Consider the following 134,456-nt stretch of genomic DNA (forward strand, 5'->3'; position numbering starts at 1 on the left):
TTATTGGGTAGATACGTTCGCAATCGTCTTTATTAACTTTTTTTTTTTATGAAATTAGGTTTCCACCGAAAGAGGGTTAGTCGATTAGGGTTCTATTGCCGAAATAAAATTAAGAACCATTGGTTTTAGATTACTCTATACACCATGGTTTCACCTCCATCACTAACTTAAAGTTATAAGGTCCCGCAGTGGACTGATCGTTAAGACACGGTTCCCAGCAGATCACCGAAGTCAAGCATCGCTGGCTACGGTCAGTGTGCGGGTGGGTGACCACTTGGATCAGTCTGCGTAGGGACCGAGGGTGTGCGGTATTGGTCCTCGTTAAACTGTGCTACCGTAAAGTGCTCGACTTCGCGCGCAGGTCGTCGGGCTACCGAAGTGGGGGTGCCATCCCCTCCGCAGAGGATCAAAATTGTGATGGCATGTCTTCGGATCATCATCCGGGATGCTTCCCAGGCCGTCGCCAATAGCCCATTGTGCAGCTCTACTGGGACTTAAATTAACAACAACAACAAATAAAGTTATAAGAAAAATGAGTTCAGGCAAACCTAGATTAAGCCAATTTAATTTCGATTGCTGAAAAAAATAATTTTTGTTGAAAATTTTAAAATTCGAACAAATTATCGGAAGAGAACTTTTCGATTGCGAAATTATTAAGTTATCCTCTCATAATTTGTTATTTTGAGAATTTCTTTTCTCTATTTGAAATTACATGGCTTACTCTAGTTTCGTCTGAACGTACTTGTTCTATTATTTTAATTTTAAATTACTTGTAATTGAGGTGAAAGAGTATTTGAGATGAAAAGTTTTTATTGTGGAATAGCATCCTCTTAATTACAACAAGAGAAAGCCTGATTTAAAGCTATGCCTTTGTTCTTCAGAACCAGAAACGCGTTCCTCTACTTTATAGCCTATTGAAGAGACGCGTTCCTCTACTTTATAGCCTATTGAAGAGACGCGTTCTCATATAGACACCAATCTCATTACTATTCATTCAAATTCAGCTATCCAGTTTTGAATGATGGTAATAAAAATGTCCCGTTAGGATCGTCCAATGTTCTTTTAGTTAATGAGCTTTTAATGTATGAAAAAGATCGCCAACTGGCAACCTTGTTGAAAAACCAGATTCTCTATGTGAAAGCGAGGAAGCGCGAAACCAGTTGGTCCTACTTCCATTAATTGTGGGGACTCGCCGACACACTTGCGTTATTTATTGATATGTGTGCCCGATTCATGTTTAAGAACACGTTTTTTTCATTCAGCGTTTGTAAAATAGTGAACTTGCGGTAGGGTGCATCATGGATTTATTTAGAGAAAGTCATTCAAGATGAAGAATTGAAGTTAAATTAGTTCGAACAGAATGATTCGCTGTTTTGGGGTGAGTGAAAAGTGGATAAATATATATATTTTATTTTCAGTTTTATTAAATTGCATTTGATGTTTTTAAAAACCTTTTAACCTAATGCAAAAAGTAAGAGTAAAAGTAAGTAAAATGCATGAGAAAAGTAAGTTAAAAGTTAATGACAAGTTAAAATTTGGTGATGAGGAAAAATAAATTTAATTAAAAGAAGTTATTGCCATGTTTAAATTATAATATAATTCATTAAAAAATATTTAATAGAGAGAAATTAAAAAGGGAAGTATAAGCTTACAATTTCAGTATCTGAGGAAAAAAAAAATCTATAGTTTTATTTTTTTTTTTATCGAATAATTACGAGAATCATTTAGAAAAAAATTAGCCGCATACAAAATATTTGTAAAAATCATTTTTTTTTTTTTTTTTTTTTTTTTTGCCGTTTAGAGGTGTAAAAAAAAAAGGGTATTTTTAAAAAAGGAAAAAGAGCGGAAGGGAAATTAGAATATGTTCTCGCGCACCCTGGAAAATTTGCTGGAAGATAATTTTGAATTAAGCTTATCCTTTCACGTTCCTTTTGGGAGGTCCACTGAGAAAAAAAAAGGGAGGTATTTTCAAAACGAGAGCAAAAAAAATAAATAAATAAACAAATAAAAAAAAGAAGAAAAAAAGGCATGTGTTGTTTCAGAGAAAATTTATAAATTTCACTGGAAGGTGCTTTTATTTATAATCTTAATTTTTGTATTTTTTCTTAGAAGAAAACAAATCAGGGGAGATTTTCAAGCAAAAAGCGGTAAAAGGGGAAATTTTCAACAAAAAAAAAAAAACGAGAATTTTTTTAGAAAAAGAAAAACAAACGAGGGGTTTATGCAGAAAATATTAAACGAGGGAATTTTCGAAAAGAAAACAAAAGAGGATTTTTCGAAAAAAAAAAAAAAAAAAAGATCGGATTTTGAGGAGGGAAACAAAAATGGGGAAACTTTCTAGCTGAAAATTGAAAGGGAAAGAATTTTCAGGGTAAAAGCAAAAAAAAAGCAGGATGGATCGGGGATAAAAACAGAGAGGGGGAAGAGTGAAAAAAAAAAAAGAGAGAAAATTTTCAAGCAGAATATATGGATGGAATTTTCAGAAAAAAGGGAAGATTTTTTGAAAAAAAGGGGGATTTTTTGAAAAAAAGCGGGGGTTGTTTTCGGAGAGAAAATAAAAAAGGTATAATTTTCAGCAAGAAAATAACAAAGAAAGGAATTTTCTAAAAGTATATTAAAAAGGAGGAGTTTTCTGAAAAATAAAAACAAAAGAGGAGCATGTATCCACTTATCGAAGAAAAGTTCATCGCTGTTATCATTTACAAAATAATGTTCGCGAGACTTTAAAGTAAAAGGATCGTATGTCTTGGCAATTCATAACAGTACTTTTTTAAAATTAATGACAAAATTGCTTTTATTATTTTGCTGAGAGAATTGATCACAACTAATAAACATTTATACTTACTTTGAGTCACTGTGAAACATTCAGTGGCGGCTTGAAGTCCTCCAAATTTTAGATCAATTGTTATCAGTTTGCACAAATATGAGTATGTTGCCAGTATGTTGTTTTCGCGTACCAGCTCTTTGTCACGAAATAGTGAAGCCTAACCAGCCATGACATCCCTGGCCTACAACGGGCTGTTGCGAGAAAGCTTTAATGTTTCTATAATAAGTAAGAATAATCTGAATCTGATTTTAAGAGAAAAGTAATAGTAAAAAGCCGCTCAAAATAAATCTCTTCAAGTACTTATAAAGTATCAAGCATTCAATTTTCTTTATTTTGAGCACTATCCGAATTTATTAACAATTTTGTGCATTGCGTCCTTATAAAAAAAGAAAGTTCCTTCGAAAAATGATTGCACAAGTGTTTCATTATTAAGATTGATTTTGCAGAAACCAAATACAGTCAAACCCCGCTATAGTGAACCTTCAACGGACCGAAATTTCGGTTCACTATAACCGGGAGTTCACTATATCCGTTGCGCAGGCAATTTCACTAATGGTGCCCAAACTCCTCCCTTTTATTACATTATATTCATACAAATGAGTGAAAAATATTATGAAGTAGCAAAAAATGTGTTATTTTTCATCACCCTTCGTGTTGCGTACAAATAAAAATTAGTAATCTTTAGCTGATGAGCAATCCTCAACATCAGATATGGAAACACTTCCCGACTCTCAGATAATTTTTCCTGAATTTCTGCTATTCCCCTTTTTAAACATGTCTAACCTGCCATTCGAGCATATAAAAGTAGTTTCTAAAGATGATTTTAAAAATCGGCATATGTATTTATTTTGAAGTACAAATTTCAAAATTATTACAAAGAAAATGGGGGGGGGGGGGGATCAGTCGAAGACAGAAAAAAGTTCATTATATCCAACTTCCTCACTTTTTTGGTTCACTATATCCACTAAAAATAACATTATACGAGTATAGCAAGGCACGGGACCGAGCATTTCGTTCACTATATCCGGGAGTTCACTATAAGCCGTGTTCACTATAGCGGGGTTTGACTGTAATTCTGTTTACCATAGTATATTAATAATAAAAATATTTATATTTATATCTGAAGTCTAAGTATGGTGCTTTAAATATTATGTAACTGAAAGATATATTAAATTAGAAAAAACAAATATGCGTTACAAGTTTTTTCAAGTAGCTCTTTTACATGCAGAAGGTTACAAAATTTGACTGAGTAATTTAAAAGGGTAGTAAAACGTATCAACGAAATGAAAACCAGGTTGAGAGGGCGAAGATTTTGAATAACGCAGGCTAACTCTGTTGTCAGTAAGTGCCACTTTGGAGAACTCGCGTAATAATTAACCAATTAAATATTTTTGTAGTTTGAAAGTTTGTATTTGTTTTCCAGCTTGACTTTGATTTTGCATGGGTTTTTCGCGATTTTCATCCTCTCTATGTAGTTTGGGGCTCCATGTTTTATCGCTTGTTTTCACCCTCTCTGTGCCTTTTCCCTAGAATTTGTCAGTAGAACTTGAGAACACCCTCTATCTTGGTTATTTTTTGTGTCTGGGAATAAATGAATTAAAATAGCAATATATTTCACCGATATCAAAAATCTTTACTTAGCACTTTTTAACTATGAAGTTTAAGAATATTTAGAAGTATAAAGCAATTTCAATAATTGTTGCCTCACATTGTAAGACACATTTCCCAGTAGATCACTGAAGTCAAGCATCACTGCCAGCGTTCAGTTAGCGTAGTGTTTCCCAAACTTATGACTTTTCTGTACCCTTTCTAAATTTTTCTGTGTACCACTAATAAAAAAAAAAAAATTAATCTATTTTTTGCCATGAAAAAATTACACTAAAGTTAAAAATCGCAACTGGCTCTTGACACCACTAATTATTAACCATTAACTCTGCAAAAAATAGTCAATAGAAAAATACGTAATCGTAAATTTTCATGACCAGCTTTGTTTTTAAATAAAATTTCTTCAAATTTTCGTTTGTTGCAAGATATTTCGCATAAGAACGCGTACCCCCGCTAAACTGTTTCCGTACCCCTGGGGGTACGCGTACCACACTTTGAGAAACAGTGAGTTAGTGGATGGGTGACCGCTTTGATCAGCTTTCGAAGGAACCGAGGGTGTGCGGTATTGATCCTCGTTAGATTGTTATGCCGTTAAGTGCCCGACTTCACGCGCAAATCTTCGGGCGAGCGAAACGGGGAAGCCATCTCCTCTGCAGTGCATCAAAATTGTAATGACATGTTTTCGGATCATCCTTAAGTGTGTTTCCCAGAACGTCGTCAATAGCCAATTGTGCAACTCTAGTATGGCGTAAATAAAGTCATACTACTACTACAGTAATTATTAATTGCTGTTGTGACAATATTATTCAAATGCTGGACAGATGTTGACATGCATCTTATATTAGTTGAGTTAACGATTTATAAATGACAACATTTAAAAAATGGTGTCAGGCTAATGATTTAAAACATTGTTTAAACGCAACTGAAAACTAATATCTCTTTTGTAATGAAGTTGCTGAAAATTTTTTAGACCTAATTTTCACTTAATTAAAAATTCGAAGCCTGCGCTTTCGGATTTAGGTGTGTTAAGTAAGAGTTAAAATATGCAGGTAGTTATATTTAAACTTAATGTGATATAAATTTTAATACTCAATTTGGACAATTTTTTCTTCGTTAAACTGGTATTTTTGAATTTTGAGCCATTAAAATGCCGGGCTACGAAAAGAGGGATACATAACATATACATAAAAACTATCATGATCATGATAAAATGGTAGTACATATTTTTTATATAAAGTTAATATAATTTGCATTATTAATGTAGTATGGTAGACAAAGATTTCTTATTCCTGCTGTATGAATACTAATAATGAGTTTGTGCTACCACTTTTTTATTTTTTGAGAAAAGAAACTGTTCTTTTAAATGGAGGCTGGACGCAAATAGGTTAATGATAATGCAATCAATAACAAACGGGAGAACTGCACAGTTCCACAGAACTTCAACAGACTCGTATGTTGGCGATTATTGTGGTTGCGAGGATAAATCGCCTCCAATAAGAGTATGGGATTAATCATTTCGCTTTGATGCAGGTAGGAAGAATCATGATGTTTCATCAATTTCCCCCCATCAGAAGTGGTTTTACCCTTGTTTTCTTAGTAGGAGACAAAAATAATATTAGTCGAGATTTCGTGAAAGCTGAACAGTATATCTTTCCAAAGCTGCACCCCTCCTGATAAATCTGTATATGTAATCACTATTGAAAGACGTACAGACACCATTATATTTTTTGTTAATAGAACAGTAGTTATATGATTTCTGCATTCTCCACACTTTATCCCTCTCCGTTACGTTTTATAATTCTGTCTACGACCCTTAAGTCTTCAATTGTTAAAGCGATAGCCAAAAGAAACTATAGATTTTGTAAATCTGTTATTATTTAAATTTTTTTTAAATCTCTGGAAACCCTCGTTTAACCTGTTACACAAAATTTTTTTTAACGTTAAAAAAAGAAAAGAAAGAAAAACGAAAGAAAAAAAAACGGACGTAACCACAAAGATTTTACGAGACAAAACCCACTGTTTGCACAATTACCATAGAATACATGGAGGTCTCTAAATAAAGTGGTTTCTAAACACTTTATTAAGTGTAAAAATGTCAATCAGTGTGGTAGATAATTTATGTTCCCTGGGAGGAGTTTTCGAGCGCTAAAGATTCTGACAATTTTTACGATTTTTTGTTAAAGTTTTTATTTAGGGGTAATAAATTCAGCAGACTCATTTGAATGGAAATGAAACTGATCGGAATTTTGAGGACACAAAAACACTACTAATTAGGTTTAACCCTTTGCACTCCGATGTTGCCATTAACAATCATTATTCGAATATTAAACATTGTTATACCTTGATTATTATACATTGTTTTAAAAATTATATAAAAAATAATGTATTATGCATTTTAAGTGATTTAATACTTATATTAGTTCAAACAGTGTATCATTTCTTACGAATCTGGATTTTACTATCTTTCTTAGTAATTTATTCTGGCAGACTATTAATTTGTTTAGCCGAGTTTGTGTTTTATTTGTCAAGACTAGTGAGGCATGTGTATGGATGGGGCGGATCATGGATAAATAGAGCAACCTCTTAAGTTTTAGTGCCATGTTTGTTTAATTAGGTAGTATCTGGAGATTGCTGCATGAATTTTACTTTTGAAAACCATCTAAAGAATTACATCAATCATTTATTAATATTTTATTGGAACTAATGCATAAGTTTCTTAATGTGCAACTTATCATAGGTTTTATATTTTATATGAGTATGCAAAAATCTTTAAATAAATTAAAATATTAAAAGTACCACTCTTAAATAATAAAAAAAGTATTGTAATTAAGTTATTTTTATTAAGCTAATAAATTTAGAAATTCAGCCAAGTAATGTTGTAAACAGGGTTCTCGCGGGCGTTGTAAGTTTAAAGAAGTGGTAACAAAATTAACCTCTTCCTTCTCGCTTCTTTGAAAATGACGGGGTGAGATTTCGCCCGCTATTTCTCGCTCCCGTGATATTGACGGGCTGGAGTGTTTAGTGGTAACGCGCCAATAAGAATAAGACTAATTCATTTCTTTTACCCGGAAAAAATTTTATTTCTCATTTTACACACCTGATATCAGTACCTTGATATTTTTAAGGTAATTGTAGATAGTTAGTTTATTTTAAACTAGTTGCAGCACTAATCAAATACGAAAAACAAATTCAAAAGTCAAAAAAATAGACACTTTTATGACCGTTTTCTTGAAAATCAACCGATCGTTAAGGGGTTAAACAAATGTTAATAACTTAGTTTTTGTGAAACCATCACTATAAATTGTTTTCCAAAGAAACTACAAATGCATGAAAATTCCAGCTTTTAAGCCACTTAACTACAAAGTGGTATATTAAAATAAGAAATATCTTCAAGCGCAAAAAATAAGAAATTTTTCAAGGACCTGGAAAACCCTGGTTAAGGAAAATAATCGACTCATTTTATATTCATCTATCATACCTGTGAACTTTCTCGGATTTTCCCGAAGGTTTAAGTTTTGTATTTAATGTGATAATAAAATTTATTCATTTAAACTTACTTCTTTTTCATCTGAACGAATGACATTTAAAATGATTATAACTAAAGAACAAAAGCACAAAGAACACAAAAAAAAAACAGAGTATATTTCTAGATGCACTAATACTTTAGGTAATTCATGCGCAATCATTTATGCTTCCGATTTTTTAGTATTTTAAAACAATTTATAAGCCCAAATTCAATAAAGTAGGTTGTGATAGCTTACTTGAAATATATAAACAAGGAAATTTATTTGATTTCCGAATTTGTACGCCATAAATGATTCATTATCTTTTAAGCGCTTAAAAGCCAAAGTTTAATTTACGAACATGACTCCTATTCAAAAGATTAAAGATTGAAAACTCAAATCTTTCCTTACTTACACTGAGAGACCAAAAGCAATCGAATATATAAATATTTAGGAGAAAAAGTACTTTGTTCTGAATTTAATTAGTTGTAATGTTTTTAACTCAATTAGTCACGAACAGAAGGAAATTTCCAATTACTTACTTATCCTCTTTGCGCCAGCTGGCACATAAGGCCTCAAGTCTCCTTTTCCAAGCACCCTTATCCTGACCCAGTCCTCTTGCCTCCTCCTTTCCAGTTAATTTTGCTTTGCACAGTTGTTGGTACATGTATCTTTGCCAAGTAAGTCTCGGCATTCCTCTTTTACTTTTTCCATCGGGTGCCCAAGCAAGTGCGCAGGGCTATCTCGTTTTAGACGAAGGAGATGACCAATCCGTCTGCATCTTCTCTTCAAAAATTTCTCATGAAAGGGTAAAAAATTTCAATTTTGTTTTTTATTAATAAATCTTTATTTGAAATAGTTTTTTGGCAGGAAAATCTTAAAAATTATTCTTAAACATTTGTTCTGGCATGTTACCAGTTTTTCTATTCCCGTTTTTCGGAGTTTCCAACATTCAGCATCATACAAAAGTATGGGTTGAACAACAGCATTAAATGATACTTGTTCAACCCATACTTTTCAACAAACACTTATATTTTGTATTCTGAAACAGGTTCAAGCTTTTAAGATTTTTTGGTTTACATCATCGTTGTTGCCTTCTAGTTTATTTACTGTTATTCCAACGTATGTCAAAGAATCAATTTCTTTAGAATTTATTTTGTTATTAGATTTTGCGTTTATTCTCCTGATTTTTGTTTTATTCTTATCAATTTGAAGACCGATTTGACTTGCATATTTATTAAATTTTTTTCCAGTTTTTTTTTCAAGATCGATAAATCTGGATGAAATGAGAACTATATGTCATAAATTTCCGATTAATGTACTAGCAAACCTGTTCTTACCTTCTTTTTTTTTATCATAAAGACATTTTGTGAATTATTTCAGAATAAGAGACAGTAATACAAAGAATTTTGGGGAAATTTACGAACATTTGAAGCTATAGAAAATTTTATGCTTTATCGTTATAATTTTGATTTTATAAATGAACTAAAATCAAAATAAAACATTACCACTTTTTAAATTAAACAAAGTTTATTTTATTTAAAATCTTTCCATTGCCGTAATTATATCTGAAAAATATTTGTGTTTAATTATTAAAAAAGCCTGTTGTGTTAGCATGCGATTTCATTTTACAATTTAGACTTTTACATATTTATATAGGTGCTTGTTACACGTAATGTCTATTAAAGTCAGAGCTTTCGCTCTTATACGTCCTGAAGAGACAGATTTTAGGAAGTAGATTCTAGGTGTAGTAAAATTTAATGTATGATCCTTTAATTTGGTAAACTTTTTATTTTCCACACCACTTTTTGGGAAGGATCCTGAAGTTCATAGAAAAAAGAACCAAAACTCTAGAATTTTTAGTTTCTTCTACCATTCTGTAAAATAATGCACAAAAAACGTAATTGTTGACAGCTCTATGTTTCCCCAATTTAACGGGAGATTTTACTTGAACTTTTGAAATGGTAGTAAAATTAATGCTTCATCAAATCTATATAAAAAAAATTTGATTTTGGACTGTACAGGTAAATTTTTTTCCAGCAAATTCAGGGTGGTTACAAGCTTAGAGGGAGGCATATAATAAAGCAGAGATGCCAACTTGCTCCGGACAGCAAATATATATTTTAAAGTGGTAGTTTATCAATTGTGATTCTTGATTTAATAAATTCAATTTAGTAGATTTTTATCCACCACTGTTTTTAAATAATTCGTAGGATTATATAATTCCCCACTTGCAACAAGCAAATATAGTCAAGTATTTACAAAATTTACTCTGTAGATATTTACCGATTTTTTTTAATTATTTTGGTGTGTCCGGAGCAGTTGGCATCTCTGATAAAGATGTAATACTATGATTAACCTATTGCTTGTATATTGCATGCATATATTTTATTTTAGTGCAGTTTCCCAACAAGTTTCTATTTTTATTTTAATATTTTTATAAACGGCGTTGAAGAGCTGACCCAATTCTGAGTTGACGGTTATCGATGCTCAACTCCATAGACTCGTAATTTTGAACCCAGCTCAGAGGACAAGGAAACTCCTGGATCAATCATTTTGATAAACTAGCTTCTTGATGGAACTCACCTGCAAATGCGTAACATAGAGAGGAAAACTACGAAAACCTACCACGGTAAGCCAGACGGCAAGGGGATTGTAACTCGTTATCCGTCAACCACTGATGATATTTCCATCAGCTTTGTGGTCGGTGCAAGCCTAGAGCAGAATTCGTATCAACCAGCAACCGCTGGGATTCGAACCTGGGTTCACCTCATTTTGAAGTGAGCGCAATATCTCCTGAGTCACCAAAGCTCTCAGAGATCTCTTCTCAAGAAGTCGATTTTCGCTGTAAAGATAGCTATAAAATCATCGTTATAGTTTACAGACCGGGTTCTTTTCAAAAAGCTTAATAAATATTATAATCATAAGGAAGTAAATACCATAATATTCAGTAGGGGAGAAAAGATACACTTTATGATTTTTAAACGGTCGAATGAATATTTTATTCTGTGTTGTTGTTGTTGACGTATGCCTGTTTAGGCAGATTAGTGCGATTGTTCTTGTTTTCCAGTGGCGCCATCTATGGCCAAGAATTCGACTTCTGCCACACCATACGTCGCATCCGTTTATATGGTGGACCCATTCATACATCCATTCATTCATCCACAGATCGTAATTTTGACCTGAATCAGAGAACGATCGATCTCCAATCCAGTACCCCCAGAGGTATTGATTTGTTATGGGAACATGGAGGACTTTTGTGACTCGACAGATTTAACGCGCATCAGTCACGGCGGGCTGGGTTCTCGGACATGGGCCCAACGCCCTACCGACCAGGCTATCCCGGCCTATTTTATTCTGTAAAGTACTTTATCAAAACCTCAAAGAAATATCTTAAAATATATATGCTACCGTAAAATATCAATTTGATTTGAATTAAAAATGCACTTGTCAAAAAGAAAAAAAAATCCAAATTAGTTCATAAAACAAACTTAATATACTACCATTTCTCTCATACACGTAGTAGTATGAAGAAAGAAAAAAAAAGCTTTTGTACGTATTTATTACTCACAAAACGTGGTATTTTTTGATTTCAATTAACTTGTTATTTCCCAGTTATTATTTTTGTCATGGAAAAGAAAAATATACGCACGAAAAATAGTTGCATTAACATGATTTCATTAATCTAAATAACTTTGGTTAATAAAATCCTTTGTATTCAACACAAAATATTTTTTGAAAGAACTTTTACAAAATTGGATATTTGCTAGTGACGTCATCGTAAGTAAATCGTGGCGTTGGCTGATTGAGATGACAATCAGATTCGATACACACGTGTCGTGGTCTTAAGGTATCCAATTAAATCTGATTTAAATCACATGGTTTGGTTAAGCATAATCGCTTTATCTCAAGTTGAATTAAATCAATTAATTAGGAAGTTAAGTGGTTATGTTTTTTATTGAAGTTATACTTCTTATGCGACTTCCAACAAGGAAGCGTTAAACGTTTAACGCTACATTTTTATTGGCCGGGAAATCACGTGGTAGGATCCAGCTTTCCCTCATTCATTTCCATATTGTTTTGGTTCTCACTAGCATAATAATAATAAAAGTCATAAAAGTATTGTTTTTCTATAAATATTTTTTTAGTTTGTTATGATACACATATAATTTAATAGGGAGCAGGAAAAAGAGTCGTTGAATAGAACTAGTGATCCTTCTACGACTGCTGATTCTTCTACAATTAACGTCGCAGGTTACAAAGTTTAACTTCATCCGCGTGGAGGGACTCCACCCACTTTTTTTTATTTATATAGTTTGAAGTGATTGCTAATGTTTACTTACTTTAAATGTAAACATATTACTAAAAATAAAAGCCTTTTCACGTTATCTCAGTATTTTAATTCGGGCGTCTATGTGAGAAATATAATCGGAATTTATTTTATTATTATTCGTTATATTACATAATTTGAGCAAAAAAATATTGTATGATGCTAAATTATCTTATTTTTCAAGAATTATTTATCATAAATAATTTATTAATATGTTTCTATTTATGGAAGTCTTTTCTATATTTATTTGCTTCAATATTATTATAATAAATTTTTATTTACGGGAATTTAAAACATACCATAAATCCGATTAAAAAGGCCAATTCTAAATTTTGGTCATGAATAATACAAAGTATGATTACTGATTTGCTTATGTTTTCATAAACGAATTTGGGTTTTTTAGATTTTCTTATAAAATTGATAGTTTAGGAAAGTACAATGTTACTTTTGACTCATCCAGATATGTTGATGAGTCAAAAATATAATTAATTGTCTAATTAATTGTTATATAATTTAATTACCTAAACAAAAATGTAATTACTGACTAAATTGACAATTTTATAGTTCTTAATACTATATCCACCAATTTGCATGGTGGTTAAAAAAAATTTCTCTAAGTGGTAATGAAATTGTAATTTTATTTAGAAAACTTCTTGCAATTTATGTTAGATATTTAAAAGAAATTAAAACTTCCTTCGTTCGTTGTAGTGGAACTGAGCGTTGAGGCCATTAAGGCCCTTTTCCTTTTTATTCTGAAATTAAAACTGGTCTGGTCTGTTTAGTCTAGCTGGGCTCCTGAGGCCAATAATGACCTTTTTTGAGATTAAAACTTCTGTTCTGTTTAGTCTAGCTGGGCTCCTGACGCCAATAATGGCCTTTTTCCCAATCATCCTGTAATAAGCAAAAACAATAGACGGATTACATGAAATGCAACAATTAAATGGCACATGTTAAGGTAGAGAAAAAATAATGGCACTTTGCCATGGTATTAAGAAACAAATAATTGAATGTACAGAAAAATTCAATACATATTTACAAGTAGGGGAACAATATTTACAAGAAAAAAAAAACTATTTACAAAATATGAGAAGAGTTAGCAAAATTCAAGATGAGAAACGACAAGATAATAAAAAAATTCATTAACAAAATAATACTCAGATTTATATTGCTTTGATTAGACCTACTAGAATTACACTACAAAAATTAGACAACACACTTGCAAATCGATCGCTTATATATAATTTTTATTTATTAATTAAATTAATCGTGGTAGTTTAAAAAGCTTGTTTTCAAACTTTTCAATTTATTGCATCAAAATTTTTATGTTGCTACCGGTACGAAAATTATTTCTCTAAGACCGTACAAGTTGGCAGCTATGTATATATCAAGAAGGTGGTCTGATCAAATGAAATTTCTTGAGGCTCAAATTCGTGATCATCAAAAATTCGCTACATCATGTCATGTGTCACGGATTAGATGCGGTGATGTCACTTTAACCCCTTGGGGACGGGTGATTCAGAAAAGCATTCGTACAAAATCAGAATCAAGTTGTAATTAAATAAAAAACGGTAACTTAAATGCAATCGTTGCTAATTTGACAGACTTACTTTGCTTTTACTTTAATTATTGTTAGTTTAAATATATGTATAATCAATGTTAATTCAAAGTATAACTAAATAGTTTTATTTTGAACAAAGTATTGGTGAATTTATATCAAACAATTATAACTCCGCCCACAAATAAACTGTTAAAGAAATACTTTGATTACCAGTTTTATATTTTTACCCTGATTGATACGATTTTATACTGTCACGTATTTGTGACAGTCGGCGCGAAAGGGTTAAGGAAGAGTTTTTCGAAATGATGCCATGCGAAAACGCTGCCGATAACTGATGCTGATCATGCTCTACTGACGTTCTCTTCTCCCTTGCGATGCCGGTTATGCTGAATTGATGCTGATTATCCTGAACGTTACGAGGTGAGTGATACAGATTTTGATCTCGTCGGGAGAGACAATACTGACAACTGGCCATTTTGATGTCTGGATTTTGAGCCCGCCATTTTGTTTTTTCAAGTCATGCCGTATCATAAAACAGCTCGTGGTGGAAAGGTCTCACTCTCCATTCGTAATTCACCGTCGCATTGCAAAGAATCCACGTCATTAGAAGAAATCATTGCTACCTGTGGGATATCAAAAAAATACTTTCCACCAGTTGAACACGAACATATTGACGATCTCGTAGAGTTTTACACTCAGTTTGATACACAGGAGCTGATTGGTTTAGATAAATTACTTAGCAAACTGCTCATTCATATAAGATCAAGTTACTCTGGAGACTATGAATACTCCTACTTCCTAAAACTGACAAATGCAGCTTATCACGTCAGGTGGAAGAGGAAAAACTTTCAAGCGGAAGAAAACAAGGAGATGAATAAAAACTCCATTCAACTCGAATCAATAATGATTGAAATTAATCCAAGCACTGAAGACATAACCATGGAAAATAAAGATGAAAACCTGAATACAACACCGAATACAGAAACAGACACGGACATCAATATTAACAATAGCACAGAACCACCTGCAAAGAAAAGAAAAAAGAAGAAGAAAAAGCAAAATGCAATCAAAACAATTGAAGATAATTCTACACTCATATCTGCAAACAGCTGTCCTTCTTCTAGCCAACATAATTCAACAGATGACGTCACTATCTTGCCGACAACAAAACCTAAGGAGGATACCGACAAAGTACGGGATCCGCCCAGCAAACCTGAAATAACACTGCAAGCCAGATATATTAAGGTTTTGGTCCGGGGCCTGCCTGTGGACTTTGATACAGATGCCATCAATACAGAATTACAGAAAAACAGTATTGAAACCTTTAAAATTGTGCAGTTTAAGAAAAGGATGGGAGAGGCCTGTCGGCTCCTTCCACTTTTTCTCATAATCCTAACATCAACGGCGAATCACCAAAGAATATTCGAAGTCAACAACATACAGCAGATCCCGATCAAAATCGAACGATTTCGAGGAGGTCGAGGACCTATACAATGTTACAACTGCCAAAATTATGGACATACACAAAGCCACTGCAATGCACCTGCAAGGTGTGTAAAATGTGCTGAAAACCACAGGTCACATGAATGCAACAAAGACAGAACTACACCTCCAAAATGCTGTAATTGTTACAAAAGCCACACAGCCAACTATACTGGGTGCGAGACCCGTCCCAGCAGAAGGAGCCCTCGAACAACATCATATTCGACGCCTAAACTTGCTCATCGATTAGTGTCATTAATCAAAGAATTACAGGAATTGCTCAAAAATGAAGAAGTGCTCCGTCTTCTGCGGGGGATCATCGGGGAAACATCTCAATCCCAGTGAGTTCTACTTTTATTTTCAAGACTCTCAAGTTAAATTCACTGAACTTTTCACATCAGACTTTTACTTAAGTTAAATTAAATTACATTAAGAATTATTTTCTGATAATATAACCAATTTATGCATACATATATATCAACTTTGCATGTTAAATTCTTTTGAAAATTCTATTGTATTTAATGAGCAATACTTCTCTGATAAAATATATTCACTGCATTTTCTCCAAATATGTTATTTCATCATGTATCAAGGTATGATTTATCTATATTCATCAATTATGCCTTTCATTTTTCAAAAATCAATTACTGTACATATCAAATCATGCTTTATCTTCATTTTTAATTTAAGTCTACAATCAATATTTCTAGTGTTAAGTCAATTTGTCATATTAAATTTCATTGTTTTATTATTTCACAAGCAAACGGCTTAATTTTTTTTATGGTTACCACAATGTATTCAAATGAACTTCAATGTATGTCACGATTAAATATGTGCTAGTTAAAATATAGAAATTTAATTAGTGAAATATGTATCAATTTATGTTATTATTTATTTATGTCAACTTATGTATATATATGTCAAATTATGTTTATATTTATATATATCAACTTAGATTCGATGAATCAGATATTCAAATGTTATATTTACTCAAGCAAAGTGCTTGTTTTTCTATTAGCTACCACATCGACTGCTAAATTCAAAATGTTATTACTATAAATTTTCTGTAAATTTCTAGATGTATGGGATAGGGGCCGCTAAGTGGCCCAGGTGCCCAATTTTTTGTAAATAAAGTAAGTAAGTATATATCAAGAAGTGGGCAAAATAATTTCAATTCAACCGGAAGGTTTTATCCGGCCCGCGGATAGAATTTTAATTTGCCGATAAGTGGCAAATATAAACAATATACATCCATTTTCTTGACAACTATTTAAAATTATTTCTGTTTTTCCTTTTTTAACAAAGTACTGATGACCTTTTTACTTTCTCTATTTTTGTTCTACGAAACATAAATTAATGGAATTAGTTAGCACAGACAGCTTCTACTGGTAAAATGTTGAAAGCAGAAGTTCTTTATAGAATAGCCTTAGATTGGCTCGAACTAGCGTTTGTCTTTCTCGAGGAATCTAATATAGGTAAATTGTACTTCACATTTGGCAGACTGCGCATTTTAAGATCCAACGAGCGGACAATCTAACAATCATCTGAAGCAGTTGTTTCTAAATATGCCAAAGTTTTACAAATCATTACCAAAAGCTAGTTTCCAAAATTCAATATTTCATGCCCAGAAAATCAGCACTATGTTTGCTTAATCTTATATATGTGAACAAGAGTTTTCAACAAAGAACCTTAGAAATATTCATTTCAGAAGTAGACTGACGGAAAAGCATTTAGCCTTGTTCCTTAAAATAAGCGCATCTCTCTTCGAACCTTAATGTAAAGAATTTTTAAAAATGAAATCGCAATTTCATTCATCTCACTAAATATTTAAATTAAAACTTGTACATCGCTTTTTTTTAAAAAATTTTGAAAGTTTTACTTGAACAGTTCATAGCAACCACTTCTTTAAAGAGGGTACTATATTAAAGTTTTGATATTGATCTTGAAAACAAAATTAATATAAAGGCAGTTAAATTTCATTGATAAGTTAATATTGTATAAAAAAGTGGTAGTTAAACTGAATTAAAATTTTTTTTTAATCGATTATATATATTGAGATGTTAGTGTAAGTAATCGTGGTAGTTTAAAAAGTTTGTTTTGAAACTTTTCAATTTTAAATCTATTACATCAAAATTTTTATGTTGCTACCGGTAAGAAAATTATTTCTCAAAGACCGTACAAGTTGGCAGCTATGTATATATCTAGTAGTGGGCAAAATAATTTCAAATTTACATATTACATATTTACAAAACCAAAGAATCATACATTGAAGCTTAAATTTGGCTATGTTGAGAAACAATTTACTCAGTAAACAAAGCAAGTCAGCATCGCTGCATTGTATCACAAAAAATAACTTATAAGGGTAAAAAAACTAGCATACCATAAAGATGTTAGGATTCAAAATCTAAAAATTATTTAAAAATAATATTTAAATTCAAGTTAACAAAAATTAAGTTCTTTTATCTAATCAATCGTTTACGGTACGCTAAAAATGCCTTGCATGGAAATATAGTAGAACAACTGTTATAAAATTTGCGAGTCAATGAAGGTTGTTTTCATATTTATAGTCGAAAATGTATTTCGTTTCTGAATTTAAAATGTTTTTCTGGCTTTTGTAGTATCTTATTTTTACGGTTCCTAATTATTATTTTGCGCTTAATCGTTATTTTTGTTGACATGTTATGGGTCATGTCTTTTTGGGTTAATTATTACGTGATACCTAAGCTATAATGACTAGAAATACGATCACCCCTTTGAACGGTTTAGGAAAATATTTATACAATTCATAGCAACCACTTTTTTACAGAGGGTACTATATTAGTTAAGTTTTTAAACGAATCATTCTTAATTAATTCTCTGAGAAAAGGTAAGTAATATTGATAAGTAAATATTGATTAAAAAAGTGGTAGTTAAACTAAATTTTAATTTTTTTTAATCGATTATTTATATTGAGATGTTAGTATAAGTAAGCAGGAAGTAAAATGATGAGTGACTTTTGATCTAAATTTAACTTGAATGACTTTTGATGTAATGATTATACTTTCACGTTTTAGTATACAATTTTTTACTCCATTTCTTTAAAGTTGTTAGTCAATGTTATTTTACATGGCGAAATAAAAGATTTAAGCAAAATCATTCAAATAGTTCCCGAGGTATTTAATTTTAAAAATGCGACTTAACTTATATTTTTCAATTCAAAATTTTTCTCTTTTACTATTAAATAAAAAATGCAAAAAATACTTACTGTAAGTTAGTTTTTGTATGGAATTATCTTTAAGTAAATGAAATTTATAATCGTGCGCAAAGTGTTTTCAGTTCGTTTAAAAAGTTCTCGAGATAGGCGAAATAAGCAAAAAGTAAAATTTATGTTAAGAGGTCCAAATTTTGGAGAGTTCGCTTGACCAAACTATTGGGATAATATTTCCCAAATTGTGGCTACTCCGTATATTTTGGGGGTCAAAAAATTGAATAAGTCGAAAAAAGGGTGTGTTTATTCAGAAAAATACGTTTTTATATCTGATTTCGTCACTTAAAATATCGTCTGCACTAATTAATTAGCATATTTGAGGTCACCCCCTCGAATCATTGAGATTGAGTCCCAGAACGTAGAGATCAGATCATTGGATCAAAAGCTATTCTGAGTAGTTTTTTTTTATTTGATTATTTTATTTCATTATTACTCTTTTTTTAACGTCTATGTGCGATGTTCAAGAAAATTAAACATGATATATGATGCTCGTTTTTTTTGTTTTAAATTAGTTGCGAAATAAAATTAATGTATACAGTATTTGACTAACATTAGATATACTTTGGTAGCACACTTTACATTTTTTGACCAAGTAATTAGTTTTCTTATTGATGAAGGCAAGGAAAAAATATTTAAAACAAATTTTAAATGGAAAAGTGGCCAAACTTTCGAAAAATAATTAGTTTTGTTAATACGTAGTTAGACTTAATACCTTCACTTTGGTTTTTTTTAAGCGCCGAAGATGATTAGTAAAATCAATTCTAAAATAATCTATAAACATAAAATAACATGAAAAAGACGGGGGAGGGGCAGTATTGAAGCCGATAAAACTATTTTTTTATTTTATCCCATAGTCGGCCAAAGGTGCGTAAACATAGCATTTCAATAAAAAGAATTTATTATCACTGTGACATATACTTTTCACTAATTTTATTTTTCTGCTGTTTTCAAAAATTCTAAAGATATCAATAAAATATTAGTAATTTAAACACTTTCTTACCAGAAATTTTGGAACTACGCTTTTTTTCTTGAAATGGTTACGTTATTGACAAATAACAGATACAGTTATTGAAAATTTCGACTTTTTTAAAATTTCTACTTAAATAAAATAAAACAAATGTCACCAGAAAAAAAAATTATATTCAACTGCTTGATTTGTCATTTATTTGTCCAATGGTGCATATACGCACCATTTCATTTCTTAAATAAATTATTATTTTTCATGCCCGAAACTTTTCTTTGTGTGTCTTTATGAATGTAATTTAAGAATCAATGAATTAAGCATATTTCAGTAAAAATAATTCTTCATATTATAAAATTTCAATGCTTGTTCTAAATAAGGTTAAGTAGGTGATTTGAATGTGAAAATGTTTGACTTTTCGTCTGAAAATTTCTTTAGTTGCCAACTGTTCCGCTTTCTGCAAAAAAATTTAATAAATTGGTAGCGAATAAAGTAGTAAAACTTGTAGAATAAGTATAATTACGCCCAATTTTTAGAAGTGACAAATGCAATCAAGTTGCTTTTCATGTAACACTTTGAAGTTGAAATTTTTTATATACAGTGATATATATTTTAATTTTATAACCATCATTGAACAGCTGACCCAATTTTTTGGGTTCACGATTACTAATGTGCAACTCCGTAGCCTTCAAATTTTGAACCCTATTCAGAAGACAAGGGTACTCCTGGGTCAAGTATTAGGTGAAATTTGCCTTCGTGGTATATTTTTTGATGGAACTATCCAGCATTTGCGTTACATGGAGAAGAAAACCTCTCACAGTTGGCCTGACGGTAAGGGGACTCTAACCCATGATCCGTCTACCACTGAGGATATTTTAGGGTCAGCACTGTGGTCGGTGCCAGCCGGATGCGAAATTTGTATCGACCAGTCATTTCTGTGGTTCGAATCCGGTTCAACTCATTGGAAGGCGAGCGCTCAATCTTCTGAACCACCACGACTCATACAGCGAAAATTATTTGAAATTGACCATACTAAACTAGAAATTATTTTTTACAAAGCGGAGCACGTCTGATTTGCTATATTTTACCTGCTTAGGAACAATAAGGAGTTGTTCAAGCCATGTCTGAAAGCCCTTATATAGCAAGACGGAAAAGATGAAAAACTGGTACGCAACACATTTTATTATAGCATTTTCTTTGAGAAAAATAAAATATCTGTAACTACCAAGATTTCTTTAAGATTTTAACATATATATAAATCGGCTTCGTTTTACAGATGTGATGTTGGTCATAAGGCTGATCAAAAATAAAGGCGTGATCCTGGCTATCGGTCAGGATCAACATTTAGAATCAGATGATGTATGATTGCGATTCAAAGGTGATGCTCTACCAGGGTTGCCAGACGTAGTATTTTTTTACCAAAAAATAGGGATGTGCATACCTGCCAGCTTTTAATCCCTTCCATTATCATTTTTCCCAGTGGTATTAAAATGGAATTAAAACTTCAATTTTAAGCAATCAAATACGTTGTATTTGAAAAAACTTAAGTTGACAACCATGATAGTAACACATACTAATATATGTGCTTCATTTTTTTAAGAATAGTGGTGATCAAAATCATTTAAAAATTAAGTTTATAAAAGAAAAAATAGTATATATTTACTACCACTTTAAATATGAAAATAACATCTTCCGGAAGAGTTGGCAGGTATGGATGTGGTATTTCTTGTAGTATTTTTAAAAAAGTGGTGTAATTATGTTTTATTTTTATTTATCAATTTTAAAATCAAAGGGAAGTGCCGCTCGAGTTTCTTAAAGTAAAAAGCGATTTTTGAATTAAGCCAACCAGATACATCTTGAACTAAATGCGAATTATTCTAGCTTGGCGTTGTTTCAAACAGCAATAACCATGGAAATCAAAATGTATACCGCTAACCGTTCGTTTTTTACTAGTCTTTCTATCTAGTGATGATTGTAAGAAACAAAAGTTTATTTATTCCTTATTTATAGATATTATAATATAACTTGCTTTTTGTGCAACCAACCCATTGTTAAAATAAATGTTACGTTTTTCTTTCTATGTAGGATATGGAATAAAATATAAGATTTTTTTTTTCTTCATTTAAGTTTGATTTTCTACAAATTTGTTATAAATCCTTTATGATACACAAAAGACATTTATGATACACACAATTCTTATAAGGCGAAATTGCTGATTTAAATCTTTGCTACGCGTTTACATGAAGTATAAGTGCACAAAAAGGAAAAGATAATTTCATTTCCATTTTAAAATTATTTTATTCTCAGTGATATATCGTTTCATTTTATCCTTTTAATAGTAATATTATTCATTTAATCGTATTTTATCCTTCTAATATTATTTAAACTTCCAAATCACTACTGTAGATGGCGCTTAAGAATGTGCAGTATTTTGTAGTATTTTTTCAGATATAGTTGTAGTATTTTTTAATTTCAAAGTCTGGCAACCCTGTGTTCTACTGATGTCCTCTTCTCCCTTGTGATGCCGGTTATGTTGGATTGATGCTGATTATCCGGAACTTTACAAGGTGAGTGATACTGATTTTGATCTCGTCAGATTCTGGAGTCGGGAGAAATAATACTGTCAACTAGCCATTTTGATGTCTGGATTTTGAGCCCGCCATTTTGTTTTTTCAAGTCATGCCGTATCATAAAACAGCTCGTGGTGGAAAGGTCTCACTCTCTGGTCGTAATTCACCGTCGCATTGCAAAGAATCCACGTCATTAGAAGAAATCATTGCTATCTGTGGGATATCAAAAAAAATACTTTCCACCTGTTGAACATGAACATATTGACGATCTCGTTGAGTTTTACACTCAGTTTGATACAGAGGAGCTGATTCGTTTAGATAAATTATTTAGCAAATTGCTCATTCATATAAGATCAATTTACCCTGGAGACTATGAATACACATACTTCCTAAAACTGACAAATGCAGCTTATCACGTCAGATGGAAGAGGAAAAACTTTCAAGCAGAAGAAAACAAGGAGATGAATGAAAAATCCATTCAAGTCGAATCAATAATAATTGAAACTAATCCAAGCACCGAAGACATAACCATGGAAAATAAAGATGAAAACCTGAATACAACACCGAATACAGAAACTGACACGAACATCAATATTAAAAATAATACAGAACCACCAGCAAAGAAAAGAAAAAAGAAGAGGAAAAAGCAAAATGCAGTCAAAACAATTGTAGATAACTCTACACTCATGTTTACAAACAGCTGTCCTTCTTCTAGCCAACATAACTCAACAGATGGCGTAACTATCTTGCGGACAACAAAACCTAAGGAGGATACCGACAAAGTACGGGATCCGCCCAGCAAACCTGAAATAACACCGCAAGCTAGATTTATTAAGGTTACGGTCCGTGGCCTGCCTGTGGACTTTGATACAGATGCCATCAATACAGAGTTACAGAAAAACAATATTGAAACCTTTAAAATAGTGCAGTTTAAGAAGAGAATGGGAGAGCCCTATCGGCTCCTTCCACTTTTTCTCATAATCCAAACATCAACGGCGAATCACCATAGAGTATTCAAAGTCAACAACATGCAGCAGATCCCGATCAAAATCGAAAAATTTCGAGGAGGTCGAGGACCTACACAATGTTACAACTGCCAAGGTTATGGACATACGCAAAGCCACTGCAATGCACCTGCAAGTTATGTAAAATGCGCTGAAAACCACAGGTCTCATGAATGCAACAAAGACAGAACAACACCTCCAAAATGTTGTAATTGTTACAAAAACCACACAGCCAACTATACTGGGTGCGAGACCCGCCCCAGCAGAAGGAGCCCTCGAGCAACATCAAATTCAACGCCTAAACTTTCTCACCGATTAGTGTCATTAATCAAAGAATTACAGGAATTGCTCAATAATGAAGAAGTGCTCCGTCTTCTGCGGGAGATCATCGGGGAAGCATCTCAATCACAGTGAGTTCTATATTTATTTCCAAGACTCTCAAGTTAAATACACTGAACTTTTCACAGTAGACTTTTACTCATGTTAAATTAAATTGTATCAAATTTTATTTTCTGATAATATAGCCAATTAATGCATATATATTTATCAACTTATGCACGTTAAATTCTTTTGCAAATTCTATTGTATTTAAGGAACAATGTTTCTAAGCTCGTATTTCATGTATATCCATCTAATCATGGCTGTATTCCTTTTTCAATGGCAATTAATGTAAATCTCCAATCAAGTTTGTACATACTTCTAATCATGGTTACTTTATTATAATGTTACCACATTGTTACATAATTCAAAATGTTTTATTCACTGTATATAATTATCATGATGAATGGGGTAGGGGCCGTTGCGCGGCCTAGGCACCCAGTTTTGTTTAAAGAAAGAAAGAAAAGAATAGATAAAATAGATGTTGTTAAATAATTTAAAAAAAGAATATGTTAACTCCTCCCAAAAAACTAGCAATAACTGAAATGATTTTATTACCAGCCTTTTCTCTTTTCCGTCTCGCTTCCACCCGTGGTTCAAGCTTTTTAATTTAATTTATTCAATCTGTAGCCTTCTAGTGATCAATTTAATATTTATTGCAAGTGTAAGTACATTCATACCTGCCAACTTTCACTCTTTCCGAGAATGGATTTTCAGAGTGGTTGTAAAACAATATACATACCTGCCAACTTTTACGCATTTGGCGTAAAATTTAGTTTCTATATTTAAAGTGGTAGTAAAATGTATGCTTTGAATACATTCCTTTCATTTATAAACTTAATTTATAATCTTCTTGATCTACCACTATTTTAAAAAAAAAGTAAGCACATATATTAATATGTAATACTTTTGTAGAAGACTGCACAAGCTTGTTCAAATTACAGTGTATTTTTTGCCTATAATTGCAATTTATATTTACATTTGACTACCACTGGCAAAAATCATCCTTGAAAGGTCTAAAAGTTGGCAGGTATGCAATAAACGAAAAACAATCTGACACAAAAATATATTTATATTTTGATCCCGTTGAAATTAGCTTACGCAAGGATTATTATGCTTTGATATATTTATTGTAATTATTTATATGTAGTGGTGGTCAAACTCATTTATAATTAGCATTATAATTCAAAAAGTTAATTGGAATAACCCGATTATTGCTACCACTTTAAATATGAAAATAAAGATCCGGAAGAGTTGGCAGGTATGTACATTGTTTTCTTAATCATCTAAAATTATTCAGCTGAAACTTTTTCAAACTAAAAATGGTAATAATAATGATAGGAAATATCGACTTCTGCAATTGAGTGAATGGAGATGTAGGTTTTCTTGTAGACTAATAAATTTCCGGTGTCTTTATTAGTTTAAACAGGAATCTACGAATAAACCTTAAGCAAAGAGAGTTGAAAATAAGCGTACTTCTAAATGAAGATCCCTGGAGACCTAAGTGTTGCGTTTATATATATTTTCTTATACAGTTACTTAACATTTTTGATCGTGAGGACTAAAATTTGTGTTATATTTATGCATATTATCCAACATTTGAGGTTGATGAGAATTATTTTCAATGAACTTTATTGCTATAACTGAACAATCCAACTCTCTACGAATTCGTATTGATTGAAAGAGCCGACATCAAAGAGTGATGTCGCTATGAACGCTAGGTAGCCACAATCCACTTATTCCTACAGCATACCTGCCAACATTCATTCTTTTCGAGAATGGATTCTCCAAATGGTAGTAAAGCAGTTACCGAAAAACATTTTTACTCAAAAAGATACGTATTTATATTTTAACTAAGTTGAAATTCGCTATCGTACGGACTAATATGCTTTCATTTATTTGCTGTAATTATTTTTGTGTAGTGGTGGTCAAACTCATTTATAATTATTAATATAATTTAAAAAGTTAAGTGAAATAACATGAATTTTGCTAGCACTTTAAATATTAATATTAAATCTCCCGGGAAAACCGGGAAATTCACCACCTTTTTGCAATAAGCTCTACAAATCAAAAGGATTGATAGACCCGCTTTCGCGGTCCGTACTAGAAAATGCAATAAGGAATTTTCAATTTATGCCATGCAGGATGCTGCTGGATATTGGGGTTATCTCGGCGTTTGGCGCGAAGCGCCACTAACCGATTCATCGATTCTGTTTTGTTGTATTCTGGAAGGTCCTATATATCTTTGAAGTTGTAGTATGTTGTAACAACAAGTCAAGTCCTTAAAGAAGCAAATCTTTAGTTGAAGGGAAAATCATCTTTGGAATGGGGAGATCCCCTTGAGTAGAGTTGTATGATAAAGTTAATAGTATTTTGATAGTATGCAGTCTGAGCATAAAAAGGCGGTAATTGGGCTGAAATTCGAATTATCACGGATTATATCAATATCGAACAATTTATTGTAATCTGATGTGGTGCATGTTTTTGCGTCGCTGTAAAATTTTGTGGTCAATTTAGCTATAAAGCAATTGATATCATCAATGTTTAAGTCTTTTCTGAGTAATCTATTGCTAATCGCCCTTGGGGCGCCAGTCATTGTGCGTAAAAATTTACCTTCGGTTGTAGATAGCTTCTTTTTTAGGTTGTTGCTTATAGTAGTGAGGGCTGGGCAAGCATACGTAAGAATTGGTCGGATCGCTTGAATATAGATAGTTCTTTTATTTGCTAGATCAAGCTTTGAATTTTTATGCAGGAGGACTTTGAGCGCAAAAAACGCTCCTCTGGCTCTTTTGATTATGTCGTTTATGTGAGTACTCCAGCTCAAGTTATATGAGATCGTGACGCCGAGGTATTTAACGTGTTTCACTGGTTTGATCTCAGTATTAAAGAGATAGATGTGGGGAGTATTTTGTTGTTTTTTCTTACTATTTATGATTAAGAATTGACTTTTGTCGGGGTGTAGTTTGGTGCGCCATTTGCTGCACCATGTTTCAACTACTTGTAGTTTATCTTGTAGCAGGGTAATAGCGCGTTTTGTATTCATTGACTTAGTTATGATTGCCGTATCATCAGCATATCACAAACTCGTCAGCACTACAAACTCGTTTAGGTTATCATCATTAGTCGGAAAATCTGCAGTGTACAGGATGTACAGAACAGGGCCCAGAATTGAACCCTGCGGTACACCCGCATAAATATTTTTGTAGTCAGAATAATTATTATTTAATTTAATTCTAAATTCTCTGTTAATTAAATATGAACTTAACAGCCTTAGTATTTCAATAGAGAAGCTCATATTGTTTAATTTTACAATTAGATCCTTATGCCATACTCGATCGAAAGCTTTCGCGACGTCGAGCAGGATAAGGGCCATTGTTTCATTTTTATATTTACCATTGCTAATGAATTCTAGTAGGTTAATAATTTGTTTGGTGGTAGACAAATTTTGTCTGAACCCGTACTGTTGTTTGGGTAAGTTATTTATGCCATGCAAGGCTTGACCATTTATTTGTTTGATTGAATATTTTATAAATAGTGGAGTGCAATTTTTTTTAAAGCTAATTTATTAAAATATTAACCCTCTCGCCCCGACTGTCACAAATACGTGTCACTGGTAACCAAAAGTAGTTCTTTAGCAGTTTATTTGTGGAGTTATATAATTGTTTGATTTATTTAATTCACCATTACTTTAGTTCAAAATAAAATTATTTACTTATACTTTGACTTAACATTGATTATATATATGATTAAACTAACAATAATTAAAGTAAAAGCAAAGTAAGTGTTGCAAATTAACAATGCCTACATTTAAGCTACCGTTTTTTATTTATTTACATTCTGATTTTGTACGAATGCTTTTATGAATCCCCCGTCCCCAAGGGGTAAAAACACTAACCTTTGCTAAAACTAGGAAAGAAAGATTTCAAAACTACAAAAATTCCGTAACAGTTGAAAGATGTGTTATGCTTAAAGAATTTTCACAATTTAAAAATTTCACTTATATTAAAAAACTTAAATCTATTTCCCGAAACCAAAATATTTTTTTAACTTGAAGGAATGTTTTGGTGCTGTGACAACTTTTTTTTACCAAGGTATCACTGTGACAGCGACTTTGGTGACGACTAGAAAGTTTGAATGTTGCAAAAAAAAAAGAAGCCATTACACAAAACCGACTACATATTTCATAAGACCACAGTGACAACTTTTTATCTACTGAAAAATATGATTTTTTTAAAAAGAACTAATTCTGCAAAACCAAAACACATGCAACTTTACTTAAAGATGTTTTGGTGACCACAGTGACAACTTTTTACCTACTAGAAAATTTCAATCTCGAAAAACTGTTTTTCGTGATACAGCCTACTTGTATATGGGGCAAATAATTCAGAAATAAATCTCGACCTTGGCTGCATGGCAGACGCTGCTTGTAAAACATAAAACGTGACCGTTAAAGAACTTACTCTCTTGAAAAATCTTTTCTATTTGAATGAATAGAAGGAAACGCCGTGCATTGTGCCATAAAGTAATTTAATTGTCTGGTTCAACAATCCAAAAGCTTGTTATAAAGAACTATTCACTTTGTTTAAAGAGGAATGGGAGATAAAAACAATGATTGTGATCGCTGTCGTCACGTCCGGATCAACAGGGTGACGAGGTCGTTGGAGATTACTTGGTTTATTTCTTAAGCTAATCTTTTCATTTTGTACCACCTTAAAGAATTTACAACTTCATCATTCGGGCTGTTTTCCGCAAATCCTAACCAAAGAATTGTTAGAATTATGGGTGTTATAATGCTTGAATATCCAACGAAAATGTACTTTATTTAAAAATTAAATATCTCTGAAGCAATTAGCGATAAACTGATGAACTATAGGATATGAAAATGATTTTGTGCAGAATTTACAAAATTAGTTATGAAAGTTTCCAACAGTTTGAATTATATCTAAACGTTTCCAACAGATCTAATTAGTTACAAAAGTTGGCAACAGATTGAATTAGTTACAAAAGTTGCCAACAGATTTAATTAATTACAAAAGTTAGCAACAGATTGATTTGGTTACAAAAGTTGCTAACGGATTGCATTTGTTACAATGGTTCTCAGCATATCTAACTAGTTATAAAAGTTGTTAACAAATTGAATGAGTTACAAAGGTTGCTAACGGGTTGCATTTGTTACAAAAGTTTTTAACAGATTTAATTTGTTATGAAAGTTGCGAACAGATTGAATTAATTACAAAAGTTGCCAACAGATTGAATAAGCTATGAAAGTTACCAACAGATTGATTTGGTTAGAAAAGTTGCCAACGGATTGCATTTGTTACAAAGATGTTCACCAGATCTAATTAGTTATAAAAGTTGTTAACAAATTGACTGAGTTACAAAAGCTGCAAACGGATTGTGTTTGTTGCAAAAGTTTCCAACAGATTGAACTAGTTACAAAAGTTTCCAATATTTAATTAGTTGCGAAAGTCGCCAACCAGATTGAATTAGTTACAAAAGTTGCAAACGGATTGTATTTGTTACAAAAGTTTCCAACAGATTGAATTAATTACAAAAGTTTCCGATAATTTAATTAATTACAAAAGTCGCCAATCAGATTGAATGAGTTACAAAAGTCGCAAACTGATTGCACTTGTTACAAAAGTTTCCAACAGATTTAATTAGTGATAAAAGTTGCCAATAGAATCAGTTTTCAGATAATTGCTGGTTCAATAATCCACAAACTTGTTAAAAAGAACCATTTACTTGGGATTGCTGTCATCTCGTCAGGATCAATGGCAAAGCGGGATAGACTGTAGATTACTTGATTATTTAAAGCTAACCTTTTTGTTGTATTCCACCTTAAAATGTATTTCTAACCATTTGATTAATGGGCGGAATTTAAGCATATAAATGAAGAGATTAGTGGAAGAAGGTTCTAAGCATCTAAGTGACATTTTTAAAGGTATTGAGGTTATTTCGGGAAAAGATCTTATATTTTAGTCTTTATCAATTTGTTTATTCTTAACTCATTGGAAATATTGGGCGAAAATCTCAGTGCGTGGGCGCAAATAAGCGCCATTGGCCGATTCACCGTGTCTATAATTTTAACGCCTATATACAACAATGGTTTATTTTGTTCAGGCTTTAAATTTCAATGCTTTAGCGGAGGAAAAAGCTAAGTGTTTGACTTTGAATGTTTTTAAAATGGAAGAAGACTCCAAACACTCGAACAGAAATGTGCGGTTCTTTGTCTAACCAACACCTCGTAGAAGAGAGAATGCCTCGAAACCGATCAATTTATTTGATCATTTGTTTTTTAATTTGACCAAATATTTAACCCTGTGCTGGAGAAATCCTCCCAATCTCGTTTGGGCTATCGGTACCACTACTTGTATTAGATACTTATTAACACAGTAACTATTATAATAATTAATTATACTCGAATGGTGTCAATAAGAGTTTAGTTATATTTTTATGGTTTCGGAAACGGGATAGTACCTCAATTTGTTAAAGAATTGTCAAAAGATTAAATTAGTTACTAAAGATTCCAAAAGGATTAATGTTCCTAAATTAGGTAGACATTGAATCAAAATATCAAAAGGTAATCGCAAATCACTTTATTTGATGACAAATACAGAATATAGATATAGTGCGGCTTTGAGGAGAACAGCTCCCGCCAAAAAGTCTGGGGCTGTCTGCTGCTATGGTAACGAGTGAGATAACATTTCTAATGGGGGTGTAATGGAGAAATGAAGGAGTCGATTGGTCTACCAGATTGGCTGGTTTATCCCCTTTCATGAGACCTCTTCAAATTAACATTTAGACAATCTTTTGCTTTTTCTTAGGGAGAAAAAATAATACAGGCTTAAACGAAACCGTATTTTCATTTATACTTTTATTCTATATGCGTTAATTTATTTGGAATTCAGCTGCTATTTATTTATTGTAAATAATTTTTTTTAATGGTGGTTAAAAACATTTTTTTAATCAACCTCTTTTGCCTCATGAAAAAACTTTTGAGATTATTTCTGTGTTTTGAACAATGTATTTTTAAAGAAAAATATTTATCTTTCTAGAGGCGTTTGATTCAGGTTTCTTATACGTAGTTTTTCTTTTTTCTTGCGATTAATATATTAATTGTTGTTACATACATAAAAATGGAATAAGCATTTCATAAACTGAATACATCATGTCATTTTATTCCTGTCTAAGACTTGACATATTTGTGAAAATATGGCTCGACGGAAATGATGTTTAAAATCCATTAAATTTTATTGCTACTCCAAAGATAAATAAAGAACTAAAATTCTATGAATGATTTTGATATCTAAACTTATTATTAAATTAGCATTATTATATAATTATTAGTTTGCCGTTTGTTTTAACAAGAAGCAATTTCAATTTCAAATTTTTATTTAACTTTTTTCATAATAATTTTTTTTTGCATAAAAAAAATGTCTTATTTTCATGTAGCTTTTTAATACAGTTTATTAAATGATCCGATAAAGCATTTACACTTCACATAGAAAGTTTATTAACATTATTTCTTAAATTTTTTTTATCTACGAAATTTTAAGGACTATAAGGCTTTAAAAAATAGCTAACTAAGGAAAAAAAAAAATTAGTTTGTATTGGCAGTTTGAGGGATTTTTCCTTAGATTCCTCAGAAAAGCATTCCAGAACATTGTGGGCAATTTTCCGTGCCTGAGACTTTAATGTCTCACCTTTCTTAAAAATGAAAGGCATAACTAACAATAAAAACGACAAACAAAAATTTAAAAAAATTAATGAAAACAAAAATTAAAACAAACAAGATAAAATTAATAGCGATTAAAAGAAAAAAACAAAACTTAAAACAAACGTAAAACTAACAACAATTAAATAATTAACGATTAAAATAATCACGAAAAAAAATCTTATGAAAACTAAGCTGCTTTGTCAGAAAACGAGAGAATAAAAGAAAGACGAGTTCCTATCACTTGGCTCTATGACTGTCACTAATACTAGGAAGGGGAGCAAAGATTCGCCGACTTGTGCCAAGCTAAGCTCTCTCTGTTCTCTCCACACCCCTATTGGCGATCGAAATGGGCTGCAGGTGGCGTAGAGCAGAACTCTCTTCCTATGGCAACACTTCACATGCTTTCACCATTAGCGTGTGGAAAGTCATGGAGGAAGGAAGTACGTTAGTTTCTCTCTCGATTTTCATATAAATTGAAATCTTTTAAGTTGGAAAACTATATGGAACTGAAAACTGCATTAAACTTAGTTCTAAGGAAAAGTATCACGGATATTTTAAAAAATATTTTTATTAAGTAAAAAGAAAAAATATTAAGAAAAGGGAAAATAGCGTAGTACATTCCTATACAACTGAAAAGAGGAGGAGAGGGAAAGGAGAAGGGGTAAAAGCATGAAACCGGTCTCTCCCCAGATGGCGTATTCGAGTGTTGCGATCGCCAATTAGAAGTGACTTACCCTCGTAGCCATAGTTCCAGCCAAGACGCAAGACAGGTGTCTGGAGCTGTTCTCCTGACACCTATATATATATATATATTTTTTTTTATAGACGATAAACACTTAACAAATATAAATTCATGAAAATAACTCAATGAAATTGTATATAAGCTCAAATTATGGTTCGCAAATAAATTATAATAGTAAATTACTCATTTATCACATTAAAGTCGAAAAATACTTGGTCTTAATAGCCTACTCCCAACATTGAAGCTTTTAAAACATCAAGAAACAATCGTTGCTATGGGAACAAAAAAAAAACTAAAGCTAGTTGCTTTAAATATTTAAGGGCATAAAGTACTCTCGCGTGAAAATTAAATATTGTTTTTGCAAACTTTATAAAAAGTTCGCTGTAACAATCAAACTAGTTGCAAAAGTTTCTAAATATTAAATTAGTTGCTACAGTTACCAACAGAATCAGTTAAAACAGTTTCCTAAAATTAAATTGATTACAGGAGTTGCCAACGGAATTAGTTACAAAAATCACTACAAGATTAAATTAGCTACAGAAGACAACAAAAAGATTAAATTAGTTTCAAAATTTTTATTAAATGCTATATTTGCAAATATTTTAATTCCGATGAAAGTCTTGTTCTTCTTGGAACAATATGTGTTTCTTGCTCTGGAATATGGCAAGTTGAAAAACGTTACAGTTCGCAGTTTTCCATCCCAATTTAACATTGACTTTAGATGGTACTAGTTGGCAACTTTTGTAACTAATTCGAAAATTATGAATGAAATTTCCGCAACTTTCACTATCACTATATTTTATTCTTACTTTAACTCATTAACACCCAACATTCATATGGACTTTTTTTTAAAAATCTAAAAACGGCTAACCTAATTATTATAATTAATTAACTGTATCATTATTTGTTAAAATTTGTCTTAGAGAAACGAGACTAGTTTTCATCACAACCTAATACATTAATAATATACGTATCTATATTTCGATCTGAAACAATGCAATTTCGTTTTAGTCAATTTTAGAATACATCAACTTAGGTTACGAACAAATATTTAACTACTTTTTTTTAAGAAAATTTTTATTTGGATTTCAAATTGTTAAATGTTTGCACTTCCCAACTAATAGATTATAATTATTGTTGTAACAATGCAAATTGCGTCTTTATTCCGTAGCACCTAAAACAAATACAAGCTTACAGATACATAAAACAATTTTTATTTAAATTCGAAAATCGATCCAACACTGTTACATTCTATACTATTCTTTTTTTTTTTTCACATTATCTCCCCAGATCCGTAGAAGTATGTCATATCTGGAGTTTTATATTGTTTTGAAATATCATCTCGTGAATAAATGGGTGTCTTTTCTTCAACCAAGGTCAGCATCCAATTGAATTGTGCTGGTAGTAGTGATTTTTTGTGTGGAAGTGGCGTACTTTCTCTAACTCTGCAAGGTTTCTTTTACATTTCAAAATGTCGGTCACTACATCTCTCTTACGAAATCCAGCCTGCTTCACAATAAGGATGACATAAATATTCATTATGACCTTTATGAATGATTACAATGTTGTAGAGATAAATATTACATTAAATATATTTTTTTATACCGTTGGTACACATATATCGTTAGTGTTCAACCAAGAGTGTAAGTTAAAATTCTTAATTCCTTTTTTTTTTAAACAAAATAATAAATTTAAAAGGTTACGAATCTTAAGTTGTTTAAAAAGAAGAAAATAAGTTTATTTTCGTTAGACGAAACACGAAAAACGCGAGGCGCGCTAATTTCATATAACGTGGAAAAAATTTCTGTGAGGATCGAACTTTTCCGTAAGTGATAAAAATTACGATTTTCTTTTCAGAACTGACAAATAAAAAACTACTTCAATTTTTTTTTTAATATGAAAGGTGTAGTTTTTAAAATTTCCATCTTATTTTCCAATTTTCTTTTTTTATTTCTTTAGAATTACTCATACATATGTAGGCTTGTGTGTGCAGCTTATAAGCCCATGTAAAACTGTAGAACAGATAGCAAAAATTACAGAAAAACATAAAACATCTCACCGATATTCCAGGATAACAACGAAACTCTATCCCGTTACCTTCCTCTTACAAAGCGTTTACAAAATCGTTCTTATTGGGAAGCTCCATTCTTCATTTCTTACAATTTACGTGGAAAAATGACCGTAATTTTGATTGAGGATGAGTATTGCTTGCACCGTTTAAGAATCAATTACAACTTGAATTGGCTTCAGGTTTAGGCTCTAGTTGAAGTTGAAGTATTCCATTTAATCTGAAAAAGGATGCAATTTTGATTGAAAATAAACTCTGCTTGCAGCTGTCAGGAGACTAATGAAATTTGAACTTTCATGATACTAGTTGAGTTTCAATAGAGATTTAAAAACTCTAAGTCTGAATATGATTGGAAATTCAATGAACGTTAAATTTGTGTTTATCAGAAAACAAGCAGATCCTAGGAGATTTATTATCGACCACGTCCACCCTTATCTATTGAAATGTGCTACTTCAAACAATTGAAGTCAACATTTTTTATATACTAGTGATTTGGTATTTAATATTTATAGTGCTATTAGCTAATATTACAGTCTATCAGCTAATATTACAGTCTATCAGCTATCATGCCATTTGACTACGGGTTCTCCGATACTTTTTCACTCCACATGTCATGTCCCTCACATTCGTCGAGTTGAGCTGCAGTCATCTTTGGTCCAGTATCACATAAATTACACTGAGGGTTGTCAACCATGTTGAAACGATGGACATGGGTTCGAAAACTGACATGGCAGGTCAAAAATCCAAAATTCAGCAACGCAGAGGCACGAGATGAACCCAAAACAAGGATCTCTTCGCAGATAAAGCTCCAGTTCTTCTACCGGCTGGAAATAAAATCCCTCTTATATTACTTAATATATCGTAATGAACACGAGATACCAAGAAATTATTTTGGATCATGTTCTTAAACAGAAATTGTTTATAAATATAGTAACTTCTCAAAAAGTAAACAATTCATCAAAATATTACAGTTGGGAATACGTAATCCTTTCCATAAAAGTCACAGTAGTGTAAAAAAAAATCAACTTTGAGAGACATGTTCCCCTTAACTACAAATCATAAGCCTTGCAGTCAGTTTATAACGATTAAGATATGAAGGATAGTTGTATTTCATTATATAGAAGCTATTTTTATACTATAATTACTAATCGCTTTTGTGTGCTGGCATCTTGCATCAATTTGTTCAGCTAGAACACTGAAACTACTATTGGAGCTTTTTGTCCGAGGGCAACTGCCGTTTTTTGTCGCTATATGAATAGAATTTATCGTCAATTGAAATTTCAACCATTTTCTGACTAACTAGAAAACGCAAACTTTATTTGGAGTTCTTTGCCAGCCGACTTTTACAAGCTTCCAGCATTTCATGTCCGCTAAATACAAAGTTTGCCACCTTATTATCTCCAGAGGGAATTTATCGTCAATCAAAATTTGGACCACTTTTCGACTAGCTATATTTAATAAAATACAACTGAAGCTCTGCGCCTAATTTTCAATACAATCGTTTCTGTAATCAAGAAATTGTACCCTCCAACTGCTACGGAATTTCCGTATTTTCAAAAAATATTTTTCCAAGTGTTAGTTGATATATCGATGTTTTAATAAATTAGAATAAAAAGAACTTTGTCCACTGCTCCATACATATAATTTAAGCAGATACATACGAAGCCAGTGACGTACAAGTGCTTTAGTTCTCATTATGGCTTTCTAAAATATGTATTTATCTCAAAAATTTTAGCCTACCTCTGGAAAAGAGCATTTTATGCAACCCTCAAACGCTGGAGGGCATGCTTTAAATGAAACGAATAAACTTCTATCTTCACTAAAAGATTTCCCCTTCACGTCTTACGAAAGGGATGTACCCTGGCAAAAATTAAATTATTTTTATCCTTCTCAATCTTCTTGGAATATGTAGTTTTTAAAATATTTTTATGTGTTATGCAGTTGTAGCATCAAATTATATATATATATATATATATATATATATATATATATATATATATATATATATATATATATATATATATATATATATATATATATATATATATTATTATTATTATTATTATTATTATTTATGAGTGTATAAAGTTAGAAAGAAACATTGTTGATGCTCTGCGGTAAAGGACGAGTCACGTGACCCATTTGTTTGAGAGAAGAATAGAATGAAATAGAGAATAATGGGGGCTGTTCACTTCGTTCGAACAAAAGATACTGGTAAACGCCTCACACCAAGAATTCAAAATGTAATCAATGAATAGCACGAAAAGAGTTACAGTGTTTTGTCCACCCTTTTTTCTTCTTCTTTTTGAAAAGTGGAATCTTTTATTATTATTTTTTAAACCTAACCCTATTCGTGGAAACGATTTAGCGATGTTGGCCAACAATCACCGTAATTACTTCATTCACGAATTGGCTTCCAAAACAAATTTTGCTCATTGAGAATCACATTTACGAAGTATTAATTATATATAATCTTTATTTGAAGACGGGACTTTTGTTGAGACCCTTTGAGAGAATAAATAAATATTAATATGAATTTTTTTTCTCTTTCATTATATGGATCAAAATAAACAAAGGCAATCGTGTCCGTTATAAAATATTAACCCATTAACCGACAAAACTGTCATTAACTGAGGTTTTTTTTTCTTTCAGAAAGATACAAAACTGTTAACTTATTTATTTCAGTTTTTAAGTTTATTTCGGCAGGGAAAAAAAGGGTATTAGTCGGAAATATATTGTTGATGCATAAATTAAAATTTTGATATAAAATTATACATTTGGGGTTTTTCATGGGTCTTGTAAAAATGTATTTCAAGTAACGAAATAGAAACAAAATTTATAGATTTGTAATTACCACAATTTATTATTTTCTAAAAAAAAATATATGCAATACGAAAACTGCAATCTGGGGAATTAAACGTGTTAAATCTATCCAAAACCGAATTTCCAGTACGGGTAACGTTTATTTTAAAGGTATTTGCATCTAAGCAGCCGCTGTTTTTAGCTATCATCTCTCAAACAACATAGATCTCAAGTAAATCTGTTTATTTAGAATTCTCGGCTTGAGGTCGCAATTGTTAACACGTTAAACGCCACGCTAATTTTACATGTTTTGCCCGTCAAGCCACAACGGTAAATAACTACAAACTAAACTTGCAAATATTAGACAGATTTTGCTAGTTTTTAAAAGGTTTAGCATGACATATCTGAAAAAAGTGGGGAATTATATAAGCCCATGAATTGTTTAGAAATAGTGATGGATAAAAATCTACTAAATTGAATATATTAAACCAAGAATCACAATAATTAAGTAAATTTTGAATAAATTTTCTGCAATTCCATGAAAGAGTGTAAATTTTATAGTTCTATATCATGTTATACGCTGTCATCCAGCTGTTTTTCGCGGCCTATGTGAAAGGTCAGTGTCAGCAAGCGGTGGCAGACGCAGCCTAAATGTAATTTCAGTGTCAGCAAGCGGTGACAGACGCAGCCTAAATGTAATTTAAGTGTCAGCAAGCGGTGACAGACGCAGCCTAAATGTAATTTAAGTGTCAGCAAGCGGTGACAGAAGCAGCCTAAATGGAAAGTCCAGTGTCAGCCACCGATGGCTGACGCAGCCTAAATGGAAAGTCCAGTGTCAGCCACCGATGGCTGACACGGCGCTCAACGTGTTAATAAGCTGCTAGTCCAAAATTTTGCGTCAAACAAAATTATTTGCCCCAGAGAGGGTTAAAGTGGGTCTTAAAAAGGAAATTCATGCTAGTATTAACAAGGTTCCTTACTATTAAATAAATAAATAAATTTAATAAATTTTACTAAATAATATAATAAATAAATAATAATAAATAAATTTTACTAAAAATAGTAAGGAACCTTGACATTTGTAATATATTTTTTTTAAAACTGAAGTTGTAGTCATTTTGGAAATTATCAACTTTCTTTAAATGCTAATTTCCTGCCATTTTATTCATAAAAGGTATTTCTTACATCGTTACGAAATGATGCGCCATCTCAACATGAGCGGCGAACGGAGTAACTGAAATGCCAACTTACTCCACTTGTTTAGAAATTTTTTTTCTAGTTTTAGCAAAATTTATATTCGATTCTTGGTTTTGTAAATTTAGCCCGCAATGAGTAAATGAAAAAAAATCTAAAATTCATTTATAACTCAGTTTCTTAATTTGTTTTAATCTTCTCGCACTCTGCTAACCTGAACAAACAAATCCTTAGTCAATGTAGACGTTATAAAAGCAAGAAATGGAATGCGAACAATGAGTCACTATGTGCCATGGATAACTCAATTTGGAAAAAGGCAAAGGCTTTTAAAACTGAATCTAAAAGAACATCGGCGTCTTATCAAATCTCATAATTTTGTTTGAGGTAGTAATGAAAAAGGCTACAGTCTTTGTAAATTGCAAGGACGAACAGTTTTTATTTAATAAGAGTTACGATCGACAAAATCACAGACAAGTAAAAGAGGCGACATCGCAAATTGTACCTGCAAGAACTAAAAGCAATGTATCATGTATTGACCTCAAGTACTGTCGTTTTTTTCAGCACCATATTTCTAAGATAGTTTATTTTTTCGAAACCGTGTATTTTTGTAAGACAATTGTCCCAGTATCATCGTTGCCTAGAAAGATCAAAATATTCTTACCCACCATAGATAGTTAATATTTATTATTATAGTTAATATTCATTAGTTAATATTTATTATTATTTTTTATAAATAGACGAAAAAATTTGAATTGTAAGGTATACAAATTTTTGCATCATAATAAATAATGCAATTTTATATAACAAAGCACAAAAAACTTGAGCAAAATTAGTCAAATAGTTCAAGAGAAATCAAATTTGAAAATTGCGACTTCTTCAAAATTCGATTTCTTTATAACTATACAATTGATTGCGTTCACATTTTGCATTTTGTCATTTAAAATTAATTCTTTAAAATGATGGAAAAACTTGTATACCTTACAATTCAAAATATTTTCGACTATTATTAAAAAATTAATAAAAAGATATTTATTAAAAGTTATCTTTCGAATGGAATTATCTTTGAATAAATTTGTTTTATAATGGTGAGAATTTTTTTTTTCGATTCACTTAAAAAGTTCTCGAGATATTCCGAAATACGCAAAAAGTAAAGTTAACTAAACTTTGAACCGTTCTCCTGACCGACACCGAACTATTGGGACCATGTTTACCAGATTGCGTCTACCCCCTTTAACAGGGGTGGCTAAGCTCCTTGATAATCGAGCCATTTTTCAAAATTTGAAATTTGTCGCGAGCCGCAATTAAATAAGTTTACAGAAATCATATTTATTGAAAACATATAAATAAAAGTATGAAATATTTGCATTGAAAATAAATATTAAACACTTTTACTTTACTTCTCTTGATAATTCTTTAAAGTTTGGTGAATAATTGGGGCGGACAACACTTCTCAGTAATTCTTTAAGATGCTGGTCGGTTTAGATGATTTAGATACTGATCGGTGTTTGGATTTCACGAATTTTAAAGTGGAATAAAATTATTCAAAATTATTCAAGTACGTTTTTCCGAATCTTGAAATAATTCGACAAGCAGCCTCTTTTAATTCAGGATATAGCGATTCTGGTACACATTTCCAAAATTCAGTAATCGACGTCGACTTATATTTTAATTGTAGAGCTTGATCTTCCTGCATCTCTATTAATTCTAATTCTCCAGATGTTTTTTAGGTCATAATTATATTGGAAATGAAAAACACTCACCTTGAAATATATTAATTTCAAATGGATTCCGAAAAAAATCAAGAGACGATTTAAAATATTTCAAGTCTTGAAATCTATTTTGGAATTCCGTCAATATTCCTTTTAGCTTACTTTTTCTTAGAAAAAAAGGAATAAATTATTGGTAAATCGGTCTGGAGTCGGTCGATTACGGACAATTACGCCACTGTTTATGTTCTTTCACGCAGTTTTCGATGAGTCATATCATTCTTAACTTGGACGGAAATAAAATTTGTTACCATGTTGCACTTAGTCTTTCATATCTGTTGTTAGTAATTTAAAAGGCATTTTGAAACACAAACGGAACGATAATAATTTTTTAAAATATTTTTTTAAATTTCCAATGAGCTGCAGCATCGGTCTTGCCGATGAGTAGACCTAGTGCGTTCTCCAGAGGTGGTATCCACTCTTTCAGGACCACCACAATGGGTGAGATACCGTTGGTCATGTTAATTTGGACGTCTAGTTTCTGCCACACTAGATGGCAGCACCGATACTCTATTTGGATGCTAAAGTGCACTAGGAATTTAATTTTGCCGAAAATGCCTCTTGGCATTTCCGGCAAAATTAAATTCCTAAAAATTAAAGAGCACAAAAATGAAAAGGGAACTCGGCAACATTTATCGAGAGCCATAAATAATCCTTCAAAGAGCCGCATTTTGGCCACCTCTGCCCTATAAGTTAGCGATTAGAAAAACAAATTGGTCGAAAAAATTATAAATTTTTTATTATTCATAAATTTAAATATCGCCGGCACTAAATAATTAGCATACTTGAGGTCACCCTTTAAAATCATCAAGGTTGAGTCTTAGAACATGAAGATTCGATCTTGAACGTCCTATCACTCACTAACAATTCTCGCCAGCTGTCGCCAGCATTTTCTTGAACTACTTAAATTTTATTTGCTATTATTACGATCAATACATAAGGTAAATATTATATAAAGAATATATTAAACATAAAGTGGTAGTAAATGTATATCAAATAATTTTCATTAATTCTTTGTGATGTTGCTGAATATTTGGTCACTACTTCATTCTATGCACGGCTATTTGTACTTAAGGAAAGAAAAAACTGGTATTAAAATGTTTTCCTTTCTGGCTTGTTTTCGCTAGGATTAAAATGTTGCTGAATTTTAAATTTTAATAACAATTATTTTCCGACGCTGGAAACAATCATGTGTTTGTTTAAACTGTTAATAAGTCATTGTAAATTTGGGTTCTTTCACTTCGCCAAAAACAAACTAGGTTATCAAGCCAAAAACAGATTTGACTTTAATAATTGCGGTTTGCAAAATTAAATTTAAATACTGCTTTGTTTTCAGTATTTAATTTGGCTTTGAGAAGAAACTTTAAAAGATATCAACGGTCTATAACGGTAAAAAGAGTAACCAACTAGGTTGGAATGTAGTTTAATATATTTTATATTACATAACAGTATATTTTTTCATTTGGAATAACTGAATTTTTCAAGTTTTCACTAAAAATGGTTCTGGAATTTTAGTTTTGGTAATCTGCATGTAATTTACGTCCTTATTCGTCCCATGTATACTGTAAAAATATTAAGTTGGATTATAGCTTAACCCATTAACGCCCGACATTTTATATTGTGAAGATGCAAAAGAAGCCATAACGAAATGAATGGTTGTACAATGTACAATACGCCAAAAAAGAACACTTTTAATACTTTTGATTTATTAATCGCGTTTTAACGAACTAGTACTTAATTTTTATAGTTCAAGGGCAAATATGCAAAGCAATTGAAAACGATTGCATTATTAGATCAGATACAAAAAAATACGAAAATACATACAAAGACCAGCATAACAATCTATTAGAACCGCGGTACGCGAGTAACGATCAGGGGTCGCGCTGCCAAGGAACTAATATTTTGCTAACTTCAGTCATACGAGCAACCCAGATGACTCAGAAATGAGCGGAATTAACCGAGATTCCTGGGTCGTCACTCTAACAGAGATTTACACGTCTAATTAGTTAATTACACGTAATTTATTACGAGTAATTACGATTAATTGCACGATTAATTACAAGTAATTTATTATGTACATAGCTTTCGCATTTTATTTATTATATTTTATAAGTATATATCTCATTTATACCAGATCAACTCGTTTTATATTAATCTCGTTTTATTCATATCGCACCCACTGTATCATTTCATTTTAGTGTATATAAACTACAACCGATCTTGTTCATCTCAAATCTCGTACTTACGTTAATCCAATCATGCAGTTACGACGCTTTTGTGCCAGGCACCCCCTCTCTCCATTTTATTTCCTCATCACTACTCCTCGTAATCAATTCGATAAATTCTATGAATCAATTTGATAAATTCTATCATAATCAATTCGATAAATTCTATATGCAGTTAATGCAGATACGCGGCATCGTTCTGAGATTCGTAACATTTCCAACGTTCTTTCCAATTGCATTACCTTTAAATTACTTACGCAAGCTTCTCATCCATCGCCTCTTCCCTTATTTTATTCTATTTAATTTGATAAAGGACCCCATGCTTTAATCGGTAATCATTCACTTTTAATAGTAAACTGTAATGAGAAATGTTATAAAAAGACGCTGATCTCTTTTAATAAACTTTTCAATTTTATTAGCAGTTCGAGGCAACCTTGCACATATAGACCACTTTTTGAGTCTGGGTATAGATATATAAATGGGACATTCAGGCTAAAGTATGTTGTCGTATCAGATTTCTGAACTCCAATTAACATCTGAAATACATTAAATAACGAGCATTTTTAAGGTTAAGTCATCGTACTATTAAGGCAACGTCCTATATTTAATAATCCAATAATTATATCAAAAGAAATTTTTTCTGCAAAATATATAATTTCTAAAATATAAAAAATAAATAAATAAATTTTATTTTAAAAGATACGTTAACACTGACTCTATAGGTGGTGGTTAACATTAAATTATAAGGAATGAGTAAATGAAAATGAGCAACTCGTTATATTATAGAGACATACGTACGAGTTATATATATATATATATATATATATATATATATATATATATATATATATATATATATATATATATATATATATATATATATATATATATATATATATATATATATATATATATATATATATATATATATATATATATATATATATATATATATATATATATATATATATATATATATATATATATATATATATAAAATATTAAATTACGATTGTGAACTCACCAAATTTGTTTGAACTATATATTGTTATAACAATATAATTGTTATTATAAAAATGATTACTTAGAAAAATTACTTCTGAAATATTTATAATAGAAATAGATAGTAAGATTTGGACGTGGGAAATGGAGGCACAAGCGTAAGCAAACAGAATTTCTTTTAGTACGTATATGTTAAGTGAATAATTTTAACATTAGTAGAAAAACTGTTTTCTGCCAAGAAACGACAATAATTGCAAAGCAATCATCGGGGTTGGTGAGCGACAGCGAACAGGGAGCATAGCCCCCTATTATATATTTAAAGTCATATTGAGGATTTTTCTAAAAAATTCTGCTCTTCTCCACTACCAGGGAAAAAGTAATTCGCAACAGCCTCAAATAGTTGGATTCTCTGCCTTACCAGTAATTAGTAAACAAGTGATGTAATTTTATCTTGGTGAAATCGAGGGAAAGAAACAAATATATACAATAAAGCCAATGCACAACTTAGATATCAGGACTTCTAAGCTCCAATTTCGCTTTCATTTAATTCCAGTAACACATTATAATTAACCTATCGAATCCACTCCCCCCCCCCCCACACAGTTATTCCGGTGAGATTTAAAAAACAATCTAATTATTGATAAGGAAGCATACAATTTGAAGTGTTTCTCTGATTATAAACCAGATCACTCCGAATTGGCTCTTCTAAAAAACCTCGACCTCAATTTCTTCTATTTTATAGAAGGTCAGAGAATCTTTTTAGCTCAAGGTAGAAAAACACTTTTTTTTAAATGTATTTCTCCCCCAGTTTGTCCAAAAATATACATCGGCTATTTCGCGCTGTCTATTATTTATGAACCATTAATCACGCGTCCATTAATTTCCAGCACTCTTAAAACAGTGTAGTTGGATGCCGTCACAATAACACTACTGTTTCAGTAAAATCTACCAAAATTAGTGGTCATTTAAAAAAAAAATTGTAATTGAGTTTTTTCCCCCCTGAAGGTGTTAAGATTGATTTCCAACTCGTTTCCAGTAAGAGTGTCGAAAGTGAGAGGAAAGTGTTTAATTTATTTTCCAATTCCTCTTTAATTGGAAAGTACTTACTGAAACTGCTGGTTTTGATGTAGAAAGCTCGACATAATTGTGTCGTATCAGAAAATATCAATTGTTTATTGTGTGAGTATATTTAGAATCTATTACAGTCAAACCTCGATACCTCGAACTTGAAGGGAGAGGAGAAAAAATTCGAGATATCGAAAATTAGAATTATCAAAAATCGCATGTTATCAATGATAGAATAAAAAAAAAGGTATTTTCATACCTTATTTACTATTCCATATTTATTCTAAAAACACTTTTTACACTTTCATTTAAAAAAAGATTCAATTGTTGTTTGCTTTAGAGATGTGTAAGAAAGTTTCTCTATAACACTTTCTAAGTGGACTACAGCTTTAAATGTCTCCTCTGACATATTCGGCTGCCTCTCAATAAATCTTCTTACAGTGTCCACTGCAGAAAGTGCTTGTTTGTTAGCAACATTGGGTAGTAAATCTTCGATTTCCTTATCCTCTTCTTCTGATAGTTCACAAGAAGCTTTCGTTTGAGCGATGATATCGTCATCCCACTGACCACACACTGTTACTGCATCATCTACGTTTACAGACTCATGAAATTTCATGTCATCAAGCTTTATGAGTCTGGTCAATCTGTTCCAATCATTTTCAGTGTAGTTTTCATCAGAATTAACGATATTGATTGTTTGACTACGTTCGTGATCTTTAATGAATCCAGACTTCTTGAAGCCATTTATTATCGCAGAGGAAGACACATCATTCCAATCCTTGTCAGCCATTCTTAAAAAAAAAATTTTTTTGGAATATTTTTTTAATTTTAGAAAAAAAATCTACACTATTTATGGGAAGAAAATTCAAGTTATCGACGGATTAGAAAAAAAAATTCGTGAAATCAAGTTTTTTTTTAACATAGGAAATTTGAAGGGAATTTTTTTTCCTTCGAAATATTCGTGAAATCGAGGTTCGAGTTAGCGAAGTTCGACTGTACTATAATTTGTGTACGGTAAAAACTCCCCCCGCCACAAAGTCTGAGGCTTTCTGCTGCTATGGAAACAAGGATAGCGCATTTTAGGAAGGGCAGCTTCTCTTCACGTACAATTTTCTCTTACCTTCTTTGTGATGTCCACGGAGTATACATTGAGAACTTTGCCAAACCCCAGATCACATCAATCCAAAACTGACACCAAAGAGAACAAAAACAACTGATAGTTAACATCAGAAAATAGAATAGTTACCTTTCCCACCAGCTATCTTATAGGGATTTCGCATATGCTGCCCTTTATTGCATATTTACCGAACTATATTAATCGTCCATGGAGGGAGATTTCATTTTTGATGGACAAAGTTTACTAGTCATTTATTTCATTTTTTTTTAAATATTAAATAAAAAGTTACTATAAACATTTAACTAGTTGAAACTACAAAAATCAATAAAATAACATTTAAATTGTTTAACAGCCATTAAAAATTATTTTGTGTCACAGACTATATGGGGACGTCCACGGAGGGAATTTTGAAGTTATGTTTTATTAAAAAATAAGAATGAAATATTAGATACATTTAGCAGAAATGCATATTATTGATTAGTTAGAACTTTACGAAAAATGCTGAAGAAAAATATTAAGAAATCTGCTGTATTTCCTAATATTTGTTACTAAGGGACTTAAGAAATCACCTTTTTGTGAGAATGACCCTTATATAGTGTTGTCAGATTCAACCGATATTTTACAGCCACATTACATCCTATATCGCCCTATATAGTGTTGTCACATTCAACCGATATTTTACAGGCACATTACATCCTATATCGCCCTATATAGTGTTGTCAGATTCAACCGATATTTTACAGCCACATTACATCCTATATCGCCCTATATAGTGTTGTCAGATTCAACCGAAGCCACTTTGCATCCAATATCGGCCCTATATAGTATTGTCAGATTCACCCGATATTTTACAGTCACATTACATCCTATATCGCCCTATATAGTGTTGTCAGATTCAACCGATATTTCACAGCCACATTACATCCTATATCGCCCTATATAGTGTTGTCAGATTCAACCGATATTTCACAGCCACATTACATCCTATATCGCCCTATATAGTGTTGTCAGATTCAACCGAAGCCACTTTGCATCCAATATCGGCCCTATATAGTATTGTCAGATTCACCCGATATTTTACAGCCACATTACATCCTATATCGCCCTATATAGTGTTGTCAGATTCAACCGATATTTCACAGCCACATTACATCCTATATCGCCCTATATAGTGTTGTCAGATTCAACCGATATTTCACAGCCACATTACATCCTATATCGCCCTATATAGTGTTGTCAGATTCAACCGAAGCCACTTTGCATTCAATATCGGCCCTATATAGGATTGTCCGATTCATCCAATATTTTACAGCCACTTTACAACCAATATCGGTCCTAAAGAGAATTGCCAGATTCACCTTAGATTTTATATTCATTATTCAGGTCATATAGGCTCTATATTGGCCCCACAGAGGCCGATATTGTGCATATATAAGGCAAATATTAAAAAATCTGGAAATTCCAAAATTGATCCCTCGGTGCATGTTCATACAGGACCCATATTGAGCCCAACTGGGGCCAAAGCAAAAGTGTTGCTAGGGCATCATTCAGTCCTATATTGGCCCCATAAAAGCTGATATTGGCCCTATATAGCAGTGCTCCCCAACCCTTATATCGCCGCAGATTGGCCAACGTTTGATAATTTTACAGCGGTCCGCTGATGAGGGGGAGAAGGTAGGACGTTGATTTTTTATATTTTTGATGGTTTTGAATTAATAATTTTAATTTAATTGTACTTCAACATGCCTTCAAAACAAAATACAGTTGCATGCGTGGTATGGGTGAAGCATCTTAGTTTAGTTTTTTTCACAGATTAAGTTTTATCTCATCTCTCAGTTGATCTCTCGTCCACAGAGAGTCGTACAAACACGAGAAAAAAACACCACAGTAAATGAAATGGAAATAATTTTATGTCCATTTAGCGGCCTGGTGTCATTTGATTTACGGACCGGTACTGGGCCGCGCCAGGACCACTGCTATATAGGGCCAATGCTAAAAAATCTAGAAATCCCAATATTGGTCCCTCAGTGTATGTTCATACAGAATCCATATTGAGCCAATTATGAGCCCAACTGAGGCCACGTAAAAAAAAAATAATAATATAACAGTGAATTTCGCTGAAGAAAAAACCATTACAATTCTGTTGCATCTGAAAATACACACAAACAGGTTTTTTTTCCCTGTCCTTATGAAACATTAATTCATTAATCACGTGTCCTTTCATTTTTCTTGCAGCATATCGTCTTTAAACAGTGTAGTTAGATACTGTAACTGTAACGCTACTCTATCAGACAAAATTAGCAAAAGTTATTGCCATTATATGTAATTGAGTTGTTCCTTCCCTGAAGGTGATAAGAATGGTTTCTAACCTGTTTCCAATAAGAATTTCGAAAGGGAGAAGAAAGTTTGATTTATCTCCTCACTTCTCGTTAATTGGAAAGTGCTTCCTGTATTTGCTGATTATGGTGTAGAAAAATCGATGAAATAGTTGTCGTATCTGAAAATATCAATTGACTCTCGCGATTTTTTATTTAAAAAAAAATTGTCTTGTTGCCCTTTTTTTTCTTCTTTGCAGTAAATCGTTTTAAAACAACGTAATTTTGTATTTTTACTTTAATACTGCTGTTTCAGCCTCCTCAACAAAAGTTAGAAGTAATTTAAACAAAAAAATTAATGAGTGAAAGTGATAAGAATGGTGTGAACTTGCTTTCAACTTCGTGAGAGTGAAGAAAGTTTTATTAATATTTTTAAATTCTCTTAAATGTCTTCAGTCTAAAAGAACTTAAGAAAACTTTGGATTTCGGTTAAGAGAAACTAATACGATTGTGCTGTAATTCGTTAGTTGTAGATACTGGTAAAGGTTAGATATATTGAAAATATACTATTGTTTATTAAACCTTAATAACGTTTCGATTCATTTTCTTGTAGTAAATCGATTTAAAAACAACTTTACAATCAAGGATTGGATACCTTTACAATCAAGATCAGGGCCTGATTATCGCTTAGGCGCAATGGGCACGGGCCTAGGGCCCACACTTTCTGGGGGGCCTGAAAAATTAGTAAAAAGTCACATTATTACTTTTTTTTAAAAAAATACCGAAAGAAATAGTTTATCTCAAAAAAGACATTTTTTATTTCAAATTTTCTTTATATAGTGATAAACCAAACTCGTGTAAGCATTGCACTAATCAAATTCGAAAGTACAGCTGAATTTAAATTGGTGCAATTCTTACTCCAACAGCTTGCAATGCAAATGCAACGAGAATGCATATTTGCTAAGTCTCCCATAGTGTCAACAAGAACTAAAAGCTTATTCTTAACAAATATGTAAAGCTGTAGATGGAAGGCTGCAATCTTTAAAACAATTCTGCTAATCAGTGACTTTTATCAAATGTCACTGATTTCAATTGTTTGTGATCAAACTATTTTTATTTTCATACAACATTGTTTTGTTGTTTTATATTTTGCTTTAATATTTGGATGTCGAAACTTTATCATAGAATAATAATCTTCAATTGTCTGCTTTCAAAATTTTTTAGAATGTTTATCTTGAATCATGCAGTTCAGTGGATTCTTTTTATTGTTAGGACTATTAAAAGAATCTAGAAGAGAAGAAGAAATATAAAAGAAATTGTTAGGACTATGTTCTTCGGAAATTTGATTTCAAAATATTTTGTTAGATTCCCGGAAAATTTTGTGGGCCTTGGGCCTGAATTTGTCTTGATCGGTCCCTGATCAAGATATTGTTTTAGATTATTCTACCAAAATTAGTGACTCTTTTTTAATAAAATTGTGTTATTGAGTTTCCCTCCTAAAAGTAAGAATGGTTTCAAATTAAGAAATTAGAAAAGTAGTGGAACTCGTAGAAACTGCGTATTTTGATTGAAAGATTGATGTGGTGCAGTGTATCTAAAAATATACATCGGCACATTTGTGCTGCCTGTCATTTTCTTGCTGTTTATCGCTTTAAAACAGCATAATTGGTTACTGCTACTATAAAGCGATTGTTTCAGATAATTACATTACCAAAATTAAAGATAATTTTGAATAAAAATGCGTAAGCAGGCGAATAAAATGTAAAAAGCGATGCATAATAAAAATCAAAAATTCTTGAAAAGAGAAGAAAATTAGCAACTTTTTCTTGCATATTTTTTTTCAGTTTGCTATTGAAAATGAATTACAAGAATGTTTTTGTTTTAAATATGAATAATTCGCATTGTAAGTCATGATGGTAGTTATGTTTGAATAATTAAATAAACAGTTCTACCACAGCTTACATTTTTAGTCGCCCGTTTGTAAATGAGTTTTTCTCCTAGAGGTACGAATGGTTTCAAACTTGTTTTCAATTAAGAAATTTGAAAAGGAGAGGAATTCATGAAACTGCGTATTTTGATTTAAGATTCGATAAAGAGTTGGCTTATTTTTTATGTTAATTATTTATAAATTATTAATACCTTGTCGATTTATTTTCTTGTAATAATTCACCTTAAAACTACGTAGTTGGATGCCTTTATTTTAGTGAAGTGGATATTTTGGATAATTTCTCTACCAATATCAGTGCTCATTTTTTAATAATAATGCGTAAAACGAGTTTCATATTTTCTTTTATATAAGCAATTAAAAAAGAATGTCCTTCATGAAACTGCATATTTTGATGTTAGGAAGTTGAAATAAATTTTTCCAAAAATATATATTATATTATATATTTTTAAATTTTAAAACTGGTAGTGAACGAGCGACACAATTCTGAGTTTACGACTAACAATGTTCAACTTCGCAGTCTTGTAATTTTGAACCCAACACAGAATACAAGGAAACTTCTGTCTGGAATTTGGGCAAACTAACCTTCGTGGAGGACTTTGATGTGAATAACCTGCATTTGCGTTACATGGAGAGGAAAACCACTAAAACCTCCCATGGTTTGACCTGAAAATTTAAATTTTCAGTTAGTAGCCAGTGGCTGGTAGACTATAAAATCTAAGTAGCCAATTTTTTTTCTCTCGAAACTAATGAGCCGGTGACCAATATTGATAGGTCCTTTTCGTTTAATAGCCACTTTTTCTAAATTTTTTGTTTGCCTGGATTAAATTAATTTAAAAAATAAACATTTTAGCAATAATCTACGGATATACAAAGTCAATTCAACAATAAATATATAATATAAATATTGTGGCAAAATTAAGTTGCACACATTCACTTTAAAGAACTTTATTTAAAAATATTAGAGGAGGCAAAATACATTATATTACATTCATTACATTACATTACAACTTTGAAATATGTGAATTTTTAAAGTTATAAATTCTTAACTCTCCTTTAACATGACTCTTTTCATCACACATTGACGGATTCTGAAGGATCAACATTTTAATGGAGACATTGAATATTGTAATAAAAATTCTATTTTCCAGTTCTGCATTGATGTACTTTTTTTATTAACACGTTCACGCCGGGTGTTGCGGAAAATAGAAGATACTGGTAGAAGAACTGTTTCAATATTAGATAATATTCGGGAAGAGTTAATCTATTCTCAACAATAACAATTCTCCGTAGGAAAATTTATCTCGACGAAGAAGCAATTCAATATAAAAATTGCATCCGTTAAAAACAATTGGTAGTTATGGATTTTTATTATTCCCGGAAAAAAACTATAAAATGAGATTTATTTGTTACCAGTTTTTACTCCGGTGAGCCGCCCGATGAGACAATCTAGCGTGACCCACCGGTGGGTCACCCCGCCTTGAACGTGTTAAAATGAAAAATACTGAAGCAAAAATAATTTGAATTTCGTTAGCACTTGAAATTTTTTTTTGTTGGCATCTCTCGAAGTGTTAAAATTAGTTAAATGAATGTATATGCAGCGTTGCCACAGTCAGCAAAATTATTTTTAAATGTGGTAGCAAAAAGGAGATAAATCTAGATGTTTTCAACACGTTCACGTCGGGAAAAGTGAAAATCCTGGTACGGGAAAAGAGAAAATACTGGTAGAAGAACTATTTCAATATTAGATAATATTCGGGAAGAGTTAATCTATTCTCAACAATAACAATTCACTGTAAGGAAATTTATCACGGCAACTAATAAATCTTTAAACTGAATATGTAAGGAAGCAAAAAAGTACTTTGAGGATAATTAATTCTCAAGTGAAAGCTAAATTCAGGCATTTTTCAATAGTTTCGAAAAATCCTTATTAATTTCTTCCTGGCCGTTGCAACCTTGGTGATTTCATTGTATTTGTAAAGTTTCAATTTTAGCTAATCCAATTTTTTTATATTTATTTTCTTATTATTCAATATGCTACCATTGCATCGAATGGCTTTTTTTAAACTAGCAAGATGAATATTGAACTATATCAAGTTGTGCAGATTTTTCTTATATATAAAATAGTATTTAAAATATAAACTGGTGCTAATATTAAAGCTCAAAATACATTTGATTAAGTGTTAACTTTTTAAGCAAAGCCATCACTGTGTTTTACTCTTTGATTATTTAACTAGAGTCCTCTAAAAAAAATAATTATAATCTTCATCAAAATTTTTGAACAAGCATTTGAAAACTCACGTTTTCACCTTTTTAATTAAATTATATCAGTCGGAGAAACCCTGCGACGGATCTCTGTTCTAAGAATATCAATTTGTAAAGATAAAACAGTTTTCAAATATTCATATAGACGTTGTACAACCAGATCTTTAATTTCTTCAGGACTATGATCAGCTTACTTTTGGAGAACACGTTCTTTTTATTCCCCCCAAAAAACATAATCGAAATTTATCTGGGCTCCTTAGGACGTTAAGGACACTTTCCCCCATCAATCTAGAAATTTCATGCAAATTGAAGTGAACATAAAATTAAATAAATTTTTTTTATTTTTGGCAAAGTTGCGTCTCTACAAAAATAAGCTGCCATTATCTTGAAGTTTTTGTCTTCTCTCAAGTTCTCAAAAGTAAAAGTTTCATTGAATCCAGCGGATAATAAATGGAGAAATAAATGGAGAAAATTGAAAGGATCCAGCGTTTAACACGTTCACGCCGGCGTTACCCACCGGTGAGTCACGCTAGATTGTCTCATCTTGGCAACGCACCGGAGTAAAAACTGGTAACAATTAATTTCATCTTTTAGTTTTTTTTTCCGGGAATATTAAAAATCCATAACTACCAATTGTTTTTAACGGATGCAATTTCTATATTGATTTGCTTCTTCGCCGTGATAAATTTCTTACAGTAAATTGTTATTGTTGAGAATAGATTAACTCCTCTCGAATATTATCTTATATTGAAATAGTTCTTCTATCAGTATTTTCTCTTTTCCCGTACCAGTATTTTCACTTTTCCCGGTGTGAACGTGTTAATATATTGCACAACATTTTGTACAATTTTATAACTTCGAAAATTTCTTCTTATAACTTCGAAAGACTTTTTTTTCTGTTTTTAGTCATTTACAAAGTGATTGTGCATGTAAAAATACAAATCGATTTACTCTCGTTGGTAGAAGTTTTTTAGTTACAATACAGAACCCGTTATCCGGAAATCAGAAAACCGGAAAACCAAAAAACCGGAATGAAATTCGATTAGTTTTCCCGCCATTATATATAAAAAAAAAATTTTTTTTTTCCTCATAGGATTTTAGGATTTTTTGTTCTTTTTTGAAAGATGTTTACCTTACCATCATTTTGGAAATAATCATTAGTGTATTATTTCATCGTTTTTTCTTCTTTTTAAGATTATTTCCAACTTTTTTTTTTTTTAATTGGGTTTAACTATAAAAAAAAACGGGTTTTTGTAGCGATTCAGAAAACCGGAAAAATCTGTTATCCGGAATATCGATGGTCCCGATCGTTCCGGATAATCGGTTCCCTACTGTACGATGAAAAATTATAAGCAAGGTAAGAAATTCGATTTGAGTCACCATTTGGACAGTTCTACGAAATATAAACATCACATTTAAGTCTAATAGATTTTATTTCATGACTTATATGTTAAAAATATTCTAAAATATACAATATGCAAAAAATGCTAAAAATTGAAATTTTTCTATAATAATTTTGACCCAGTAAGGAAATTTAATTCATTAACCCTTTTGCGTCGACTGTCACAAATACGTGCCAGCATAAAACAGTATCAACCAGGGTAAAAAGATAAAACTGGTAATCAAAGTAATTCTTCAGCAGTTTATTTGTGGGTGGAGTTATAATTGTTTAATTTATTTAATTCACCATTACTTTGCTCAAAATAAAACTATTTAGTAATACTTAGAATTAACATTGATTATATATATGATTAAACTAACAATAATTAAAGTAAAAACAAAGCAAGTTTGTCAAATTAGAAACGACTACATTTAAGTTACCGTTTTTTTATTTAATTACGTCCTGATCCTGATTTTGTATGAATGCTTTTCTGAATCACCCGTCCCCAAAGGTTTAAAGTTCTTTTTCAAGTTAAATGTGTAATAGCGACTAAGTTACTTTTTATCGGTATTTATTACACAGGAGAAATTACATAAAGTGATAGCATTAATATGCATATATGTTTAATGTAGCAGTATAATATAAGAAATAAATGGATATTCGGCCATGCGTTATCTTGTTGCCCAATAAATAAGATGCGAAAAACTGTAAGGGGAAGAAATTTTGCATTATTAATCCCCACTTAAATTTTGACGTAACTAATCGCCAGTAATTTTTTGAGTATACTTGTATGATTTTAAATCAAGTAAATGGTTAAAAAAAAGACAACGAAACTCGCTTCAACCGCTCAATATTTCAACTATGCGTTTAGTTTTACACATATTTCTAAGTAAAACTCATCTTTCCTGCCATTGCTTAACCCTTTGGGGACGGGTGATTCAGAAAAGCATTCGTACAAAATCAGAATCAAGTTGTAATTAAATAAAAAACGGTAACTTAAATGTAGTCGTTGCTAATTTGACAGACTTACTTTACTTTTAATTTAATTATTGTTAGTTTAAACATATATATAATCAATGTTAATTCAAAGTATAACTAAATAGTTTTATTTTGAACAAAGGATTGGTGAATTAAATAAATCAAACAATTATTACTCCGCCCACAAATAAACTGCTAAAGAAATACTTTGATTACCAGTTTTATATTTTTAACCTGATTGATACGGTTTTATGCTGTCACGTATTTGTGACAGTCGGCCCGAAAGGGTTAAAACTCAGATCTTAGAAGGACATAACAGAGAAAAAAGTAAATTTTAAGCGAATCAACCCAACGGCATGATTTGATGAGTAAGTGACAATGTAGGTAGATGTCAAATTTGATCCAGTTACTAATCAGATTAAAAAATTATCTTAATAAAAAAAACACCTTTAATAATCAAAAAATTACTACCAGTTTATAATTTAACTGTTTCTTCTTAATCTGGTTCTTAAATTAATTGATTAAGGTTAAATTGCTAATAAAATTGTTATTTAATAATTATAGTTATCTATTTTATTGTTAAAAAAACCAATACCAAATAATAAACATAAATTTTTTTAATGTTTAAAATATTTTTCTAAAAATTTCATGTTTATTAAGTTTATTATCCTTTTAAAATTCAATATAGAGCATTTCTTCTATTTCCTCCTACGTTTCTATTTTGTACCAACACATCGAACTCAGCTAAATCGAAGGCCAAGGGATCGAAAAAAAAAAGAAAGAAAGAAAACTATTTGTTGCAAAATCTAAAAAAAAAAAAAACATTAACCCCGATCTGTCATGACCTGCTTGGAATTGGGGGAAAAAATCAACTTGAAGACGACCCGATCGAATCTTGTTGTTTTAGTAAATAACAAGGTTATTTACGTTCAATCTCCGATATTTAATTTTTCCACTAATATTTGAAAGTAGAAACTCTACTTTTAGGGAAATTGTAAAAAAAAGAAAAAAAAAATTGAGTGTTGAGAAATAGAACTATTATTGTTATTTTAAAAAAATTCCAATTAAGTTTTGGATCTAAAATATCAATGTTGAGAACGCGATGTATTCTTATTTGGGATATAAACCATCTCGTGTTATTTTTCGGACTTTTTATTCTGACATCTTTTGAGTATTACTTGGAGTGGTGGCGAGATAGTACACTAGACTGGAGATGCGTAAGTTAATATAGGACTTATCATTGAGATACAGAGTAAGCGTTTAAGTCAGTGTTCCATTTAAAAGTTCCAAAGAAGAACTTGTAAATTTATGACAGGCTGATTATACTGTACTGTTAATTGATTTTGACATGATCTTTTCAAATGAATTTGCTGTTTATAACCAGACCAATGTATTTTGCATAATTTGTATATAATACCCTTGGGCCATTAAATGTGGTTACCAAACATTAAAATGTAAAAACTTTAACATTCAGAGTGGCAGATAACTTAAGGTGTCAGAGCGAGACCTTCGTGTGCAAAAGCTTAAATCTACCATTTAAAAAGTCAGTTCATCAGTGGTGTTAAATGAACATGAAAATAAATTTGATTAATCGATTACAATCAAAGTCTTACAATAAAATTCTGAATTAAAAATTGATACCTATATTACACAAAACACCAGAACATATATCGATGAAATTTGCGCAATGTAAAGCTTAAAACAAACTGAGCTATAAGTTGGATAGAAATGAAAGGCTAGAAGTTTGCGAGTATGGGTTGAGGCCCTCTAGCATATCCTTAAGCAGCTGAGAACAGTCTTAAACAGCATACATAGACAATAAAAGTTCGATTATCCGAATCTCTTTCATCCAAATATTCCTGTTAACCGAAATCAACCTCGATTTTTTATAAACGCTTTATTTTTTTCCACCCCTTTTTTCCCTCCTGTCATACTTCAACAGCACGAGAATCTTTTTTTTTTGTTGTTTATGTTCATGTTAATTTATGACATGCTATGAATTTATGTTAATTTCTTTTTCTCTATTCTCAATGTAACTTTGGTCATCCGAAGAGTGTTAAGGACTTTTAAATAGATTCTATTTGTTATAGATCTATCTGACTCAGAGACATTTATTCAATAGACATTTTAAAATTAAATTTAATTACGTGTAAACTCAGTAATTAAAGCAGTGTACTAGTAAGGGTAAAAACTGGGTTCGATTCCCAGTCGCTTCTTGAAGCTCACATAGCTTTAGATCGATTGGTACTAGCTTGCCCAGAAAATAAAGCGGTGCGCAATACTGACCACATTGCCACGACCGTCATGCCGTAAGGTCATGAAATTGCGAAACTTTAACCCTCTGACCCACAAAGGACTGGCTCGGAAATGCTTTGCTTTTACTTTATTAAACAACATAATTTTTAAAAAGAAAGTTAATATAATAGTATAATAATTACAAAATTAATAATTATTAAGTGTCATAATAACTACATATAATTAGACTAATATAATAAGTACATGTCTAATTTTAAAAGTAAATGAATTTTTTAACATAATATTTTGATTTGTTATAGATCAATTTGAAAAAAAAACAAAACATTTATCAATTGTCTTACATTTATTTACTGTCTAACTCAACTTTTAAAAAGAAATTTGACTTTTAGAACTTATTAAGGAGAATAGAGACTGAAAACGATACTACCTTTAAAAATCGAATATTTCAATTAACCGAAGGAGGCCCAGTCTTAATTTCCTCGACCTGACTGTATAAATACTTGAGTGTAATTTGAAAATCTATTGTCACTCTACTTTTAAAGTAGTTATTATTGTTCACTTATTTTTTTCACCAAAACTTCACAAGAAGTTAACCTGTTAGTGGCCAGCGTCATATTTATCGGACAATTTCCTTTTTCAAAAACATATATAGCCTCCGATCAAGTTTGTACATACTTCTAATCATGGTTACTTTATTATAATGTTACCACATTGTTACATAATTCAAAATGTTTTATCCACTGTATATAATTTTCATGATGAATGGGGTAAGGGCCACTGCGCGGCCTAGGCACCCAGTTTTGTTTAAATAAAGAAAAAAGAAAAAACATATATAGGAAGGACAGTATGTAGGACATATGTAGGACAATTGTTTCAATTTTGTCTTTTATCTAGGAGAATTAAAAGTTTCCCTTCCACCATAATTTATTAATGATTTAAGTTTCTATCACTAGATGTGTAACTATAAGGTGCAGGGACATTTCGAACTGAAATGGTAACAAATAGTTGATATTAGCCATTTAATTAAATAACATACTATAACATACTATACCACTTTTTTCATAAAACCAATTTTTGCACCACTTCAATTTAAAAAATCGGGATAAAACGGATTAATGAAATGTATTAAAATATTATACACAGTTTTCTTCCGTTTCAAACTAATTTCGCAAATAGTTTTATCTATAAATTCGTAAAAAAAATAGGTAAAAAAAGGACATATCTCCCCTATGGCCACGAAACTGTGACCGTGTAAAATCCGGTCCACTTTTGAGTTTAAACTTGAGTTTTCAGACAAGTAATGTCCTGCTCTACTAAATGTCCTTTTCACAGATGTGACCATGGGAAAAAGAAATTAAGAAAAAAAAATGCATTATTCATTCATTCGTCTTTCACCCCTTTGTGAACATTTCTTATTTCTTAAATTTTTTTTTCTTTCTGCATTTTTAATAAATCTATAAAGACAAGCGTGTTAAGTAAACTTTTGCTTGTAAAGTTTAGAAAATTATAAAAAATAAAAAGAAATAATAAATTACACGTAAGTGCATTCCTCAATCAGAGATTTAAAAACATATTTTTTCCTTGTATATATTTACATACTGTTTCATTTATTTACTGATCTGCTTATTCGATAGCGAATCCCTAATTTACCAAGGCTGCCAATTTTTTACACTTTTGGCGAAAATTTCTTCTAGTTTCTGTTCTAATGCCGCGCTTCCCACTTTTTTTTCGGATTCGGAACCCTAAATAATCAATCTTCTTACAGGAAAAACCCGACTTTAAAAATAAAGTAAATAGAGAAAATTCTGAATGTATTAACAATTAAATACAATTTGGACTTCTAGAATTTTTTATATTTATGAGTAGAGCCGCGATGGCTCAGGGGATAGAGCGTTCGCCTTCCAATGAGGTGATTCGAATCCCAGTTGATACGAATTCCTCATACGGCTTACACCGACCACAGTGCTGACGTGAAATATCCTCAATGGTATACGGATCATGGGTTAGAGTCCCCTTGTAGTCAGGCTAACCGTGGGTGGTTTTCGTGCTCTTCCTGTCCATGTAACGCAAATGCGGGTTAACTCCATCGAAAAGTCCTCCATGAATTCAAATTTCTCTTAATATTCGATCCAGGAGTTCACTTGTCTTCTGGATTGGGTTCAAAATAACAAAGCTACGGAGTTGAACATTAGTTGTCGTAAACCCATAAAATTGGATCAGATGTTCAACGTTTCTCTCTCATTGGCATTTTATTTATATAATTTTGGAAAGGTGAACGAAACAATAAGTAAATAATGAATTGTTGGTTGGATCTAATTACAGATTTCAAAAAAGTTAAAATGAAAACTATTTAAAAATAGTTTCGGAACCCCTATAACTCTCCCATGGAACCCTAGTGTTCAACGGAACACCAGTTAGGAACTGCTATTCTAATGCATGATTCTTTGTTTTATAAATTTAAAGTTATTTTCTGCAACTGTACATAAAAATTATTCAAAACTACATATTAAATGCCACTTTACTTCAAACCTTACGTGATTAAACTTTTGATATATTTGCAAAATTAACCAAAACCCTGAAAACTTTAGTTCTTAAATTAAATGTCTACCTATCTATTAAGTTGTAGTTGGCAGTCCTGATTAACAATACCGTCAGTTAACTGATTTTTTCATAAATTGATTAACTCAATGATTCGCTCCACTACTGATACGGTGAATCACTGATTCGCTTTTTAGCCGATGCATCCATAAATTTGCTAATTGTTGCAAATTATCGAACCATGAAATAGCCATGAAAAATGATAATAAAAATGCTAATATTATTGTGCAATAAACAAAAGCATAAATCAGGACTCGAAATTTCAGCTTGCCATTGACGGCAGAATACTTAGGCCTAGCGAGTAAGAGAGTTTGATTCAAGTGTAACTGTAGTATAACAGAGTTTGACTCAAAAGCAATTGAGTCAGAGAGTTACACTAGGTTAAGAGTTCGACGCTTGGGCTGCAATTGACACATAGTAATTCATGTATATTTATTTTCGATTATTTTTCTTATTTTAATGACTTTTAATGATATGTGGATGATTTTGAAACTGTTGAGAGATCGCGGAAACCTTATTTTAAGTTAAATTTTATTATTACTATGCAATAGATATGTTTTCAATTTCTACATTTCTCTTATTGTTTTGGACACCAAAATGGTTTTCATGCGTTAATATTTTGAAAATAGTTCATATTTTTTGTGAAAATAGTAGCGACCAAAATTTTAGTCTGACTAGTACCTTTAGAACTGAAATTTCATGCCCTGGTCAAAATTTCGAGTAAAAAAAAATAATAAAAAAACACCCCGAGAAATTGCGTATAATAAAAAAAGAAAAAGAAAACAAACAAAAAAAACAAAAAAAAAAGAAACAAAAAACAACGGAAAAAAAAATTGTGCTTAAAATATATTAGTAAAAAACAACAATACACTTAATCAGATTTACAAATCACATAAATTCTCGAAAAAAAATGTAGAAAAACATAAAATCAAATTAAAAGCATAGATTTATTAAAAAAAAAGACTTTAGATAAATAATATGTAAATATAATCAAAAATAAATAACCTTAAAACGAAATACGATAAAAATCACGAAAAAAAATTTATTACGTGAAAAATTAACACGAAAAAAGCAAATATCTAAAAAAAAATTTTTTTTTTATAAAAAATATGTATAAAATTCATTAAGAAAAAATAACTATAGGCCCGAAACGATTAACTCCTGTCGGAACAAACGCACGTGGAAAAATATAAAAACAAAAGACAGATACAAAAAACATATTGGAATAATACGCTTTTAAAAGTAAAAGTAAGCAATCTTAAAAATAATCACGTGTGTGACAAACAGTAGTAAAAAGATAATAAGGTGTGAAATAAATATCACTCTAAATACATATTACGTGACAAAAATTAAAAGAAGAAAAAAAAATGCCGCTTAAAATGTAGGAATAATTTGGTAAAAAAAAAACAATCGCAAAAATTGAGAAAATTTAAAGTCACTTTTAATTTAATATCTCTTTTTAAGGATCAATGCCTAACTATATAAAGTTAGAAAAAGAAATTAAAATATTTAAAAATATTTTAAACTACTGAATTAAAAAAAATAAATTTTTTTTAATAGATAATTATTTTAGTATAATTGAATTCATTACAAGGAATATAAATAAGTTAGGAAAACAACCAATACACAGTCTTTGAGAAAATTAATAGAAGGAATCGGCCAAATCTTGAAGCATTAAATGAAGACTTTTATTACAAGGCAATAATTTCGGCCTGTGATAAATGGACAAAGCTCTTAAAATGAAAAATGGTGATAAGCATTTTCAAAAAAATTTATTTTGTTTGCTTAGATAGCTACCCAATTTTTTTTAAAATTTGGTATATGAGAGAGATTTTTCCGAAACATAACCTCTGATAATTATTGGCTGTAATAGTTACTGGTTTATCAATAGTTTTATCAGAATATAAATCTTGGTCACTACAAGCCTACAAAGTTTGCTGTGATAAAGAAATATTATCTAAGTTTGATTTAATATGAAAAATGAAAAAAAAATGGGGTAAATATTTAGTTGTTTATAATCAATATTTGTCGATAGTAAATATCTAAATCTTTTGTGGAGCACAAAATTTTAATTAAAGTGAAATTAATTAATACAATTAAAGTTAATATTAATTAGAATACAATTCACACACATTCCAATAGCCTTCTCAAAAATTTACTTTTATTTTATATACCAGTGTTGAACAGCCAACCTAATTTTGAGGCTACAACTATCAATGATCAAAGCCGTGACTTTGTAATTTTGAACTTAATTTAGAAGGCAAGGAAGCTCCTGGATCAAGCATTGGGACAAACTAGCCATGTGGGAGAATTTTCGACGGAACTAACCAGATTTTGCGTTATATGAAGATAAAGACCACGAAACCTCTCACTGTTAAGCCCGATGCTAAGGGGATTCTAACCCATAATCCGTCTACCAATGAGGATATTTTAAATCAGCGCTATGGTCGGGGTGAGCCGGGTCCCCTTATCGGAAGACGAGCGCTCTATTCCCCGAGCCACCGTTTCTTCTGCTGAAACACTGTCGCCATTTCTCTCTCTCTTTATATATATATATATATATATATATATATATATATATATATATATATATATATATATATATATATATATATATATATATATATATATATATATATATATATATATATACCTTTACATGGGTTACAGGAAGCATTTCAATATAGCTATACGTAACTTTTTTTTTATAGCTGCAAATGTTTTGAGATTTTGCGTGGAAAAACTGTTGGCACGCACTTGGAGCATACAGAAATGGTGTCTTTTTTACCTACGCAAATTTTACATTGACTAAAATGAGCGTAGGAGGGTAAAAGCTTATTTCCTTTTCAATACTACATTAATTATAAAAGAATTCTTGTATGAATAATGCAATCTAGTAGAATGATTTCGCTGGTATTAAAGATAGAAAAAAGTCATTAACTTACTCTCCTCATTTTGATCGATCTGAACTCTGGAAGGGTAATAATGATGTCATTTCTAAAAGCTTCAAATATGATTTTTCAAATTGTGCCAAGAGTTTTGTCACGTAAAATCTTCCAAGACATTTGCTGCTAAAAGGACATTCCTTTACATGGAGTTAATATAGAAGTGTTCCCACAATTTTGCTTTAATATACTATACCCTCATAATTATGCAATATATATTGTCATAATATATTGTTATAATTATGTTTGTAAAACCATTTCAAACTAAATAATTTTCAACCTGCAAAAATGATCTAGAAAAGAAAAAAAAATCTTGTGATCCAGAAACTTGATAATCGAAAGCTTTATATATATATATATATATATATATATATATATATATATATATATATATATATATATATATATATATATATATATATATATATATATATATATATATATATATATATATATATATATATATATATATATATATATATATATATATATATATATATATATATATATATATATATATATATATATATTTATATATATATATATATATATATATATATATATATATATATATATATATATATATATATATATATATATATATATATATGTATATATATTATTTATATATATATATTTAAATCTCTCAAGAAATACTGAGAGGATTATTTTGTAATTTTAGAGTTGTTTAGTTAGTTCATGTGATTTTTCATGATTTACGCAAATTTTATTTTGTTCTTACTGTCCGGTTATAAGGTAATGTCATTTGAAATACTACAAAATAAAATTTGTGGAAAACCACTGATAATTTTGAGGTATATTTTATAAAGTAAAAAAACTACATAAAAAATTAATCAAAACTTTTTACGTTTTTAAGGTATTCCAAAAAGACTTTTTTCATTAATTGCCAAATCCGATTCACTGCAAAATTTGAACAAAATAAATAAATAAAGTAAAATAAAAAAAAATTAAAATTTTTTTTAGCACATGCGCAGTAAAAAAGAACTACTGTAAATACTCATATCTTGCATAGTTGTAAACGAACTTTTTTCAAATTTTAAAGCAAAAATTTTAAATTTTTTTTTTATTTTTAATTTTACGGATTAATTTTAAAATTTTAGCAAAAAAGAAAAAAAGACGTAAGACAAAAAATTAGCTTTTCTTATTTTTTTTTTAATAAAAATATGTATCTCTTTAAATACTTAAGCTAGGCTTACGAAATTTGATGCAGTAATTACAAATAAAAACAAAAGTAATTGATACAAGCTATAAATCTTGTAGCTAAGTTTGAAAAATCGCTTGAACTAAACAATTCTAAATATATAAAACATTTTTTTGAGTATTTCTGGAGAAATTGACAAAAATGTCAAAAACTGAAAGGGTTTCTTCCATTATTGTAGGACAGTATCAAGAACTTCACTGAAGAAAGTTCCTTAAAAAGTACTAATGCTGGTAGCATTGCGTTAATGGGGTTAAAAAGAAAACCCGATAGACATAATTTTATGAAATATCTTTTACTTATGCAGAAAATTATGATGTTCAATTTGATATTCAACTATTCCGGAAATAATTTTAATAATTTCGAATGATGGTAGAAAAAAAAATTTGAATTTAATATTTATATTTCTTTGTTAAATGGGGTGAGGGATGATCGTTTTTATCAACCTGTCCATCTTATTGACGTAAAGTCGGCAATTTAGATTTTAATTGAAGCAGTCATCATGCAAGCGAATGATGCCACGAGGAAGATTTCGTGATGAAATCTTCTTCTTCCTGTGAAAATCGTCTTTTTTTTCTTCTTTCCATTTCTAAAAAGCCTATCTTCTTTTCTCCACTTTTGAATAGAAATAATCAAAACCTTCTGAAGTGTGACTGAAATCCGAAGAGCATGAAGGTTACGCATTCAACAGAAGATTCACTTAGCAATATTTATCCATTAGGAATAGATTTTGTTAGCAGTATGAAAAAAAAAGTTCAGGATTATTTTGGTCATCAAATAACGTAGTTTCAGAGGAAATTGTATAATTTATTACACATAGAGGAATTAATAGTTTGTTTAAACGTTTCATATTAGTAAATTTACAGGCGCAGTACTGTTATGAGAAATCAGGACAATGCCTTTAAAGAAAATGGTAACTAAGTATTTGATGAAATTTATCTTGTTTTCTTCATATTAGTTATTTTCTCTTTAAATAGGCTTAGACACAGAGATGCTAATTCGCTCCTGAGAGCGGACAAATATTTTCGAGTAGTCTTTTAAATAATGATTGTTGGTTTAGTAAATTCAATTTATAAGGTATTTATTTAATTTATAAGATATTTATTCAATTTATAAGGTTCGTATTTATTTTAATATGTCTGTTTAAACTATTTATAAATAGTCAAATCTAATTTTTTAAAAAAATTAAGTCATTGCCTTTGGAAAGGAAAGTATGGAAATTCCGTAGCAGCATAGATTGGTCACAAATCTAATATAATATCGACGTTTGTTTTATTTCTGCCACCACTTTTTCAAATTTATATACTATAATATCTGTAGAAACTCTCTTGTTTGTTAGTTTCATACGGATTAATGTTATCTTCTTTCATTTCAGATCCTCATCTTCATTTTAACCACCTGTAAATCATTGTCCATTGTTGAGAAGAAAAATCATGCGGACAAGAGTGACCACACCTTGAATTCCAGTTCTAAGAACAGTCTTAATGCAAGGACTGACGATGCTCTGGAATCAACTAATTTCTATTCATCTGACGTAGGACCTTATGACACCTTTTCGGAGTATGGCAATTTTTACGATAGCTATCCTGGAATGCCGTACTTTCCAGAATTCGGAGAAATATTCCGGATTTCTAAAACAACTACTCAAGAACCACCTTTCCAGTTTCCAGATTACGTCCGGGAGGCATTTCCGGATGGTTTACCAGGAGGTGGAGCTAGATCCACTGTAAGGTCTGTACCGGGAGGTAGAAGGCCTTTGAGGCGCCCACCCAGGCCAGCCTCCAGTGGAACTAGAACAAAAGTGACCAAACAGGATCAGAGTGAGCCAAAGGACAAACCCAGGTCTCTGAAGAGTATGACCCTCAACAAATCCAGGAATTATCCCAAAATATTTAAATTCAATCCCGATCGAGTGAACCTTGCCGAGTTTGACACTAAGAAAAAAATCAGCGAGAACTATTTGTCTCTGTTGAAAGGGGATGAACTAGATTCTGACAAGGTTAAGAGGAATAAGTTTCTAATACTCCATGGTGGTGTTTTTGAAATAGAACGCTTCAGAAGACGTGGACCCGGGAGTTATTCGAAAAATGTACCCTCCAAGGATTCTTACTACGAATTCAGTTCTGATATTGATGAAAGTTAGGAAACATCTTTGCAAGAGTTCAGATTATTTCGGAAACAGGAATGTTATTTTGTTATGAAAACAAATGTTTGTAAGCACAAAACCATGACAATTGGACATAACCATCCCCATCTGTAAAAATGAGCTTGATAATGTTAATATTTTTATAAATTAAAAGATTTTATGAACATTTAAGAAACGATAAAAAAAGGCAATGTATAATATATATGTATAGAAATTTTTAATGTTGCGAAAGAAACAGGCGGGACCAATTATCAGATATTTTGCCAGTCAACCTTTTATCAGAAGTGGAGTGGTGATTAAGTTGTAGACTAATTGAGGAAAAAAAAAAACTGCTCTTTGCAAAAGTCTCCCACATTTTGATATGCCCCAAGCTAATTTGACAATTCTACAATAGTTTCTAATTTAGAGAATGTGCTAAGAATGGATTGAATTTGTGGAAGCTTATTGCATTGATCCTTTTATAAGGCTATTAATAATAAGCATTCACTACTGTCTGGTCTGATTGTAAATTCTCTGAAACAAATGAGGCGATTAGAGTAATAAATGCAAGACTGTTAGTTATATGATCTATTCAGAATAAAGCTATGTGGGGAACTGCAATACTCAAGTGTAAATTTCAGAAATTTAGTTCAAGAAATAAAAAAGTATCTGCTTAGGATTTTAACATAAATTAAAGCAGTGCACTTTTATAATAAGTATTTAAAAAAAATGAATCGCAAAAAAGTTTTTGCAGATTCATTAGTCTGATGGAATGTATGACATTTTTTTAACGACTAAAGATGCAGCAAAACCGGAGAAATAAGCAGAGTTAGTGGAAAATGTGATCGGTTTTTGATTAATGATTATTTGCCTTGTTGTTCATTATAACTGTTTCAACTGAATGGTAATATTTTGTTTGGCCATATTCAATATAATATCCAGTTAATAAGAATTTTATAGCCTTTAATTGTTAACAAAGAATATTGCCATTTTAGTGGTTAATGATATTGTATGATGTTCTTTCAAATTCTTGGCATTTTACATACAACAGGGCAGATGTTCACCACTGTTGATTATGTTATTTAATTTTTCATTCACCTCAATAATACACCACCACTTAATTTTCACTTTTTTGTATTATATTTCATACAATTTGGTATATGTTGGGCAATGATCAATCATTGATTTAATATAAACTAACTAATAAAATTTTAAAAACAAATTGTTTTGGTTTTTTCATCATAATGTCATTAGAACCAACTTCATGTGATTTCTACAAAATTCAAAGGTAAAAAAAATTAAATTCAGTTATTCTCTAAATTACTAATTTTATTACTTTAAAACATACTAACTCTTGAAAAGAAATTCTGTTTGCTTACACTTCCTACGATAAAGCATGTACCATTCCAATTTGATTATTTAATAATTATTAAGATTATTTTCATACTAAAACTAGTTGTGCTGCTCAAATATAAATCAATATGCTGATTAAAATTTACAACACTAGCAAAAGGTAAGTTGAAATTCGCTGACAAATAAAACAAAATCAAGAGCAACTTACAACAATCAATTTCCCTTAAACATATTTTATTGCTTGCCAATGAAAAAACTTCATTAGCCTCAAAAATTGAGGTTTAAAATGTCAACATTTTTTGAGTGCTTAAAGCAGGTACTCATTATCAAACCCACCAACATATGTTGGTTGTCTCAATAATAAGCATCTTTCATTGTCAAGTACATCTTATCACTTCAATTTCCACAGATTTACCAATTGTATTTATTGTATTTTTTAAAGTTGAAACAGTATCAGAAGTCAATATATATATGACTTCCAATACTACTTTCAATAATCAAGAATTAGCATCTATTTCATAAAAAAAAAACACCAAGAAAAACATCATATGTTACCATAAAAGAAAGAAAAGATGTAACAAACATACACTTCGCTCTATTTAGATAAGAGCACAATAAAAACTTAAAAAGGAATATATTTTTTAAAGGTAGGAACATCACACAAGTTATTTATTTTCCCAGTATTTCATGGATTCTAAAGTTGTTGTTTTTTAACTAAAGTTTTTTTCTTAGATTTCTTTTATTTGTATGGTCAAAAGAAAATTCATTAATATAAGAATCAATTTTACCTTAAGATACTTCTTAGATTTCTTTTTCTTGTATCATCAGAAAAAGGAATCATTAACTTCATAATAAAATTTAACAGAAGCTTCTCCTTTGATTTTGTTTTTTGTATTGTCTGAAAGAAGATTCCCGAATTACCTTCTTCCGTTCTCAGAGAGTGTGATTTTAAGATATCCTTGGTTTCAGAATTTTGCTTCTGAACCATCATTACTTTCAGACTCAGATGAATTGCTTTGTAATTTACTTTTATATCCATGCTTATAAATGCTATTTATTATGAAGATTATAAAAAGGATATGATTTATTACAAGTAAAAAATTATACAAATGACATTATTCATCAGGTACTCCACAGTTTCTGATCAGTCTTTTTTACTTTTATGCTTCTTTTTAGACTTCCTTTTCTTGTGCCGACTAAAAGATTCATCGTCATCAGAATCAATAATTGTTTCCCTTTTGTCCATGGAGTGATGCTTTTTGGACTTTCCTTTCTTCAGATTTTGTCTAGCATTGCTGAAATCACTATCACTTTCGGACTCAGGCGAATCGCTTCTATGTTTTCTCTTATGTCCATGCTTATGAGACTCTTTCAGTTTTTCATCACTAGAAGAATCATTTTCAGGTGATTTGTTCGATTTATGAGATCTGAAATGGATCAAGAGAAAATTTTTCGAATCACAATAATAAATTTTAAAAATTCTATCACCTCTAACTGATGACAAAGGAAAAGTTTATTAGAACTGAGAAATTTGGCAACGAAAAATAAAGGGTGTTATGTAATTTCTGATTTTAAAAAATATATATTATGAATCCTTGTTAAAAACTAAGAACAGAAAACATAAAACCCTTGGGTTTATAAACAGTAATTAAGTAAAGACAGAAAATCCGAAAAATCACTATTGAAGGCAGAACCATCAAAATGATTTTGATTGAAGGAACAATTGAATGTCTTTCAATTATCCCTTAGTTTTCGCTGGCAACCAGTTTTGATGACTTTTGTCTTGCCTATACTGTCAATAATTTACCTGGTTTTAATAATGCTTTTTCTTCTCCCTTAAATATTAATTTGCAATGATAGACAAAATTTGACTTGTAAACATTGAACATAATATGTTTTTGAATATAAGTCCATCTCGATATAAGCTGGAGTACTTTCTTTATTTAGAAATTTACTTATTGTCAGACAGATACAGTACAAGAAACATAAATGGAATGAATCTAAAAATACAAAAGATTGAATATCAATTTTCCCAAGTACTCCTATTTTGGCAATAAATGGTTTTCATGATTTTCGTTTCTACTTCTAAGGTAGTTTAAAAATTAAAGTAATTTTTTTATGGTTATTTTTATGTGCTAATTGTTTACAGAATTCTATAATCTCTCGATATATTTCGTATATATGATACTATAAACTCAGGTTTTTCTTTATCCATTGGCAATAATATAGTTATTAATCATTTTGTTAGGTTGTTTTATGTAAGAATTTAAGCAGTGTTGAATAGTTAGTTATACGTTGAGTATTTTTTAGAATAATTTTGTATTTGTATAGAAATAAAAACTTAGTTACAAAGCAATTATTTAGATTTATTTATGATCTTTTCTAAAATAGCTGTAGAAATTTTGAATAAAAACCATGGCATACCAATTATTGGTAGTGACTAATTATGAATAATGTATAGATACATTTCTGTAAGCTAGAAAGAGCTCTGTTAAAGTCAACTTTAATTTCAAGAGGAACTCTCAAAATTTTCAACTTATGTAGAGTAATCGTTGCCTACATAATCCTAGCTAGGCAATACGGCATGGTGCATTTGTAGCAAAGCATAAAAGAAGTTTTAATTACTTTAAAATAAAAAAGGAAACTATAAGTTTGTGCTTTACAAAATTAAATTTCTTTTTCCAATTATCAATAATTTTTCTTCTAGGAACTTAAGTAATACTGTCATAAATTAGACTTACATCTTAATAAAGATCTAAAGAGTTGATACTGTTTGCTTTGTGTTACATTAACTGTTAGTTAAAACTTTAAATAACACCATAAATTTTAAAATGGATAGCTTAGAATTTAATACATGAAATAATATAAAAATGATATTAATATTACATTTCTAATGCTTAAAATATTAATCTTCTTTTTACATACAAACAAAGAGAAAAATATAAGAATAGCCAAATTACTTTTTACTTTTAGAATGTTTCTTTTTTTTCTTTTTCTTCATAGATTCCATTGTCTTTTCTTCTTCTAAAAAAGAAACATGGATGTAAAAGCAATATGTTTTTTTTTGTAATAATCCTAAATAAATTTTCAATGTAACTGACACTAAATTATTAATTGAATATATTAGTTTGGTTTCCTTGATTTAACACAGTTTATGAATTAGTGTATCAATACATAATTTTAGGAATTTTTTCCCAACTGCAGGGGTGAAAGCGAGACGGAAAAGAGGAAAGGCTGGTAGTAAAACCATTTCAGTTATAGCTAGTTTTGGGGAGGAGTTTACTTATTCTTTTTTTAAATTTTTCAACAATATCTACTTTATCTTGGAAAAGAAGCAGTTTTATATATATGCCAGAATTATAAAAGAAATCTTGATAGTTACAGATATTTCATTTTTTTTCGAAAAAAAATGCTGGAATGAAATGTTTTACGTACCAGGTTTTTCTCTTTTCCGTCTTGCTATATAAGGGCTTTCACCCATGCCCAACTGTTTGACAGTCACATAAAAAGAACTATTTGAAAAGTAATTTTACAGATAATGAAATGAAACAGATACATAAAAAGAACAATTAACAGTGTTTTTCAATTTAATTAGTTTAACTGTTTTTAATATAATATTTTTTTATCCAATTGTATTTATTAACATTCAAAACTTTCTGACATGTAAAATTTTTACAAATGAACTTTTTTGAATAATAAATAATCTTTTTTTAAAATTTAAGAGAAAAGGAATGAAAGAATTCAACTCCTGCTTTCTTTCACATTTCAAGCTTTTTTTACACAAATGGTTAAAAATAATAAACACAAAGAAGCGCATCAAAAAATAAATAAATAAAAAGGAGAAAGAGAGAAAGAAAATATTTGAAACTAAAAAAGACAGATTATAATAATCAATACTATAAGAGAATATGGAACTAAAGAGAAAAGAAGGAGCACTCTACATACAAACTTATAGAAATTTTTATCATTATAGCTTTTTAAGAAACATATCAGTATTTGTATATTAGTCACCAAATATTAAATATATAAACGATAAAAAAAAATTGAAAAACAAGAACAAGAAATAACTATAGATGATTCTGAAATTAAATAGAAAACAAGCAGAACTTCATACCCATTGATAGAGAAAAATATTAACTAAATAACAACAATGCCAAGAAATGTTAAACACATGGGTAAAAAAAAGATAGCACAAAAAATTTAGAAAAAGAAAAAAAAAAACTAAAGAGAATAGGGATTTTAACCTGAAAGTGACAGAACACAGTAATTATACAGCACTGTGAAATTACGCCGACACCATAGCCAAAACTTTTGAACATAAGCTAACATAGAAAAAAAAACTAATACTAAACAATTAACAATATTAACAGACTAATAAAAAATACATCACAATTTAATAAAGTTAAGGATTTAAAAAAAAAAAAAAGAGACAATATTTTTATAAAGATTACAAAGCGTTAATAATAGGATAATAATGAAACGTTTTAAACAGATGAAAATATGACACTTTTAAGATCATGAATCATACTAATCAACAACTATAGAAGGTTTTGTAATTATATAGAAAATGAAGACCACATTCTATATAAAGCTATTTTCTTTTACTGAAACTAGTATTGGATATAAAGATGGCACTTTAAAAGTAACAAATTATATTGGTAACTATGCAAGACAATGAAATTAAACAGAAAGTAAAACACATTTCACCCATAAAAATGACTAATTTTTTACTTTTAGTTACTTTTAGTTTTACTTTTAGTTACTTATTAATGACTAGTTTAAGGTTTAGGTTACCTTTTTTTGCACCCTTTGTTTGAAAAATTAAGTATGCTTTCCTAAACATTTATTTCAATTTTTGAACGGTTATATTCATTCATAAATTTTATTAAAAAATATTAAGAATTTAGAGCAAAACTTAAAAATAAGTAGTACATAGTAAATATAATTATTATTTACACTAAAAATTTGAAATTTATGGTCCTCTGAAAAACAGTAACCAAAAAATTATTATTATATTTAAGGCTTGATAAAAATTGTTAATAGCCTAGATTTGATGATCTAAATAGTCTTTAAAATATCTGTATAAATAGCAAAAAATTTTCTTTTCCAAAAGTGTATACATTACAAAAAAAAATTGAGATGCAGTTTTTATTGAAGGAGTAAATAAGCAACAAATGCTAAAATAACAAAAGAGTAAAAAAGGAAGTAAAAAGTATTTTATAGCTACACCATTTTTTCCCCGCACATATAAGCAGAAATACATATACCGCACATATAAAAGAAAAGGATAAAAGCAAAAAATTAGTGAATTAGTAAAATTTAATGAAAAATTTAAAAAGTAAAAAATTACCCAAAATGTATATAAAATGCTTTAAAATAATGAAAACGCTTCCAAAATCATACAAATGTCATAAAATATCCCTAAAGCATGAACATTATAAAAATCTGGGCCTTAATCATAAATAGAAAGAAAAGGATAGAAAAGACAATCAAAGAACATTTCAGATTTTCAACATAAAATGTGTATAAAAGAATAATAGATGATAAAATATTTATTTAATGAGTTGAATATTTAAAAAAATATTTTTGGAAAATTTCCATACAGAGAAAGTTATAACTAAGAAAGTAATAAATTTAAAGTTTTATTCTGTGTACATAGTCAACCAAATAATTATCATCAGATAAGAATCTACCCAAAAATTAAAAACATTAATGTAAATAATGTTTCTTCATGATCTTCTTCAGAAAAATTAAGTCTATAACAGCTAAATAAAATAGGTGGAAAAATTAAATTTCAATAAAATAAAAAATATGCATAGTTACATGGCATATATATAATTTCTAAGGGATTAACTATAAACTATGTAATACAGGGAAAAAAAAGTAAAATAAAAAGGACATATATGTGTACAGTGATATTTATATAGCTTCGGATTGAAAATTGAATAGAGTTACATTCATTATTTTTTAAAATTTATCCAATGATACCCAACTTGATCTTTTATTCCAATACCTTGGGGCAGGGTGGAAGGCAACTTTTAACTCTGAAATAAGAATCCCTATTTCTCATTGTAGATTCAGGTTCTTTAGAAAAAAGTAACCCTATTTGAGATGTAAGTATGCATTTTGGTTCACAAATGATACTGAAATTGAGAAAAATTGAATAGGGCACAAGCTGCTTAAAATGATGTATCTTGAGATCTTTTTAATCAGATTAAGAAGTCAAAATAGACACGTTTAAAAAATTTTGAATAAATTTTTTAGAATTTAAAAAAAAAAATCAAAACATTTTTAGTTTTATTTATTTTATTTTCAATCTAATAGGTCACCAGCTACCCCCATTTTAAACAGCTTGTACTTTTTTTTAATATTCTTCATTACAGTACCATCTGTGAATTAAAATGCATAAACCTGCGACTATTTTTTTTTTTTGAATCTGAATTTGCAATAAAAAAGAAGGGTTGTTTTAAGTTTTCAGAATTGCAGTTGTTGGATGCCAATGATACAGACCACAACTATATCAAAAGTTGCTTAATTTGGGAGGTAAACTGATTTTTTCAATTGACTTGGATTTACAGGAAACTTGAACAATAAATACTCTACAATATATATGCAGTTATGAGGCACTTTAGAAAAGTAAAGATACAATGCCGCATACTCCCTTGAAAATATTTTTATGATTAAAATGTTCATTACAAATTATTTACTGGTACACGTCTAATTTCTTGACCTAGTTGCTGCCATTGTCAGAATATTCGTTAAATATGGGTACAAGGTATTGTATTTCAGAGTTATAGAACTTTGTCGCCTGTTGCCTGAACTACACTTCAGTTTTGACCTCATCATTGTCGGGAAAGTTTTGACCTGCAAAATGCTTTTTCAGGTTAAGGAATAAGTGAAGGCCGCTAGATGCAAAGTACAGTGAGGTGGACGGCAGATGATTTAAAATTTCCCATGTGGAACTTTTGAGCTTTACATAGCTGCCAACATGAATAGGAAAAAATCCAGTAGATTTTACGAAATAATATAAATTTTATGATAATTGCTGCATAATGTACTAAATATTTTTAACATAGGGACTTTTAAAGATTTTTATAGTCATCAAAACAGAAAAACTTCAATATTTTTAAGTTATGATTAACCTTAAAAGAACTTGAAATGTTATGTATCATGTTTACTCATAATTTTGAATAGTAATAGGCATTTAATTCAACAAAGATAGTTAAAATATTTTTAAGGCCTACTGAATAAAAATAAACTGAACAATTTAGAACAAAAAAGTTTTAAACTGATTACTATAATTAAGGCTCACTTCATTGTGTATTAGTACATATTTACATATTCAAGAAAGCAATAATCTGTGTAAAATGCTATTTCAATAAAAAAAAATTTTTTTTTTAGGAAATTTACTCAATTTTAGAATTTTTTTTAGCATGTACAAAACCCAGGAGAAATTTTATTAAACCAGTTAGATTAGGAGAATTGGCAGCTATGGCTTTGGTTTGAAGTGCTGAGAGAGGACTAGCACACAGGATTTGGCAAGGTTGTGAATTGACCCAGACATTATAAAGCAGTGCTCCTCCTATAAGGCTCACCGTAAAAATAACAAATGACCTTGAGGGGAAAATAGCACGTACAAGCCAGCAATCTGTGTTGCCAACCAACTTACAAACACTTTTCTTTTACTGATATTAGCAAAGTATCTTTTCTTTTCAAAAAAGTCTCATATATGTATGCACACACAAAGTAAAAATAAAAGAGAAGCAAAATGATATAGATATATATATTTATAAAAACAATCATTACCCCTAAGCTTGACAAGTGGAGAAACAAATTCTTCTTCACTCTCTGAACTAGTGCTGCTGATATCTAATACAATATCGTGGTTAGGATTAATTTTTAGGAAGTTCCGACACTGATATGTAAAGTGACCAGCTGCAAGTAAATAAGAAGTAAATAACATAAACAAAGCTCCTTCACAAAAGAAAAAAAAAAATTGTTAAAGCTTGATTGTCTTAAACTTAAAGTCAAAGCTAGAATTTATGAAATAAACCTATACTTAAAATATTGAAGAAAAAAATCCATCAAACTTCTTTAAAACAAAAATTGGAATTTTTTTTTCACCGGATGAAAGTGATTAGAATCAAACATAATTCTCAATTTTTGTACATTTTCACAAGCTCAAACAGCATGGAAATAGAGTTGCTTTTTAAATAATGAAAAAATTAGATTACAAATGCTTTTCATTTTTGTAAAACTATGAACTTGGTTCACTGTAAATAATTATGAACTTTATTGATGTAAGAGTTAATATATCAACTAAAATATCTAATAAAAATAATTTAATTTAACAAATAAAATAATTTTATAAGTGATTAGGAATAATTTTTTTCAACTTTCACAAAAAAAACTAATTACAACCAATAATAAATTACATTATTGTATCAAACTCTCATTCATTCCGACAAAAATAAAGCAATTAAAAAATTACTCTAGTGCTTAGAAGTTAGCAATAAAGTTATCAGTTTGATTGTATGATGATTTTATAATAAATTTTAAATAAATAGTTTATAAAAAATTATAACTACAAAGATTCAAAGTTAGAATAAAAAAAAAGCAATACTTACGATAACCACATTTTTTACAAGCAGGTCTAATGTTATCAGATGTTTGATTGGTAAGTCTTGCCATCAAATCTAAAATATTGATTACACGTGTTAACAGTTACAATTAATGTTATTGTTCTCTTTTAATTGCAAATTTATGTATTGAGGCTTAAAAATTTTAACTTTTTTAAAAAAAATTTTCATTTTTTTAGGAGTAAAGTTTAACTAATATTTAAAGTTAACAGTTTAACTAATTTTTAAGTAGTTTTAAAACAATAAAAGTTACTCTAATCTTCATCAAATTTACATTTTAAAGCATAAAAAGTAATAATTAAAAGTAACTGAAAAGAAAAAAGTAAGCATATTTAAAAACATGATAAATTTCTAATTTAATATAAAAATTTTACCCTCAAAATAACAAATTATTAAAATGATTATATATGCATATATTATTAAAAAACTGTAAAATATGTCAGATTGAAAATTGGAGAAATCTTTTTCAAGTCTTAAAGTTTTATAATCTATTCAGCAAAATAATAATGGATTTAAAAAATGTTCAACAACATTTAATCTCTGTACGAAGTGCTCACCAAAAATAGCATGTTCTATCAATCACTATATGTTAGGGGGCACAACCTTTTTGAGTGAAGGGCCACTTGCACAGCATGTAGATTAACGAAGGGCCGCATATTTAGTCACATTATCGGCAAATATGATAATTTTTATATAAACATTAATGTTCTAAGCCAAATATTTTTATCAGTAAGCTTAATAACATATATTTGCAAAAATTTTAATACTTTTAAATATTTGAGTTTATTTAAAACTAAATAAAGTGATTATTTTTTTTTTTTAAAAAAGAACTTTTTTCCATTTTTTATAATAACCAATTTATCAAATATATATATATATACATTGGGAGATATAAACTCTAACCAAAATAAAGCTTACAGAATAAAAGTGCAAAAATTATAAGTACATATTTTAAAATAATATAAAATTGAATTAAATATTTTAATCAAAAAAACTTTATAATGTTTAAACAAACACCAAATTAAAAGAAACTTTTTATTCGAACTTCAGAACTTCTCCGCACATCAACAGTGGGCGGGACGCATGTGCCACAGCGGGCCAAAGGTTATGCCCCCCTACTATATGTCATAATAATCTATACAAGTATTTAGAGAAACAAGCAAAAATTTAAAATGTTATGCATCTGAAAAGGAAAGGATATATACAATAAAGAGATTAGTGGGCCAGAATTTTATACATAAAAAAATAAGAAGAAAAAATAGATTGTGAACTTTTGATCGTGTGTTTTTATTGTGTTACAATCAAAAGAAACCTTTTAAGCTTTCAAACTATTTATTCATGATTTATAAACTTTTCAAGCTAATGAAATAAAATTGAAAATAATCGTCAATCGGATTCGGAAGAATTCCATATCAGGGGTCTTGGCAACTTCTGGGCAATGGTCAGCGAGAAACTAAAAAAAAAAAAAAAACATCACAGAAAAGGACAAACTCGAAAGGTATAACTCATAGCTCAAACATCTGCATATCTTTTTTAAAAACAATTTGCAAACTTAAAATCTATTTAGCACTTTGGCTATTGTAGTTAACGCGACGGATCAGGATATCCCATCTTGTAGCTCTTTTATAGTTTTTTTAAAAAAAAAATTCACAATTTAATTTTTTATGCACGTAACTTAAACACTTATTAAGAGGTGATACAATGAAAGTTCAGTTCGGCTTTAAACAAAGTCATCAATTAAACAGTAAGCGGTTACCTCTTAGATTGCTGTCCATGTTTTTTTATTATCTTTAAAAAAAAATATTTCTACTATATTAACGTGATAAAAGTCTTAAAACGAATAAAATGACGATTTGTTTATTAAGGAATTTCAAACGCTTTTGTTAGCCTACTTTTGTAAAGACAAAGAATAATAAAGGAAACCTAATGAATAAGGCTTATGCTTTAGCTTACAGCTTGCAAAAATTTGGTTTAAAAATGAAGAAGGGGAATCAGGAAGGAAGACCAATCAGTGGGAAGGAAACATTGCGTAATATCTATCATCACGCTGTCAAAGTGTGCTCGCGCTTGCGGCAGTGTTGCTGTTTTGAGACAAAAAAGTGAATACAAGAAAGGGTCTGGGTATTTAATCTAACCGTAATATACGAATTACTACTAGTTTTAAATATGATAACTTTAAGGGCAGGGACATACCTTGCTCCCAGTATTCCTGTGGAATATTTTCAAATGATTCTTCACTATTTGGAAGATAAATTAGGAATTCATTCAACTCTTCTTTATGAATCAAGATGGGAAGGACCTCCTCTTGATAGAGAGGATCCATTTCTTTCAGGATATTTAGATTTAGGTGAGATATAGTAGATCTTCATTTTGAACAACTACTTTATACTAAAATTTTATTATGCATACTGAAATTTTTTCTTGCATTGCTTGATTCTCTTTGCAATACCAAAATGTTTTTTTAACATTTCATATTTTATACAAATTAATATAAACACGAGCAGTTTTTATTATTGTCTTAAGAGTCCTATCATGGAATCATCAATTTATTATTAACATTGCTCTTGTGTTTAATTTTGCATATATGTGTTAAAAAAAAATTATCTAGCTTTTCTTACTTTTGTGTATTTTGTTTGCTGTCCAACTAGGTAAAATAAATTTTTTTTAAAGTGACTGACAAACTAGAAAGATTCCTCAATTTTCCATTGAAAAACAAATCAGTTATCATAAACGCAACAGTTTTTGAAGCATGGAATCTGAAATCTTATGAAACGAGAATTTAAATTTTTTTAAGGGAAAAACTTTTTATTGTGATAACTACAACATTAAAAACATTGGTTCGTGGGTTGTCGTGTCCATGGGCAGTCGACTAAATAGTGTCGTGGGTGGTACGCACAGTCTCAACTATCTGCATGCAATTGTCCACATAGAGGCCCTCTTTGGGACAATCACCAATTTGATATATTGCAGCCATTACGGTAGGGTACATGATCAGGTCCCAGTTTGGTGTTGAGGCAGATTTTACTGTTAGTGTACATTCTGGTTCCATTTTCCTGAATTTTCATCCTCATAAAGTGCCGAATTCTCAGTCTTATTAGAGTTTTTGTAAGTTTTCTGCTGGGGTTGAGTTCACAGATCTGATGTTTAAAAAAATACCCCTATTTTCGACATTTTGAAACTGATTTCATGTCACAAAGCCTTGCAGAATGAAGAAATTCCTCATTTAGATATTTAACATAACATCTATGTTATTACAAGAAGTTCAAGTAATATTACTATTTCTTATAGCTAAGTTGTGTTATACAAGGTTATTCATAATTCCTTAGGGGTTTCGAAGCGTTATAGTAAAAAAAGAGGACGAATATGAGAAGAAGAAACATATGAAATTATTCCGAAACTATTCAAGTTTTACTTACATACATTACAGGTGTTCTATGTGTGAACCCTTGGTCACACGGAATACATCAATGCAATAGTCCAGTTCCTACCTGGAGGGAATTATCAGTAAGCCTGCATCTGCAAACGAACCAAATTTTTTTTAGAGGCGAAAAAATGCTTTGCTGTTATTGATTTTTTAATTTCATTTTCATTTAGCTTGGATGACTAATACTGTATATAGCAAACTACTTACAAATTCAAGTCCTGTAGAACTTCTTCCTGTGGCTCCATTACATAGACATGCTCATAATGGTCTGAATTCTGCTTTATATGTCGATGTTATAATGCATAAAGACTTGAGGTAAATATTTAATTAACAAAATTCTAGTTATTTTTCAAATTATTTAATATTATTTGTGCTGATTAAATGCATAAAATTGTATTTGTCATTATAATTATTTTGTTTTTACACTTATTATTGAAACTATAAATTTTGAAGAGTTCTATTTATGTTCATTTGATAACAATATTGTTTATTTGATCTTTATTTTTGATATTGTTTATTTTATTGATAAATATTGTTTATTTGATCTTTATTTTTTGATATGATAATTGGTGCATTGAAAATTATATTTTTAGGTTTAGAATGTGAGTTGTAAGCACTTTGTTTCTGAAGTTTATTTCGATATTCATATTGTTTATGTTTGTATTATGAGTTTAATGGTTGGTTTGCTGATAAAAAAACCTGCAACTTTTATTTTAAAATTTTTTTTCTTTCTCCCTCACCTATTTAAAATGCATTTAACTTATTAAAAGTTTCTATAGGTACATGGAAATCTAAATGCTTTTATGTGACTATTCAAGCAAATAAATTAAAGAAATGAATTTATAGTATTGTTTAACTATCTGCTTATCTAATAATTCAATTGTATAATTAAATTTTATATACAAATTAATTCCATCAGCTTAACAGTTATAAAGAAATTTACAATATTATGTTTTGCATTAAGATTAAGTATGACAGTATTTGAATGAAATAGTTTAGAGGAATAAATGTTATAAGATCAGGATGCTCAATGTACTCTTAGTTTCAATTTTCATTTTTTCAGCATTTAAATTGTTGTTTTTTTCTTTCTTTAAACAAAACAATATACCCCCACCATTGATATACGATTTCTAATTTACCACATTTTGTATTTTAGCAGTTAAGATATTGATAAACTGCTCATTCATTATTCATCTATTGAATTTTTATTTACTTGCAATTAAAAATTAACCTAAAACAAATGTGTTTTAAATTTTCATGATCCTTGAATCTCGGGAGTTTTATTTATAACATTAGTTTTTCTTCTTATTTTTGACCGCTTCTATTTCTTTAAAATGGAGTGTCTATTACACTGATAAGTTGGTTCTATAAAATTCATATTGCTATATGTTGCATCAAATTTTGACCAATAGCAAGGTGATTTGTTCACAATACTTTTTCTAATTTAGTTTTTAGTTCTGATAATCATGGCAGTTACAATTGCTATGGAATTATGTTTTTACTTATGAGGAATTAGAAAGATTTGTTTCTGAATTTACATATCCTACATTGATGTTTTTCTTCTTCTTCTTTTTTAAAGATTAAGGGTTAGCGTTCTCTATATATTTGCTCAGTTTACCATACACAAATGTTTTTTTATGGTAAAGGTTGCCTGGATAGTTTGGAGCAGTTGAATGACACTATTGCTATTGCACCCATCCCAGAAATTGCTATTGTGCCAACCCAAAAATAAATGTACCTTTACTGAACGGAACTGCTGCTCAAATTAGTTCCTGTAAAAAGAGACAATATTCTCAAAAGGTGGTAAATTATTGGGAGAGATATTTTACCTAAGAGTTTTGCTATCGCCACTGTCTCTTAAAAAAACTAAAGTAATCAACATTTTAGAACAAAGCTCTTCCTATAACACTATATTTAAAAACATTAAAACTTATATATTTAATAAAAAAATTTTTTCCTCATTGTTGATTATTAAATAGGGAAGGTTTTTTCTAATTAAATTAAGGTCGAAGATAATACAGACTAAAACAAATCTATATTATAACCCATTTATTTTATTTGTAATAGGATAAAAAATAAATTCTTCATATTTAATCATTGCACTCTGTGTACATTTGCAACAGAAAAGAGAGTTGTTTCCTATCAACTGCCATGCAGACTGAGAAAGTATCAGCAATTCAAATTGCAGTGGAATGGAAGATAAAAAGTTGAATTTTACCTAAAGGTGGTTGCTTGCATTATTTAAATTTTTGCATGTATAGTTGCATGTAAAAACCTTTTCAAACAAATGCTCAAAATTGAATGTTGTTTAAATTTTAAGTTCTCTAATGTATTAATGACGTAAGTTCCTAATATGCCTAAGTAACCCAATGTAAAAATGACTATTAGTTTATGGCGAAAAAGAAAATAACAATTCCACCCTTGAGAACTATAGAGTAACAGGGGGACACATTCATTTGACCTTAATTTCATGTTCATACAAGTAATTTCTATCATGTTTTAAAACTAGTACACCTGTAACTTACTACCAAAACTTAGACATGATAAAAAACAATGTATTCATTAGCTTTTAAGGCACTTAAAATGAATAAAACTGGATTTGGATCACTTTTTAAATAAGATCTTCATATAAAGTAATATACTTATAATTATTTTGTTTAATTAAGAAGTTTTAATTAATGTTTTATGTTGTTTCATTTCTCTATAGTTCATTGCATTTCTTTTCTTTTTATTTTTTGTATTGCTGTGATTTGCAGAATAAACAAAACTTAGCTATTTTATTCTAATTATATTACATGTTAGTGTTTATCACACCAGTCTCATTAGCCTTGCTTCATAATATCCATAAGTTATGAAGATTTTTAAGATTCAATTAGGAGGTGATAATTGCTTAAGGAACAAATAAAACCACATATTAGTTCTAAATTGAAGTAATGTTATTCAATTTACAGTATTTGCATCACCATTTTAAGAATAATTTTGATTGATTATCCCTCAGGTTAAGATACTTTAAATGAAACTCTTTTGTGCATATGATTTTCAATATTTCATCTTTTGAATGCAAAACTGAAATAAAAGGGAAAATTGCTGTTTTATGTATCAACTTCTTAGAATTATATTTTATACTCTTAAAAAATATATAGATATAATTCTCATTTTCTATTCTGAGTAAAAAATAATTTGTCTTAATAAAATTTAATTTCTTATAAATCTTTTGAAAAATATGAAATAATTCATATCTAAAGATGCATGTAATTTTAATATTCCCTCATTGCTAAGTAGTTGTTTGTAGGTTTCAACTAATTTTTTTATAATTACTTTTTTATTAGTGTTAATTTCCCGTTTTTTATTACTATGAACTTCTTAAGAAACATTATTATTAAGTAACTTATTATCCTTTATATCATTATAAAATAATTAGTAACAATTTATTACTTATTTGGTAGCATTATGGTCTTTTAGATGTTAAATTTACATGTCTTTCAAACTATTTATTTGGTTAATTTGTATTTCATGGAATCATAGTGAAGAGGGAAACAGGATTTAATCTATTTAAGGTTAACTTATTAAATTTTTTTAAATTAAATTTATCTTATTATTTGATTTATTTTATCACTGACAGTATTATGCTCATGAAGTTGTTTAATTTACTTTATCTTCAAACCAGTTGTCTCTTTAATTTATATTTCATTGAATTTTAGTGAAAAAGTAAAGGATTTTATTGATCTCCGTGGTTGCAAATGGGCTTACAGTAATAATGAATCTCTGAGTGGTCATACTATTACTCTTTCAAACTTAAAGGAGCTTGGTGAAAATGCTTCCTTTTTTGGAAACATTTTATGTTCAGGTATTTTTATTATTGTTTCTAAAATAATTATTTAATATTTTAAGTTTATTGATTAAATTATTTCTGTGGTATAGCTGGAGGTAATTTACATTTATTTTTACATTGATATTCCTGTTGATGTTTTGATATTTATATTCATGTTTTTATCTGTATATAGTTTGTATATATATATAGTTTGATTCATTTATGTATGCACCTGTTCAGGGCAAGATTTTGTCAACTTGCAAGTAGCAAATTGCTATTTAAAAAGACCAAATGCTAGTTACAGAAAAACACTGTAGCAAAAATTGCTGGTAACATCTAACAGTTTATATTTTCAATAGTTTTTCATGTGATTTTTCAAATTATGATATTTATTATGACGCATGGAGTTAAAATTAGTTATCACTTCTTGATGCCCTCGATTAACGACGATTCCATTGTTAATCCTCATCTTTTTCCTATAATTTTTTCAATAGTTATTTATCGTTTTTTTGACGATCTCTACATGATTTTTTAAACTTGGTATTTTTAATACGATAATATTGCGACACTCGAAGTTTAAATTTGAGTGATCAATTCTTAATAACTATGATTCTCTGCTCTCCCATCATTAATTCACGTTGTTTCAAAGTCGTTTTCTTTGTTGTTATTTTAGTGGTTATTTTATTATTATAATGGAGCAGTTATTTCTTGGCAGTTTATTTTCATTTTTACGTAGCCATCCACATTCGGATATTTTTATACAATGTTATTACGACATGAGATTTACAAATTTTAGTATTAATTTTTTGACGATGGTTCCATCTCAAACCCACCTTGTTTGTCAAAATTAAGTACTTTTTGATCAAAGTGGTCTAAAAATATCAAAAGTTGGTGTATGAAATTTCTATTATCATTTTTATTAAAAAATCTTCAAAGCATTATAATAGCAGTACTCTCTTTTTCATTTTAAGAACGCATTTTTCTGTTTTTTTATTTTTGACATTGTTTTAGTTTTTTTATTTTTTCTATTTTTTGAAATACACTTGCTTTTCAACTTAGCAGATTAAAATTTTTTGGTTTTATGAGGCTGAAAACTCGACAATTTTTTTAGAAATAATTGTCTGGAAAAAAATTGAAATCTGTATTTTAATTGTTAGTTTTCATAAAAAAAAATATTTAAAAACACTTTGGAAGTTCAGTTAGTAAATTTCGAGTAAATATTTTGATGCAATATTTAACATATAATTAAGTACCAAAATGCAAGGAACTAAGCTTTGTTTCCTGTATTTCTATATTGCCATATTTTTCTATATTGAGGCATATATTTTTAATAAGTTGAGTTTGCTTGCACTAAACAATAACGAAATAAATAAATTAGCTCAGTTTTCAGTGTTACTAAGAATTAGTTAGCTTTTGATATGGGTTTTTAACAGGTTTATAAAAAAAAAGATATTGTTGATAATTTGTAGATAATATATAAGGAAAGTAATTAAAAAAGTTTAATTAATAGCATAATCCTCAAATAGGAAAATTTTATAATTTGTGCATTTATTATTGTATTAGGTTCCCACCTGAATTCTATTAAAATGGTAACAATGAAAAAAGTGGATGCTGCTGCAGTTGATGCAAATTGTCTTGCTTACTTTTTGGACAGTAATCCTCACTTGGCCAAAGAAGTTGTTGTTCTTACAACGTGGGGTCCATTGCCTCCATACCCTCTTGTGGTAAACTCTAAGTTAGATAGTATGTATACTATTTTTTAAATTTTTTTTTAATTTTTGTTTTACTTTGCTGGTAATAATTTTGCTATGTATTAACTTAAAATGTATGCTGGAAAATACTCATATTTCATGATACTGGGTTGGTCTAAACCAATGTTCCCCTGTGTTTGTGGATCAAATGGTATCGGGCTGCACATTGCATTGAAACTGAATTTAAATTCCTAGGTTTATACTCCAAATTAAAATATCTGTGTTCCATTAAAGTTTTATTTATTTAAAAAAAGGGCCCCCCGAAGGTAGTGACATAATTTTTTTAATGTTTGTAATGTATCATTGTCTCCGATTACCCCCAGATAGAACCGTCTCATTGCAAAGAAACAAGCTCATGGTTCTCATAAATTTAACATTCTAGTAAGTTAAAATGTTAAATCACTTAATGTTTATTTTTTGGTGTAACTGTGTTTTATTTTGAAGGCATGTTTAAATACAATTAAATTAAAATTAATAAATCAAAATTATTTAAAATATAAGCAATCAATGTCCCTCCCCCCAGAGGGCCGCGGTAAAATTCTCAAACGTTGACAGGTTCGCGGTGATAAAAAGGTTGGGGAACACTGGTCTAAATGATTCATCCAGTTTCAAAGTATTGTATTTTTACAAGTATATAGTTTACAATGATGGGTGGGTACAAGAGAAGTTTCATATGTTTCTGATATTTACTAAAAATGTGGTCTTACGTTGGTCTAAAATGGTCAAAATACATTAGTCAAAAGTTGATCTAAAATAGTATACTAGTTCCATCCATATATTCAATAGCATATCGCTATCAATGTCCATCACTGAAGCAGTTATGTGTGCCTGTTGTGGCATAGGAGTACAGTGTGCAAAAAAAAAGAGGACAACCTTGAATAACTTTTGATCTAATGATTGGATCTTGACACATTAGGACTCAATCTTAATAGTTCAAGAGGGTTACCTCACATCTGCTAGTTAATAAGTGCAGACAATATTTTAAGATACAAATTTAAACACAAAAACATAGTTTTTCTGAAGGAATGCCGATGGATTCTGATTTCTGACTTCTAAAATAGTTGCAATTTGGGAAATATGGTCCTAATAATTTGGTCAAGTTAGCCATCCAAGTTTGGACCACTTAATGTAATTTTACTTTTTGCTTATTTCGCCTTATCCCAAGAACTTTTAGGCAAAGTGAAATTTTCTACACAATTTCAAAATTCATCCAAAGATAATTCAAGGCAAAAAAAAAATTTGTAAGTATTTATTATTTTGTTTAATAATAGTTAAACAAATTTTGAATTGTAAGGGATGTATTTTTTTACATCATTTTAAAGTAATTTTACATTGCAAAATGCAAAATTTGAGAAAAATCAATCAAATAGCTTCTGAGAGATCAAATTTTAAAATACTTTTTTGAAATTTGGTTTTGTAAACATGCAAATTTTTTAATAATACATCTAGACAATTTTATCTTTATCTTGTAAATCTTCAGACAATTTTTGTTGGCTGAAGGTTAATGGCTCTTAGGTAAGTTAGACGCAAAGTTTATTTTTTCAAAGGCATTTTTTAAAAGAAAATTGTATTTTTTTATTTTTCACACGGCAAATTAATGATACATAAACACATGATGTTCTGTAATGATAGCCTTTTATATTTACTTTTAGAGTCGTTATCAAAATGAGGAGAGAAAAGCACTCACATTGGAAATTATAAATTAGTTTTTAAGGGAGAAAAAAAAAACATTATTAAAATCTGTCTAATCAGTCTTGAATAATGTGAGTGTGCAAAGCATCAAAGCCTTTTTGATTGCTGGAAGAAACAGAAAGGAGTTGAAAGAAGTTTATTGAAAACTTTTTCAATTTTCGACCAGCAATCAAACAAGATTTTAAGTTTTGTATGCTAAATCTTTTCAATGCAATTAGTCAGATTTTTATAGCGTTATTGTTTTTTCCTTGTTTAACTTTACTTATAGGACCACTGATGTGTATGCTTTTTTGTTTTCTGTTTGGCAAGGCTAATAAAATATTAATCAGAATTTCTGATGTTTTAAAATTTTTTGACTAATTAATCCTTTTTTTTTTAATCTTGCAGATTCAGTAAAAAATGATATAGTAAAATCTCTAACGCACATGCACAATGATGCTGAAGGCAGACGCAAATTACAAGAGTTTCAAATTCAAAAATTTGTTCCTGTTAGTTCAAAAGATTTTGATAAAGAATTACTTATTAAAGATAACACAAAGGGACTCAGTTTTGGTACAGCGTATTACTAGGAATGTTTTGTACTTATGCAATGGTAAGTTATTTTAATTTCACTACATCACTTAGCATTTTATAGTCTTTTCAACAGCATACTTATGTCCTGGTGTCAGCTCTGTTTCATTTTAGACTTCCATGTGGAAATATCCGGGCATATTCTATGTTTAAATAAAATTCCCCTCTTTCTGTTATTATAGGTTAATGAGATTTAACGAAATGTTTAATTTTTGTCATTAATGCAAAACTATATTTATTTATGACTGATAGCTATAAATAGGTTATTAGTCTGTAGGTGTCAGGAGCAAAACCCAGTTATTAAGCTATTGGTCGGTAAAGTTTAAAATATGGTTTTGTTAGGCTATTAAGGATGTACAGGGCGCCAAAAAATGGACTACCCTGAATAACTTTTGACCTAATGGTCGGATCTTCACTATCTAAGCCTCAATGGTTCAAGGGAGTTATCTCAAATTAGTTCCGACGATATTTTAAGCTATGAAATCAGACAAGCAAAAGAACTTTTTCTGAATAAACACACTTTTTTTGAGGAATTCGGATTTCTGACCCCCAAAATATAAGGATATTAATATAAATTTCTTTGTTTAATTTTGCCTGTACTTAAAACCTTCACTGCCTGATTCACAGATACATATAGTGGTAAAAATCATTGTTAATCAAGTTTATTAATTAAAAAAAAATAGTAAGCCTTAAAATTTACCACATTAAGGAAATTATTAAAGAAAATCTACAGCTTTACTGGGAAAAGTTTGCAGAGATGGCAATAAAATAAAACATACACTTTAATTTCAAACTGTCTGTTAAATAAATTTCTTTTCAAAATATTTAGTTGCTTATCCTTTGTCCTAACAGTACATGAACATATGTGTTTTAATATTTAACATAAATTAAATTAACTATTTTTTATCATGATATTTTTTAATTTTCTCATGTTTTACTTACCACTTTTATTTAAATTGTAAAAAGATAGATTTAAGTTTTTCCAAATAGAATAAATAATTATTTTTGTGTATCCTATGTTTTTTAAAAATATTTTTTACTTACCCCTTGGCTCTACATTACTTGAAGGACCTTGGTCTATTTTATCCAGCAGCTGGTCCACTTTTTCCTATCCTTGGCCTTTATTTTTCGACTTTGATCTTTTTTAAAATTTCTCTCATCTTATCAAGCTTTCTTTTTCGGGGATGCTGAACTTTTCTCTTTGTCCCTACTCTTCTTCTATTTATTTTCTTTATTGCTCTTTTATCACTCATTCACTCCAGATGTCTCAGCTTTTGTATTATTTTTGTTTTTATAATATGTATTTTATCTTTTTATAGAGCCTACTTAACTCTAAATTACTCTTAATATTTTTTAAATATTAGAGTTTGCTCAAAATCTTTATTTGTATAAATAAGTTTTATGTTCCAAATAAATATATTAATCAGCAGCTCTATCTGATTCTTCCTAAATGTCCTATTTTACTAGTGATTAATGAAAGTTTATCTTTTTTTACACTGTGATTATCGTACTTTTATTATTGTATATTTTGACTATCAGATATATATTTTGTTATATATTTTGTTTTATATTATTGTTATATATTATTGTTATATATGTTTATATATTTTGATTATTCTATAATTATATTTGTTATAACTAAGAAAGGTAGCATTTTTAATGACAAGTTGAGTACACCTAAAAATAATAAAATTTTTATTTTAATATTAATACAATTTAAATTTTTATTTTATTGTTAATAAAATTTTTATTTTTTAAATTATTTAATCTAGCAATAATACAATTTTAATGTCTGAATAATATAAATCTCATTTGTTAAAATACAGTTATTTTCAGATCCTAAAATTTTATAATTTGATGCTTTTAAATTTCTGAGCATATTTATTACATATTCAATTATTTTCAGACATTTTATGAAATAAATAATTTCAAATTTCTGCTTATTTTTTGTTGTTACATTATTACTTCAAAGAAACCTATTGTCCTTTTTTTAAAAAAAAAGAATTTATTCTTCATTTATGTTATATTGGTTTGCAAAATGTTGAATAAGCAAATTATAGTTAAAGAATTTTTATGGATAAAATATAATGTATATATCTCATCAATCATCAAAAATCTGTAGAGTACTTGAATTGAATGTTTCTCTATGAAGGAATTAATTTCATTTGTTAAGTTAAGATACAATTATTTTTAGACCCTAACAGATGTTATAGTTAGATGTTTTCAAATTTCTGAATTTTTTTTTTAACCATATCAAATATTAATGAATTTTTATTTTCCTCTACTTTAAACCATAGTAAAATTTAACTAATAATTCCTTCCTTCAATAATTCACTATTTTTAAAAAATTATATTATTATATTTCTTATTTTTCCCTTTAGGTGAAAAAATTAACTGCCCGGTCAGAGTTTTGCTGTTTTTGAGAGATTGCCTTGTGGAAAAATCTTGCACATTGAATATATATTTTTTAAAAAATGTTTGTATTTGCAATTTATTTTTATAATTTTGCTTAAATATTGCTGTCACGTTATCTTTTTTTAAATATATATTTTTTAATCTTGCAAGCTTTTCTAATATTTGTTAATCATTATTAAAATAAAATACAAATTAAATAATATGTATATTTGTTTATAATTATTCTTTCATGTCATGCTTTCAGTTAAATTTTAATCTGGGTCATTTTTTGTACACATTTTTACAAAATTGAAATAACATCAGTGTAGAGCCTGATTTTTATTAAACTGATGTCTGATTAAATTAACTGACGATTTTGCGTATTAAACTGATTTTTCAATATAGTATTCGGTGAAAAAAGTAGTGTTTTAAGTTTAAAGCAAACCTGCAAATTCTCCGGTTTTAGGACTGAGTCTAAGGCACCGCAAGGGTGAAAGTATGTCTTAGCTCAGAACCCCATGGATAGATGGCACCACCACACATTCATGAGGCCACTTCCTAAATTTAAACACAGATCTGAAGGGGAAGGAGATTTTCTATAGGTCTCACTACCCATTGATCTGCTCAGCAACCTTCTATAGGACTTTCGATTCTACAGATTTTATGAGCAGAGATATTCCATGTACTCACGAAGACAAGAATTGAATTCTGACCGTACTGGGCTACCATGGCACAGAAATTACTTATTAGATAAAAAGAAATCTATTTGAAAAATTTTCATGCAACATTGACAGAAATAACTCAAAAAGCCATTTATCTTTTAATTTTTTAAATATTATTTTTTTTTTAAATCAATGTAAAAATTTTTCAAAATAAATATAGAAAAAAATTATGCGACAAAGAGTTTCAATTATGTGACTAAATGTTCTTTCACAGGTCACATCTCTGTGAGGAATGATTAATACTGCCAGCTCTAATTTAACCACCATACTGTAGGTATTACTTTTTCTGTATTGACTTTACATCTTTTTGCATCGATTCTATCAACAACAACAAAAAGCTTCTGTACTGAAATATCTTTATAATATAAAGCACAAAACTGAGCATCTAGAATATCAAAAAGTGAACTTTGTCCTCTTTTTTTTAAAAACGTATAAAAACGATAAAATTAAAAAAAAAAATAGTGCTAGAAAAAGAAACAATTGAAACATACGTTTTGTTAATACAGTGCTTTGTATATGTTTAGTTAAAAGCATTATTTGACTTTTCTGTTTTTGGTCTATCAGGCATTTTTATGTATTACGAAGGTTCTAAAAAGGAATTAATTATAAGATAAATACACTTGGGCTAAAAAACTGCTGATATAGAAAAGTTTAAGAAAGTATGCAAACTCTGCACTTAACCTCAGATCCATACACTTCTTAAGAAAAAGGCCTGAGTTTGGACACTTAAGAGAATCTTCCTGACTTAATTCGTAACATCTAATGGTTGGAATGCTGGGCTTGTCCAAGTATTTTTAGAAACAACAGACAGTAGTTTCTGTGATGAGATGAATCAAACAGAAGAGTAATTTCCTAAAACAAATTTTAAGCACTTAAAATTAAATATATAGTCAAATGTTACTTTACTTAAACTTTAATATTTTTTATTTCCAATCTTTGTATTGCTTTACTAAAATTAAATATTTTTTTAGTTTAGTATAGTTTTATTTGAACTATTTTTATTCTTCCTAAGCAAGGCATATAGTCTCAAAACCAGCTTAACTTGTTTACAGAAAAAGAAAATCCTTTCATCCAGGCCCGGAAGAATGAGGAACCATTATCAAAAATACTTGGTCCTATTGTTACTTAAATTTTTTTAATAGAATCAACTGGTTTTTCTCCGAATTGATTTCTAATCATAATTTGGGTGGAAAAAAATCAATATTACTTGCTACATAAAATCAATATTACTATGGACATATTGCCCCAAAAATTTTTTTTTGACAACACGTTAAATTGAAGATATCTTATGTTATAATATTTTTAAATCTATTTTTTTCGTCTGCGAAATTATGTTATCATCCATAATTTAAAACAAATGTTTCATGAAGTGTTTTTTAAATATGCAAATCTCAACGATAGTTAATCTCAGTTAATGCTAGTGCTATGATTTTTTTTCACTGTATTTGAGCAAGGAGATACATTTTTAAAGGGACAGAAAAATTAGAGAGCCAAGTGGGTGAAGTTTCTGAAATTTTAGTGTTAGGTTTTAACATTATATGTTGAGTCTAAGAGAGAAAAAATTGTTAAAAATTGTTATTAATTGTTATGTTATTGATATCATACCTTTATTTCATGTCCGCTAAATTTGCATTAACAAAATCTATATATCCCTCATACTACTTTTCACATGATAGCGTTTACACTCGTTTCATTACAATTTACTTCCAAAGGACAGGTCTTGTAAGGTTATTTTACGACTGTTTCAATATAAGTGCACGTGAGAGGCTCTTCCTCTCTGATTGTCATTATTACCTTCATCCACCTTGCACTGTGAAATTAAATCAATGTTGTGTAGGTCTCCCAGTGAACTGTTCATAAAGAACGGTTCCCAGTAGAACACCGAAGTCAAGCATCACTGGCTGCGGTCAGTAAGTGGATGGGTGACCACTTTGAACGGCCTACGTAGGGACCAATCTTTTTCCAGGGATTAACATAAGTTGTTAACCTTAATAAAATGTTTTTCCGAATCTTATTGTCTTAGAGAACTCAAGTATTTATTTTGAACTTAGGCATGAAGTTAGGGGAGACATCATTGAAAGATTTTCAAGTTATCTAATTTAATCTTTAATGGAATAATGCCACCATGTAAGCGGCATAGCACTTTTATTTGTTGTGCTACAAAAACCATTTTTTTAAATCATATTTTTGTCATGTTCACAATTTAGTTGCATAATTATAATTGATATTATAATTTTATCCAATGGCAATTAAGCTTAAAATACTTTCGGATGATGAAGTGTTCATTTTATATAAATTTATAGGTTACACATTTGGAAGGTATGCAGAAAATGTGTTCTAAATTATATGTGTCATAAATGAAACGTAAACCTTTTATAAATTAAAAAAATATTTTAATAAAATAAACTTATTTTTGAATTTTTTTCTTCATATTTTTAGCATCAGATTTCTTCATATTTTTAGCATTCGTATAAATAATCCTTCACTTATCTATTTAACTATGTCTGACATGTTTGTAGTTATAAATACAAAGATGTACTTTTTTTTACCTAAATATTTTATTACATTTTAAGTCCCATTGTATTATTAGGCTTATTGTCTACGCTTTGATCTTATTTGAAACCGAGTTAAAAGAAAAAAGCCATTGTAAAAAATATCTTACTTTCTCAGATAATAATGTTATATGCATAAATAGGTAGAAGTCAAAATTTTTACTTTACTTACAACTTGCCATAATGTCTGAGCCACAGTGGCTCAGGGGATAAGGAATTCAGACCCCAATGAGGTCACCCAGGTTCGAATCCCAGTGGTGCTGATTAATATGAATTCTGCAACTGGCTTGCACTGACCCCAGTATTGGTGTAAAATATCCTCAAGGGTAGATGTATCATGGCTTTAAATCTTCTTGCCGTTGGGTTAACCGTGGGAGAATTTTGTGGTTTTCCTCTCCATGTAACACAAAGGCAGGTCCACCATTATTTTTCTTGTTGCAGAATGCAACAAGAAATAAAAATTTGACCATTTTGCAGTGGTCTAGTTACTAATATAGTTTCTGTTACACATAAGTTTTTTTTTTTTTTTAATTGTGTCTCTAGTTTTCAGCTAATTAAATGATGAAATTAGAATATCAAGCTATTTTCTCGAAGGTTTGATTTTAACATTTAAATTAATAGTTTAAATTAACATTTTAATTAGTGAATCAAAAGAAGGAGTGAGAAAAATATATCTAATAAATTTATTGTGTTGGGGATATGGAGAATGTGACGAAATAAATTTAAAATTTGTTAACATGAGTAAATTAATTATTATTGTTTTTAAATAGCTAAAACAGACCCCATGTAAATGAAGAAATTCGCTGTATCTTTTTCCATTTTACTCTTTGAGCAATAAAGCTATATAAATTGTTCTCTGATGCACTGTGATTTAAATATAAGATCGACAAGTTCTTTTAAATTTCAGCGGTTTATTCTTTAATAATGATTGAAAAGTTTTTGAATTAGAAATAGGTATAACACATTTTGCATTTTGTTAATTTCAGTATTTTTGCTTCGAAAAATGTAAATTGGTTGAATAATTATCGAGGAATTAAAATTCGAAGCAAAACATTTATTATCATTATTAATTTTAAATTGTATTTTCTCGAAAACTATTCGACCGATTTACTTTGATTTTTGGTCAACCAAAAATCACAACAGAAACATCGTCGAAAAATAAAGTTCTTTTTTCGGTTTTAATTAGACACTTGTAACAGAATTGACCTCTAATCGAAATTTACACCACTTTTCGAGAAGAAAACAATCTTTAATTTTTTTTCTTTAAGAAAAGTAAATATTTGCCACACCTAAAATGATTAAGTTGAGAAACACGAAGCAATATACTTTTATCATCGTTTTAAAATTCCCTCACGTTTTTTGTTTTAAGTGTGACAAAAATAAAATTATTATCTTATCAGTCTTCATAAAAAATTGTTTTCATAGAAATTTTATTTTTGAACAACAGAAAAAATAAAAAATTAAAATCACAAACTATTACAAAAGTAAACATTTAGTATCGTTTGCTCTAATCAGCGTACTTTTTCTACCTTTAAACAACGTAGTTTTTTTTATGAAATAATACAAATTAAACTCTTTGGGTAATACTTCGTTTTCCAAACTTAAATTTTTTTAATACAAAACAAACATTTAAATGTTTTTTTTTTCCACTGAAAATGTATAATTTGAACGAAAAATCGAAGATGACAGACGATATCTATTGACTACCCAGTTACGATGTACGTGACAAATTTCTTAAATAAATTCTAAGAAAAAAAGCAACCAAACAGCTAAAAATTGGAATGCGTCATCAGTTTAGAGGAGGTCAACAGTGACCGCTAATCTAATTGGATGAACTGATAAATTTCATGCGGGAAAGATTTAGTGAGTAAACGGTAGACGCGACGTGATATAGTGGTTATTTTAAGTACCTATCAGTTTTCTTTGTTTGTTAAAAGGATCCGTTGCTTTTCCTTGATAAATAAACCAATAAGGATTAATTATTAAAGACGTGGTTTTGATTTAGTAAGTATAGTTTGTCTTTTAGTGCAAGGTTTAGAATAATATTTTGGGCAAACTTTGAGTTATGCTCTTAAAAATTCGGGGTCAAAACTGATTTTTTTTTCTCCATAAACCTTGTGGTTTATTGAGCAATAGAAAGAAAAGAGGGCTGCAGTGTTTTTGTAGTAATTTTTGAACTCTGCCTTCTTAAGGGGACAATGGACGTTCAAAATACGAAAAATCCTTAACATTTTGGGTTTTTGTTTTTTGTGATATTAAAAAAAATCATACTTTTCTGAATAATATACAGCAAACAGAATTCATATTGGAGCTTTTGTTAACGAGTTATAAGAGTTTCAATTTGTATGTTGTAGGTCATTTGCATTGAAAAATATAGATTTTTCTCAGAATAAGATTTTTGGACGATTTTCTATATTCGAAATGTTCCTTGCGCATCAAATTTTGCTCTATTGCTCTGAAATTTTTTTCAGGGATTGTTTGATGTTTGTTCTAAAGATAGAACTACAATTAGTTAGCATTGCACAAAAATTTGTGTTGCTAATATTTAAACGAAAGTTTATGAATAGTAATTTTTTTATGAAAATTTAAGAGCGATGTGTAAAAAAACTTTTGATACACATTATTGCTCTATATTGTACCTGAAACAAGTTAAATACATTAAAGTACTTATAACCTCCTTTTTTATACAAAAATAATTTTGAAAAAAGCAAAACTGATGTGCAAGGGACATTTTACGTATTGATAATTTATCGTTAATTAAAAATATACTTTTAGCTGTAACTTGAAAAATAATTAACGTTTTCTTAAAAAAAATTATACACAGGCTTCTATTGAGCTTACCAACATTCAATAAAATTTTCATATGGCTAGGAGGAAAATTAAAATTTTTGGTGTTGAACGTCCATTGTCCCCTTAAGAGGATGCCATTTCTGAAGAGGAGACAAATTAACCTCGCAAATTCTTTTTCTCCTTCGTTACTGATTTAAAATTTAAAGTGTAGAAAAAGTGAATTAAGACAAACCTAGAGTAAGCTATGAAGTTTCAAATACTGAGAATAAAATTTTGAAATATACGAATGAAAATAAAATATGAGAAGATAACTTTGGATTACGCAACGGTTTGGATTACGCAAATTATCTTCGAATAATTTGTTTGCATTTTAATATTTTGAAGTATTTTTTTCAGCAACTGAAATTTCATGACTTATTCTATGTATGCCTATAAACTTACTTTTTCTTTCTTTTAAATTAGTAATGAAGGATTAAGAGAATTTGCGACGAAAATTTTATTCCGCTGTATGGCGTCCTCTTAAGCAGTCAAACTAGTAGAATGAAAGAATAAAGAACAAGTAGAATGTAGTTTCTGGAGGAGGAAAACAAAACTATTTAGATTGAATGGGAAAAAAAAAATTCATTCCATAGATACGTATACATAAAAATTTGAATGTATATTTTAAATTCACTTTTATGCTACTTAAATTTTTAGCGCGTAAATAGAAAAGTTTGTAAATGGAATAATTTGAAAAAAATTTATTTTTTCCAGCAAACTATTAAATGTAAGCAAAATATTTAAATTTTTAATGCAACTATTTAATTAATAAAAAATAATTTAAAAAAATAATGCTAGTAATATAGTAACAGATTCAGAGCTTTATTTCTGTTGTTCCCTAGCACAACATACTTAGTTTGTGCCCAGCGAAGATTTTATATAAATATAATTATTATTTGATCTTTAATATGCCTAATTTGGTTAAACCGCAGATTCATTTTCCTGCCATATTGTGACAAAAAAATAAATAAATAAAAGTTTTTTAAAAAACAATTTAGTAATCTAACTGATTTTATGAATTCAAATCTGGAATCATAACTGTTATTAAGTATTGCCTTAATAATTTTTAATTATGAGGAAAATATAGCATTTTCACTTAAAGTTTTTTTTTCTTTTTCTGAAGAAGAACATTTTGTTTTTCGAAAAACATTAAAATATTATTTTCTGAAGAACATTTTATGGCACTGGAAAGAATATTTTACAGAGGAGAAATAGAAGAAAGATAACATGTATTTTTTTTCTTTTCAAAATTCAGCTTTGTTATGGTATATTTTAAAACATGTAAATATCAGAATTATACTTTGTTATGAGCCACTTACCATCACCTATCTTTATTTTATTTTTTATTTCTTGACCAAATCGGGAAGAAATACTATTCTCAAAGCGTAATATACTGAACAAAGGAAAACTAACTCTCACAAATTTCTCGAATATTTAAAAAACGGTAAACCTGTCTTTGAAATAGTTTTGCAATTCCATCTGTCCTGGATTACTAGAGACATCTACAGCAGGGCCAGGCTAAACATTCGCCACTTCGCCAAATGCGACAAAATTGTAAATTCGGTGAGAAAAATTGTGTTTTGGTGAAAGTATTGGCCCACAATTTTTTCTACCAATATATATATATATATATATATATATATATATATATATATATATATATATATATATATATATATATATATATATATATATATATATATATATATATATATATATATATATATATATATATATATATATATATATATATATATATATATATATATATATATATATATATATTCATTCCCTTCAGTCCTGGAAAAAAAATCGAAAAAGAAAAGGTCAAAAGGAATTTTTTTAAGCAAATCCTGTTTTTTTGTTTCATTTACAGTAATTTCAGTTAGATAAACGTTCCATAACAAATTAAAATTATAATAAGTCCAGTTAATGTAAGCATAAGCATCAAAAGAGATAACGAAAGCATGAGACAAGCTACCTAAAAGACAGATTAATACGTTCGTTACCGGATTGCGTGATATCGAGTGACAAAATTCTTTCCTACACTTTGTAACAATAAAACAGATTAAATGGCATATTATCAACCAAATATTTTTCCAGAAATATATTTCCTCGTGACAATAACATAATGTTGCTTCAGGTTTATCCTTATATTCTCTAGTCTAAGAAATAAACCCCAACCTATTCCTATTTCTTTCCCATTCATTGCTCAATTACTCCTCCCCAACTGCAAATTGACTTTTGATTTGAATTTGACGTTTTATAAAATAAAAAAAATTAATGGTAAATTTGTATTCTGATTTGAAGTTTCTAACGAGAAAAAATCAATCATAAAAAATTGTTAAGTTTTGCCTTCGGCTAAGAATTACAAACATTTGACTAATACTGGTAATTTGACTAATACTACTAATCTGGGTAATTTACTGGCTAATAATTTAAAGTCCTTAGTGTGGACCCTGCATCTATTAACAAAGTAAAAAGTGTTGTTTGACTATTTCTTTGCTCTTTTAAACCGATTTTGAATTTCCCTTTTGGGATTGTTGTTCAAATATTGTCGAGGCAACCAAAGTTGTATATTTTTTACAGATAAATAGAAGTCTAAAATCACCAAATATGTGTTACATAATCTTTAATAAATTCCTATGTGATAAGAATGCCAAGTCCCCATATTAAATAGGATATATAAAAACTATTAAAATTTAAATGTAGTTTAATTTTTAGTTATGCATTTTAGCATTTTTATTGATATTTATAGAAGTAAAGCACATAAATTTATGTATTCTGGTAAATTATGTTATTCTGGAAGAACAGGCTTATTGCAAAGAGTGTTTGCTATGAGCCTAGATTATTTCGACTTATTGTAAATAGACTTGCCGAAGACTAATTGAAATAAGCCGAGCAAAAGAAAAGAAACTGAAATAAAATTAATAAATAAACAATAAAACAAGCTTTAGTGAAATTAACCTTGAACTGTATAATTTTGATCAGGAAATAAAGACTAAACATCACTTAGTAATTATTTTTATTATTCACTAATTCAATTGGCATTGAAATATGTGTTAAAAAAATCTTAACTGGACACAGAAATAATGAAGGTCTTAAGAATTACAACCATTTAAATCATTGTTGATAGATTAGTAGTTACATATTTTTTATTCAAAAATTTTAATCCCAGCAAAGATATAATTAACTGTTTAAATAATTTTAGATTTCTTAATGGGTCGACGCTCCTTACTTGGGCACTCAATCTATAATATGCAATTTTATTATAGATGAAAATTAAGTAAGAGCTTATGTTAACTTAACAGAAATTTTAAAATGAATTTGTTCAGTTCACCTCCAAATACATCCAAAAGAATGTATTCCAAATTAAAGTGAAGTTTTGATCCCCTTATTCAATTTTGAAATTTTGACCTGGCCTCAAGGTTTTGATCGCCATTTACCCAGTGCCGTAGCGAGCTTAACTCGCCCCCGGGGCACAATACCTTTTTAGCGCCCCCCCCATTCGAAATCCATCTAATATTATAAGTAAAATATACTCGCAAAGTAATAAATAAATAAAGTAGAATTAATAAAGTCATAGGCTCAAGTTAGGCATTAAATTTGAGACAAAAAATGTAGTTGAGAAAACAAGACTAGACTTTGAAATGTATATGATCATCTAGAATTAGTTCATAAGATACCTATTATTTATTTTACATATTTATAAAGAAATATTTTAAAAACACGCAGTTTTAAAACAATAAAAAAGTAAATATTTATTATCTCTAAGGAGATACATACATTTAATAATATGATTATAATACAATTATAAAACTAATTACTATGTGTAAATTTTCCGCTTTTGATGAAGCAAATTTATCAATAATATCATCAAAGTTGATCATTTCAAATTTTTCTCTTTCCACACTTAAAAATGCCAGGTCACTTAGGTGATCTTGTCCCACCGTTGATCGTAGATATGTCAAAATTAATTTTAATTTGCTGAATGACCATTCGCAGTTAGCAATTGATACTGAGATAGTCAGGAGTATTTGAAGTGCCACTCTCAGGTTTGGAAAAACATCTTCTCCATACGGGATTATAAAAGTAAGAAATTCTAATGGAGTTTTAAGTTCAATTTCTTTTCTACAAAGGAGTAACATTTTACAGTCACGTTCTTCGATAAAGAGTTCTATTCCATTGAAATCTGTATTATACACTGTACAAACATACAAACGATTTTTGTACAGTGCAAATATTTGGAGATAATATATGTAACCACACAGCGTAGATGCCATAAGAAAGTGCTGACAGATACAGGTCGAGTCAGCCAGCCATTAGAAAAGACGTGTCATTTCTATTATGAATATATTATTACAGTTTGATTAGTGTTCCTTTTTATTTACGAATTAACATTTATTATATTTCACTGGCACTAAATTTAAAATATTTTTTGCAGAAATAAATTACAATAAAAATAAAAATTATCCAACAATTTTTTTTGTTTTGCTGACCATTTGGCGCCCCTTTGTGAGTAGCGCCCGGGGCATGATGCCCCCCCTTGCTCCCCCCTCGCTACGCCACTGCATTTACCTAAATTTAATTATTTTTGCCAAAAACTGTTTCCAGTAAATAAAATTAATCGTTGTTTTTTATTGATATTTAATTTCAAAGCTAATGTCATTTCGTTAAATAAGTACAAATGATTTATATTTTTGCTTGTTTTTTCCTTATCTAAAGCTAAATCTCAAAAAAAAAAGCAAACCTTCATCTTTTATTTAAACCTTAAAAAAAAATTAAAAAAATATTACCTAAAATGTAACTTAAATTTTATTTTAAAAGTATACTAAAGTTTTAAGAATTATTCTTTTTCGCAGTCAGTTTCGGAGAAAATACAATCTTATAACTTTTTTCTTGACTAAATGGAAAAATTAGTGAACTTCTCTCTAATTTTTTTTAATGGAAAATATATCTGATTGTTATTATTTTTCTGTATAAAACAGCACTATTATACTATTTTATTTTCATGCTTTTATTTTTCCGTATAAAAACATCTCACTAAAAGTATTATTAGAATGATTTCTTTATTTGCCTTGAAATCAGAAAATTTTAAATTGATTAAGTTTAAATTTCCGCTGTTATAATTTTTAATAATTTTGCATTTTTTTAAGAATTAAACATTGAGTTTTTTTTCAATTACAATTTTGGAAGAATATATATTTTTTTAAATAATTAGCTCTTAAAAACTGTAATATTTAATTAACTATAATAATTAAGCATTGAGATTTTTTTTTTCAATTACAATTTTGGAAGAATATATTTTTTTTAAATATTTAGCTTTTAAAAACTGTAATCTTTGTACCTGGCTATTTGTGTGTTACAAGTAAAAAAAAAAAAAAACTTTTTTGATACGACTTTAGTTTCCTTGTCAAGGAGCTATTTCTGGAACAAAATGGAAAGAAGCTAAAAATAAAATTCTTATTTTGTGTTTAGATCAATCAGTTAATCAACTTTGATTAGATCGGAAAAGAAGTTTAAGAGAAATACAAGACACGCAATTTTGCATATGTATTGCGTACTACGCAAAAGAAAATAAATAGATAAACAATACACCCTTAATTACTTTTAATCTTATGATCGTGCAGGGGTCCCCAACCCTATGCCCGCGGGCACCATGGCGCCCGTCGATCGATCTAGGTGCGCCCGCTGCTTGTGCCCAACGATAAAATATTACAGTTTTCCATTTTCCCAATAAATGCTATGCAAATACATACTGAAGTACACTGGTTCAGTAAAGGCAAAGTACTTGAAAGATTTCTACATTTAATTGGAGAAATAAAAAATTATCTTGCAGACAAAAATCAGACATTTTTAGAACTAAGAGAGGCTCTTTGGCTAGCAGATTTGTCTTTCACAACGGACATAATGGAAAAACTAAATAATTTAAACTTGGAGCTGCAGGGAAAGGACAAACATAAATCAAAAATGATAGAGGCTATAAACTTGTTCTGAGCTAAGCTAGTTTTGTGGATATCACATTTGAAAATGAGTCTTGTGCATTTTCTAAACATGAAAAAAAATGATAGGTGACAGTGAAATTGACTTATTAACATTTGTCATCAATCTCCAATTGCTTAAAGATCAATTTAAAAAGCGCTTTCACCAATTTAATATCATCGAACCTTTGATAACTTTTTTGTTAATCCTTTTACCAACCAAATAAACGTAACCGTTATAACAACATACATTTCAGAATTTCTTCAAGTAAAGCGAGATGAATTGGAGATAGAAATTGTGGATCTTCAGAATGATATTATCCTCAAAACTTTTATATCACATGAGAAATTTTGGAATATAATTGAAGTAATAAATTCCATTTTTAAAAACAGCATCATATTCTCTCAATTATGTAGCGCTGGCCAGCGAAATGCCATGCCAAACAACACATTGACTGTATTTTATAAATAATTTTTATACTTCATATGTTTGGAAAGCAATTTAGTAATCCTTTATTTTACACAAGAATATTAATACTAATTATATTTTTAATATATTAGTACTAATTATATTTTTATTTATTTAATTAATTTTTAAAATTAAATTTCTTGTGCACTATATGTAGTGTGTATTATTACCTATGTCTACTAACTATAAATTTATCTTGAAAAAATAAATGGTGCCCGCCATTCGACCGATATTCTGGTATTTGCTCTTAGGTACAAAAAGGTTGGGGACCACTGAGTTAATGCAACAATATATTTTTATATGAAATTCGACACAAAAACGTATTTTCTCCTAATAAACATACCTTTTTTCTGACTTGATTTGGATATCTGATCCTCAAAATATAAGGGGTAGCCGCAATCTGGGAAATATGGTCCTAATAGGTCATGTTCAAGAGAGTGGTTGAAAGTTTGGACCTCTTTATGTTAATTTTACTTTCTGCGTATTTTGTCTTATCTCCAGAACTTTTTAAGCGAATTGAAAACTTTTTGCACACAATTATAAAATTCGTATATCCAAAGATAAGTCTATGCAAAAAAGTAATTTTAATAATTATTTATTATATTTTATTTTTTTATTTAGTTATAGTCTGGAAATTTTTGAATTGTAAAAAATACAAATTTGTGTATAATATTAAAGTATGTTATTTTATAGGGGCAATATACAAAATTTGAACAAATTCGGTCAAATAGTTTCTGAGAAATCGGATTTCGATTTCTCATTCGACCGATTTAGTTCAAATTTTGTATTTCCCCCCATAAAGTTGCATTTTTTGAAGTTATGTAAAGTTATGTGCAATTTGCAATTCAAAAGTTTTTCTACTTTTATTAAATAAAACAATAAAAAATACCAATTATTTATGATTATTATTATTATTTTTTTTTTTTGCATAAACGAATATTCATGTACTAGGTCTCAAAACCTAATTGTTTGAGGGGTTATAAATTATAAAATTTGGATAAAAGAATTTTATAATTGTGTGCAAAAAGTTTGCAAATCGCTTAAGAAATTTTCTAGATATGGCGAAATTCGCAAATGTAAAATAATCATTAAGGGATCCAAGCTTCCGACACTCTCTTGACCATAATATTGGGACCATCCCAACCAAATTGCGGCTATTCCCTATATTCTAAGGGTCAGCGAACCAAATTCATCGAGAGAAAGGTATGTTTATTCAATGAAAGTACGTTTTTGCGTCTGATTTCATAACTTAAAATATTGCCAACTGAAACTAATTAGCATATTTGAGGTCAATTCCTCGTACCAGTAGGTTTTGAGACCTAGAGCGTGAAAATCTGATCATGAGACCGAAGGTTATTAAAGATGTTTCGTTTATTTTTATTGAACTTGTAACAATAAAATGAAAAAACCAAGTCACCTTGTCACGCCAGTCAATATTTTCCCCAACTCTTATCTATTAAAGAACCACAAAGATTCCGAGTAAAAATAACTAGCCAGCGGCGAATATATAGTTGTGGCACAAAATAATGGTAACGCATCTATACTAACACATTTTTTGATCTTTCTCAAAAAATACTTAGAGAATTATTTTATAAGTTTAGAAGTGTTTAGATTATGCGATTTTTCATACTTATCAATGAAGTTTAAAACTTTTAGAGGTTTGAGGGACCGACAACAAACGGAAAATAGTGTTTTTAAACTCTCCATGCCAAAAAATGTAGCTATAAATTAGTAACGTGTAATAATTATTTTGGTTATTAAATGCGATTATTGCACAAAAATTTGTGTACCTAGCTTAAATATTTAAGGAAATTTGGACGGTTTTCTAGAAAAAAACTATTTTTTTTTAACTTACCTTTTTTTAACTCTAAATTTAAAAATGTTCAACAGAATTAAGCAAAATTTTTAGAGCAATTTAAAACTAATTACAAAACTACTGTTTTAAAATTTGAGAAAAATTTGCTTAAAACTGCTCAAGATATGATTAATTAAATTAGTTTTTTTATATTGCCTATTTTGTAGTAAATCGTATTTGGCAACTAATTAAAAAAGCCCGGTCAAAAATTTAAAAAGTTTCATCTTAAAAATTTAAAAAGTTTCAAGCAATTTTCTACAAAGTTTTCGTATTTTTTAAAAGAAAGCTCAAAATGATAAGTGGTTATCCGAAACTTTCATTTTGTACTAAACAAGATATATGAAAAATGACACCGGTATTGTTGTTCCCTTAAAGGTATTTTTTCTTTCCTTCTGCAATCATATTTCGGTGTACGAACATTTATTTTAAGGTATTATCATTTATTATTTAATTTTGGCTTATGATAGAAAATAATATTTGTGGAATACCTCTTATCTTTTTGAGCTTTCTTTAAAAAAGAACAAAATCTACTTTGAAAATTGCTTGAAACTTTTTAAATTTTTAAGATGTTCAAAGTGGACTTCTTTCATTGGTTGCCACATCCGATCCATTACAAAAATTATGAGAAAAGATGTCACATTTTTTCGGCTCATGCATTGTATAAAAGAGCTACTTTAACTACTTATATATCGCACAGTTTTCAACAAATTGTTTTTTCAAATTTTGAAAGCAAAAATTTTTACAATTAATTTTAAATTGCTCTAAAAATTTTGTTTAATTTTATAAATTTTTCTTAAGTTATAAAAAAAAGGTAAGACAAAAAAATTAGTTTTTTATAAAAATGTTCCTATTTCTATAAATATATAATTATTAAATTTTGTGAAATTATTGCATATACCAACCAAAATAATTGTTTCAAGTTACAAATTTATAGATACATGTTTTGGCATCATAGGGTGTTCAAAAACACTATTTTCAGTTTGTAAATTATTGCCGGATCCCCAAACCTCTAAAAACTTTAAACTTCAAGTAATTTGTAAGAAAAATCGCATGATCTAAACACTTCTGAAATAGTAATAAAAAAATAATTATTTTTTAGCGGCAGGCACTGAATTCTCGTTCTTTGCCTCGGAAGACGCATGAGGTGTTGCTCATTTAACGTTATCCCGGGGGTCGGGGCACCTGTGAATCTAAGTCACGAAAGCGAAAAGCATTACCCCCGCCACACTGCCACAGATACCCGTTCATGGAATGGGCCACATTTAGTCATCACACGACAGAGAACACCACACAGAGAGAAATATCCATGCCCTGAGCGGTATTCGAACCTGTAACCACTGGCTTATTGGTTACTGAGGGTAATGATTAAAATAGCCAGTCAGTTACAGAGATGGCCTCCGGTTCGTGGCTCAAAATCACAATTTATAAGTAAATAACGTACTTAATTGTATAACTTGAACCAACATTGATATTTTAGGAACAAGCACTATTTTGCTTTGACAGTTTGAATACTAGTTCTAGTTCATTTATGTCGCACTAGAGCTGCACAATGGGCTATTGGCGACGGTCTGGGAAACATCCTTGAGGATGATCTGGAGACATGCCATCACAATTTTGATCCTCTGCAGAGGGGATGGCACCCCCGCTTCGGTAGCCCGACGACCTGCACGCGAAGTCGAGCACTTTACGGTAGAACAGTTTAACGAGGACCAATACCGCACACCCTCGGTCCCTACGAAGACTGATCCAAGTGGTCATCCACCCGCACACTGACCGCAGCCAGTGATGCTTGAGTATGCTGGGAGCCGCGTCTTAACGATCAACTTTTCTTCAATGTATTATTTCATGGGCTATTTTATTTTGGTTAAACTATAGAATATTGACGCAACCTTTTTATCAAAACTCTTTTCTTTGCGCTATAATTTCGGCGTATGTTTATTCTTTAAAACTACCTAATATCTGTGACTTCAGCTGTGTATTTACAATTTTTAAAAAAAGTATTTTTAAGTATTTGGATGATTAATTTTTGTTATTTTATTTTCAGACGTTCATTTGAAGAGCAGTTATGGAAATTTAATTCAAAAAATCTGTTTATCATACATTTTCGCAGCCTAATTAGCTATGGAAGCTGTCCATCTTATCTTTGCTATCTTATCTTTGTTCTGCTTATCGAAGATAAGCGCTGTTGAATACTCTCAATTGGTAAACATGGGTATTAATTGCCCAAGTTCGATCAGCTGCGATGCCATTGGTCGCGCCAACTTCACCAGACGAAATTGCGAATGCGATCGCAATTGCGCTACCTATCAGGATTGTTGCGTTGATGCCAGATCAAGTTCTACATCTCAAAACAGACGGAGTGCTACCTATTCCTGCATGCCATTTGGAAACATACCCCACATGGGAGCATACGTCATCCAAACATGCTCCAGGAATTATAATGGCCCTGCTGAAATGCAACGCAGATGCCAAGATCACAATAACCAAAGTGATCCGTTAATGTCTGCTCCAGTAACAGATACCGTGTCCCAAATCTCTTATAGGAACAGATACTGCGCTGAGTGCAATAACGTTGACATGTCTAACGCACAAAGCTGGGTGATACAAATGATTTGTGACTTTACATCAAATGTCAATGCGAATAACAGCTTCATCTATCGAAATATTTACTATGTTCCCACTTCAAACGAGTGGAAGGTTGATGTCAATGGCAGATCCTATAAGTGTAATTTGAAGTATGACATACCAGCGTATTTGCAGAACAAAGTCCGTCTATGCAGATCGAACGTAATATCCAGTTGCGCAAGTACCTGGACTCGGAAAAGAGTCCAACGTGAGTGCGAGTCTTATACTGCCATTATGTACGTTAAAGGAAGTGATAAAGTGTACAAGAACCCGCACTGTGCTCTCTGTAATCATGTGACTGTGGACGCCCTGGCGTGTACTCCTGGTGAGTCAGCGGGGAAAAGAAAACCATTCTCTTTTACTTTGCTCATGGACTGGAATCTGAGTAATGAAGGAGAAGTGGTTGGCGTGTCGAGTGGATCTTGTGGATCGAATCAGAAATATGATCCGTACGCCAAAAAGTGCCGTAATTTAGTCTGCTCTCTGCCAGGGTATGAAATGATTAATGGTAAATGTAAGAAGCCGTAGTAACAACCAGAGACATATTATAGAGGATAAACCACTCCAACCAAAATAGCTAAAGAAAACAAAGCGCCATTGTCACACACCTGGGCCTTTTCTCCTTCTTCTACAACTAGCAGCATGACAGTTTTAACGATATTTTCCCATTCTTATCATAGAAATTAAAGACTCGTACTGCTTAATTTCTTCATTTCAAATATAAGTAAATAATATTTGAGCTGAATACTCTTAGATGTATATTTTCAAAAGTGAACATTTTCTGAAAATACTAAAATAAGTTTTATTCTTTGTAATGAAAGTAAATGATGAACGTTTACTGCTTATAAGCATCAGTAGATGGCAGCACCAGTTATTATAGTTAAAAGTTTCATAAAGTTTTTAACTCATTGAAATCAAAGATATCAATTTACTATATTATAAAATTTTCTTTTTTTATAAAGTGAACTTCCTTTCCTCCCTTCTTCCATGAAAAAAGATAAAAAGATTTTGTGAAATTTATTCTAGAAAGGAATGATGAAAAACTTTTACTTTTATCATTGTCACTAGATATCAGCATCATTTGGAGAAGACGAGCTTGTTTTAAATTTTATATACGTTTTTAAAAAAGTGAAAAGTGGTGTCAAAATGCACCTTTTTTTGTCAGTACTACTTTCAAATTAAAAATAAAAGAACAATATAAAATCTATTACACTATTGTGAGAAGAATATCAAAGAATGATTTTCTGTCTAGGTGGAGTGGTACCTCTTATTTTTTCCTCTTTGGTACAGCTGTCTGCTTAAAATACTTTCGGACGGTGAAGTGCTCATTTTATATAAATTTATAGGTTGCATATGTCAAAGGTATAATAGTATTCTAAATCTTGTGTATCATAAATGATATGTAAACCTCTTATAAATTTAAAAATATAAAATAAACATATTTTTAAATTTTTTTCTTCATGCTTATACTATCAGATGATACACAAACAATCCCTCACATTTCTATTTAACTATGTCTGACATGTTTGTAGTTATAAGTACAAAGCTATACTTTTTTTACATAAAAATTTTATTACATTTTAAGTCCCATTGTATTTTTAGGCTTATTGTCTATGCTTTAATTTCATTTGAAACCGAGTTAAAAGAAAAAAGCCATTGTAAAAAATATCTTACTTTCTCAGATAGTAATGTTATATGTGTAAATAGGTAAAAGTCAAAATTTTTACTTTACTTACTACCTGGCTTAATGCCTGAGCCACAGTGGTTCAGGGCATAGAGAATTCAGACCCAGGTTCAAATCCCAGTGGTGCTAATCAATATGAATTCTGCAACTGACTTGCACTGACCCCAGTATTGGCGTAAAATATCCTCAAGGGTAGACGGATCATGGGTTTAAATCTTCTTGCCCTTGGGTTTTGTGGCTTTCCTCTCCATGTAACACGTAGGCAGATCCATCATTATTCTTAATAATGCAGAATATAACAAGAAATAAAATTTGACCATTTTGCAGTGGTTTAGTTACTAATATTGATTCTGTTACAGGTGAGTTAATTTTTTTTTAATTATGTCCCTAGTTTTTAGCTAATTAAATGATGAAATTAGAATTTCTAGATATTTTCTCGATGGTTTGATTTTAATATTTAAATTAATAATAATTCAATAATTTAAACTAACATTTTAATTAGTGAATCAAAAGAGAGTGAGAAAAATATATCTAATAAATTTATTGTGTTGGGGATATGGAGAATGTGACGAAATAAATTTAAAATTTGTTAACATGAGTAAATTAATTATTTTTGTTTTTAAATAGCTAAACCTTATTTCATGCATATGCATGTAAATGCAGAAATTCGTTGTATCTTTTTCCATTTTACTCTTAGAACAATGAAACTATATAAATTGTTCTCTGATGCACTGCGATTTAAATATAAGATAGACAAGTTCTTTTAATTCCAACGGTTTATTCCTTAATAATGATTGAAAAGTTTTTGAATTAGAAATAGGTATAAAATCTTTTGCATTTTGTTAATTTCAGTATTTTTGCGTCGAAAAATGTAAATTGGTTGAATAATTATCGAGGAATTAAAATTCAAAGCAAAACATTTATTATCATTATTAATTTTAAATTGTATTTTCTCGAAAACTATTCGACCGATTTACTTTGATTTTTGGTCAACCAAGAATGTGTCGTAGAAACATCGTCGAAAAATAAACTTTTTTTTTCGGTTTTAATAAGACACTTACACCACTTTTCGAGAAGAAAACTATCTTTAATTTTTTTCTTTCAAGAAAAGTAAATATTTGCCATACCTAAAATGATTAACTTGAGAAACACGAAGCATTATACTTTTATCACCGTTTTAAAATTCCCTCTCGTTTTTTGTTTTAAGTGTGACAAAAATAAAATTATTTTCTGATCAGTCTTCATAAAAAATTGTTTTTATAGAAATTTTATTTTTGAACAGCAGGAAAGATAAAAAAAATTTGATTCACAAACTATTACAAAAGTAAACATTTAGTATCGTTTGCTCTAATCAGCGTACTTTTTTTACCTTTAAACAGCATAATTTTTTAATGAAATAATACAAAATAAACTCTATGGGTAACACTGTGTTATCTAAACTTAATTTTTTTTTTATACAAAACAAACATTAAAATTTTTTTTTTATTGAAAATGTATAATTTGAACGAAAAATTGAAGATGGCAGACGATATCTATTGACTACCCAGTTACGATGTACGTGATAAATTTATTAAATAAATTCCAAGAGAAAAAGCGACCAAACAGCTAAATTATATATTGCGTCATCATTTTAGACGAGGTCAACAGTGACCGCGAATCTAATTGGATTAACAGATAAATTTTACATGCGGGAAAGATTTTCTTAGTAGACGTGTGGTGATTTTAAGTACCTATCAGTTTTCTTTGTTAGTTAAAGGATCCGTTGCTTTTACTTGATAAGTAAACCAATAAGGATTAATTATTAAAGAAGTGGTTTTGAATTAGTAAGTATAGTTTGTCTTTCAGTGCAAGATTTAATATAATATTTTTGGGCAAAATTTAAATCTTAAAAAATCAGCCCTATAAAGGGCTGATTTTTTTTCTCCATAACTTCTGCGTCACCGTTACGCATTAGAGAGAAAAGAACGCTCCAGCGTTTTTATAGTAATTTTTGATCTCTGTCTTCTTAAGCAGTCAAACTAGTAGAACGTAATTTCTAGAGGAGGAAAACAAAACTATTTAGATTGAAAGGAGAAAAAAAATGCATTGAATAGATACGTATTCATAAAAATTTTAATGCATATTTCAAATTCATTTCTATGCTACTTAAATTATTAACACGTAAGTGGAAAATTTTGTAAATGGAATAATTTGAAAAAAATTATTTTTTCCTGCAAACTATTAAATGTAAGCAAAATATTTAAATTTTTAAAGCAACTATTTAATTAATAAAAAATAATGCTAGTAATATAGTAACAGATTCAAAGCTTTAGTGTCTGTTGTAGCCTAGCACAACATACAACTTAAGCAGCACTTAGTTTGTGCCCAGAGAAGTTTTCATCTAAATATAATTATTATTTTCATTTTTAGTATGCCTGATTTGGTTAAAACACGGATTAATTTTCCTGCCAAATTGTGACAAAAAAAAATAAATAATAAAGTTTTTTAAAAAACAATTTATTAATCTAATTGATTTTATGAATTCAAATCAGGAATCGTAACTGTTATAAGTATTGCATTTATGATTTTTTATATGGGGAAAATATAGCATTTTTACATAAAGTTGTTTTTTTTTTCTTCTTGAAAAACGTGAAAATATTATTTTCTGAAAATTTTATGTAACTGGAAAGATTTTTTTTCAAAATTCAACTGTGTTATGGTATATTTATCAGATATGGTATGGTATAATTATCAGAATTATACTTTGTTATGAGCCACTTACTATCACGGGAAAAAAGCAGAAAATAAAAGAACAAAATGAATTTTTGAAAACAAATCCTTTATTTTTCATACGATTACAATAATTTTAGTTAGATACGTTGCATGACCAATTAAAATTATAATAAATCCAGATAATGCAAGCATGAGCAACAAAAGAGATAGTGTAAGCATTAGACAAACTACCCTAAAATACAGATTAATACGTTCGTTACCGGACCGCATGACGAAAATTCTTTCTACAGTTTACAGTTAGTAAGACGCATATTATCATCTAACTGTTTTTACAGAAATATATTTTCTGATGACAATAACATAATGTTGCTTTAGGTTTATCCTTATATTACTGCTCTAGTCTAAAAAGTATTAAAAAACCAACCCCAACCAATTCCTATTTCTTTTCCATTCATTGCTCAGTTACTCCTCCTCAACTGCAATTTGAATTTGCTGAATTTGAATTTCACTTTTTATGAAATAAAAAAAAATAATAGTAAATTTGTATTTTGATTTGAAGTTTTTTGCAAGAAAAAATTAACCATAAAAACTTGTTAAGTTTTGCCTTCGTCTAAGAACATTTGACGAATGCTTTTGATATCTGGGTAATTTAATGGCTATAATAACTTAAAGTCCTTATCGTGTGAGCCCTACATCTATTAACAAAGTTAAAAAGTGTTGTTTAACTATTTTTCTTCTTCTTTTAAACCGATTTTTTGCATTTCCCTTTTGGGGTTGTTCAAATATTGTGAAGGCACCCAAAGTTGTACATTTTTTGCTGACAAATAGAAGTCTAAAATCACCAAATATATGTTGCATAATTTTTAATAAATTCCTATGTGATAAAAATACCAAGTTCCCATATTAAATAGGATATATAAAAACTATTAAAATATAAATGTAGTTTAAATTTTAGTTATGCATTTTACCTTTTTTATCGATATTTATAGAAGTAAGCACGTAAATTTATGTATTCTGGTAAATTTTATTATTCTGGAAGAATAGGCTTATTGCATAGAGTGTTTGCCATGAGCCTAGATTATTTCGACTTATTGTATATAGCCTTGTCAAAGACGTATTAAAATAAGCCGAGCAAAATAAAGACTTATCAAGAAACTGAAATAAAATTAATAAATTAAAAATAAAACAAGCTTTAGTGAAAATAACCTTGAACTGTATAATTTTGATCAGGAAATAAAGACTAAACATCACTTTGTAATTATTGTTATTATTCACTAATTCAATTGGCATTGAAATATGTGTTAAAAAAATCTTAACTGGACACAGAAATAATGAAGGTCTTAAGAATTACAACCATTTAAATCATTGTTGATAGATAGTAGTTACATATTTTTTTTATTCACAAGTTTTATTCCCAGCAAAAATAGAATAAACTGTTTAAATAATTTTAGATTTTTTAATGGGTCTTAACGAAGTCGTCGTTTCTAACTTGAGCACTCAACTTATAATATGCAATCAATTTATAGTTGAAAACTAAGTAAGGGCTTATGTTAACTAAACAGAAATTTTAAAATGAATTTGTTCAATTCACCTCCAAATACATCCAAAAGAATATATTCAAAATTAAAGTGAAGTTTAAATTATATTTTGGCCACATGGTTTTGATCGCCAATTACAAAAATCTAATTATTTTCGTCAAAAACTGTTTCCCGTATATAAAATTAAATATCCTTGTTTTTTTTCATATTTAATTTAAAAGCTGATGTCATTTCGTTTTGTTCGTAGAAATGATTTATATTTGGGTCATTCTCACTGAAAAGGTATAAATAGACTAAAAAATTTTCATAAATTAAAGTAATTAAAAAAGTGATAAAAATTACATAAATGCCTTTATTTATTTTTGTTATATGTCCTCATAATGGTCAAGTTTTCTATTTTATTTTTTTACAAGATTTGAAATATTTTAAATTCTGTCTTGTCCACGGAGGAGATGTAATAATCAACGGAGGAGACATTTTATGTTACAAAATATAAAATGTCAATGAAAACTAATTCATTAATTATTGGGTACAACTGATATGAGTTTAACATTAATAAGTAAATAATAAAATATTTCATTAGAGATAGAGCTACTTTCGATTAATCATGCTGCTATGAAAGGAAACATGCATTTTTAAACTAATTGATTTTCTTTAAAAATACAAACAAATTAACACATTTGTTCCATTATAAAAAATATCAATTAAAAAAATAGTTTTTTAATTATTGAAATTGTATTATGGTTATCTGGCACATTGTCTCTTCCCGTTGACTTAACAAGTCCACGGAGGAGACAAAAACTAGTTCTTGAATTTTTCTGATTTTTGATTTTAAAGTTACAAAAATGGCGCAGTTCTTTTTATTAAATATACTATTTTTGCAATCTAAAATTTATGTATCAAAAATAAAATAATTTTCTCTTACCTTCTTTATGATGTCCACGGAGTATACATTGAGAACTTTGCCAAACCCCAGTTGAACACAACAATCCGAAACTGACACAAAAGAGAACAAAAACAACTGATAGTTAACATTAGAAAATAGAATGGTTACCTTTCCCACCAGCTGTCTTATAGGGATTTCGCATATGCGAATTTCGTTTATTGCATATTTACCGAACTATATTAATTGTCCATGGAGGGAGACATCATTTTTGATGGACAAAGTTTACTAGTCATTTATTTTATAAAAATAATTTTTTTTAAAATATTAAATAAAAAGTTACTATCAACACTTAACTTGTTAAAACTACAAAAATCATTAAAATAATATTTAAATTGCTTAACAGAAATTAAAAATTATTTTGTGTCACAGAAGTAGGGACGTCCACGGAGGGGATTTTGAAGTTATGTTTATTAAAAAATAAGAATGAAATATTAAATACATTTAGCAGAAATGCATATGTTTGGTTAGTTAGAACTTTACGAAAAAGGATGAAGAAAAATATTAAGAAATTTGCTGTATTTCCTAATATTTATTACTAAGGGACATAAAAAATCACCTTTTTGTGAGAATCACCCATTTATGTTTGTTTTTTCCTTAGCTAAGGCTAAATCTTTTTTTTTAAAAAAAAAAGAAAAAAAAATTCTAAAAAATATTAGTGGAAGTGTGACTTAACTTTTATTATAAAAGTACACCAAAGTCTTAAAAATTCTTCTTTTTTGCAGTTAGTATTGGAGAAAATACGACCGTATAACTTTTTTCTTGACTAAATGGAAAAATTAGTAAACTTCTCTCTTATTTTTTTTTAATGGAAAATAATCTGATTGCTATTTTTCTGTATAAAACAGCAATATTATACTATTTTATTTTCATGCTTCTATTTTTCTGCATAAAAACATCTCACTAAAAGTATTATTAGAATGTTTTCTTTATTCGCCTTGAAATCAGGAAATTTCAAATTGATGAAGTTTAAATTTCCATCGTCTTAATTTTTAATAATTTTGCATTTTTTTATAATTAAACATTGAGTTTTTTTTTCAATTACTATTTTGGGAGATTATTTTTTTAAAAAATAATTAGCTTTTAAAAACTATAATAGTTGTACCTGGCTATTTGTGTGTTATAAGTAAAAGAAAAAAAACAATTTTTTGATACGACTTTAGTTTCCTTGCCAAGGAGTTATTTCTAATACAAAATGGAAAGAACTAAAAATAAAATTCTATTTTTGTGTTCAAATCAATTAGTTAATCAGCTTTGATTAGATCGGAAAAAAAATTTAATCGAAGTACAGCTTAATTGAGTTGACATATTGTCTTGGAGAAACGAAGTTTGAGAGAAATACAAGACACGCAAACTTACAAACGTATTGTACTACGCAAAAGAAAATTAATAAATAAACAAAACACTCTGAATTACTTTTGATTTAGTGATCGTATTTTCAATAAGTTAGTGCGACAATATTTTTTGTTGCGAAATTCGACACAAAAACGTATTTTCTCCTAATAAACATACCTTTTATCCGACTTGATTTGGATTTCTGACCCCCAAAATATAGGGGCTAGCTGCAATCTGGGAAATATGGTCCCTATAGCTTCTGTTCAAGAGAATGGTTGAAAGCTTGAACCTCTTAAATTTTACTTTTTGCGTATTTCGTCATATCTCCAAAATTTTTTAAGCAAATTGAAAACTTTTTGCACACAATTATAAAATTCGTATATCCAAAGATAAGTCTATGCAAAAAAGTAATTTTAATAATTATTTATTATGTTTTATTTTTTTATTTAGTTATAGTCTAAAAATTTTTGAATTTTAAAAAATACAAATTTGTGTATAATATTAAAGTATGTAATTTTATAGGGGCAATATAAAAAATTTGAGCACTGTCGGTCGAATAGTTTCTGAGAAATCGAATTTTAAATACATGACTTTTTTAAAATTCGATTGCTCAGGAATTAATCGACAGATTTAGTTCAAATTTTGAATTTTGCCGTATGAAGTTACATTTTTTGAAGTTATGTAAAAATATGTACAAATTGCGATTCAAAATATTTCTGACTTTTATTAAATAAAACAATAAGAAATAACAAATATTTTTGAAATTTTTTTTGCATGTACGAATATTCACGTACTAGACTTATTCAAAACCAATGATTTGAGTGGTTATAAATTATAAAATTTGGATAAACGAATTTTATAATTTTGTGCAAAAAATTTGCGAATCGCTTACAAAGTTTTCTAGATATGGCGAAATACGCAAATGTAAAATAATCATTAAGGGATCCTAACTTTCGATCACTCTCTTGACTATAATATTGGGGCTATACTTAGAAAAATTGCGACTATTCCCTATATTCTGAGGTTCAGAGATCCAAATTCATCGAAGGAAAGGTATATTTATTCAATGAAAGTACGTCTTTGCGTCTAATTTCAGAACTTAAAATTCGCCAGCTGAAATTAATTAGCATTTTTGAGGTCAGACTATTAGGTTTTGAGATCTAGTACGTGAAAACCAGATCATTAGATCGAAGGTTATTCAAGGTGTTTCGTTTATTTCTATTGCACTTGTTATAATAAAATAAAATTACAGTAAATTACAACTGTAAATTACTGACAGTGAATTACAAACGGAAAAAAGTACTCTTAAACTCTCCGTGCCAAAAAATGAGGCAATAAATTTGTAACTTGTAACAATTATTTTGGGTATTACATGTGAGAATTGCAGAAAATTTCGTGTACCCTGGCTTGAATATTTAAGGAAATTTGGACGATTTTACAAAAAAAAATAGTGCGTGGAAAAAAGAATCAGCAGTAGTAGAAAGATCACTAGTTCTATTCAACGACGCCTTCTCCTGCTCCGCTCGCTTCCATGCTCTGTAATAACGGTAATATTGTGCATTTTTCCCTCGTGGACCTCTTGAACCAGTGGAAGTGCTTGTGGTTGGCTCATCGTCTCGCCATGGAAAATGTATTCGTATTAATGATGTATCAAATCAAACTAAAAAAATATTTATAGAAAAATAATACTTTTATGACTTTTATTATTTTGTGCTAGTGAGAACCCAAACAATATGGAAATGAATGAGGGAAAACTGGATCCTACCACGCAATTTCCCGGCCAATAAAAATGCAGCGTTAAGCGTTTAACGCAACCTTGTTGAATGTCGCATAAGAACGTATAACTTCAAAAAAAAAAAAAAAAAAAAAAAAAAAAAAAAAAAAAACTATTTTTTTTGTCTTACGTTTTTTTACTATAAATTTAAAAATATTCACCAAAATTAAGCAAAAGTGAATTGTATGTGGCAACTAATTAAAAAATCCCGATGAATATCTTAAAAATATGTAATAAATTTCGAGCAATTTTCTAAGAAGTTTTTGTACTTTTTAAAAGAAAACTCAAAATGATAAGTGGTTTTCCGTAACTTTCATTTTGTACTATTAAACAACATATATTAAAAATGACACTGGCATTGTTGTTCCCATAAAGGTATTTTTTCCTTCCTGATGCAGTCATATTGGCATATATATTATTTTAAAGTATTATCATTTGTTATTTAATTTTGTCTCATGATAGAAAATAATATTCGTAGAATACCCCTTACCTTTTTGAGCTTTTTTTAAAAAAGTACAAAAACTACTTAAAGAATTGTGAAACTTTTTAAATTTTTAAGATGTTCAGAGTGGATTTCTTTCATTAGTTACCAAATATGATTCATTACAAAAATTATGAGAAAATTTTTTATATTTTTCCCCGCGCATGCACTGCATGAAAGAGCTATTTTAATTACTTATATATTGCACAGTTTTCAACAAATTTTTTTCAAATTTTAAAACAAAAGTTTTGTAATTAATTTTAATTTGCTCTAAAAATCTTGTTCAATTTATTAATTTTTTTAAGTTATAAAAAAAGGTAAGACAAAAAGTTTTTTTTTTATATTAAAATGCCCCTATTTCTATAAATATTTAAGCTAGGCTTACGAAATTTTGTGCAATTATTGCTTATACTAACCAAAATAGTTATTTCAAGTTACAAATTTATAGATGCATGTTTTGGCATAAGGTGTTCAAAATCACTATTTTCAGTTCAAAACTTGTTCAAAAACACTATTTCCGTGCCACATTTAGACATCACACAACAGAGAACAACACCCTGAGCAGTATTCGAACCCGTAACCAATGACTCCGCAATTAGGAACGCTTACAGCTCGGCAACCTGCCCGGTCCTTCTGAAATTAAAAAATGATTCTTTAAATATCTTTTGAGAAATATGAAAAAATGTATTAGTATAAAAGTGTTTCCATTATTTTTCCCACTCCCTGGAGGTTGCTGAAGGTAATAATTAAAATAGCCAGTGACGGAGAGGGCCTCTGGTTCATGGCTCAAAATCACAATTTATGTGTAAATAACATACTTAGTTGTATAACTTGAGCAAACATTGATACTTTAGGAACAAGCACTATTTTTCCTTGACAGTTTGAATACGTCATTGATGACGCAAGCTGATGAAGGCCTGGTTTCTTAAGGTCTGGTTTCTAAGGACAAGCGCCTTATCTGGGCGTCAGCGGAAAGTTGACATAGAGCTGACGCTAAAAAAATTCTTTTTTGTTAGCTCAGCGTGAGCAGTCGGTCCAACGCAGACATTATCTCTCATTGCGCATGCGTTAATAACGTAAACAAATATTTATTTTGAATTTGTATTGTTTTTGTTATTGTCGACCAGTGTTTTAGAGAACAAATAATGACTTTGTCCAAGAAAAAACACATTATAACTGAGCTAAATGAAGAGTGCTATCTTTAATGACGAAGTTATGTTTAATGTCAAAATCAAAATCTTGGCTGATTTCAATGTGCTGTTGAATGTTGTCCGCCATTGCTTCTGTGGTTAACGTCACGTTGTAATCCAACTGCAGTTGAGTTGGACGGCAATTGTAGTTCAAGATGAGCGTTCGATGACGTATACTATCAAACTCACAAATGGACCAATCAGAGGTTAGCGCTGATTTCCAGCTGACGGCGTCCTGTCCTAAGAAACCAGGCCTTTAGACATGACATTCAACATAGCTTCTTCATTAAACATAGCTCTCTTCATTTAGCTCAGCTATAATGTGTTTTTTCTTGGACAAAGTCATTATTTGTTCTCTAAAACACTGGTCGACAATAACAAAATCAATACGAATTCAAAATAAATATTTGTTTACGTTATTAACGCATGTGCAATGAGAGATAATGTCTGCATTGGACCGACTGCTCACGCTGAGCTAACAAAAAAGTATTTTTTTGGCATCAGCTCTACGTTAACTTTCCCCTGACGCCCAGATAAGGCGCTAACTCTAATAAACCGGGCCTTGAGCTAACAAACCAGTATTTTGTTGGCGTCAGCGGGACATTGACGTCCCGCTGACGCCCAGATAAGGCGCTTGTCCTAAGAAACCAGACCTTGAAAATGCATCAAAGAAAGTCATAAGTTTGATTTGTTGGAGTAAGAAGCTTTGATCTTCTATGTTGTAATGCGAGACCATACTTTCTCAGATATCTCCCCCTCTGAATGAAATCATGTTACATAAATATATAATCAACTTTATTCTCCAATGTATTATTAAGCCATGAGCTATTTAATTTTGGTTTAGCTATTGAATATTGACGCAGCCTTATTATCTAAACTCTTTTCTTGCGCTATAATTTCGGCGTATGTTTATTCCTTAAAACCACCTAATATCTGTGACTTCAGCTGTGTATTTACAATTAAAAAAAAACTATTTTTAAGTGCTTGAATGATTAATTTTTGTTATTTTATTTTCAGACGCTCATTTGAAGAGCAGTTAAAGAAAATTTACTTCTAAAGGAACTGTTTATCATACATTTCCACAGCCTAATTAGCTATGGAAGCTGTTCATCTTATCTTTGCTGTCTTTTCTTTGTTCTGCTTAGCGAAGATAAGCGCTGTTGAATACACTGTATTGGTAAACATGGGTCTGAGTAATGACGGAGAAGTGGTTGGCTTGAGTGGATCTTGTGGACCGAGTCAGAGATATGATCCGTACGCCATGAAGTGCCGTAATTTAGTCTGTCCTCAGCCAGGGTATAGAATGATTAATGGTAAATGTAGAAGCCGTAGTAGAAGCCAGAGACATATTATAGAAGATAAACCACTCCAACCAAAATAGTTAAAGAAAACAAAGCACCATTGTCACACACTTGGGCATTTTCTCCTGGTGTGAAAATGCACCTTTTTTTGTCAGTACTACTTTCAAATTAAAAATAAAACAACAATATAAAATCTATTACACTATTGTGAGAAGAATATCAAAGAATGATTTTCTGTCTAGGTGGAGTGGTACCTCTTATTTTTTCCTCTTTGGTAAAAACTTGTTTTGTTGATGAGTATATCATTGTGCCATGTAATTAAATATCTTTATTGAATTCTTTTCAGTTCAAATACTGTGCAAATAAATTTTTATTTTAATATTTTCAGTGTCTTAATAATTTCACCTAAATAATTATTGTATTTGAGGGCCAGTACAACTCTGTTTTAGTTTAATACTTGTAAAAGAATTAATGATGATAAAAATTTAAGTCATGAAAAAGTCTAACACTGATGCTTTGTTATTTATTTCAATCATAAAATTATTTAGTGGGACAATGGTTAAGGGCAAAATTTTGCATAACAAAATATATTTTTTTGTCTCAATCTATCATCAGAGCTTCTTTAAACAGAATTTCTTTTTCTTCCGCCAAATGTTCTGAAGCATGGGAGTAGCGGGTTCGATTCCCACTGTGCACTGTTCATATTAACAAATCAGTCGATAGGTATGAAGGGTCCCGCAGTGGACTGATCGTTAAGAAACGGTTTCCAGCAGATCACCGAACTCAAGCATCACTGGCTGCGGTCAGTGTGCGGGTGGGTGACCACTTGGATCAGCCTGCATAGGGACCGAGGGTGTGCAGTATTGGTCCTCGTTAAACTGTTCTACCGTAAAGTGCTCGACTTCGCGTGCACGTCGTCGGGCTACCAAAGCGGGGGTGCCATCCCCTCCGCAGAGGATCAAAATTGTGATGGCATGTCTTCGGATAATCCTCAGGGATGTTTCCCAGTCCGTCGCCAATAGCCCATTGTGCAGCTCTAGTGCGACGTAAATGAACAACAACAATAGGTATGAGGGAATATGAAACTCTAAACTGTTTATAAATGTTCTTTTTTTTTTTTTTACTTTAGTACATTATTAATGTGAGATTTTGTCTCAGCACCATTGCGTTTTTTAAAAAAATATATTTCTATCATAATTTAGTTGAAATGGCTCTATCAGGAAGAAGCATTTATTATTTATACGACACTGAATTTTTTTTTTGTCATCAATTTGACAAAGTTTTGCCCTGATTTAGAAGAATTAAAATTGGATCGAAAAGTATAATTTTATAAACATAAATGATTTAATAAATAGACTGTATTTATTGACATAGATGAAACCTCTCAATTATTTATTAATAAATTTAGCAAAGATTCATTTTAATCAGATTGGCATTTTGAGAAAATCCAATTCAATTCTAATTATAGCACGAAATTCCAATCGTGCTATAATTTGCTATATTTTAAACTACTAGATACTTTTTAAAATGCTTATCGAACATTTTAGGTGTTCCTTAATAATCATCCTTAACATATATTTTTATAATTTTCTGAAAAAAGGAAATAAAAAAAAGCATACACATTAGGGGTCACAAGTTAATATATTTAAGTAAGAAAGAAACCAAAATACATAAATAAATATACAACATCTAACGAATTTCTATCGTGGAAAGAGAGACTGGAAACATTAAAACCTATTTGATTGCCGGAAAATGCAAAAAGAGGCTGAAATGAGATTTTCAGAAATACCTTTAAGTTTCATCAAACAATCAAATTGGTTTTGATGTTTTTCATTACGCCTTCAGCACTAACGATTCCACACTTTTCATATAATAATTTTACATATTTTTTCTTATATTATTTGATTTCCCTAAGGGGTACATTTTAACTTAATTTTTTAAATAGAATTTTAAAAGTATTTTTAAAAATGGATCCTCATAAAACTCTGATGTTATAATTCTAAATTGCTTTATAAACGAAAAGAGAATTATTAAGCGTATTTAAAAACTTTTGTTACGTTTTGTAAACTTTCATTACGTATTTTTGATTCTTTTCTCAGCTGCAATATTAAGGCCCTGATTTAAAACTGAACTCTCAGGGCCCCAGTGGTCATAACTTTAAATCAATTTTACATGCTGTTATATGCAAAATATTTGTATTTTGTTACGTAAGAAATCTATGATACATTTTTAAATTTAAGCTTAAATTTAGTTAAATGTTTAATGACGAATAATTCTAAGACACAATTCTTTGTGAAAAACACAAAAAAAGTATTTTGTAGTATTTAGGGGTCCCCAGAAAAGTGGGGGATCTGAGCCTAGACCTGCCAGGTTTTATGATAAATCTGCCAATATTTGGCTTGTGAAATTAATGAAGTTAATGAAATTGTAATCAAATTAATATTTTTGACCCCTTTAATTCTTTTTAGTATTTCAGAAAAAAGTAATGTCCAATAACAAAACATTGTCGTGCAATTGGAGGAAAAATAAATACACAAGTGCTTTATGGTAGATTTCGAAAAAATAGATTTTCTTCAATAAATTCCAATAGATTTTTCTTTCTTTTCCAAAAACTATCAATGTTAAAACAGAATTTGAGAAGAATTATAAAAAAAATTTCTATTTTTTTTGATTTTTTTTTTTGCATAGTGTAGTTTATCATACAAAAATGCTGAATACAAATTCAATTTTGAATTATTTTGTCGCTTGCTTGATTTTTTTCTGTTGCACGACAGAACACACTTTTATTCTTTCCTTAATTATTCAGAATAATAAAATATTGCCTTGAACTTAAACTTGGAAAAGTTCGGGTAATTTAAATGCACATTTTGACACTTCTTTTATGTCACAAGAGGAATTCCCATTCTTCACAAAAATAAGAAATCAAGAAAAAAAAAACCCCATTGATAATTATCGCTTGCTCAAGCAGACGATATCTTTTTACTAACCATTTCCGACACACGTGATAAAATTAATACAAAAAGTTCTAAGATGCAAGTAACTAAACAACAAAATAATTGAATACGTCATCATTGACCCCAGGCTAGCGCTTATCTAATTGGATGAACATTGTCTTGACGCAAGGACGATTTTGTCAGTAATCTCCAGATGTGATGATATGGTGTAGGATTTTAGAATCGAACAAGTCTGCCTTTGTATATTCGAGATTCTGTTTGGTGCACAGAAAAATAAACAGATTAAGGATTCAGTGCAAAAGATGTAACTTCAAAACTATGCGAAAATGTGAATTTGTAAGTGAATTTCTCCATTTTTATTTATTAAATTTAAAATTAAAGTTTTTCATTTGTTTAAAAAAATAATGCTAACTTTAAAAGTTTAACTTTTGGTAGCAAATGAATATTTTATATATTGAATATTTTCTCAAGTTAAGTACTAAATATTGTAACATTTCCAACACTGTGCCATTTTATTGATGTATAAAAGTTTTTATTGTTAAAGCGTAGATTAAAAAAATATCTTTTAATATTAAATTGAAAGGATAGGATAATTTAGAATTCTCACCAAATTATAAAACGCTAATGCAAAACTTCAATAATGTAAAGATTCTTTTACTGTCATACAATGTTTAGGTACAAGTAAACTTGTATATTTTTAAGATAAGTTATTAGAATTTGCACAGTTTACAAATTTTTTGTCGAAATTTGAATTTTGAAAAGTACTTCTAAAATAAGCTATCAGAATTTACGAAATCTACAAATTGTTGCAAATAATCTTTAAAACTGGAATTCCTTGAATTTTTGTTTGTGTGATAAGAATTATTTAAGGAGTTTGTTAAAATATTGGAAGATTTTTATTTTCATAACTTAAACGTTTTTATCTCTGTATAAAAATCATTTAAGCTTTTCAGTAAACAATTTTGCCCAAGTAACATAGCATAAAACAAAACTTATGTAAAACTTAAGTAACGTTTAAATTTTTGATGTTTAAAAAAAATTCATGTGAGAATGAAGGATTTTAAGCCGAGGTTGAAAATTATGAATGGCACATTATTTTTTGAACTATATTTTTAACCCTTTGACGCAGGATTTTTATTAAACATATTTTTCGTATTTTTTTTCTTATTTTGAATTTAGATGAAAATAAGTGAAAAATATTATATTCAATATTTTAATAATTTAAGATTATGAAATACATCATGAAACATCAATGTTTCTTTCTGCGTTAAAAGTAGAAGTTTCCAAAAACAGCTCACTTTGAAGCAATAATTTTTAAAATTTGCCCTTACTTAGTTATTTTGATATAAGAGAAAGTTTTTCATGATTTATGTTCTTTAATCTGCAAAATCAATGGTTGATAAATTTTTTCACATGAATCAAGTTTTTTTTTCAAACTTTTCATTGGATTTTATATTTTAGTCGAAATATAATTTCGATAAATATAACATGTTAAAAAAATAACTATTAGATTGATTTTTATAATTAAAAATACCGAATTATATCTTTGCTTTTAATTAAAACGTCCGAAATAATATATTATAATATATCTTATATAATAATATATAAGACCGAAATAATATATCCACCGCTGAGAACTTCAAAATCCCAATTTTTCTTAAATTAGTTTTTCATTAGACAAATGTGAATTTTCGTGAATGGAAAGTATTCATAAATTATTTGCTAAGGAAATGAGAGGGGTTTGAAAAGATAAAGAAACTTTATTGATTCTCAAAAATTTCTTAAAAAAAAAAAAAAAAATCGTAATCGTATAAATTTTATATTAAAACATATTCAATTTGATAAAAATTTTCATAACTAAAGTATTCCCAGCTCAAATGCCTTAGATAAATTAAACTTCTAAACATAAAAATTCAAAAAAGCCATAAAAACTGTGAATCAATTTCGTTCTTTCTATTACTATAGAGTAAACTATTTACAAAATTTCATAAATTAAAGTTTAAATATATTTCAATTCTGCTTTCTAAAATTACCAAAAGATTTAATGATTTTCATAGTACTTAATACATACTTTCAAAATTTCATTTCTATAAAAATTGGATACAAAAAATTTTATTCCATTCCATTAAAAATAACAAGTAAAATAATCAAATTTTTTTAATAGTAAATTTTTTTTTACATTTTGATTTTTGTTTTGAAAATTCGCTTTCCGACATACATTATGAAAATTTTCTGAAAATGAAAGTAATAATTTGTATGTTATAAAATTTTAAAATGCTTAAAATATAAAGCACGTATTTTCCTTACAAACACCCAAACAAGTTTAGCCTTGATTGGGATAATAAACCAGAAAGTATCTTCTTTCTCTTCTATGTACTATTTTTGTAGACTTATAATTATGAAATTGAAGTTATAAGGTAGCGGAAAACTTCTGAAACCTTTCACGAAAAAGTTCTCGAAGTTTATAAATCTTTCTAACCTAGGAAATATCCAGATTTTAAATTCTACTGTTACCTGCATCTTTACGATCTGCAATTGTGCAGATCTGATCTGATACTTTTATTTAAACTGCAACAATAAACAGTAGAGGAGATTGTAGGTTTGTATCCACTATAAGCAATGAGGCATTAGAGTAGCATACGAAGTCTTAATTGAAGCTCTTTATTTTAATTTTAGAATTTTCGATGAATGACTTTCTGGCTAAACTGATTAGGTCACGTCGTTTAGATCTGCACTCTCATATGTCGAGGACGAAAACACCACAAAAGACATGTCCTTTAAAAGAAAGGTTTTTCGTCTTGTTCATAACTTAAAATATAGTCTTCCCTTAAAAAATAAATAAGAAAAATGAATAAATACAAAACAAATGAGTAAAATGATATTAGTAAATAAATATGAGTAAAGAAACATGATGAATGACTTTTGCTTTAGTGATAGGATTTTCACCAACTAAGTGGTTCAAAGGGGTGACCTTAAATACAATGTTCATGAAAATGGACATAGCTTGACTCAATAAGGGTTTAAAGAGTCGTTATTTACCCGATATTTGCCCTAAATAGAATTGTCCGATTTACCAGATCTGTTAAAGCAACTTTTCAACCATTACAAGCTCTATAAAGAATTATCAGATTCACCCGATATTTTATATTCATTAACCAGCCAATCAATATCAGGGGTCTGTCCAGACATTTTGTAAAAGGTCCGTTTTTCGTGAAATTGTGAAAAAATTACTCACATTCTTTCAACCAGGGTCCGCTTTTATGAATTTGTGCAAATAGGGTCCGTTATAGCAAAAAAAAAAAAAAAACTTTTTCAAGGAGTTTTAAAATTGTAAAGACATGCAAGATTATGTTCAACACTGTAAAATTATAATTAAAAAACTTAAATTTTATAAAATAAACAACAATTGCTGCTTATAAATTAGAGACGTAACATTTGGTATTTAGTCTATACTGCTGAACGTAGAATATTCATTTCGGACGAATAATGAAGAATCGTCTGCCGAAGACAAAACTTAATTCGTTTACATCCATCTTTCTTGTTTTCTGCCCTGGAAAGGGTTTATTCGATTAACAAAATAATAATGAAGATAAACAAATTTGCGAAGGATCCGATTAAAAGAAAAATCATTTCGTGAAGGGTCCGTTTTTATGAAAAGATATTTTGTGAAGGGTCCGTTAACGGACCCAAATTTCTTCTAAACAGACCCCTGAATATAGGCCATATATTATTCCCCTAAAGACTGATATTGCCCCTACATAAAACTTATATTAAAAATCTAGACATCCCAATATTGGTTCCTCGGTTTCATGTTCATATAGGACCCATGTTGATCTAATTTTAAGCCCAACTGGTGCCAAGGTCAAATTGCTGATAGTGTCTATTGTGTGTAGATATTGTGTCTATTGTGTTGATAGTGTCGATTGTGTTTTGTTGATCGTTATGATAGTGCCTAAATTGTATTTTTACATAGATACTCACTTTGCAAAGGCAAAAAACAAAAAAAAAAAAGTAAAGTAGTCTAACTAAACTTACTTTTTTAAGTATAACTAAAATAAAATGTTTATTTTTTTTGGAAAATAAAACAAATTTTTCTTTTATTTTGCTTCAACGTCAAATCTAACACAAGTTACGATTAAAAGGAATTATTTGTTTTAATTATTTCAATGATTGTGCCTTTTTTTTTGCTCTTTTTCTCAAAACTAATTTTTCGGTTATTTTTCCTCATTTTAAATTCAATATCTCAATATTTTAGTTCAATTTATCTGAAATTTTGCATAAATGTTTTCCATGCATATTGTCTGGGGAATAAACGAGGGAATAGTTTATTACACTATTATATTTTACAGCTAAAATGACATGCCAATTTCAGTTTTTTTTTTGCCAAATAAGTTTAGACTTTTGATATAAATATCTATTACGTCTAATGCGTAGTTTATTCTCTATTTGGTTAAAATCTAATTTTTCTTGTATTTTTGATTCACGGGACACTATTAGCTTGACAACTTTTTTGCTGTTTTTCAAATATAAAATTAATTTTTTTTTTTTTGCATGAGGGATAATATAATTCAAAATAATGCAGGTGTACTACTTTGATAAAATGTATGATATAATGAATATCTAAGATCCCTGGGTTTGATATTAATTTCTTAGTCAATGTGTTAGGTAATGCAAAAGACATGTCAAAATTAAGATTTTTTTAATTTTAGAAATTTTCTGTGGTATATATGCACTGTCGAGCATTATTTCTTTCCAAAACTAATATTTTTCTTCGAAGCATTAGAAATGGTAAGATTAAAAGACAGTGTCTAAAATGTAGCTCAGAATTTTTTTAATTTTAACAACTATTTGATAAATAATAGTTTAAATTATAAATTTTTAATATAACTGTTTTATTAAAATAATTTGAGTACATTGTTTCAGAGAGGGATTATGTAAAAACATTACTATTTGAGGACTATGTAGATAGGTAGATACTTTACGTCGCAATAGAGCTGCATAATGGGCTATTGGCGACAGCCTGGGAAACATCCTTGAAGATGATCATCACAATTTCGATCCTTTGCAGAGGGGATGGGTTCCCCACTTTGGTACCCCGACTACCTACGCGAAAAGGTGAGCACTTTACGGTTGAACAGTTTAACATCAAAGTGGTCACCCAATCGCTTACTGACCACAGCCGGTGACTTGAATTCGGTATTCTATTGGGAACCGTGTCTTTACAATCAGTCCACTGCGGAACCGAAAATGATTAGTTTTTCCCTAACCATTAAAAATAGAATAAAAATTAAGAGTGTCAATGAATTAATTAAAAACTTTTAAATTTTATTTTGTAATTGCAATTGTAATTTGTTTAAAGTTTTAAATTATGCTCTTATAATACAACTATCTTATTAAAAACATTTAGTATATTACTTTAGAACGGGATAGTTTTTTGTTATGATTTTAACAATTATTCATTTTGCATCAATAAATAATATTCTTAAGTTTTATTTTAATACTAGTTGTTATTTCGCCCTTTAAAAATGTGAAAGATTTAAAAAAAATATTTCCGAAAATAAATGTAAAAGCTTTAAGTATCACTATTTAGTATGAAATTTAAAATGCATAAATTATCCTTAACACTATAATATTTTGTATCCATCTGAAATATGTGAAAGTGAAAACTAGTGTGGCATGTGTTATAAAATATTATACAATGGCTCAATAAGATTAAATAATGTTGAATACTTCTTTAATAACTTATTTTTAAAATTTGAGTAAAGCTTTAGCAATTAATTGTATTTTGTTTTCAATTTCAGATGATAGAAGAGTAACGTGAAAACGATTTATTCCTCAAAACTCTCCTGTAGAAAAGTGTTCTTATTCTATCTTGCTATGGAAGCTGTTCATCTAGTCTTTGTTTTGATTTCGGCATTTGTCTGCTTAAAGACAGTCAACTCTATAGAATATTCTGATTTAGAAGCCATGGGGATCAACTGTCCAAATGCCGTCAGTTGCGTCTTCATAGACAATTCGAACTTCACCAAACGAAACTGCGAATGTGATCGCGATTGCGCCATCTACCAGGACTGTTGCCTCGACGCTACAGTCCGCGTGACATCGCGAAGCAGAATGAATTCTGCTTTTACTTGCATGCCCTTTGGAAGGGAGCCCAACGTAGGAGCTTACGTCGTACAAACATGTTCCAGGAATTATAACGGTCTTGCTGCAATGCAACGCAAATGCCAGAATCAGAATAATATTAGTGACCCACTTATGGCTGCTCCAGTAACAGATACTGTAACGGATACCTCCTACAGGAACAGGTACTGTGCCGAATGCAATAACGTTGATCTGTCTAACATCCAAAGCTGGCTGATTCAGATGGATTGCGACTTCACTGTGACTGTCAATGTGAGCAACAGCTTCATCTGGCAGAATCTCCAGTACAGACCTGACATGAACAAATGGGGTGTTAATGTCAACAACAATTTCTTTACCTGTGATCTAAATTTCGAAATACCTGCTTACTTACAAACTAAAACCAGACTTTGCCGTTCCCGTATTGTATCCACCTGTCCCAGGACGTATTCTCGTATGATGGTGAAACGCGAATGCGAGTCATATACAGCCATCACCTACGTCATAGGTAGCAACACAGTGTACAGGAATCCTCACTGTGCAATTTGCAATGGTATTGCTGTTGGCTCCTTGAGGTGTGATCCAGGTGTGATGCCTAGAAAGAAAAAACCATTCTCTTTTGCTTTGTTGTTAGATGTGAATCAGAGTGATGGCGACGTTGTTGGCGTGTCTAGGCCGGGGGGTGAGAATTGTGGGCCGGACCAGAAATATGATCCCTATTTCAAGAAGTGCCGTAATTTGGTTTGTGCTCTCCCAGGATATCAAATGGTTAATGGTAAATGTAAAAAACCAGGGTAAATCGTAAATACGATGCCAATTATCAGTGCCAAGTACAGTTCTAGTTTCATTTTAAATTAACGAAAACTCTAAAATGTAGCATTTTTCAATGATTTGTATTTAGTCATGTACAGCAAGTGTAAATAAAAATTTTAATTTTAATATTTGTATAGCTTAAATTTTTTTTACCAAGTGATTAAGATGTATGAACTCGTTTCATAACGCATACTGTTTATTTTTAAAAAAAAAAAAATTTCAAAAACATTTTTCGACTTTAAACGCATTTATCTAAATGCGTATTTTGACGTGGTTGCATTCTCAGGTGCGAAATAGATTACTTCTACTTATAAAAAAGAAATTAAATAAAGGATTGGGCCGTTCTTGAGAAGATTAAAGGATACGTTAAGTTGTGCAGCCGCTTAAAATTACAAATATTTCTTTATGGCTATAGAGTTAAAAATAAATTGCGGCGTTCTTTCTAGCTTGCAATCACCGAAATTGTTGAGAACTTTTCTTTTTATATAAACAGAGAAAAAATAGTTTAATTTTTTTTAACAACATTAAATATTTATAATTTAATTTTGGGTAGCTAAAATTTTTCCTGTAAGCACAACTTACCCTAGATAATTTAGTCGCTGTTATCTGTATCTAATCATTCAACTAATAGGCTATGAAACATATAGAATAAAAACTACATTTTTATATATTCCTTATTTCAAACAATTAGTGCAACTTAAAAAAACCTTAATATTTCCGTAAAAAACTTGGAAATATGGAAAAAAAAATATTTTCTCTCTTGGCAAATGTTAAGTGTGCTCTCAACAAATAATATTGTTAACCTATTAACGCATGGCTATTTTATATTCCGTGACTCAAAAAAAGTTAGTGGTTTGCTTTAACTAAATGAATATTTTCTTCTGTTGGCTACTAAATTTTTTAAGAGAATAAAAAGATTCACTTGATGTGCAAATAGTCCTGTTTCAGAAATGAAGAATTTTCGTTATTCGCGTGACGTGCATGCCACGCTGGGTCAACATGGGTTTCAGAGTAGTTGCAAACGTATTTTGTCATTCTGCTTCTTAGATGGCGCGGAAGTATAAATTCTGCTTATTTTCGCCCCGTGTTTAATCGTGTGTTCTGTGGGGTTTCCAACATTCAAAATATCTTCAATGTTAATTTCAATGCAACTGAACATTTGACAGACTATAATTACAGCAAAACGGGAACATCTGAATCATCAGTCTATTAGACGAATGTTTAGTTATCTAGGGTTAATTGTAGTAAAACCTAAATTGTGTTTAAATGCACGTGAGGATATTCAACATTTTTTTCAATTTTATCTAATTAAAAGGAACTTAAATATCATTACTGGGAGTGTTAATAAGGTTTAATAGGGTAAACAAACCAGTGAAGGAACACTTAAGCTTCGCTTGCCTTTTAAAAAATCATATTAATTTCAAAATTCGTAATTTTAGTTAAATGACAGTGCCAACATATTTGTTACTGATTGCAAATTATGTAAAAAAATTGTAGGGAACTTACATAACATTGTTTTAAAGTTTTGGAGGTCCAAATAACAAGTAGTAAGAAGATCCAGTGAAGGAACAGATCTTACCAGTGAATGAACACCCAGTAATGGAACACTTAATTTTGGTTATTTTTTTAATGCTCTTTATGAATTTATAAGCCATACAAGTATTTAAAAACAAGCCTATTATTGAAATTATAACATATAAATACTTGGAAAATGTTAACTTTTTTTTGTAATCATGAATTGAAAATTAAAGTGTCAACATATTAACACATACTGTTCATTCACTGGGAAATCTATGCCCAGTAAAGGAACATGCCTGTTCCATCACAGATGTTTTTCGTATTTTTAACATACTTTTGATGCGGAACATCACTAAAGGTACAAGAAAATTAAAGTTTATCTTTTATTTTCATTAACTTAGAAAAAAGCCCAGTAAAGGAACACTTGTTCCTTCACTGGTTTTTCATCGTTTGGTGATCCAGTGAATAAACACCCTTATCTCAGTATTTTATTATGCTATGATGCTTAAAAAAAATAAAACGGAACTTCAATAACAATATTTTGAATTCTCTTTTTCACAGTGAGAAAAATAAAACTATTACATGCCATTAATTCCACTTCAAACATATAAATAGAAATCCTCACCTTATAATTTTTTCAAAGAAACAAGGTGTTGCAGAGATAATAACAAATTCAAAAATTTTTGCAGTGAAGTCTATTTGACCAGGTAATCCAAAACATTGCTAGATGACTTCCTATTGTTTGGCAGTAAGCTATTGTTACCAATCAATCTAAAGAAAAACTTTCGATTTCTTATTTTTAATCAATATATATGAAATGTTCCTTCATTGGGTAGTGTTCCTTCACTGGTTAGTTTACCCTATATCGGTGTTACGGTGCCGAAGGCAGAATTTACATTTCAGTCATAGTTAACTCGAATTCAACAATAATTACACAAATTGTCAAGATTCAAATTATTTTATTCCATTGTGGTTCAGTAGGTTAAATCTAAACAAACTTAAGAAGTGCAGAAAAAATTAATAAAAAAAATTGTTCGCGCTCAGCGCCATCTGGTATTATAAATCTTCAACAATAGTTTATTGGGTCATGTGTAAAAAATGGTTAATGCCAGTGACATGGTTAATATGAACTTGTGGAATTACATTTGAAGAGCAAATAATAAGTCATAGTATATGTATTAGACTAGCTGAAAAATCCGGTTTTCTGCGATATGTCATCTTAGTTGGAAGAGTTTTCAGGATTTTCAAATCAACTCAATAAATTTTACGCTTATTGCAATGGGAGCACTATAACTGAAACAAATTGTTCAATTAGTCTAAACTATTATAGGCAGTTTGCAAAAAAAATACTTTTAAGATAGTAAAATTAAATTTAATTGCCTCATTAGGCTTGTTCGATTAATCTGATTCACTATACTAGTATACTCAAAGCGCCGACATAATAAGCGGCTTATGTGAATTCAGGCCGATTAAGTAAACCGTCCTTCACTTTTTAAATTGCCTAAAGGCATATATGGGCTTTCTTTAATAAGCCTAAAAATTATCAATTGGAATAGAAAATATTTAAACTAAAGCTTTTGCGCACAATTATGAAATTTTATTCGAAGATAACATGCAATACACATAATTTATTCATAAGTTATAGATTATTTTATTGAATGACAGTCGAAAAATTTTTGTACATTAATTTTAATCTTCATATTTAAAATCTCAATCTGTAATTTTTAATAAAAATCGGTCAAACAGTTTGAGATATAAAATTAATAAAAAAATAATTTTTAATTTACATTCCCTTGAAACTAATCTGCACATTTCGTTCAAAGTGCAGGTCTTGTTATTTAAAACAAGGTTTTAAATATATCTAAACTTGTATACCTTAAAATTTAAAGCTTTTGATAGATATTTAAAAAATTCCAATTATCTTTTAATAAATGAATTTTATGATTTTAGGTGTGAGGAAATCTAACAAAATAAGCAAAAAATTTACATTAATCCTTTACCTGGTTTAATACAATTTGCTTTTCTATCTCTATTTGCAAGCATGCAGTAAAGGCGTACGTGATACGTCGAAAACGAGGAAATTGAAGGACTAAACTAGAACGTAATATTACGTCAGAAACAGGTAACTGATTAAGGAACTAAAAAAACCGACGATTCTCATGAATAAAATGTTGGATGTGTATTTTGCTAGAGAATGCTGTAATCTTCTTTTGAGGATTAAATATCTGAATATACTCTTCAGAAAAATATGTTTAATCAGAGAAATATATATTTCTTTAATTCTATTTTCCAAACTTAAACTATCGCAGGTACTAAATATATAGCAAATTTAACGTTAGGCTCTAAAATCATTAAGTTTTATATTCTGTGTGAAAATCTGATTATTAAATTAAGTTATTCAATGTATAAAGTTTTTTTTTTTGTAAACTGTTTAAAATCAAGGGGTTTCATTTATTTTATTTGCTATTTTTTTGAATTTGATAATTCACAATTTTTGATGAAATATATTGAGACGCAGCTGTATCGATTACAATGGGGCACTTGCAACTCGAGGAGAAGTGAAGTGATTATGCCTGACCACGTGATTTAAATCAATTTTAATTGGATACCTGTGAGCATTGTCACGTGTGTGTGACGAATCAGATTGTCTTCTGAATTGACAAATGTCATGATTTACCTACGATGACGTCACTTGCAGGTATCCAATTGCCAATTCCGGAGCAATTTTTTTATATCTATTTTTAATATCTATTTATATCGAAATTTTTTATCTTGATGTTTTCAAGCGTATAGGATTCTAAAGATCGTATTTTTTTATACAAATCATTGATGTAATTTCGTTATTAATTTGATATAGTTTAAGATGGGCAAATAAAAATATTAAATAAATTTAACTAAATTCTTAAAAAAATTGAATAAAAACAAATAATGCAAATAAAATTTTTTTTCTTGTGTTCCATCCAAACTAGGTTATCGCCTAGAAAATGCTTCGAGTTTATGTAATAACATTTTGTGAAAATTATGGCATGAAATCGGCAAAGATAAGATAGTGATTGTATGATAAGCTAAACAACTAATCAAATTTGGAGGGAAAACAGCATTCCAACATTTTTTTAAACATTTCAATATTCAAACGCATGCTCGAAACGAAGTTAATTTCTTTAAAAAGCGTTTAAGACGTTTTTTTATGTTAGGAAATATTCTACAGATAATAAGAAGCATTTTTGTTACCTTGAACTTTAGCTGACTTCTGGTACTGGGTATTTTCTTTTTTTCAAGAAGTTTTAAAACTTTGACAGAAGATTTGAAGATATGGAAAGAACAAAGTTTACGCATTGCGCATTTTCTAATTTTTGTTTTCGAAAGAACTAGCAAATTCCTTTTTTTTTTTTAAACGAATGAACATTTTTTTATAGATTTTATAACGAAAGCTAGCTTGTCGATTGATGTTTAAATTACAGTGGATACCGCTTAGTGTTTTAAAATGTTCTGTGTGAAATCGTTTTCTTTTCCCTGCATGATTTGTTTCTGGAACAAGTAGGTTCTTACGCGATAGTGTTGTTAACCCTAAGCTCAACCCCAAACCTGGAGGAACAGGAATTATTCGTTACACATAATTAGTTAGTTAAATGACGTTGTACGTTTACTTCAATTAATTAGTTGAATTAATCAGTTGAATTAATCAGTTTGATAAACCCCCTAACTTAGAGGTCGCTGTGAGCGTAACAACTTGCAGATACGGAAGTGTCAAGATGCTGCATTCATTCTTTTACGTTACTAAATAATTGTTTTTATTATATTTGAATTCGATGATGACTGATTTTCTGAACTATAGGTAAAAAATACCACTGAGACCCTGAATCTACCTTGATGCTGATTATTGAATTACTGATTACTAGTGGGCTGCGCCCCCTGCTCACTAACGCTTACCAACCCCCGAAAATTGCTACGCAATCTTATATGGTTTGCGTCACAAACCAAGCTCGCTTCACTCGCTACTAACTTAGGTACATTGCAAATGCACAAAATTCTAAGAATTCAAAACAATCATTCAATTCCATATAACAACTTTTTTTTAAAAAAAATTACATCTTTTTAGTAAATACTAAGTCATTAAAATAAATTTGAATTCAAATAAATGACATGTAATTCGTTAAACCTATTAGAAATGTGCTATAGTATAAAATCTTAAGATAAAATTTCTAAAACTGATATCTCTTTAAAAAGGTT

General features: G+C 29.6%; 5 protein-coding genes across 5 annotated transcripts; 4 read left to right on the forward strand and 1 right to left on the reverse strand.

The window, feature by feature from the left end:
* The first annotated feature begins 1,123 nt into the window (after nt 1-1,123).
* LOC107455231 (uncharacterized) lies at nt 1,124-66,415 on the forward strand. Its single transcript, XM_016072735.5, has 2 exons — nt 1,124-1,378; nt 64,444-66,415. Exons 1-2 carry the CDS (start codon nt 1,361-1,363, stop codon nt 65,209-65,211), a joined length of 786 nt encoding a protein of 261 aa, XP_015928221.2. The 5' UTR covers nt 1,124-1,360; the 3' UTR covers nt 65,212-66,415.
* A 706-nt stretch (nt 66,416-67,121) lies between these two features.
* LOC107455234 (uncharacterized) lies at nt 67,122-77,118 on the reverse strand. Its single transcript, XM_016072737.4, has 5 exons — nt 76,942-77,118; nt 75,174-75,242; nt 74,353-74,481; nt 69,507-69,570; nt 67,122-67,973 (listed from the first exon to the last, which is right to left on the reverse strand). Exons 1-5 carry the CDS (start codon nt 76,958-76,960, stop codon nt 67,691-67,693), a joined length of 564 nt encoding a protein of 187 aa, XP_015928223.3. The 5' UTR covers nt 76,961-77,118; the 3' UTR covers nt 67,122-67,690.
* A 92-nt stretch (nt 77,119-77,210) lies between these two features.
* LOC107455235 (uncharacterized) lies at nt 77,211-89,054 on the forward strand. Its single transcript, XM_071184765.2, has 6 exons — nt 77,211-77,532; nt 78,780-78,924; nt 82,311-82,456; nt 83,984-84,163; nt 86,251-86,455; nt 88,815-89,054. Exons 1-5 carry the CDS (start codon nt 77,352-77,354, stop codon nt 86,430-86,432), a joined length of 834 nt encoding a protein of 277 aa, XP_071040866.2. The 5' UTR covers nt 77,211-77,351; the 3' UTR covers nt 86,433-86,455; nt 88,815-89,054.
* A 4,831-nt stretch (nt 89,055-93,885) lies between these two features.
* LOC107455230 (uncharacterized) lies at nt 93,886-119,201 on the forward strand. Its single transcript, XM_043056248.3, has 3 exons — nt 93,886-94,105; nt 105,280-107,024; nt 118,974-119,201. Exon 2 carries the CDS (start codon nt 105,357-105,359, stop codon nt 106,386-106,388), a length of 1,032 nt encoding a protein of 343 aa, XP_042912182.1. The 5' UTR covers nt 93,886-94,105; nt 105,280-105,356; the 3' UTR covers nt 106,389-107,024; nt 118,974-119,201.
* A 2,661-nt stretch (nt 119,202-121,862) lies between these two features.
* Nucleotides 121,863-128,834, forward strand: LOC107455233 (uncharacterized). Its single transcript, XM_071185634.2, has 2 exons — nt 121,863-122,108; nt 127,574-128,834. Exon 2 carries the CDS (start codon nt 127,650-127,652, stop codon nt 128,691-128,693), a length of 1,044 nt encoding a protein of 347 aa, XP_071041735.2. The 5' UTR covers nt 121,863-122,108; nt 127,574-127,649; the 3' UTR covers nt 128,694-128,834.
* Nucleotides 128,835-134,456: the final 5,622 nt, after the last annotated feature.

Source organism: Parasteatoda tepidariorum, chromosome 5, assembly GCF_982258835.1.
Source record: "Parasteatoda tepidariorum strain Cologne lab strain chromosome 5, Ptep-v5.0, whole genome shotgun sequence".
NCBI classification, from domain to species: domain Eukaryota; kingdom Metazoa; phylum Arthropoda; class Arachnida; order Araneae; family Theridiidae; genus Parasteatoda; species Parasteatoda tepidariorum.

Bases quoted from the DNA above. Each gene is read 5' to 3' on its own strand.
- LOC107455234 (XM_016072737.4), bottom strand. The intron at 74,482-75,173 runs GTAAGTATTGCT...ATTTACTTGCAG, and splicing joins TTGTAAAAAATGTGGTTATC to CTGGTCACTTTACATATCAG. The intron at 69,571-74,352 runs GTAATGATTGTT...TTTCTTTTTTAG, and splicing joins TCCACTTGTCAAGCTTAGGG to AAGAAGAAAAGACAATGGAA.
- LOC107455235 (XM_071184765.2), top strand. From the start codon at position 77,352: ATGATAACTTTAAGGGCAGGGACATACCTTGCTCCCAGTATTCCTGTG. The intron at 78,925-82,310 runs GTAAATATTTAA...ATTGAATTTTAG, and splicing joins ATAATGCATAAAGACTTGAG to TGAAAAAGTAAAGGATTTTA. The intron at 82,457-83,983 runs GTATTTTTATTA...TTATTGTATTAG, and splicing joins TGGAAACATTTTATGTTCAG to GTTCCCACCTGAATTCTATT.
- LOC107455230 (XM_043056248.3), top strand. From the start codon at position 105,357: ATGGAAGCTGTCCATCTTATCTTTGCTATCTTATCTTTGTTCTGCTTA.
- LOC107455233 (XM_071185634.2), top strand. From the start codon at position 127,650: ATGGAAGCTGTTCATCTAGTCTTTGTTTTGATTTCGGCATTTGTCTGC.